The sequence below is a fragment of the Accipiter gentilis genome, chromosome 18 (genome assembly GCF_929443795.1).
Source record: "Accipiter gentilis chromosome 18, bAccGen1.1, whole genome shotgun sequence".
NCBI classification, from domain to species: Eukaryota; Metazoa; Chordata; class Aves; order Accipitriformes; family Accipitridae; genus Astur; species Astur gentilis.
In genome coordinates, this window is record NC_064897.1 from 9,641,068 (window position 1) to 9,785,246 (window position 144,179).

Here is a 144,179-nt window from a genome sequence, read left to right on the forward strand (position 1 = left end):
TTATTTTGAAAACTTTAAGCAGCAATACTGAATAAATAGACAGAATGATTGTTTTGTCATCTCCATACAACCGATGGCCTTCATCCAAAACATTAAAATACTGTAGCAAATAGAATAAACATGCATGTTTCAATGTTCTTAAAAAAAAAGGGTGTAATATAAAAGTAACACTTTAACACTTATTTTAATACAGTACAGACCATTAGAGACTATTTTCTGGAAAAAATATCTGAATACAGTTTTGTTATTTACATGGATCATTAAGGCCCAATTCACTCAAGTTAATGCACATCAGGAATTTATATGCTTCAAGATAACTCACTAAAAATTACAGGATCAATTTTTTTGCTCATACTCATACGATCCCAGTTCACTAAAATAATGCAATACTTTTCACACTAAAAACAAGGCAATTATTGCCCCAAGAGATTTTTATTTCACTAAAGGATCTTTTCCCTCTCACCTCACAACAAAAGCATGTTTGCATATTGCTAATGCTACTGGTAGTTCCCTTCAAGAACTTCCTTCCAACTTGCTAGGGTTTAGAAAAGCAAGTAATCTCAAAGCTAACATACCATTTCCAGAAGCAATTCAGGCACTTGGGAACCTAAGTCCCACTGAAAGATAATGGGAGGCAGGTTCCTAGCTGACTTCTCAGAGTGGGACTTGGGTTTCTCCCTTGCTCGGGCATTCAGAATGTTTATCTTAGCCTTAACCTACTGGCTTTTCAAACGGTCAATGCCCCCCGCCTTTTCCCCTAACAACATAGCATCACCAGCAAAAATAAACTGTATCCTCATGGATCAGAGAGGTAACACAGTTAATTTCCATTAGTAATAAATTACAGAAGTTCTCCATATAAATTCCCCGTGCACTGGAAAATAGTGCTTGTGTATTCAACTATTTAATGCAAGCAAAAAACCCCATTTTTTATCATGCTGCCCAGTAAATAGTATGGCACTTGTTAAAATCAGTATGTGTAGCTTCCTTTCTGCTAATGCCCCATAAGTAGATTTGAAACGCTTCTGAAAATTAATTTTTCTACATTTGTAAAGAAAGAGTGAGGTTCTGCAGTTGATCAGAAGCAAAACTCAACACCATAATGTGAGGAATTTTTATAACTGTAATACATTTTTCAATTCACATTTAATGCAAGGGCATGCCATTTCGTTTTGGTTTATTTACAGAGAGGGTGAAAATGCTACAGAACTTTAGCCTGGAGGAAATTCAATAAGCAAGAGGAGTATGGTGGGGACAGGGGAATTTGTCAGTGTCTCACAAATGACAGGTTTGGATACCAAAGCCTCTCCTTTGCCACAACAGCAAAGTTGTGGCCGAAGCTGTAAACGTTTTTCAGATCACCTTGACATATGCTAAAGCCCTGACAAGGAGGGTCCACTCAGTGATGATGCCGTGGCCACTCCTGAGCCAGCTCCAGGCTGGCCCCTCTGTCAAACAGCTGCTGCAGTCAGCAGGTGCTATTTTTTAACTTAAATGGCAAATTCCTTGATTCTATTACAAAGCCATAACTTAAGCCCTCCAAAGCTGCTCTTACCCTTCCTTTTAATCCTTTTCCTCCTCCCTCCATCTTAAAGAATAACCTGGCAGAGAAACAGAGCAGTTTTTACAATGCAAGAGCCCAATTCAGCTCAAACTGACATCTGTGGGAGATAGGCTAGTCACAAAGTATGACAAAAACATTTGCTGGGCAAGTATGGATCTGCCTTAAAAATACTTCATCTCAGTACAAGACTGAAATTGCAACAGGCTTTTCTTTTATTTCCCCCCACCCCCATGCAGCATAATTTGGGCCAGACTTTGCAAGGTGCTGAGTGCCTCAGTTCTCTAACATCAAGAGGTGCTGAAGATGCAAGATATCCACTGGAGAGGGCCATTTTATTTCTGTAAATTGAGCCCAGAATGTAAGGCATATATGCTCAAGTACCTTGGACAGATATTGTCCCCAAACTATGTATATTTTATACTTTTTTTATATATATATATATACACACACACATTCTTTTTTTTTTTAATACAAAGTTATGGGCACAGTAAACATGAGCACAGAGTTGTGATAAACTAACAGTAAAATCTGTGAGCACTGCAAAGATGCCTCAGGTAGGAAAATGTCATTGTCCAGTTTGCTCACGGGGGCGGGGGGGGGGGGGGGGGGGGGGGGGGGGCGGTGGTGGTGCAAAGACCTGATAAGTTAAACAGTAAAAATTCAGTCCATTTGGAAAGGTCCTTTATATATTCACAGCCTTATCTGTTGCTGTTAGTCTAAATACAGCAGCATTTTTAGAATATATGATGCCATTAATAAGTGGCAAGGGAAAAAAATGCATTAAACACTCAAGAGTCCTTCATCTTCTACTTTATCTTATAAAACTTCCATTTGTCAGAAAGCTCCTTTTTTTAAAAAAGGAAACTTAAATTAACATTTATCTGCACATCAGTAAATCAACACAAGAGGATGCTAGGAGTTAAGAATTCTTAAGTATTTTCTATGGCAAAAAGCTTGGAGTTTCCTACCAGCAGTAAAATCCTGACCCTACCAGACATCAGGAGGTCTGTCATTTTGCCACTGACTGAAGGCCAGGTATTCAATACTGCAGTGAAAGCACGGCGACCCCCTCTCATTTCAAGGGGATCTCAAAGGTGGGGATGATAGTATGAGTTGCTGTTAGAACAGGAAATCCAAATGCAACTAGGCAAGGCCCATCCCTTCTCTAACTCACCCATGAGGCCAGCCTCCTAAGGTATGCATACAATGTGTCCCACTGATGCCAGTCACTTTCTCTACAAACTTGGTGTCCACTTCAACAATCTAATTTCAAGGCCTGTAACCAATATGCTACTTGGTAGTGTTTTACTTTCTGCATGATTGCATTAGAGTGACATCAAGAGACAATAATGTTCTCTCTTCACGTTTTGAAAAAAAAAAAAAGACTACCAAATGTATGAATTTCCTGTTTTTAAGTTTTATATTCTGTAAGTGACTGAGCAGCAATACATCTTTCAAAGAGGCTAAACATCTGCCATTTAACACAGGGGACCTGGAATGAAATCCTGGCCCCACTCAAGTCAGTAGAAGCTCTGCTATTGACTTCACAGGACTCTCTGCCAGGTTTATTCCCTCCACAAAACTTGAGTGAATTCTGGAAGAGGATGCGCATTTGTCTTGTGGGTTTTTTTCTCCTCCAACAGCAAGATTTACTGCAAAACAAGAACACTGTAATGGCTAGTGGAAAAAAATAAAGTACAAAATCACACACAGTGAAAGCCTCCAACTCTCTTTTGGTAAGATACATGAAGACAACTTCTTACATTGTTCTTTTCTCAAAAGGCATATACAATGTGGCAAAATATTTCAAATATACATTCTATATAATAAAATATCATCTAACTAGTGCATCCTCAATCATATGCTGGAAATAATTTTACCAAGCCAAGGTTTAAATCCCATAAATCTTTTGAACACTAGGTGCTTCATTCAAGGCAGATTCAACAGCAAGTAAATCCCAGAAGCTCACTTTTCAAGCCTTAAAAGGTAGCAATGGATGGAACATGACATATTATGACCCACAACAGAAATTAACAAAGTCAGCAGTGAGAAACCATTGTAATGGTTCAGCACTCCACAGAACTCTGCAAGTTGTTGTACTTGATCAAATGGTGGATGTTTGTACACACAAATTAACATCACCTTGTCAGACTGACATACAGCCAAACGTGGTTATCCACAAGTTAAAAATAAAAATATAAAAGGTCAACATTCACACGTCCATTGATTAAAGGGAATAAATTAAACCTCAGATCAGTTGCATACATGGTTTCCTTCACCCTCAGTCTTTTATTTATGCCTATACAAGGAACAATACTTTCCAAAACACTTCTGAAGTGGCAAAAACAAATGAAGGTTTTTGCACTCTAGCTGTGTTGACAGCAAGTTCATTCTTGCCAATTATGAATCCAGACAGTTCCTCTGTCTCTTTAGCATCAGTGCACAGGGTATGGCTCCAAGTGGTGTATTGGAGGAAGAAGAGAAAAAAAATATGGTGGCTTAACAAAAAAAAAAAATTCTTCTTCCATTCATCATTGGCAGAATAAAACAAAAGTGTATCTTGTCCGGGGTACCTTGCTACGTCCTCTCCAGAAGAGGTATGTACTGTCATACATAAATGCCCTCCGGGTTAAAACCAGACGACAGGGGATTCTGTAGAATCCGAAGGTTACTGGGGAGTTGCCTCGACGAGCCAGGGCGCTTCAGTGACCCAGACTGAAATGTTGGCTCTGCGCAAGAAAACAGGCGGTTAGAAAAGTCATCGTCATGGGAGATGTCTGTAGAACACCTCTCCCTGCTTACTGGTGCCCTTAGTGCAGTTTAGAAAAACTAATACCACATGCAACAAAAAATTCACATGCCCAGCTAGGAAGTGATGAGATCTAAGGTGCACACTTCCTACTCATTTCAAACCAGAAAGATATACCTATGCAATACAATTACCCTCCCACAAGGAACACGCACACAGATACACACAATGCATTTATACAGCAATGTGCAGAAAGAACGTAACTCAAAGCCTCAGCTTCCTGCCCACTTAAAAGAGAAAGTTCGTACAAGTGCTGACATTTAAGGCCTGGTTGTCTCTTCTCTCCCCACCTCCCTACCGTCCCAATGCCTTTTGGTTAGAAAGTTTTCTGAGAGAAGGGACAGAACCAGCTAAGGCAAATGCGGAAAGAAACAGGCCCCTTGCAAGCAGGGTACTGGACAAAGCACACCACAGCAGAGGCTGAGCCATGGCAAAGGTGTTTCTGCTTTTGCCACAGTTCTGACACACATTCAACATGCTCCTGTATTTCTGTCTAGGAAATTTTGAATTCAGATGTGGGCATGTGCAGAATGCACTGATCTCACTAGGGGCAAAGTCAATTTGTACATGCCATAACAGCCATCTGCGCGGGACTTCTGGATGGTTGGCAGCCTAGCTGGATTAGCCCCTGTTCCTGTGCAGCTGCCGTCTGGGATTTCTTGAGATCCAGACACATTCCTTTCTCTACTTCGACAACACATCCCACTAGAAGAGGAAGAACCTAGATGAACAGCAACATCAGACATGCAATCATATTGCATGCCAGCTTACATACCTGCAGCCACAGCAGCCACACTTGAAAGCTACTGGCCTAATGCGTTACTGATGGGACAAACACACACATGCCTAGGCACAGCAGGAGAGAAGTTATCTACATACTATGCTTTATTTATAGCTTGCTAAACCCTTGGAATGAAAAGAAATATTTGATGCCGTGCTTTCTTAATATTTTGCTAACTTCTTTGCTAACAGAGCATCCACTTCATGTATGAGCGCCAGCATTAATGCAGCATGGTAAACGCTTTGCCATCCCCTTCTCCCGCCCACCAAAAGCATTCTGAGTGCTGCACCTCTCTCAAGCTCCACATGCGGGGCCTCCACCTCAACGGGGTCTGCCGGCAGCACCGTCACCTTTGTTCCTGTTTGCTGGATGAACTGTTGGAGATTGACCTGTCGCAGCTCCTTTGTCAGTTGCTCCAGTTCTTGTTCCCTGTCCTGCCAGGAAAGAGAAAACATCTGCTGAGCAGTAGCAAGCATAAAGCAGCACTTCAAGACTCTGTTTGCAATTGGGCAACTAACACTTCTTTTGATGAGAAAGTCTCCAATTTTTAAATTCAAATGCAAGCAGAATAATTGAAAGATATTTTACTCTCATAATCTAGAAAGCAAATCAACACTCGCTATTATTTATTAGGGGTTACTACTGGTCTGTTTATGTTGCTTCTTGGACAACTAGCAGATGTTTCTCATATCACCTGAGAAAAATATTGGCACAACAAATGTGAGCAAATAATAGTAATATTGTGCACTCTGAGAAAAATACATCAACTGAGCATCAGTCTGGCACCAAATCTTAACTCTGCCAGAAGTGTCCAGCATGACTTGGACAGTTCATTTAGTTCTTATTCCTAAAAGGAGAATAATTCCCTTCTCCTCTTGTTCTTTGCGTTTCCTATTTAGAGTGTAAATTTTTATGGACAGAACTCTTTCACTCTGCACGCATACTGTTTTGTACAATGAGGCCAAATCCTGGGTGGTTCACCACCCCTTCGCAAGCACAGAAGATGATAATTTCAGATCTTCCTCAAGGCTCTGCAATTCTGGCATGATATGCAAAACCTACAGCTCCGACAGATTACGACAGCCTTAGACTACAATTATTTCTCCACCACCCCGAGCCAGGGTGGGCTTTGCCTACCTGGCTGCACAGGGGATGGGCTAGCTACCCAGATGCCAGGCAGCACATCTGTGGGCGTTTCTATGCAGTGCATACTGCTACATCTTCATTTTGGCAAGAGATAAAGGTTGGGTCAACCGTATTTTACCCAATCATCTTGTGTAAGCAGAATTATATATGAACTCACACAAGGATTGGGAGAGAATAGTTTTGTGGATCTATTCTAGGAACAGTCCCCAACAGCACAGCCCTTATTCACTTTAAACTTGCAGAAAGGCCACAGTTAGGGCTGAATTCAACAGTTAATTTTCTTATTAACACAACTAATCTGATGTCTAAATTAGGACCTTTTAAATGCCAATTGCTTTGTCACGTATGTGTTCGTTTGACCTGTTCAGTGAATGCAGCATATCACGTAGTTCATCTCAGCTTCCGGTGCTAAACTTGTGTTTCCATTCATTGGCTACAAGATTTCGGAGAAACCAGCCTGAGAAATGAAGACCAGGCCACCTCCAAATTTCAAGACAATTCTACAGAAAAATTCTTCAATTTATTTTAGACTCTACAACTGAGCACTTGGGACAGGGGAGATTCTCAACTATCCTTACTTACTACAATGTTAATTCTACAGCTCCATGTTTTATGTGATTGCAACAAAGTTACCACTGAAGGTAATTAAGATTTAAAAACCTGAATCACTAAAATAGGCAGGTTAGCAGAACTAAGATAATAAATAACTTGTTCTTGGTATTTCTCAACTTTTACAGGAAATAGGGTAAAAATATTAAGTATCACCCCAAAACATACTGGTTTATGCTCTTAAATTTTAGTATCTAATTTTGAAGCTTCAGTGAGATTTTTTTACCTGAAGAAGGTTAGGATTTGGGTTTTTTGTTTTGGTTGGGTTGGTTTTTTTTCTTTTTTTCATTTAAAAACTTTCTCTAGAAACAGGAAAAGCTGCATCTGATCCTTAACTGAACATAGCCTCATATTGCTGCAAAGTAATGTCACTGAAGCGGCTAGAGAAAAGGAATGAAAGAAGAGGTAGGACAAATTACTAGAAATTTCTCACATGCTACCAAAAAATGCCACCTTCCTGTTCTTATCGCTTGAAATCTAGTAAACCAAAATTTTCTTTCCTTCCTTACTGAAAGGTCTATAAAAAAACCCATGCTCAACTTTTCTAGTTTCAAATCAGCAGTTCTATGAATATTAATATTTAACTTTCAGCATGCAACAAAACACTTCTCTATCCCCCCCCCAAAGACCATATAAAACAGAGCTGAGTTTATTTTTTCCTGGACTTCTAGATTAGGGCACCTCTAGGTTTAGAACAAGCTTGGGAATCTGAATTTAATGCAAACTTTCCCAAGAAAGTGAAACCCTAGCCTATAGAGGGGGGGGGGGGGGGAAAAGGCGAGAAAAATTTTGAACTCAATCATAGCCTCACTGAGGGTTACTGAGGATAGGTAAAACACATGAAGAGGACTTGATGCTTTCTGTTAGTGCAAATCCTTAAGCGTAGCGTGTCTGGAAACTTAGGACATCTAAGTAGGGCCAAAACTGTTTACAGTTTTTATCCATTTTGTTTTGGATAAAAAGATTACATTTTCTTCCCTCCTCGTGGAATAAAATCAGCTTATACTGACATGGTTCTAGGTGCTCAGGAATAAGGGTGCAAAATTGCTTTACATATTCACAACAGCATCACCTTACTGCAACTGCAGCACTATGGAACACACTATCTGTGAACCCCAGGAACACAGCAAGAATCACAACTCAAACTGATGCGTGGTGCCTCAGTCCTGTCTTACATGGGGCATATTAAAATTCCAGGAGCCACAACATTTCCTTCACCTCATCCAGCTAGCAGCTGGATTTCCATTTATATTTATTCTTTCATGTCTATCAGGTTCCAGGTGATATCATTAACTTTAGCAACGAAGCAAGAGACTGGATTCTCTTTTGATACATGTGCCACAAACGCCTGAGGTGCAGAGAAAATAAAATGCTGAACACCAGCAAGTCAGACAGGAAAAGGGTGATGCTACTCTCTAAAACTAAAGCCCTGTAAGCTAACAGTTATTTTAGCTCTATATCCATCTATCCAGATGCTGCTTTTGGACTGTTTAATTCATCTACTTTGGTGGCAAACCTAGCAAGAATCAGAAGTTGAGCCTCAAAAGAGGCTATAATGGTGCAAATTTCCCTGAAATTTAACAATGTCAAACAGTGAGCTGCTAAGATCTAGGACCGAAATCTTCAAGATATCTACCCCCAAATCAACAGGGGTTTGAAGAGTAATACTTTTAAAGGCATTAGGTCAAGAGCACTCTAGCCCCTTTTAGCACTCAGCAGTACAATTCTCTGCTAGCCCTAAACGTGCTATTGTTCACACAGGAGATATTATTTGTCTGAGGTGTAAAAGAGGCCAGACCCAGCAGCACAGCAGCACCTCACTGGAGCTAGTGAGCACTCCCTCTCAGCAGGGCGAGGTGGCTAGATGCATTGCCACGGGTGCAGCCCATGCTTGTTTGGCTGATATTAGCTCTGGTGTTTCTCTATCACGGACCAGTGCATGGTGAAGATATGCTTTGAGTGATTTCTCAGAGGCCACCAGGCAGTCAGGGAATGGTAGCAAACCAAAGCTGTAACTGAAGGGAAAGCAACTGAGCTCGCGTGTAAATAAGTGAAAGGTGTTGTGGCGCTCAGCACTAACCCTGCAGGCCACACTGGCCTTCTGAATGGCCAGGAACACAAACTAGCAGATGTTTTGGTGGATATCCCGAGACAAAGAAACAGCTAGTTTTTCTTTTCAGCTGGTTTGAGTGAGCAAAATGCACACAGGTGAAATGAACACTGTCTGCTCTTCAAAAAAAAATTCTGAAATGCAATTTGAAAATGAGAGCAACACTTTCTTCCTTTTACCCCAATTCACTGTGGAAGCTTTCTCATGTTTTCTTTCACAGGCTCCAAATCTGTGTGAGAGAAATTCATTACAGTCACGTCTTTAACTTTTCTGTCGCTACGGATTAAAAAACAGACATTCTTACCTGTAACCGTTTGGTAGCTTGGCCCAAAGACCTTTCTACAGCTTTAATGCCATTTTCCAATCTCAGACTCTGCTGGCCCTGAATATCAATTTCGCCCTTCACCTTTTCTATCTTTTCCTTGACCTCTTCTTCATTCACCTGGGACTCTTGAACTTCCCGCTGCAACTTCTCTGCTTCGAGGCCACTTTCCATGTTGTGGATCTGAGACACGTAGTCCTTCAGCTTGCTCTCGCACTCCAGGATCCTCTGCCTCATCTCCTGCAGCTGCTCCTTCAGCTGTTTTTCGTTCTCCTGTTCGATCTGCAGCTCGTTTTCCCAGAACTCTTCCTCTTCGATCTCCACTTCGTTCCTTTTGATCTTCTGCTCTAGCTTGAGGATTTCTTCTTCCAGGCTGGAGTTGTACTTCTGTTCCCAGTAGCGGATCTCGGCTTCGTTGGACTCCAGCTGCTTCTCGATGCACTGAAGCTTCTCTGTCTGGAGGTGGATCAATTTCTTCAGCTCGTCGGCGGTCGTTTTACAGTTGTTGAGCACCTTCTGCTTGAACTCGGATTCTTTGCTTTTCCCGAAGATGTCCATTAGCCCTTTGGCCCCGCCGGTGAAGGTGAGGGACTTCCTTTTCGGCTCCCTCCTCTTCATGGCCTTGTCGCCGGGAGGCCTCAGCTTGGCCAGGGGCGGTAAGCTTTGCCGGTACAGAGTCCTCTCTGGGATGCGAGCCACGCTGTCCGAGGTTGGCCGCTCGCTGAGGGAGGGCCCGGTCCGGCGCAGGATCAGCTGCACGTCGCTGGCGTACTGGCCCCACTTGTTGAGGGACACGATGGGGTTTTCGTGCGGGGCCAGGTGCCTCTCCGTGTCCCGCCATTTCTCGATCAGCGTGTACCGGCCCGTTCGCCCTGCAAGGCAAAGCACAGCCGTCAGCGGGGCGGGCCGCCAGGGGGCGCTGCCGGACAGCGCGACCGCCGGCCGGGGACGGCGCGGGCCGCGGGCGCCCCCCAGCGCACTGTGAGGGGAGCTGGCGGGGCGGCGGCGGGGGGCGCAGGCGGCGAGGCCGGCGGAGCCCCCGCCGGGCGCGGAGCAGGGGCCCTGCGCGCCGGTCGCTTCGGCGGCGAGCGGGCTCGGGGAGGGCCTCGGCCCGGAGGGCTGGAGCCCGACGAGCGGCGGCGCGCACAGGCGAAGCGGCACGGCGCCGGGGCTTCTTCCCTCGGCCTCGGGGCCGCCGAAACGCAAGCTGGCGACCCACCGACGGCGACGCCTTGCGAAGAAACGCGCCGAACGCGCGTCTCTGGAGGAAGAAAACGGGCACGGAAAGAGTTCTGCGCCTGTTATACAGCCACGTGGAGAAATCCACGTTCGCAGACTGCCCATTTGCCTTTGAACCGTGTCATCAAGCAGAGTGGCGACGGCTCGTGACGGAGCGAGCCTTCGCTCGCCATCTTGCCCCCAGCCCCAGTTAGCCCAGACACCGGGGGAAGCCCAGCGCCTCGTGACCCCCGCAGCACAAACGCCCGCGCTGCTGGCGTGACAAACCTTCGTGGCGCAGAAGGCAGGGCCGACGGCGGCAGGGCCTGCCTGAATTGGAAACCAGCAACTCGGGCTTCCTGCACAGGCTTCTCACCTGTAACAGCGGCTCTCAAGGCCCCCCCGGGGTACACAGCCTTCAGGAAGAAGCTCGAGTCCTTACTGACTGTCGCGATGTTTTCTGACCTCTACATCGACAGCTAGCAGTACAATGAACGCAGTAGGGTTTGCTTTTAGGGCAGGAGGAATCGCAACTTCTGTTTACGGCTTCACTGCGCTGCTACCAAATATGGTTGAATTCAGCTTAGCAGTCTTTTTCCTCTGACACCCCTTACGGGATGCTCGGAATGCTACAAAAATACAGCATTTGAGGCTTTCCACTGTTTTTATTTTTTTCTGAACACTCTTACCACTCTGAGATACAGCACTCTCCAAATGCAGGAGAGAGTTTCCCTCACCATGAAAGTGACTTCACTTAAAAGGCATAACATTGTTTACAAAAAGATGTGAAAGATCAACTGCTTTTAAAGCATGTGATCCTGACGAATTTCTGAAGAGCTCCACAATTGCCATTAACCTTAAAACCATCATTAGCTATTTTAATGCATTACAGATATCCATTTCCATGACAGATCATCATTCAAATGAGGATTTATTTCAGCACACAAATGCCTAAAATACCTGCCATATATGCAACCATGGAGCGGAGGAGTTGGAATAAATGTAGTTATCAGTAGTAATCCATTCAATGAGTTTTCTCTCCTTACCAAGGTGCCCAACCACTGCACTTTTCCCAGAACAACAAAACCATCCTGATCGCAGGCTGGAGATCTGCCTCCAACCACAACACTTGCAGACTACCCACCTCAAATTTGCAGGAGACAAGCTCTACTGTGGCGATGAACCCACTATGTGGCCCCTAAAATCTGCTACTGTCAGACCAGCCTCATAAAGAGGTCCCTAGGATATAGCTACTCTACTGGAAATGGTTCCTCTGATCTCACTTTCTCACAATTAGCTCACGATGCAAAGAACAACAACAACAACAACAAAATTCAGCTGCACGGGCACCGCCTAGAGAACAGGCTGCTTTGGCTCATGGGTCATACTAGCGGTAGTTAGCTGGCCAAATAAGAGGCCAAAATGTCCATGTTCACTTCCAAGAGTGAGAGCTGAAAGAGTACATGAAGATTTGACTGATAGAAGTTGACAAAACATGGCAAGCAGCATGGGAACAGCAATCCACAATCCCAAATGCCTTATAAATAAATAACTTTAGGTAAACACTGGGGGAAAAAAAAGAAGAGGAAAAAAGAAAAAAATTATCTATCGGCATACCAACATGCTTTGCCAACACCCTTAGAAACAGATTTAGAGTTTATTGTAATAAAGTCCTTCAAAAACAAGTTTACTACGCCAAGATACAAAGACAGAGATTTTTTTCAGCCCACAATATTGCTCATTGATCCATGAAGATTTATAGTTTGTAGTAGGCATTGGTGTTGTTATAGGAAAAATAAACCTAGTACTGTTTGCCATAGCATACTAACAATAAAATCCCGCAGAAGAAAAATGAAGTAAAAACATACCACAGAACCCAGAACAGAGGTTGCACTTTACCACCCTATTTTGTTAATCTTAAAAGCTTTCAGCTTGTAATCATGGTAATGCTACTAATGTTCTTGTTGTGTCAGAAACAAGCCAAGCTCAAAGAAATCTTGACATTGTAAACAAGAGTATGTACCACTAGGGGAGCGATCAGCATGCAATTTCTATTCACTTTGCTATTAAATGCACTACTGAAATGTGACAAGAGGGAAAAAAAAAAAAGGAAAAAAAAAGTAGGGGGGGAGGGGAATAAAGCTAACAATCTCGCCCAAAAGTGAATTAAGGAATTAAGTGAAGCACTTGGCAAGAACTATTTCCATCTTAGCTTAGGGTTCCAAATCAACATGCAGTCCTAAATAATGAACTTGGCACTCAAGATCCACATAAAAGAAAGCGTTTTGTAGACATAATACTTAACACAGTTCAACAACCTCACCTGGATTTCAGTATTGGTCTAAAACAAAGCTGTCCTCATCTGAGATCATTACTTAGGTTTAGTGTGTTCACCCTATGTATGACGCAGATTAACAGTACCTCAACAACCACAACTGTGATGTTTGCTTGCATTAGAAAGGATTAATTCACAAATGAAAGGGTGAATGTGTTAATTCAAAACTAATGACAGAATATTTCAGAACACAGGCATCGTTGTAACAAACTGCTGGTTTTGATGTGCTACCACTGACAAGAAGAAAGCAGGTTTCTTGGGTTGTTGACAAAGAACAGTTCAACGCCTGCATGCTGCTTCTTGTCTTGTGTTGTCCATAAGTTTTCTGACACAGAGATAGTTTGTGCTTATACAGCACCTGGCAGAACTCAGTCCTACCTCATTCATGCAAACATTCTAATTTTAAAAATTGGTTACTGTTGTATTCATGTAATGCACCCCATACCAGCAATGTATGGCATTCATTAAACCATACTGTATTTCTCCCAGCTGCATACTGACCACATTGAATCTCATGCAGATTTATGAAGCATTTCAGGTGAAGTTCGATGAGCAGTTAAGCAGTCAATTCAAGGAGCTGCCAAAGCACAGCTTTAGTTATCGCACTGATGTTCACAATGGGTATGCACCTTATCAGTGGATCCCTTACAACTTCCGAAATCAAACTTTGCTTTAAGAACATGTATAATTAGAACATATTAGACCAGTTTTGGTTTGTGTTGGGTTTTTTAAATACTTCTATCGCAGCCTTATACTGATGAGAATGGTAGAGAACACAAACCAGGCAGCCCCAAACAAGCACCAACAGTGCTGTGTTCTATGGTGCCCTCTTCAGAAAACAGCAACTCAAGGGCTGGAGGAAGCACAGAGCCTCTACACCCCGTTCACTGGCCACCTACTTCTCACTAATACTCTGTGCTGACTCACTGACCATGTAATGGTCCCCCACATGGACCATATAATATTACCATCTCAAAACAATCAAGAGTTTGTATCTGTTTTGCAAAACAGCGAATGACAAGAAGTAGGTATATATTTACATACATAAAGTAGACGGCCATCTGCACAAAGGGCCAATGTCAAGGTTAACAGGTTAAGTTCACACCTACAGCTACCTAAGCACACAAACTTATCACAAATTCTATTACTACAGGAACACCTTCAAAACAATCTTTTATTTTAAAAGTGATAAGCAGATCAGAGAAGTAAATATATGGACTCCAGAACACTGACATTCTGATAGCCTGCAACTAGCTGTCACGAGTGGTTTGAACCCAGCTCTAATGCCACCGATTATTGCTTGATCAATGAGACATTAAAGAGCTGACTACAGCCAGTATCCTGGACCAGCCACTGCTCTGCTGTACAGCCAAACAGCAAGCTCTGGACCTGAGTGCCCATGTCATGGGCCCAACCACTGTAGCCTTAGTTTGGTATTGCTGTAATTTGGTAATTTAAACACAGATTCCATTACAATGAACGGTAATTAAACTAATGAAATATAGGAACAAGGTAATTGAACATTTTTTTTTAGAGAGTCTCAAGAGGCAGACTTTTAAATTACACTCCATGAAGGTAGCAGGACCCATATAACTATTATTCACTTCAAGCTTCTCTATATGCTTTAATATTTGCAGCTGGCACAGTAGCAGTAGCAGGGTTTCTCATGCAATATTTTTGGCAGGACTGTAACCTGAGGTCATCAATACTGTTTTTCAGGATGGAAATAATTCATCCCTTTTCTTCCTCCCAAAAGTGCATCATCCTCTACATGCAAAGCATTTCAGGGACCAGCACTACATGGGTTTTTTGTATGCAGGTAGCACAACACACCATGTAGAAACATATCTGTGCCTTATCCTTCCAGTCAGGCTACAAAAGTTTATTTCAAGCACCAAGTAAGATCCATCTTTTCATTAAGCGTCTCCCATGCTTCACAGCCAGGACCTGCAGCAGTGAGTCAGTGCAAGCAGGTGAGTCATTGCCCTGGTCTCACATAACTTCTGGGAAAGGCGGCCAGATGAGCAGTCTTAAACATGGGGCTATCTCTCCTTCCCTAGGGAAGGGGCTAGGGCAGGCAAGAGCAGGCCTTTGTCACTAGAGGTCATGCAATCTTGCTCCCAGTTTCTCCTCTTTCCCCAAGACCACCAGGACACACTTGGTGCCAGGGGAATTGCCCGACAGGCATACTCCTAGCTCCCATTTTTTCCCAGGGATCCCATCACCTCTGCTGCTGCACAGCAGCTGTGCCAGAGACCTGCACTGCAAGGTGGCACTGTGGACACAGTCTTTAAAAAAAAAATAATCTGCATGTAAGACAGAAGTTTTAAGACAGCCAAACTAAAAGGGAAGTTGTACAAGTCTCACTCTTGAGCTGAATCTGAATTAGCACCCCAAACTCACAACAGTGCATAGCAAGAAAATAGATACTATGGCCTGTTTGCGCACAGGTTTCCATGGAGGTAAAGCCAGGTATGCCAACACATGCTCAAGCCAAAGCCAGACTGCCCAGAGCTCTGGGGGCACTGACAAATGCACCCCTTACTCTCCCCCCCCCGGCCCTGATACAGCCTTCTGACCCACTTGGTTTCCCAGAGATGGTCCTCCAGCCTTAGGCTAAAGGATGCTGTCTTCCTTAACACAGCAATAAAAAGAAAAAAATAATTGTGCATGGGTAAAATCTTGTAAGAACTCTTAACATGTAGAACACGTGGGAGAAAATGCTCTGCCTTACCAAAGGGGCAACAGCATTAACTCCTGAATCTTTAACAGCACTGATAGAAAAGTAATTGCTGGCAATTTTAATAAACCCAGTATGATTTAAACTCAATATCTTTGAAATATGAAGCTGACATTTCATTCATTATGTGATACTTAAGTTAACATCAGTAGCAATTTAAAAAAAATACCATTCTAGCTACCTGAGAACTCATTAGATACCCAAGAAAGATCAAGAGTAAAAAAGCCTTTAAAAATAGAGGTTAGAGTTTGCATTACTCAGATTTCTTAATTCATGCCATGTTTTGCACACACATGTATGCATACCACAGAAAACAATGAGAATCAGAGTAGGCATCCAGTCCTAGGAAAACAAGCCCACAGAGATATACAGGCTCAAGTCTAATGGCGGTGAAGGTCTGCTTGGTTCACTAGGTATAACTGTGCTCACGATGCCTTTACCAGGACTGAAGTCTTAGTTTATTACTGTTATCCTTGCGCTCAAAAAAAGATTATACAAGAGTTTATCACAATCTGACAAAACAAAGCATTTAAAAGTAATTTCCTATTTTCGACTGCCTTTCATCTCGGCACCCCAAGGTACCACACTTATTTTAGACCCATTTCCTAAATAGGTAAAACAGTGCAGAGGAGCAGTTTGGCTGAGGTCAAACAGCAAGACCTGGCAAAGCAGCTCAAGCAGCCCAGGTCTCTGCCGCACAGGCCACCGCCACACTAGAGGTACCACGTCATTAAAGGTGGCAACAAATCATCCCACCCAAGCACCGTGCCTCTTGGCAAGGTTACTGTAACTAGATTTCTGAACGATAAACTTTATACAATCACACCATGGGATCACCACAGCATGCAGCTTTCTTGTGCTTACTATGCTTCTTAATGTTCCTATTTGAAGCAGCAGAGAATGAAATTTTGGGGTCAAAAATAACGCAAGTGTTAAGTGATTCTTAGCAGTAAACTATATGATTAATTCAGCGTTTAAAAACATTAGTTCGTACGCAACAAGAATCATTCCCTTTTTCTAATCCTCTTCAGACCTGGTGCTGTGATTCAACTCAACCTCAGACTCTTTTCTCTCTCTCAAAGTGTCTGACAGACAGCTCTGGCACTTGCTTTAGCAGAAATTATTTGGAGGAAGGGATGAACATAGGAAGAGACATCAATGAAGTTGTGTGATTCTTCCAGATACAATTCTGGCTGAGCCTCACAATGCTGTAAAGCATGTTTGAAACAGCATGAACAAATCTGTGCTTTATTTTCATAAATACACCCTGTTTATCTTTGAGGAAAAATACTCAATTGCAATAAAAAATTGACAGCTGCATTTGTTTAATTTTAAAAAGAGACAGCTGTACTTCTTGTTCAGTGAAGTGTTGCTCATACTCTTCCGATACTCTAGTCTCCAGAGAGAAAAGAAATGACAAGTGCAGTAAAAATCCTCACAGGGGCTAGAAATGGGAGAACACCACTTTTGAATAAACAGGGCAAGTGTATTTGTGACTGTGCTATACATCAACATATTCCTTTGGAAGATTTTTATTTTTTAGATTTGAATGGAGAACACCCAGTAAAAGCCAATTTTAAAAAAAAATCTTCTGTAGTTAAACTACGCTTGCCTAAACTATCAGCTAACATGATTAGCTCACTTTTTTAGGATACCATCTGTTTTTCCCCTCACTGTCACAATGACTTTTTGAGAGGAGCCACTATACTCACACACACTCAACTACTTGCAAAAGAGACCCCTAACTGGATTCACCACCCATCTCATATATACAGTTGAAAAGTATCAGTAACTTTTTTTTTTAAATTTGTTTTTCAGTTGCCCAAATTGAGAAGAGGAATCAAAATGAGCAAGCAACGTTTATATGAAGCCATTCTGGCATATTTTCACAGAATGCACAGAAAAGCTAGTGGAAGCAGAAAAACACGCAGAATTTGCTGTCAAATGTACATTTTTAAAATAGACAATAATGGATGTGATAAAATCTAGCTCAAGTCTCCTGGCAAAAGTATTTTTAGAGCAAGACTCGTAGTTCTCCATTTAAACTGTAAGCTGTGGTATATTTTTTACATTTTGGTCAGGGCTTAGTTTCTTGTGATGAAACGATCACTTCTCTTATTTGTATTATAAGGCCAAATCTTCCTCTCTGTAATCTGCAAGCAGCTTGAGGTTGTTGTTTTTTTTTTAAAAAAAAAAAAAAGGCAGCCTTGGATAAAAGTCATAAAAGGTAATATCAAGTGTTCTTCAAGATCCCAGTGGGAGGTGATTTCACTTTCTGGAAACTTGTAACTGGATAGTTTTATGTCTGTCTTGAACAGAATTCCAGCAAACCTCCTTCCAGCTAAGGCATTTCTAACTCCTCCTAAGTTAGAGACATAATCAATTACAGTATCCAAAATTATATCCAATTGATATTATTCTCTCACACATTCATTAAATTACATACATGTATTTTTAAAATAACGTTTACTGGGATCACCAAAGGAGATACTCTCCCTTCTTTTTTGTTTTAAACAATAAGGTTTGAGATTTAATTCAAACCCTTTAACTTCAAGCCAAATGGAAATTACAAAAACCCTAATTTGTACAGAAATTTGGAGTAGAATCATTTCCTATTCCGCAAGGATCAAGAGATGGGCAACAGGGCAAGGGAATCATAATGCATGAGCAGGTAACACAAATGTTATCCATCAGGACTACAGCCCCAAAGGAAGAGAGACAAGCAGGCCTTTTCACTGAAAGAGTAATAGCGACAGATACCAATTTGTAAGGAATAGGTCAAGGAACATTAGCAGGCAAGTTAAGTGACAGCACTCCACTGCCAAAGGATTAGGCTACACTTTGGTTATGGGAAATAGTCTCCTACAGAGGGGGACAGCCTGCCATGACTTGCTATTTTTGTTTGGCTAAAACAGCCCTAGCGATTTACAACACAAGTCATTGTCTTTGCATAAATAAATAAACAGATAAATAAGGAAGAATGCTTTTGTGTCCTGAAGAAAGTTATTACTGAATTTCCACAACATGAGGAAGAGTTGGAAAGGAAACAGATGGAAACCTTTTCGTTGCTCTTATCACAGTGGGAGATCAGTAGACAAGGCCCTGCATTTGATCAAGTGACAGGAAAAGAAATTTCTTGAAATACAATAAATTCCACTTAAACATAAGGACATTTCCCCCCCCCCGCCCCATCCCTTAGAGCAAGAGTGACTGAACACCACAACAGGTTGCCCAGAAAAGTGGTGGAGTCTCCATCCTTGGCCATATTCAAAATCCAATTGCACATGGTCTTGAGCAGCCTGCTCTAGCTGACTCTGCTTTGAGCAACAGATATGGACTAGATGATCTCCAGGGGTACCTTTCAACCACAACCCATTCTGAGACAATTTTGATTTTTCTATTTTTGAAACACATTGTAAAGCTTTACTTTTCATATCTCTATAGTAGAGACAGCTTTGGTTTGTCCATGTGAAGCTTCTTGAACTATAGATGTCTTAAAAGGGTACAAGTATCTTTGGCTTGTGCTTTCTTCAGTGGATATGGCCATACAATAAGTTAATTTGCAGATATTCCAGATGCTGCACGTCAATGCTAAAAATATACCTATTACAGTTTATATTCCAGGCTCAGCGAAGAAAGCTGTGTTGAGGGGGGTGTGAGTGTTGTATTCTTTAAGTCAAGGACCTAGCAATTAACTGTAGGACACAATAAAACAAAAGGGGCATCTCAAAAACTTTTCAGAGAGACCAACAGACAAAATAATACTGAGTCCTGCTAAGCTATGCGACTGCTGAAGGAGCCAGACTGCAAAATGGAAAATAAGTTTGGAGCCAACCAAGGAGGAAGCCAACTAAGACTGGCTACTTTCCACCACCAAATGTCAGGTGAGAGCTAGAAGGATACATTTTAATAGATTCCCATTCAAATTCAAGAGACAAATATTCCTAGTAAGCTGGTACCTGTAGCCAAATCAAAGGAGCAAACATATGGTTGCTTTTCTGACGAATGGCCTGATAGGAGGGTTGGAAAAGCCCTATCTGCCAAAGACACACAAGTGTAATTTACATGGTGTTTAATACTGTCCTAGCAGCCCCCAGAGAGAAACTGGAGCACAATTACTCTAGGTGTTTTCTAAAGAGGATATTTCCCTCAGGAAGGAGTTTCCAAAGGATTATCTTAATTTGGCTCTGGTTGCAACTAAAATTTATCTCTGCATGGAACCAGAGTCACATGCCCAGAGGAACTGATGACGTGTTACAGAAAAGGAATTCTGCTCAGCTGACAAAAACTGTGTGTGTTTCCAAGGCTGATGGAGTCTTTTCAGTGTTCAAGCTAATAACTGAAGATACAGAAAAAACAAAGAGAAATTACACAGGAGAACATTAAATTATTGTCCAGAACTGGGAATCTGAAATATTTTGTTTTGTGGGAGGAGGCAAAGGAAACAGGATGAGAGATATTGAAAGCAAAGTAAAGAACAGAAGTCTATCACAAGCAGTTTATTTTTTCTAAATATGTAACACTTCTTAATCATTGCTAGGAAATAATCGTGCTAACATAATTGTGCCTTAAAACGCCTACAGGCAGAAAATGAGATATGGAAGCAAGCAATTCATAAACCAATTAGCATTAAATGAAAAGCTGCAACTAATATAAACAGCAAAAGCACACTTAACAGTTAACCATCAAATAAAGATTTTAGAGACATACTGACTTTCTACAATTTTAAAATGAAACTTTAAAAGGTATTTGATGCATATAGATAAGAATATACACATGCTAGCATCGTGTTCAATCCCCTTAAGATATAAAATAAAAAAGTGCCAGTCTTCTACTCAATCAGATGAAAGTATATGGAAATGATGTTCAGAAGTACACATTTAAATAAACAAACATCACAAATTCAGAGAAATTGACTTCATGCTTACAGGTAGAGTATCTAGTTGACATTCATGGCCCTAAGTTGTTTTTTATTAGAAAATTATTATTTTGCAATCGAGTCAGACTGCTAATATAATCTTTCAAAATGGTTGGAATACTGAAAAATGCAAAAGCTGGCCCTTAAATTATGAATTTAATTTTAGGTAAGACATAAGTTTTAATGCCTAAATTTAAATAGTATGTGAAGCCAATTATAAAATTTTAGCAAAGAATAAGATTCAGCATAGGAAGCACTGAAGGGATGAAGTTGAGGCTTATTCATAAGGATGCTCTCAATCACTGAGAAAGATCTAACAAGACTGAAGGAATGCTCTTTCTTGTAGAGGAGCCTGAAGGATTTTTAATTTTTTTTTCACTGAACTGTTCAGCAAATAGCTAACACTGAACAGACTTCAAGTTACCCTTTCATTAGTACTGAGTTATGTGGCTTGCAGGAGTAAGAGGAGAACTTGAAGGATCTATTTCATTGATCTATACTATTCCCAATATAGCTAGGGATATTTATAACGTGCGTAATTTCAATGAACATCATTAGCTTGTGAAAGCCAAGCAGTTATTTTGCACTGTTTTGTATTTCTTTGGTACTCAAAACATTGACAGTTTAGTCCCTTCTTTGGTCCAGGCTGTATTTACAATGACAAATAGCAGCATATTATTGTTTAGAGAAAAAATTTGTAGTGAATGAAAATGTATAGATTTCAAAGTGTTTCTTTTCTTTCTTTTTAATCTCTCTAGCAGGTTCAAAAACAAAGGCTGCAAGTTTACACTGCACTGTGCATTATATGTTCATGCTCTACTGATAACTCGGTGCAACCCCCACCTCCCCTCAATTCAGCATCATAAAAAAATCTTCACCCCAGTTCCCAGACACCCAGCTGACAGAGGTACTTACCAATAGCCTGAGCAAGGGCTATTACAACTTCCTGGCATGTTGTGACTTCGGTGACCCCACACACAATTCTCTGGACTCCATCCACCCATACTTTGAGCTCCATGGTTCACCAGATCATCCAAGAGCCATGAATGCAAGTCAGTCAAGTCATACTTGCAGCTATACCAGAGATAATGCAGCAGACTTCTCTCAGCAGCTAGAAGAGAGAAAAATCCTGGTGTTTATAGTGAGGCGTTACCAATGTAAAAAGTTGAACAAATTCACCTTAACATCTACTAAGCTGAAGAGACAACACAGCCTCCTTTCTTTAAAAATAATAACAGGAATCAAACACCCCATGCTTTAGCAATGTCTACCCATTCCGTTGACACACCAGAAGTTTCATTACAGTTTATTTCCTAAAATATTAAAAGTTATTACAAAAAGAGCACCAAGAGAAATAGCATTAAACAAACAGCTCCGGACTAAACTCATAACAGTTTCCACTAACAGGTGCCCCCTCTTCCTTTACATATTGCCTGGATGTCTCAAGGGACTGGTTATAGATGCTTTCAGTGTTTGTTCAGTAATTCCTAGCAGGTGGTGGCATAGCAAAACAAGGGGGAAACATTTTTAATTACAGCCATCCATGAGAGTCCAGCCTTGCTCTCCATAAAGAAGCAGCTGAAGGCTCCTAGTCCCAACATACCTGTGCATTTAGTACTTATGCTGGAAAACCCAGAAAGGAAAGTAAGCAGATGTTTGCTTGTCTCTTTCTCTAAAACAGAGAGATGCATCAGGGAAAGTGGTGTAGTAGTGGTTTAACCCCTGCCAACACAGCGCTGGTTCTGTAAGGAAACACTTCAGCTAATGTGCTGATGTTTTTCCATAGGCACTCCAATGACACTAAACCAAAAGTCAAGCCCTACTGTCTAGTCTAGTCACTTCTCACTTTCAAACATGGTTCTACTGCCTTTGCTGAAATAACGCCACTCCTACCAGCTAATATGGTATACTAGCTTCCAATTTCATTTTAAAAAAGAAAATACCCCAAGTTTGTAAATGAAAAAAAACCCCAACGACAAACAAACCAACCAACCAGTCGGGGGTTGCTTTTTTCTGAAACAAAGAAACCCCATGAATCCAAAAGTCTCCTTCTGGCATTTGAGTGCAGAAAAACTCTGAAGCGCAGAAATAAAATAAGAGACCTAGGGAGCTAGATTAGGACTTAGCAATCAGCCATTTGCCCTCTGCTGTCTTGTTACCAATAGTCGAGCTGTTCAATGTTTATCTATTAACTTCTAGATTAATTACTGATCTGAACTCTAGTGTTTTTGCTATGAGTTCAGCTTTTCCAGGGGCTGCATAAACAGATCCACTGGCATCATGGCTCACAAAACTTAATTTCTAACTGGAACTGCTGAGATGCTGAATTTCAAAATTTCAAAGAATTTTTGTTTTAAAAATATAAAACCTCCCCCTAACACTGAAACAAAAACCCAACCACCAATAATGATGATTTTTCTTTAAAAACAAAACCTAATGAGATAGCTGGGTTATTTAAGCAGATAAAGGAAAAATAAACCACGATAATATGAGAGAAGAAGCTAATGTATTCAGGTAATTCAATATGGATAAAGTGATAAAACTAAAGACAATATTTTTGAAGAATTAAGTACCAGGAAAATGGATAACACAGGAACAGAGTAAAAGAAATCTGAAAGTTATTTAGAGGAGATTAGTGAAGACAAGCAGGGTAGGGTTACACAAGAAACATGGAATCTGATGATGCTGATGGATTTAACAGAACTGCATGTGGAGGCAGAAATAGTGCAGGGAAAACTAAGCAAATACTTGGTACAGTTCATGTTTACAGTCTAATCAGAGCTGCCTTCTCCTGGTGAACACCTCTTTCTGCATCAAAAAAGACGTACTAGTGCAGCCCTCAAGCTAGAGTGGGAGCTGATTTCCCTTCTACAACCAAATACTTCATTCAGCAGCTGATAAAAGTCGACACTGATCTCCACCTGACAAGCTGTGGCAGTCATCAGCAACACACCTCAAAGCCTGCTAGAGCCACAGGGGTCACACCACAGCCAGAGGACAAGCTTTAGTGGAGAAGTACTAGTCAAGTCTTTTGTAAAGTCAGCCCAGCACATACACACCAAAATCCCTGTCCAAAAGTACCCACTTAAAAAACAAAAGAAACGTGAGTAAGTCCAAATGTATAAGTAAAACCAGATTTCAAATATGCTTGTATAATTAATCAACAAAAAAGTGGTAACTTTTAAGAATAGCCATGTATACAGAAAGAGAGACTTTTGAGACATGAGTAAGCACCTGAAAACCCAAAGAGGTCGAGAAGTTTTATAATAAACATTTTCCCACATGAAGTTACATACTTCAAAGAAAACTACTATCTGCACAAGTATTAACAGTGTACAAATACGAGAACACTTTAGTCAGGTAACACTGTTTTAACGTACCAATAAACTAGGCAGAAGAAAGTCTTTTGCTAGCCTGTAATATAACAGTGACTAAGAAAACACCTAACAGGCCCCACCAGTGACCTCCGTTGTTTATTCCTGGACCTCACAAATAAACAGACCTCACATTCCAAGCCCAGCCATAAGGAACTTTATTAATTAACTTAATATCTTGCTGAGAGTTGAACAGTTCAGATTTACTGGCACAAAACAAGCCATCTCTCCATGTGACAACACACACGTCAGCAAAGAATCCGACAGCTCTAATTGTTTTTCTGTCTGTCAACATTCAAAGTATTATCTCAATTTAGCAAGCCAGCAAGTGCATTCCCCCCCCCCCCCCAGTCAGCACACAATGTACAGTCTTATGTTCAGTGCAGATCAGTTTTGGTCATCTGTTTTCCTATTGTCCATCTTAGGAAAAAAAACAATGCCAAAACACTAAATAAAAATACTAAAGAGAGTCATTAGTTAATAAAGAAATATTTGCTGACACTTCCAATTTTGAAAACAACATTCACCAAAGCAGCAGGTGATCTGAACAAAGTGTCTCTGAAACAGTCCGAGCTCAAGGGAAATATTTCCATTCATTTCTTACAGGGCAAATAGTTTTAATAGACTGAATAGTGATAGCGAACCAATAAAAGCAGCCTGTGGTATGTGCTTCCGTCAGACCAATATGCAGGGCTGAATTAAAGGACTGAGTGCCTGCCCCACAAGTGCTAATGGGATTCTTTGAGGCACCTGTCACTAAAAACAGAACACACAGACATCAGAAGTGTAATATCTATGTGGTGAAATCACTGTGTCTCATTATATTTCTAAGCAAAGCTAATTGGTAATAAGAAATAAAAATAAATCTAGGATTGGTTTGGTTTCTAGGATTGTGCAGTAGAAGTTTACAGAAAGGTCTGAAAACCAGAAAACCTTTTGGCTGTATCTCTATCTCTGCTTCCCAATTATAACTCTATAAAACCTTTTTGTTAGCATTTGGTTTTCCTTCATGTGTATTCAGTTCTTTATTTGCTGATAGTTAACTCATGTCCCATTAATAGTTTCTTTGCCTTTCCACTGAGGGCCATTCTGACAGTCCCAAATACATTTTTCAACCTCAAGTTTGTGTCCAGAGTGTACATTGTGTTTTTCCGATAGAGAAGGCAAAATAACCCTTATCTGCAATACCATACAAATTTCTCTCTGAAGCCAATGGAAACGGTTGGGGGGAAAGAAGCTCACCTGAGATTTCACAGTCCCATAAATTCAAAACTAGTTCACCTTATGCATAACTTCTTATTTTAGCAACGACTGGGAACAGGAATGCAAAGCTAATTTATTGAGGAGAGGCACACAAGCCAAAGCATGCCTCTGATCACAGCTTCCCCCCTAGTTGTTCAGTGATCAGCTCCATAGTGACAGATATTTCTGACTGGAACCAAGCATCGGAAATGTGGTATCCCCCAGCTACTTCCTCTCCCCAACTCTCTCCCATGTGCTTTTTGTTCTCCCCTACCTTGCCTGAAGCCTCCTCAATTACATTGTTTGCCACGCATTGACCAAATTTTCCCCCAATTCTGCTTTTATCCTAATTGGCTGATGATATTTCGCTCTTTCAGATATTTAAGTGTAAAGAAAAATCCAGTATATATGCACATATACACACACACATCTATGCTACTATTTGGCTACCTCTTCACAGCTCATTTACAAACTACAAAAAGGCTGCAACTTCACAGAAGACCAGCAGAATTGATGAAGTGTGAAGGGCTTTTCTTGTATTTAAGAAAAAGAGATATTTCAAGCAGATACTTGCAAAACCTATCTATCCTTGACATAAGTGTTAAGTCATGAGAAACCCTTAGAGCTAAAATTAAGATGTTGATTTCAGCTCATTTCTAATCTTTAGAAGGTTCACAGCATCTGAAAGCAGCATGCACCTCAAATCAGGGCTAAAATCCTGCTGCAGCTGAAGCCAACTGGAGAATTTTGACCAACCACTTCAGTAACTTCCTGTTTCCCCCAACAAATAATCAGCATGTTGTTTAGTATACTTAAAAGTGAGCACACTTTTATTCATAGTTAGCTATAACCAAACATCCTCTAGAGTTTGGCACTTTCCCTTTATTTCTCATTCATTCTCTGTGCGCTATGGCCAAGTTGTGCTCCACGCCTTTCCCTGTTAGGACACCAGGTAGGGCTCCGAACAAAAAGGCAGCTTGTTTCACCCAGGTTGGAAGCTGTTAATAAGAAGTTAGTTAGTGCAAGCCAGGCTTGACTGAAAAAGAAAAGAAAAAACCCCAAAACAACAAACCAAAACTAAATACAAATAAGCCAGTTCAGCTACCCAGAAAGAGCTTATAAACCATCCCGAAGAGTGTGACAGTACCCACTGTGAACAGGGACGCATTTGGCACATCCTCCCTACCGTAAGAATCCTTGTGTAGAGCAAAGCAGCATTTTCCAGATGAAGATGACCGCAAACACAGAATTGGCTCCTGGAACCAAGCTAACTAGTATTTACCTCCTCCCTTAGACTGATGAAGGAGCAATATCCTACAAGATATACTGCTTCCTATCAATAAACGGGCAAAACCTTTCACGGTAGGTTCAAGTCAAGCTATCAAGTGAAACTCTTCTGCACACAAAATTTTACTAGAAAGGAACAGGTTATGGTTTTGAAATCAGTATACAACTTTCTGTGAAAAGAAAGTGTTTACACAGAGGTAGCATCCAAATTTTTTAGTGGGACTAAGCAATTTCCTCTTGTGGAGTGTTACTCTTTTGCTATTCCAGAAGAGCACTCAGAGATAATAAGCACTGCTTAAAACAAACAAACCACAGGTCCCACAACCATGAAGATGACAGTGTTGAGAATGAGCTTGAGAGAGAATTTGAGCACCAAGGAATTCTCCTCATATGAGACTGGCCCAAAGACAGTCTAACACATGTCTGTGGGAAACAGGCCAAAATCCAGATGCCACAAGTGATATCCAAGACACATGCAAACTATACACACACACTACCTGTGAGAGGACAGCAGCAATATGCAAGTTTATACAAACTCTGCACTACACGAGGTTGTTTCTAGCAGCAATGGCTGCTAGAGATCTTGCCTCCAGATAACCTAGAATTCCCCAGAAGTCCCAGTTTCCCAGACAAATGACTAGCTGACTTGCATCCAAGAACCCTCAGCTATCTAGTCCAGGAGCTGTTGCTTGCTTTGCAGTTTCTTCTTGTGCAATGCAGCTAACAATATGGTGGGGGAAAAAAATGAGGAAAAGAAACATTGTTTTGAAGCAGAGGATGCTACAATAGATATTTTCCCTAATTACAGAACATCCACCACCTCTCCTTGAGCTACAATCTTTACAGCACAGAAAAATCAAATTGGAAGTCTCTCTTCTCTTTGTATTGGTAGAACTGGCCAGAAAGAATTATTAACTTGTTTTCTTTTGGGGGTGGGGGAGTGACAAGAGGAAGTAAAGAATCCATCCACACTTTTGTCATAAATTTTATTAATGGCAACAATCAAGTGAGTTAATAGTTAAAATAATTCTTCCACTTTGAAAATTATACTTTTATCTTCAGTATTTTAATTCTCAGTCTGATCTCTGACTTCAGGAAGTGTGTTTGTCTTCAGGGCATCTTCTTCCCTCACAATGTTTTAATCTCTACCCTTGCATGTCTTGATTTTTCACTGTCTGCTGTTCTAAGCCACCTTTATCCAATACGTAATTTGTTTCCTTTTCAGACACACAGAAACAAGTGACTGCTATCTCAGAGGTCTCAGCACAATCTGTCTCTTCCTCTCCCCCCCCCCTTTTTTTTCCTCCCTAGCCAACAAAAGAGACAGAAGCTGAATCCAAGTCTTTGCTGTCCCTAGTGACCTTTAACAAGCAAGCTGAAGGCCACACCTGTATACCAGGATCATCCCCAAATTCATTAGCAAGGCATCGGTGCTCTTTCTCCACTGTCATCAATTAGCTTCATTAAGCTGGCTTATGATTACAGGCAACAAACTGAAGAAACCCAAGATACTATTTAGCAATGATTTAACTGCAGCACAAAACAGGACTCACCAGCTAGGGAGCTGCAGTACAGGAGATGAGGTAGCTAGAAAGCTTCATGATCACAGATTGTGTCTAAAATTCACATGCCTTCATAGAAAACAAAGTTCCAACCCTCTCTCAAGAATACAAATTGATGGCTGGAGTGTCAATTCTTTCAGAACCCATCACTACCTGTAACACCTTGTATCTTGACTCACAATTTTAAAGCCACAAGGCTTGGCCCAACTGTGTTCCATAACATTTTCAAATCACCACAAAACATTTGAAAGAAAAACAAACTAGCAGGTGAGCTAATGAAACAGATGGCTTATTACAGGTTCTTTTTATTTGGTCACTGTTAAGAACTTAACCTTGCATTTTTAACAGTAAGTTTGTTTCACACTCTCACACTTGAATTAATTCAACAGGAACAACAACTCTGAAATTAATACTCTCCTTTCCCCAAGATTAGATATAAAAAGCATCTGAACTCCACACAGACTTGAAGTACAAAAACCCAAGGGCATTTTGGAGATGGTGATAGCACTCAAGTGAGAGTCCGAAGGATCTTTGCTTCCACTAACTAGATTTCAGTCAGACAATTTCAAAGCAGCAGTTTAAAACTTAAGAGCATTATATTTAGGATATGCACCAGCAAATCAAAACAATATCTGATGCAGTGCTTAATTTCAGCTCTTGAGATAGGATTTATTTTGATACAAGTCTAAATCCAGTTCAAGCGGGCTTAATCACTTAATCCCAACCTTGAGTCTGTTTCAGGATTAGGACTGAAGTATCACCTGCAGGTGGTTTTACACAAAGCACTCTTTTTCCTCACTCTGTATTCCAGCTACTAACAAGTTTATCAATATGAAACATCACAATCCTACTATAGAGGCAGGACTGAACGGACCCATCCCAGAAAGCCTCACTGCTTCACCACTGTTCTAGCAAGGGTTGGATAGTTGGTAGCAGCACAGCAGAGGTTAAGACAGTTAGCAGCTAGGATGCATTTTATTCAGCAGCAGATGACCACTTTTCATCTTCCAGATATGTTAGGAGACTGCACTGCATATAAATTCTGTAACAAACAGCTCCAAAAAGTCATATGCATTAAACAAACATCTCGTGATTGATCATCTCAAGTCAACAGGCATACATTTACTACACTGTAATGTCTTCCAAAGCCCTATAAGTATTTGTTCTTCATTAGTATCAAACACATAGAGCATTTGAAAAAAATAGCAACCACAACTTTATTAACAACAGCAACATTAAGGGAAGTCATATTTATACATCTCTAATATGGTCTAAATACTGTGTGGGAGTGCAAGAAAACAAACAAAGAGCAGAGGAATAAGCAAGCTATTTCATTGTAGGAGAAATATTTAAATGAAAGCTACAATACACACAGCTTGCTTCAAAGTTGCCTTACACCTCTAGATGCCCTAGCTTCAAAGGAGAGAAAATAGGTCATTCTCTCAGCTGGTTTCAAGGAAGACACAGCCCCACCCGTTCAACATTTCCCTCTCCCCTTACGGATTGTCTGCAAACACTTAGAGCGAGTTGAAGGATTGATTGAAGACATTTGTGTGCAATTGCCGATATTTACACTAATGGCAATGAGGTCATCTGCTCTGTTTTGGCGAGAACTGGCTTAACTCTTGGTTTTGTAGAGCTGAATCTGTTCTTTACACTTCAGTCAAGCCCACATGCAATATTTGCTGTGCTTTGTCACTTGACTACAGCCACAGCTGTCAAAGTGAGGTGTTCCTTGGACTCCAAATGTGAACTGAGGGCAAACTTCATAAAGCTCAGAAAAACATACAAAAACCTTATTATACTTCCCACTTTTCAATATATAGACCAAAACACAGCACCCTCTTCCACTACATTTTTGGGAAAGTTGCATGCAAATAAGCCCATTTCTCCACTCCCATGCCTGCACTGGAAGATTCAGGAAATAAAAAGATCTTACAATTTAAATTATCTATTTAAATTTGAATTAGCTGAAGTTTTAAAAGTCAATTAGGTATATGGTTTAAAGCCATGGTACTACGTGACTACTGAAAAGAACTCTCACTAATTAAATGCAATTCCTGAAACAGAAATAAGGTGAGGCACTTTCAACATAACGGTTGTAAAAAATTATAATCTCAAAACTTTATTCGGAGAGCAGCTACATTATTCATTAAACATTATCTAAGAAAATTCAAGTCACTCTCCTGGCAATCTAGAAGAGTCTGCAAGACAGAAGAGAACATATTTCTACAAGGAGTCTTTAAACAGTTAAAGCAAGTAAGAAAAACGAGCGGGGGGAATCCATCCCTTTCTAAAATTTACACTTGGCTATACTTACTTCCATGTTTCCCCAAGCACAAAAGAACTTCTTTGCTTCTTCTATGCTGTTCAGAGGACTCAGCTGGATCACTTAAGTACCTCCCCTCTTTAGACAACTGTGAGCTTAGGTAATTTTATTTATTGGAGCAAAATCTGAGGTGATCGTAGTGCACAGCAATAGCTTGTAGACTAAAATACTCTAATTGCATTACTTAATTTCCATAGTCCTGCTTTCAGTGCTGTGGTGGTGCTACAGCCAGCTCCAAGCTAAGACTACACTGCTTTGGCCAACTGGCCACACTGCCTCAAAATGGATGTGGAAATGCAATACCTTCAGGAGGTGAGTATACTTCGGTATCTCTATTCAGCTGATAATTTTAGGAGAATTGTTACAAACTTCATACTTTCTAAACTACTAATTCTCTTAAGTTTGGCTAAAACTCACCTAAGAGGTCCAAAACTCACTGGGAGGGGCAAGAAGCGTAGAGATGAGTAACATCACTATAAACACGCTTCCCCTTGGGAAGCAGTCTTACAAAGATCACGTATGGCATTCATAGATTGACCCAGCAAAAACCTCTTTGGGAAAAACAGGTTTCTATGCCAAAAAATTGACAGCAAGTAAACAAAGGTCACAGTCTGCAATACCAATGGAAAATGGATGTTAGGTCAAATTCAATATAGCAAGAAAAAAAAGTTTTTCATTTTCCTGTTCCTATCTTCTTTCTCTGTTACAACAATTTTTAAGCCAGCACCACTTTCCACTTACCGATTCCCCCCATGTTTTCAGACACTGTCTACACTTTGTACCTTCTGAGATACAGCCTTTCATTACTGACCATGCAGTTACAGGCTTTCAGCTCAAGTCTTAATGACTACATCTTCCTCCTCACTGCACCCTCAGCAATCCCATCTTGTCCATTTGCCCAGAATGATGATGTCAGGACAGTTTTCTGGAGTCAGCAGACTTGCCAAAAGCAGAGTGTGCAAAAAAGCCCTCCCCTTTCTCTAGCACATCATATGCGATCTACTTATTTTCATTCAGGAAGTCTTGCCACACTCATCTCCACCCCTCTTATTTCTTGTATATTTTTCCAAGTGAACAGTACCATTTGATGGTTCATTTGTGAAAGTCACCTCAGACACGTGCATAGAAGAGAAACTCCACTGAGTTACTGGTTAAATCTCCTCATTATCCTCCCTCAAGTTCTCCCTTAACCTATTTCTGTACAGGGCCTACCAAAACACAATGGACGAAGGGGTGGCATATTGTGACTCTACTGCTTGTCATGCTAACTGATCTTATGCTACTCTCTCCATGTGCCCTACACACCTTGGGCAGAGCATACCTTCCTTTCACGGCCTTTTAGGGAGACAATGACAAACAGTGATCTGCTTAAAGAGCTCCTGGAAAGCATCCAGAAGATTGGCGACTTAATCAAGCCTTTGGGGAGTACTCTTGTCCCTCCAGAAGGAATTTTAACATCATTCCTGCTATCATGGTGGATCTTTACCATGTGTCTCTGAACTTAATTATAAGATGTCTGGGATGCCAGGCACTGGTACTGAGGAACATACAGTCCACCTCGGGTGCTCAGTAATGCTGTGTGAAGAGCTCAGGTGTTCATGTACTCTCTGGGCTACCATCATACTGCTTATGAAGTACAAAGTCTAGCTTGCATTTCTTTCTTGAAACAGAAAAAAAAAAAAATCAGAGATCCAATTAGGACATTTTTACTTTCTACTGCTCCTTCTTACCAAACTTAAAAAGAGAAGTATCCATTTCTGTGGACTCCTCCTCTCCACATAAAAACAGACGACAGGCTGTGTCATCTGGAGAGCCATTAGCTGCAGTGAATGAGTTAAACAGGGTTAAGGATTTAGAACTTTGCAACAGATCTTAACAAAAAGAGCCTGGCCAGTTTTCTTTTAAATGAGAAGTGGTTGCTGGGATTTCTAATCTTTATTGATATGCAGCTATGGAAGTGTACAATACCAGGTAACACTAGGCAGCCAGAATGGCTTATTAAGCACAATTACCTAGCAAGGAATCTAAATCCTGGAAAGAACTCAAGGGGGAGCACCCACAGAAAGTTTCTGCGAACTCTAAGCTAGTGAGCAATTAAAAACCTAAAATTATCCAAAATATAAAGCATTAACGAGTCCAGACATCCAAAACATGACATTTAAAGTAAAAAACCCAATTATGTAAGTATAAGATATCGGAAAAAAGAATTAAAGTCTTTTTTTTTTTAATGAGCAAATTGAAAAGCCACATTAAACATCAATGTCCAATTTGCCCATGTGCTTCTAAGCATCTTTATCAAAGAGAAGGTATCCATTCCTCTAAAGAAGGTTTTAGGCATTAGCAATCTCGGGGAACAGTTCAACATTCTGTGTGGTTTGGACATCTTTAGCACAGTTGTACATCAAGTTTTCTTGGTTTTCTGTGCAAAACAGAGTATAATAGAGTTTTACATCATATGCATGTAATGCAAGCCAGCTTGGGGGAAAAAAAAAACCAAACCAAAACCACAACCAAAACCACCACCACCCCCAACCCCATCTCTCCCTCCCCCAAAAAAACCCAGAACCGTGCAAGTCCTTGGGACATCTGTGTTACTGAAGAGGTGACAATAAAGGTCTATAGTTTCAATAGCAACTAATTTAAAGTTATTCACATAGCACATGTTTCTATGTGTTTCATATGTTCAAGCAGCCTTAATTTCCAGAGTGCCGAGGCCTCAGGCTCTGCAACTTCAATCACTTCAAGCACCTCAAATGGAGTGGCCCAAAACAGATGTACTCCAATGACTCAAAATTTTGATCTCATTTGCCAAGATCCCCATCCTCTGGCGTTTTTTTTCTTAAGGTTTTCACTGCATTTTTTCATTCTAAGGGCAAACAATCTTTGTGTTAATTATTTTATGAGTGAACTTCCAAGTTTTCCAAGGAATCCCTGGCAATTTAGTCACCTAAAGAACCCTCCTCCTGCTTTCTTCTCTCCTCATCTCAGTTACAGAAACAGCTTCTAGTGTCACCATCCTTCCTCACAAAATGATTGCACTGTAACAAAGTCCAACATGCAAACAACAGGATTCTGAAACCAACATTGATTTAAGTCTTCATGATCTTCTCCCTTCTCCTTCCTTTCTTCCGCTGTGGAAACAATGCAGCCATTGGCATTGACAGAGCTGAGCAACCTCCACAAGAGCAGAACAAGGCAATATAATAATTGAAAGCATATCCTGCAGCTTGATAGGTGTACAGACAACACATGCAATTGTTATGATCAGCTTATACTAAAGTCCATTGTAAACTATATGGGGAATATATTAGGATGGTTACAATAATTTAATTGTTATCTGCTAGAAACCAAGTATGGCAAATCAGGCATTGTAACAGAATTTGCAATGGCACTTTGCACTTCATGATTCTGCTTCTCAATATTAATTCAAAACCAGGAGAACTGGTTTGCTCAAGCCTTTATCATTTGAGTGAAATGTTCTTGCATAAGTAATAAGTTGTGCACATAAAGGTACCCCATGTTGAAGTCCCTTGAAGGGTATTACTAGTCAGAAACAGCCATGTTCTGTAGAGATGCAGTTGCACATCTCTGAAAAGGAGGCACTGGGAAACACAGGAATGCAAAGCAGCAGCCTTCCACTGGGAATGGGAAGATCCCAGACTGTCCCTGAGCCCCTAGAAGAGACTTTCAGCTCCACTGTCTACAAGCTAGTGTGACTGTTCATTCAACTCCTGCTCAGATTTTGGCTAACACACAGCTCACGCTAAGGCCTGATGTATGCTGGGAGCAGCACCATTAGGTCAAAGCAAGGGCAACACGTAGGCAGGACACAGTGACCAGAAAGAGCTAAAGGTCATTATGCAGTCATTATCTTCTGCAGCTTGCTGTCTCCTGCAGCCATAATCCATGCATACTGCTTGTCTGGTAGTTTCTTCAGAATCTGCTAACTTGTGGAAACAGTATAGACCAAACTTCCAAGCTGGAAGGTATAAATGCGTCAGGTCACCCAAAAAGCTTTTGAAGCGGATCCAACAGCAGCTGGACTGCTGAGGCTTTCCTGCTTCCTGGTGATACATGGGACGCCTGCACCATGACAGAGGAGAAAGGAGGAGCACTCTCAGTCAGCTAGGTAACTATATAGGTGCACAAGTTACAAGTTATCAGTTGCCAGTTACAAATTTGAGAACTTGTGAGTTAGAAACCTCACAAGTTAAGTGATGAACTAGTGAATTCACGTGTTAGACTAGTCTGTGAAAAGGGGATTGAGCCCTTATGTTTTTTTGTTTTCTTTCCTAATGAGATCATAAAATAAAGCTTAATTTACAGAGTTATGTTGTCCTATAGATTTGAGGGATTCAAATGGACCATGACAGCTACATACAGATAAGAGAAAAACAAGCTCTTCACAATGTTCCATACAAAGTTTTGGTTTCCTCTTTTTGCTTTCAGAAGCTATATAGTTCAGCAACATTTTTAAAAGAAAGGATTAAACCTGCTCTCAATAGAAGAAATCCAGTCCCCTGACCTAAAGATCACATTAAGGTCACTTAAAGTGTTTTCACCACAACCTGAATTTGAGTGCAATTCCCTCCTTGACATACTGACCAGCCTAAACTTTAACCTGGAACAGCTACTATCATTGCTTGAGAATTCATCTGTGTGCATGCAACCAGCATAGGCAATGGTAGATAGCAGTAGTTTGGATTTCTCTGTAAAATGAAATCATGTTGCACCTGGATTGCAAAAAGTAAAGTACAATCAAAACTTTCAGCTCTTATTTTCATGCTTGGAGAGGAAGCAGTTTGCTTTCACTGCAATATCTGCATCCTTTGTAGGTGGCCAATCTGTTGTCCTCCCAAGGGAAAAATTCTGTGCATGGAAACTTATGAGTTTCCAACCCTCTATGTGGGAGTAGTCCACAGAAGAGAAACCCTTTAATTAAAAATGACTTTGGAGCTTAAGTCCTGCTTGTTCAACTATTTGCAGTCCTTCCACTTACAAAAGCTCACTGGGATCCTAGATAGAAGAAGCTGAAACACTTCGGCTGAACTAACCAAACTTGAGAGCTTTCAATATTGGTAATACATTTTCTTGCTTTAGTAGTGTTTTAATACTGGGTGTATCCATAGATAGAGTATAATACCACCAAGCTATTTCTGAAATCTTTGCTTTCACAAAGGTAAGGCACATTCAACTACAGCATAAAGCTATACTCATACAATCTCATGCCTTTTACTGGAGAAATAAAAAGCTAGAGAACGGTATCACTTTATCTGAATTCCACTGCTAGGGCTGGGGTCATACTGTTTCCATGTGCAAACACCATGTGGTATATCCTGAACTTTGCTGACAAGAAGCAATCTAATACTAGACTTCTGAATCCTAAACAAACAATATTGTAATCCACTGTCAGCTGCACAATAACTGCTGTGCTCTGTCAAAACATACTTTTAAGGATAAACATGCCAAGAAAACCTGCAGGAAAAAAGATCAGATACTAGCCCTGCCTGAGTTCTAATGATTTCTTCCACATGCCATCACTCCTCAAATATTACACTTGCAGAAATGCAAAAGCAGATGGGGGTATGAGTTCTTACCTTCACATCAAAACAAATACACCGCTGTCTGAGCACTTTGAAGAGTATTATTTAGAGTAGCAGTGTCAGAACAGATATCTGAGCAGCATGGTTTCAAGCTTGAAAACAAACTCCAGTTGATAGCACTTTAACTTCCAGAACAGACAGGAAAGCTTTAGAAAGCAGCATTTAAGACAGCAATGAATGACATTGACTGGAAGTGACTCTGTAGGGTTACATCCTCTGGTACCAAGACAGACCAAGAGGAAAACTTCCTTACAGGCACACTAGACATTGCTATATTCTTTCCTGGCTCCAGGAATGGATTTCATAAAACCTGCAGCACCAGAGCTCCCTACCCAGTGTAGCAAAAGCACAGCCACCGAGTGTCAGTGTGCCCAAAGGACCCCCCGACCCCCAAAGCAGATGCAGCTGCAAACGCATCTTTCGTGTTCAAGCTCTTCAGTCAGGCTGGGTGCAGATGGGGAACATTCACAGCTCAAAGCCCTTCTCAGGAATTTTAGTACCTAATTCTGTCCTTTGGGTTTGAATACTAGACCCAGGGACAAGGAGGAGACTACACGAGTAGCTCCGAGCATCTACCCCTGAAGCGGGAGAGCAGGGTTCTAGCCTTTTCTTTGTTTGAAGGGCCTCAAACCCCATCTTTTACTTTCAGATAAGCATTATGGTAGATGACGGCATGTATCCTTCCTCTTGTTGTCATGGAGCCAAAAAAAACCCCAATGTACATGAGACTGCGGAAAAAACAAGAGGGATTTTAGCTTCACAAATCTGGTAATTAAAGGCATTCTTATGGTATGGAACAATTTTCAGTTCTTAATACTGCTTACAGAGTTTGGATTAAAAAAAATCCTTTCATAGAAATGCGTACACAGTCCCAGCAGCAAAGACGAGAACTCAAGCAGCTCACACTGTAGGTTTCCCAAGGCACAGAGAGAAAAGTATGCATCAGGGTCTCCAGTACAGTACCACCAGGTGAATATTAGATTAACTTTCAGAGGGTGAAACACAAAAGCCATCTCTCCAACACTCTAAAAGATCAACAGTGACTAAAAACAGGACTAGATGTATAACCCTGCATCAGCTATTCAATAACAGGAAAAAAAGGAAAGTTAAGCTTTTATATAAAAAAAAAAACCAAGCCCCACAATCATTTAGTATTCTGAAAGCATTAACCCAAGGGAGGAAAGAAAGCCTGAAGACAGACACACCTTTATACTAAACAAACTGAATATGTAATTCACTGATAATCTTTTAGATTTTCAGTATTTTAATATACCACAGGGACAGCAAATTTTGAAGAAAGAACACTGCAAAATATAACAGTGTTTCAGCTTCATTTTAGGACATGCTTTGGACAAGTGCTGGATCATCTAGTCCAGTCTCAGAAGTTCTCTCCAACCTAAATTGCTCTATGATTCTTATCACCTGTCAACATACAAGGGCAGGTTAATATAAACACATGCATATTAATCAGGAAGTTAAACAGTCAGTGTTTAGCTTACCTGAAGCAACTTCTAAGTCATGGATCAAGTAAGACTGACTGTTCTAATTAATCAGCACCACAAACTGTTATTAAGTTCTGATTTCAGCATCCAGGGAGCAGTCAGAACAGTTAAACCTTCCTTCCCGTTATGCTAATGGATAACGACTAGGATTTCTTGCTTCCCACACTTCTTGTGATGTTGCAAGATCAGAGGAAACGTAGAGTCCAGTACAATATAATTGGTAGATAATGTTCAGGCTCCAATCTTTTTCTTTTTTTTTTTTTAAACTTTCTTGCAGAGGTCAGGTTGCCCTTCAAGTACTTCATGAAACAGGATTTTGCCTTGAAGCTCAACCCTAGTTATCTAATCTATAGCCAGTTTTAACCTTGAAGTTGTCTCTGTCAGACAGAAGTGCCACAGATGTTGCTTTGCCTTGGCCCAAACACCATGGTAGAGAGCACTGGTTTTCTCAAACGGAAGGAGTCTACCACAGAACAAAGTTATTTCCACACTCACTGGAAGACAACAGATTCCCCCTAAAACTTTTGAAATAGTCCGGCATGAAGAAATTTTTGTTAAACAGAGCTTATGAGATATGCACAAAACTTTCTTAACCTACTTACGTCCTGTGGCATTAGCACCAGCTCATAGCAAGAACATGTGGAAAGAGACTAAAATTGCACCAGTGAAGGTGCAGACTGAGCTTCAGGCTCCGAGATCCTTAAAACTGGCCTACGGCAATACTTTTCTAGAGACTACAGGAAATCTCTTGCAGAGGTCAACCTACAGTCTTAATATTTAGCCAGCACTGGCACTCAAAAAACCCCCAAAACCCACACTCCAAATCCTCTGCGTGACTCCTGAGAGAACATAAAAATCAGCTAACAGGCCACAATGAGTAATTACACACAGGTATTTACTCATTGCAGCAAGAGAAAGCTGAAGAAAATGCCAAACTGTAAGACATAATGTAAAGCCTAATTAAAAATAGGAAACCTTAATTCAATTCAAATCCAGTTTAGCACAAATCACTGCCAATGGAGCTTATCGTCTAAACTGTCAAACAGGCACAACCTTCCTCTCACTTAATGGAGGAATCAATCCAAGTAGGCCAAACGTCAGATGTCAGCAAGCGCAGAGTACGGGATAAAGTAATGAGACACACAAGTTCTATTAAATTGTGAACATAATGAAAACCAACCAGAACTGCTAAGGGAACACTGCAATGCTCACATCTTCCTAGCTTAAAAACTAGAGAATTCAGCATCAGAAACACTTGCCCAAGCTTACCAAGACATATACACAGCTCAACCCCCAGTCTACCTCTGTGCTTTTAGAAACACTCTTTAAGAGGAACTATTACTACTTTACTCCCCTTTATTTAAAAAAAAAACAAAACAAAACAAACAAAAAAACCCCACTAAAGAAACTTAGACCATCTTGTGTATTCCTAAAAGCTTTCAAGTGAGTGGATACCACATCCATTTGACTAATAAGCACTTCTTCTCAATGTTCCTAAGTTTCTGTGCAAACTTAGCAGGTAAAGCACTACTGGTACACCTAGGAAAAGGTTATGCTATTACAATGTCTGCACATGTCTTTATACCCATTTATACCTTTTTTATACCCCTGCAAAGGAGTCTACTGCAGCTCAAGAGCATGTTTTACCAATGCTATGCACATCTCAGAACTGAGGCAAAAAAACCCAACCATGATGGATTCAGTTTAGAACCTCTAACAGAATATACTTTACATGTCACAGTAAAAAGATAATCTAAACCACTTGTGATAGACTATGACATACAGGTCCTTTTCCATGTTATTTTAAAACCTCTATTTTTCTTTACCTGTAAAGAACTTCCATAACATGTTATTGGCACTGGTGATTTAAGTAATTCTGTAGGTACTTTTGACATATCTCCCAGGAAAGTAAAGGCATTTGAGATTCTACTATAAAACTGCATTACCACCTATATTTTCTAGATAAAGTTCTCTTTCCAGTTCAGCCATAGCTTTTGCATCAACTGCACGTAGGGTAAGACTTATATAGCCACTATGGAATTGAAAATGGAATGTTTAATAATATGTTACTCGCAGAAATCTATATTTTCTCCTCAGACCACACAAGCTGTGAGACAGAAACTACTGCTACTTAAAAGTTATTTTTCTCAGGGTTCCCTGCATTCACATTTAAGTTTTATATTTTATACAGCTATGCTTCAGTGAAGAAAATGAGGTTCTTAAGCTATGAAGACAGCAAAGATTCACTCCCCACCCCTTACCCCCCCCAAAAAACCCAACCCTCTAAAGAAACTCTTTAAGGGTATATTGAAGAGATTGAACTAGAGACTGTCAACTACACAATATGCTGCTGATGTCTTTAACCTTTATTTTCTTCTAATAAAACCACTGTACTTTCTACTACAAGGTTGGTCTTTCAGATACAAAATAAACAAGGAAAGGCAATTTCTCTTGCTCACCAAATTAAGTAGATTTCAACACCAAGATGTGAAACTGTCTTAAATCTTACCCAAAAGCCTTCATTATACATATTCAACAGAAGCTAGGTTATCAGTACTACTTCAAGTATTTTTGTTTAGTCATTACTCTGTTGAGAGAAGTATCTTAAGATATTTTGTTTGGAAGTTAAGAAAGTACTAACTCCCCCAGGACCCCAGCACGCTAGGGTGGGAGAACAGAGCATTCCAACCAGCATCCAAAGAGCTCTGAAGACCAGGGATAGCATGGAGATTCAAAATGGATATTAGGAAAAACTTTCCTGGGAGGGTAGGGCAGCCCTGGAACAGGCTAGCCAGGCTGGTTGCAAAAACTTCTACCTCTGTAGGTTTTCAAGACATGGACAGACCAAATCCACAGCTGACTTTATACTGTGTTGGTGATGGTTCTGTTTAAGTAGGATGTTGGACTACATGACCTCCCAAGGACCCTTCAAACCAATACTTTGTATGATTATGTGAAAAAGGTGAGAAAAGTACCTCTAAGGGAAAGGGGATTACGTAGCTTGCATGTTCTGAATAGTAGGCAAAGGTTTATGACTTTATCTGACAAGGACTCCCAACATTATGTTGTCTTTCAGAATCAATAAATAAATCATACAAACCCTTCCAAAAAATCTTTGATAACACTACGTTTGGCAAAGATGCTTCTCATGTGGCTGAAATGACCCTGTTAACATGCACATAAAGCATGTAAAGATACTCGACAGATTTGCAAAGGCATTTTTGTCACACCTGAGTTTGAGATTCTGTACTACCTTGTACATTTATTTGTACCTCCAGCTTGTACTGTCTACATATACACAAAATCAGGAGCTGAGCTAGAGCACATACAAGCATATTGGCCAGCAAATCATAGTGATGAATGCATAACTAATGTATGGCATGGCAGAACGTAGCTTACACATGCTTTAGACATGGACTGCCAGAGTGCTTTCAGCAACAGAGAAGTATGAGCAGTGCCTCACCTTTAATATGGCTCACATACTGAAGTCAAGAAAATCATACAGGTTTACTGAGAGAGTGAGTAGAGAAGTAAGCTGACACCACAAGACAACAAAAGGTACACTTTAATATATCTCATGGTTCTCACATTCACTTATATGCCATGACTTCTATTCCAAAGAAAGGAATGGAGAGTGCAGTTGTGTGGAAGGGAGAAGATGCACAGGCCACACATGCTGCACACAGTTTTTACAGCTAGCTGGGAAACAAGCTACTCCACACCACTGCCTACCTCCAAAACTGAACAACTCCCATTTTTCCAAGACATCTGATCTGAAAAAAACCATCATCACTGGTTACACTGAAATGCCAAGGCCATATTAATCGCTACATTAAATTTCTTGAATAAAGCCTTTGTTTCTATATTTAGAAGTCTGGCAAGCTTCTTCCACCTATTTTAGATTATACTTGGAAATACTTAAAAATGGTAAATAAGCTTCATCCTTCCAGGGCCCTCAGCAGAACAACATGTTTCAGCTTCCTGACTGTGCATCTACTTCAGATGCAAGTCTTCTGATGTTTATATAATTATTTGACCAGAGCCAACCAACAAAACAATTTGTTTGTGCTACAGGAAGAGCATTAATGGAATTTTCTCTTCCATTACTATTATAGCTGTCTAAGCCTCTCAAAAATCAAGTGCATTTCTGAAGTTTTACATTTCTAAACCAAGTTAAAAACTTGCTGAAGAGCACTATTTCCAGAGAAAAACGCTTGAACCTTATTTAGAAGTGTGCTCACCACTGATCCATTAAACAAAAATAAAATGCAATGAGTTCTGGCAACCTAACACTTTGCTTCCCTTCCTTCCTAATAATCCAGCTCGATGGGAAAGCCTGGGAATGAAACAAATAGCTGAAAAAAAAAAGGGGGGGGAGGGGATGTGGTGGTGATAAAATGCCTTAGTTTTTAATTTTTCTATTTTGAAAAGGACTTTGCTGCTAAACTGAAAAAGACCACTCAAAGTAATAATTCATCACCCAGCACGAAGAGACACATAGAACCACAGAATACTTGTTTTTAGAAGCAATCTGGAATCTTAACCTTCTGGTTTTGTTTGAAAGCACATGGGTCTTCAGTCGTTTTTTTGTGATAAAACAAAGCCTTGCTATATGAAATTTAAAGGGGTGCTTTGTCCAAAACATACTAATCCTGTTACAGGTGACAAGTGTCAGACTTGGCCAGCTCTGTGACAAGCAGTGTGGTTCTACAGCTTCCTGGAGAAGCTGTGAGACTTCAATTAGAAGTCTACTCAGAGCTAGGAAAGGTTATACAAAAGAAACCTGAAATTACTTTTAAGAGTACAAAGCTAGACTTAAAGAATGAAGACAGGCATCCATGTTTGTCTTCCTATTTAGTGATGAATGAGGTGAATATTAACTCAAAGGTATTTGTGAGATTTCTGGAGATTTGACAAATGAGATAGACTTTAAATTTGACTCCATTTAGCTGCTATTTTTTCTTCCTCACTTCAAGATATCAATTACTACAGCAGGTTTCCTTAATAACTAAAACTCAAAAGGTAAACTTTTAATTTCTTTAAAGCCTAGAAATTCTCATTTTTAAACATTGCGAAACTATCCTTTGCAGGAAGCAGTCTACAGAATTGCTAAACCTTCATAGAAAAAAGAAACAAGATTGTATCAGAATGACATGCCTCAAAAAGCAGTTTCTTTCCTGCCAGAGAGAGAAATTACTAATGTGCATTGCAATTAGTTCAAAAATCAATACTACCTTTGCAGTTGCAGGCTGGGAAGACTAAATTTTTAGTTACTGCTATGCAAACATCAAGTCAAAAAACTTGGAGCTGTTGTAGCTGTTGTTAGAGGTTGGGTACTATGCACATATTTTTTCCTCTCAACTGTTTAATGACTATATATCATTAAACACCCATCCAGTGAGGTCTTCTACATCTTGCTACTACAAACAGTAGAACATTAAAGAATTCTCTAGTGATCAATAAATTAATAAAAACCAAACTATGACCTCAAAAAGGTCAGTCAGGCTAGCTTTAAATTTTGAGTCCACAGGAAACACATGATCCCATTCTTTTCACTGCTCTACAGAAAAAGCCTAGCCAGCAAGTGCAGCAGTGAGAGGATGCAAACCTTGCCAAAGCTCAATGAATTAATGAACAAAAGTATGAAACAGTTTGCCTGCAACACCAAGGGCTTGGATGCGGCGACCCGTGTCCCAAGTAAAGAACTACTCAAACATTTTTGAAGCAGAACAGCTAGGCTTTCCTGTCTCTTCACGCAAGTGGCATTTCTACATGCCACCCTCCCCGTCATTTATTATCAATAGTTCTGTCCTTGTTTCCAGACGTACTGTCTTCACTTACATTCCATTTTCAGCTTGCCCTCAGTTGGCAAGAAAATGATGAATCCCAATTCTGAAAAACCACTGGCAGAATTACTATTTTTTTAAACATAAGACCAGTATATTTCCTCAGAAACATAGTCATAGTATTCAACTTTAAATGCATTTCAGAAACTTGAAGTACAGTTGCTACAGATATATCCAGATCTAAATGATTTGTTTACAAGATCTGAGTTTTATGCAAGGACGAATTCATATAGGACAATAAGAAGGGGAAGGAACATCAAAAAGCTACATGTAAGAAAAATGTGAGCAAGTAAGGAAAAGAAAAGAAACAGATGCACACATCATGGTATCATCAACTTCAGCTATGCTATCCCACCAGTCCGAACAAGTGCAAGGTCATTAAAGAGCTGCAACACAGATAGCAAGGGAACAAGAGGTACATTGTGCAGCGTCCAACTCGTAGTGGGGAATGGAGAGACAGAAGAGATGAAAAGCATTTCTTGTAATCCAAAGAATGCAGCAAAATTCAAGGATCCCAGTGATAACATTGTCGAAGCAAGCTCAGGTTTTTTTCTGTACTGACTCAAAGACAGTATGAGAAAGGTATATACACACAGTAAGATGAAAAGTGCAAGCAAAGCAGTGAAAATGCAAGAGGCTACATGTTTCCCTTGAGATTATTTCTCACCTCAACCAGAACTTCCTGGCCTGTCAGAAAAACTCTACCTGAACCAGAGATCCTTTTAAAGAGCACCTGGGAACTTGTCCCATCTCTTCATTCCTTTCAGTAGATACCAGCAGCAAAGATTTGGGGGGTGGGGTGGGTGAAAATCACAGCAAGATCGATCAATGAGGTATTTTCTGATTCATGACCCACAGCATTCAGATAAAAAAGAAAATCCACTCAGTTTACATGGCAGAAATACGGTTCTGGAAGGCAGCACACTGAGGTTTTTGAGTCCAGCCAGTAGCAGAAGTATCTCTTGGCTCAGGAGGGTTAAAGACATCTACTTCATACACAACACTGGCCACAAAACACTAGCAGTTACTCACAGCTGGAGGACACAAATGAAGTCTCAATGCTCAAACACCAACAAAATCTGGGTTTGTTGCTTATTAAGCTTCCCAGAGACTGTAATATCTCCCTTTTTGTGTTTGGAAACCACATAAAGTGGTAACCAGCTAGAAAACTTTTGTAGGTCATTCAAATGGAAGGGAAAAGGCAGCTCAGGAAAGCAGTACTATACACTATGCTCCTGATCCAGCAAGAAATTATTACACAAAAAAAAAAAAGTAGCATGCTACTGGTGAAAGCCTCCAAAGTATCTCTCAAAACACAGGTTTTTGTCAACTGTATTTTAAGATTTTTGTGCAAGTTAAATCAATTTAGAGATCTCCACTTAACTTTAAAGAACAAATAAGTCTATAATTATCAAACAGGTCAATTTTTGTCCATTTTCCATATTTAAAGTTGTAGAAGAAAAAGTTTCTCAAAGAAAGTCACTCCTCTGTTGAAATCAACTGGAGACATGACTAAAATTCTGATTTATCAATTGAAAAAGTTTCATGAGGTGTAGGGGTCCTGGACCACCTACTATTCACAAAGAACCTTGTCCTGAACTACTGCTTTTCTAAGCTGTAAAGACAATTTCAGAGAATCTACAACACCTAAAGGCTGTAAGAAGAGGCATACTGGGCCAAGACCAGATGTCAATCCAGCCCTGTAAATCTGTCTCCAACAGGGATTCATCACTCTAAGCAGGTCACTGATACTGACCTTGCACAGTGGATCTTTGAAGCCCCTGACAGAAAAATCCATCACCCGAGGATGACTAAGATTTTTCACCATCTGGTGATATAAACCACATTTTTTCTGACTAGCAGCAGCTTACCTTTGCTAGTAAACAGTTCAAAGGCAATTACTACTGCGACTGACATTCAAAAGGAAACCGTTTGCACAACTACAAAGTCTCACCACAAGAAAGCAAGCTGTTGTACATGACTTTCATGAAGCAACTGCAGAAGTGAGGAGGGTAGTGGCCCTCTGGAGGAACATGGAGCAGGACCTAAAACCTTGGCTGATGCACTGTGGAAAAGATTGAGACCTTTCCTCAGTAAGCTAGAAGACAAGCAACATATTGGACATTAATATTCCTAACCCATAAAAATAAAAGGAACAAGGAGTCATAACAAATGCTTAGGGAAGAAAAAGGCTGCAAGAGTTAATTTATAGTTCTCCTGAAAGCCTTGTTGGCTTCCAACTGGTCCCAGCTCCTGTACTCACAGGTATGACTTGTATTTATTAGCCTCAGCTGGATTTCTCTTCCACTCTTCAGTCTCCACAGCATCATGGCAAAGAGTTCCACAAATCTAATTCTTGTGGTATGCTTTTTTGTTTGTTCTGAACTTGGTTCCTATTAGCTTAATTTGATGTCTACTGGTTCTTATGCTGCCAGAGTGAATAAAGTCCTGCTTGCCTTCATCTCATTCATGATTTTGTAGGCTCCCCTCACTACATGAAGCTGCCTTTTTTTTTTTTTTTTGACTGAAAAGTCCTAGCTTGCTAAATTGCTCCTATCTCTCATCACCCTTACTGTCTTCCTCTAAGCATTTTCTAGTTCTACTGCCTTCTCTCTGAGGTTAGGGAACCAGACTGCAAAGACTAATCAAAGTTTGTTGGAACCACAGATTTGTATATGGGTATAATGTTATTTTTCTTCTGTCATTTTATTTACTGATCAACACTGAATAAAAGTGGATTTATCTTTTTTTTTTTTTAGTACAGAAATCTATTACAACTCCATGATTTCATCCTGGAAGAAGTGTTTTATTAAGCCACATACTACAAGCTGACCCTTTGCCTTGTGCCTCAAAATAAACAGCAAACTGAAGTCACATAATAACAAGTTAGACAAGTGATGTTTATGAAGAAAAAATTCAGTTTATTCAAAACAAATGAAGGTAAATAAATAACTCTCCCCATATGAGGATGGGCAAGCACCATCTTGACAAATTTTCAGCAGGCATATACCTCCTGTTCTCATACAACAAAATCATTCAGAGAGCATAATTCACATGGCTCATTTCTAAGTGACAAATAGAGGAGTGACACTTAGTCACCTGGCAGCTAGCCACAGACTTGCTCCACTGAAAGGAATTTACTCAAATAATAGTCACAAGAAATACTTAAATATTTTAACTTGGCAGAAGAAAACCGGACTCAATACCACCACACTCACTTTTGTGTGTGTGTGTCAGTTGCGGATAGCAATTAATACTCTGGAAAAGTCTGCTTTAGAAATGATCAGCTGATTTATATATTAAAGAGATTCGTAACATGCCTAGAGTGTGAGACTGAAAGTACTTTAATGAATAACCAAAAAGACCTCCCAAATACAGGATAACTTAAGACAGTGCCAGTCTCTAGAGATAGACTCCAAGACAGCACAGTATTTTTAATGCTGTACATCTGTATGTATGCATACACACACATATCTAGAATCATAGAGTTGTTTAGGTTGGAAAAGACCCTTAAGATCACTGAATTCAACTGTAAACCTAACACTGCCAAGTCCACCACTAAACCACGTCCCCAGGTGCCACATCTACACGTCTTTTAAATACATCCAGGGATGGTGACTCAACCACTTCCCTGGGCAGCCTGTTCCAATACTTGATAAACATTTTAGTGAAGAAATTTTCCCTAATATTCAATCTAAGCCTCCCCTGGCACAACTTGAGGCTATTTCCTCTTGTCCTATACAATTCAGCAAAGCTCCTATAGAGTATACAGAGTGCATTTTATATACGTGTATACATATTTCTACTAGTTAACATTCTTCACTATATTAAAGACAATGAAAGTAAATACTTTCATAGTCGTGCAATATTACTGCCTATCCTTTCAGGGCTGGAAGGACCACCAATGACGGTGTGCTTCCACCTTTCCTGTAGTAAGAAAAAGCTGCTGTACCTTTACGCTTGCCTGTACTTCAGACACACAGAACTTAACCTTGAGACAAGCTATCATTTTGGCAAACAATCAAAGTATTTTGTCCTGTTTAGTTATACCAGTCCCTCACCTGCTTCAATTACCAATAAAATACCACTACAAAATATTGTATTTGCAATAGAAGTCGTTGTAGAATGGTATTCTACACAGGAAAATGCTGAAGGAGGTGTGATTGGTATAGAAGTCTACCACTTAAAAGCTTACATATGTACATAAGACACATTAGCTTTAAGAGAGGCCCATGAACCGTGACAAGCCAGAAAATAAACTGCTTATTCTGCTTATGGACTCCAGAAGAGTGAGGTTCCCCCACTTGCTTCACTAACATCATTTACACCAAAAAACAAAGGACTCAGAAATCAAAGCAATATGAAAAGTAATACCAATACATAATCTGACAGGATCTATTTTTATAGTGTTTAATTCCAAGTTCTGATATTTCCACTACATTAAACATTAATCACATTGTCAGGAAAAACATTATCTGCTACTGTTTTCTTTTCCTCACATCTCTTCTGGATTTTTGGCAACGTCTTGACTTGCCAAACTGAGGATGTCTCCTTATCACCAGCAGTGTTTTAAATGTATGCTCACGTTAAGAATGGGAAACAGTTGGACCACAGAGTTGTTGGGGGTGGAATGGGGGGTGTTTTATGTACTCACAGTACTTCTCCTGCAGAACTTCTATTTGAAGAAAAAAGAAAATGTCCCCCCCTCCAAACGAAGTGAAGACTCCAGATACTCCAGAACCCTATCAAACCCAACGGGATGGGAGCCCTCTGCTCAGAGCACATCCATGCCACAACCCAAGAGGCAGCTGCAGCCTGCAGCCCCCAACAAACCCATGTGCAGCCACAGCCGATTGCCTGACCTACAAGTCACCTACCAGCTGTTGCTGGCACTGAGAGCTGCTGCACAAGAAGGCCTGACAACTAGGGGAGCCAGGGACAAGAGTCTCCTCTCATTCAGGGCACACTCCTCATCAGCAGAGTTTGCCTTGGGTCTCCCTCTTATACAGCTGGTGGGGGCATATACTTGGGGATCACATCATCACAGGAGAGAGAAACTTGGCAGGACCATTGCAGGTCTGCTCCAGAACACAACCGTTTTGAGAAAACAGATGTTGCACAGAGCAGGAGAGCTGGGATCTTGCTCAGATTTCTAATCTTAGGAAGAAAGGGGGAGTGATAAATATGTATTTATGAAGTTCTTTAAGCTTTAGAATTCTTGGCATGCTTTATGTGCAAGTACTTTCAGAAGGGAAAAAGAAAACTCTTATTTGAAGTTTTTTGGTCGTACCTTCTTACCTGCAGATGAAGGTAGACAGAGATGTTTGCTTATGCTGTGGGCTTAGCGCAATCTGCTACTCCAGGCATGGGTGTCAACTCTGCTGCCAAGGTCAGTTGCTAGAAGAAAACATTATTATACATTAGTAAAACTACCTTCTTGAGGGTAATGTCCTATTCTCCCTCTTCCCTTTAATGCTTTGGAAAAAACCACAGTGTTCACCTAGCACCTACAGATATGGATATATAACAGCCTGCTACATAAAAGTACTATTTTATTTTTTAAAAGTTAGTTCAAAAGAAATGTGGAATACTGTACTTAATTTGTGAGATCTTGTACCTGGTGTGACATTTTCTTGCTATAAATAACTAAGTGTGATAAACAACATTTCAACAGCTTTCCAGAACATCTGGAAAAAACTAAGCACTGTATGAGGTAGTCACGAGCATCTACCACTGCTAAATTGTAAATATAAGAGATAATTTCACAATCTTCTTCTTTCCTAATTTTCTTTTTAAGGAAAATAATCCTCAAACTGGAGGTGTTCCAGATGGAAAAACCTCCAAGCGTTCTCAAACTGCATACCCTGACTCCCTTACAGTAGTGAATCATGGCCAATACACACATAACAAGTCAAACTAGGCAAAGGGTAACAAATCCCAAACTGCTGATTAAGACTAATATTAATCAGCTTGGAAGGGATGCTTACTACAATGATGTTCAACAGCATCATTGTGACAAGACTTACAAACATTACCTAATACTCTGTCAAAGCCAGGAAGAACACGAGAAGTGTTTATTTTTAAACCTTCACTACCAAAGACTTTCTGAATAGTATTTTAAAGGAATATATTTATTATGCATAACACTAAATGGGAACTTTACAGTTTGACAGAAGCATAGAACAACAGATCTAAATCAGGAAAACTTTCCTCTAGTCTTTTAGCATCTCCTCCTCCACTGTTGCCAGCCATTGAATTTTGTCAAGATAAACTGTTTTTCTCCTAGTATCTGTCAGAGCTATATAACAAGATTCAATAAATACCAACTCCAGTGTAAGCATGTCATAAGGGTCCAGAAAACAACAAAAACCTCTTAAAGATCTGGAAAGAATAGTCTGGCCTGTTGTAAAACACTAGATGACACGCACTACGCATCAAAGCCCTGTAGGAGTAATTACTTCTTTCATTACGGCCAAAAACTTCAAAACGGGACATTCAGGAGCTCCAGAGATCTTAGGCACATATCAAATAATTTTTACCACACCAGCTGAATATGTAGCTTTCATGCACAAACCAATATTCATTAAATTCCAAAGTTGTCAGAATATGTTTTTGTGAAGTGATGTTTTGGTGAGTTTATGCCTCTCAGCTGTAATTTCATACAAGGAAGAAGTGCTTGTTAAATATCCTTAATGTATTTGCTTGCAGTTACATTATAAAACATTGCTTTAGATTCTCTACTCAGATTTATTTACCATGTAGCCATAACTAGAGTCAAACAGTCATAGATAATGCTGAACATTCATTTAACCCACCACATCAGGCTAAATCACGAGTGCTTGAGTTCCAGTTACTTATCAATCCCCATATACACATTAGATTAGGAAAGTAAATCTGGTTGTAGGATACAGATGGTGACTCAGTTAATCCAGAGATACGCTTGAATTTTGCTGGGAGATGGAGACGTAGAGAGGAGAGCAATATCATCTCACCCCAAACTATGAGAGCTCAGCCATAAGACGCTGAAGTTGTCTTCATCTATTGCAGACTGATCAACTGCCAAATAGTAAACATTTCAGTTACTGTTCCATGTTAACTACTCCAGAATACTTTACACAACAGGCAAAGAATAGTGGATTTTTAACCTGAGAACAGAGTAGCTGTGATGCTGATCCAGCAGTAGGGACCAACACTTCTACTCAAACAGAGCCGCATTATCTTTAGCTCTATTGAAGCACTAAAGCTCTTCTCAGACCACTTTGCAAACTGAGTGGGAAGGAATAAGGATAAGAGCCACATTCTGTCCTTAGGGACCCCCATTAAATCAGATTCTCAACATCAGCCACTTCCTCTTTGTTTTCCTCAAGCCATATGGCTTCCTGACAAAATCTGTACAAACAATAAATCCATTAATCAAGCCACTGCTGGAGGAAAAGGCTTTTTTTTTTTTTCTTTCCTTCATCAATCCAGACATTTTAATGGACACGTTTTATGTATTTTATTTTATGGAAGTCCCAAGGAAAATACTGAAGTCTTCTTTGTTCTCACACTGCAGCCTTGTAGGCTGGAGCCCCAATTCCAGTACATACTTGTAGAAGGAGATCCTGACATGTTAAAATGCAAAAAGATACAGAAATAGAGAGAAGTCAGTCAAGCCAACAAGAAAGGAATCCAATCTTATTGAATCTGTTAGTAGGGATTACAGTATAAATTGCTGCCTAGGCTGCCTAGCATATTATGTCAAGAAACAAAATAACAAAAAAAATTTTTTTTTTTTTTTTTTTTTTTTTTTTTTAGTTAACAGAAATAGGCAGAACAAGAGAGGCATTAAAAGTCATTTCTATTCCTACAAGGCTCTGGGGAGATGCACACATGCAAATGCCAGAAGTAGGCCACAAGCAGCTGAAAGGAAAAGCTTCTTTTAAGAGATGCCACAATAAAGGACTTCTCCAGAGGCCAGATTTCTTAGCAAGGTGAACCAAGATGACCAATTCCACACACACAACATGCTACATAATCTGTTTGGTGTCTCCAAACTTGTAAAATCATGCAGGTGATCATATTATTCTCAGATCATGAGGAAATAAATATTGCACATGCAAGAAACTCTATAGTAGCGAGGAAGCACAGGAAGAAGAATAAGATTTCTAGCTCTTGTAGGTGGGAAACTCCCTTTCTTGCAGGTGGGGAGATCCCACTCTCCTGTGGGAAAAGGGAGAAAAGAATTAAAACCAAACTTAAGTAGGCTGGTTGCTTCACCAAACCAAAAAAACTTGAGACTACTCAGCTTCAGTTCTGCTGCTCGGTACCAGTGGACACAGCAGTATGCCAGCCTCACACTGCTGCAGAATAAAATTCTGTTCATAAAAAATATAGACACATTGTTGGGCAAGCACATAAAGAAAGAGTGAAAGTATGGTAAACCAGTGTTCCCTTTCTTCCTACTCAACCAATAGCCTCAAAGAGGTTATGGGGCTGAGAATTCAAGAGCACAGGAAAGATAACCAAAGAAACAAAGACCTAATTTTCTTTGCTGGCCACGGCTTTTTTGCAACATCAGTCCATTCTTGTACTCTCAGATGTCACTTTGAGAAACCCATGGAGTCTACATTATCCCTGCCTATCCCAAGCAACTATTTGCATCACACATTGGAGTCTATCCAGCAAAGAAGAAAGGGGTTTCCTAGTGATGATGGAAGAAAGGAGAACCAAAGACAATTCATCTTTTGATTATATGATGGCATTACAAACAAAAGCAAACTGAACAAGGTTGATGTCAGTCACCACTTTAGAGAATATGAAAATGCAAAATGTCTGTTTTGAGGATCTGTTCCCACTGATGTTTTTTCCAAAACTTCTTTGACTAAACTTTTATTACTCAATAGTCTGTACTGCAGGAGGAGGATTGGGAAGAACAAGAAATTACTTTCAAACTCAGGTGGTCTCTTTCAGTCACACATTTCTAAAGAAACTGTGACCCTTTCACTCACATGGAAGGAAAACAGGATTGGCATGGTACCAAATCTTTTTACTTTAAATCATGCTTTATTTTCTTCACAGGTGTTCTATAGCTCACTGGATGACCAAAACTATGCCTCAATTCATGTGAACCAAACTAATCCTCTGTTGAAATGAAGTTCAGGAGAAACACCAAGTAGTTTATGACACTGAAAAAGACCTTATAGAGAAAAATAATTAAAAAAGGAATGAAGTTGGTTTTTCAAAAGTTTGGTTTGTTTTTGTTGTTGGTGGTTGTTTTTTTTAAAATACAGGAAATCAGCATCCTTGAATGCAAGTGGGAAATCTTTAAAATGAAGGCCCTTTCTGTATTTGTTGAAGTTAAGTAGCAATTAGCCACAAAGGGAAAAAAAAATGGAAAGAGTAATCTCAAAAGATTGAGTCATTATCTCCAAGGAGACACATCCGTAGTTTTAACAAGGTCAGAACATTTTGGGGTTCTTTGGGGTAAGGGGAGATACACGATGTTAGCTTATGTTTCTGTAACAGTAATGACAATTCTGAAAGACTGCAGACTATCACTATGAATTATTAGCCTGGAGGTCACAATCTAAAGAGATACACCATCATATCCAAAGTACAGATGGATTTATAAATGCCTTGAGGTAGTGGTGAAAGGTATGTTTGTTTTGGACAGAGTAGTGCGGAAGATCAGGTGCTCTGAAGTTCCAACCACATCTGGGTCAGATGGTCCAAATTATCTTCTCATCACTGTTACTCAAAAGTTATCCTTCAGCAGCTATATAATGACCTATGTAAAAATAAATCTGGGATTGGTGTTTGGCTCCTAGCAAGAAAAAAAGCTTCCCTGTCACAAATCAGTTAGGGGAGGCTGCATCCTTGCTTGAAGTCTCATTAAAAAGCCTGTGGTATGAAGGTCTGCAGGTGTGAGATGGTATCTTCACATCAAGTGCCAAAATGGAATATAGGAAACTTTGACAAGAACATTTATGGGTATACCAGTGGAGAGGAGAAGGTAGCTCTCTGTCCTGGTAACTCACTGTTCTGTCCTTTTTGACCCTATCGATGAACAGCGTGTGCTCCCAAAGTAACAGTACCTGTATGAGCCTATTTTGACTAATGCTCTTAACTACAGGGAAAAGACTGATCCAAATGGGAAGCAAGACACATTATTAGGAGAATACAAGGAGCATCAACCTGTTCATGTCTTCACTTGACTGTAGAAGGTAGCTAGTCACAGCAAAAAAGTTTTATTCCCCCTCTTTCCCAGAGCACCCCAACACCTTAAACAGAATTGACAGAGGAATCATCCAACCCTGACTACACTGCATCATTCAGTCCCAAGTTCGCATGTGTCCATTTTGTCTGGAGCGCTCATCTCAAGCCCTGCCTACTTTACTACTAGCCTGTGGTCACACCCGAGTGAGCAGCCTATGCCTGCGATTCCCACATAGTTTTGAGTGTGTTTTTTAAACCATATCCTGTGTTAGCAGGAACAACAGCATTAACAACCCTTTCTTTATCAGTCAGAAAAGTCGTCACCTCTTTGTTACTACTGTTTAGCTCTTCTCAGGAAGAGAAAAAAAAAATTGGATAATAATCTCTTCAAATCCAACCCTAAATTACTCCCTCTTCACTCCACAAACATGGTATCCTAGTTCCTTAAGCTCTACTGAAGTGTTGAAGAGCAAGTGCTACAAAAATCATGTTGATACATAAACTAAAAAGAGTGAAATGAAAATTATAAAGCAGCTTGGTATAAAAACATCTTGACCATGATCTTCAGAGTTCTGGCTGTCAGTTTTCTCCTTGCAAGTATGTGAAGGGCATTTGCTTTCCAGGGACAACAGGCTTGGATTCATTTAATACAGTTTTAAACCTTTAGAGTACCAGTCGTTGAGAAGAGGGAAAGAAAAAACACTTGAAGTGATTTATTTTCTTTTTGTTTAAATAACATATCCAAGAGAGCCCCAGCACATAAGCTAAGAGGACATCATCATGTGAAGTAGAATACTTACAGGTAGGGCACATTGTTTTCTCTTCTTCCAAGCTACTAACATTTTACTTGGCAACACCTGTCAAAGCCCACTGTAACAATTACCCCAAGATCACAAGGGCATGCTAATACAACAGAGAGCCATCACGACTTCTCCACAGCCTGTGCACATACTACACTACTCCCTCATCTCCTCACGCATCCCGCACAACTCCGTTTGGAAGAATACTAGGGTAACAGCACAGAAAACAGTAGGTTTCTCTTCTCTGTGACAGCAAGTTTTTTCTTAAGACAGCAGGCACTGCAATGTTACACTTACTGATCAGAGGCACGCTTTTGTCTGCTTCCTTGGCAGTCCCAGAAGCGTGAAGGTTCCTGCATACTGCTGATCAGAGACCTACCTCCCTTAGAAAACACTGCCTTGGCTATACTGCTGTAGTTAGATGCATCCAGGCTCACTTTACGAGGTAATTATCCAACGTAACCGTAAAGAAGAGGTAAAGCCATAGCAAGAATTTGCTTTGTTGAAAATTTCTTTTCTTGCTGATAGTCTTTTTTGTTCATGATCAACCAATATTCTGCTCTGTAGATTTAACATACAATAAGCAGCTCCATCACTTTCCATGCCTGCCTTACCATTTGAAACAAACTGCACAATTTCACCCTTGACTACTAATTCTTCAAACACAGCATCAAACTCTTGCCGTGCCTACATATGACTAAATATTTCACACTGATTATCAGAAAAGCATGCACGATAAAGCATATTTAAAGAGAAAAAAGAGACTGAGATAGAGTCAAGCGGCGATTAGCAGAAATCGGGATTAGGTCTGTGTATTCACATATCCACTGACCTGTTTGGTTTATAAGTTACCAGAAATTGTGTTGAGTTAGCTCCTGTTATTAATCATAGCTGTTAGAAGCATAGGAAGACATTTTAAATAACAATTCAAGTTAAAACACATATGTCATTAACCATGCACATCTCTGAAAAGTAAAGTTAGACAAGTCATCCAGGTATTTTAGGCAACATAAAAGTGGTAGCACATTGGTAGCATATAAAAATGGTAGCACAATGATATGGCATTTGCTTTAATTTCTTTCCTTAAGGATAAGTCTGGTTGACAGTAACTGAAAAAACTAGAATGAAATTCTGGTTTACTTGTATTAGTGTAGTTAAGGATGTGCATGCATGTAGAACTAATGAAGAATAAAACCAGATTTCCCTTCCTTTGCCACTGAACGTGTGTCCTGGCCAGCATAACAACTGAACTAGTGGCAAAGCAGTAGTTTAGCATGCAGCCTGTGTTTGCAATACAGGCAGAATCCAACAGTTCACTCAGTCAATATCACAATTCTTAAGGAAACAATTCTTCACTTTTTAGGCACTGCCAGACAATTTCTATTTCCACATCATAGCAATTTATAGTCAGTTCTGGAGATCCTATTCTATTTTTAAAAATCATGAAAGACTGCTGTTATCTTTGCAAGCAAAGGCCATTCTTTTCTGCTCCTATAGGTCGTTTACACAGCGTCATTTTGCATGATGATTTAGCTTGTTTTTATATGAGCACTGAGGTAAATTAGTTTGCAGAATCCACACTGGAACATAAAGTAATTAAGATAGCAGAATTAAACAGTCACTGCAGATTATTTGTAAATTCAAATTGGTTTGGTTTAGCATTAACCCAAACCAACAAAACATCCAGTTTCTAGTCAGTTTTGTCTTTAACATTAGCAGGAACATTAGATATCGCTCTGCATTTCCAACTAACCCTTTTGATACAAGAAAGTTCTCATCCAAACCAGTGATTTCCCAGAGGGTTTAAAAGGTTAACTTCAATTCCCCTTACTTGGCAAAAAGAGTTATAAAGCCACTCCTAATAACCCCCCGATTCCAGCCTTCTTATAATGGCACAGGACAAAGTAAAGCACTTCAGTAAAGAGTGCTCAGTAGTGGCAGGAGAGAGAGAAAACCTGCCCCTTTTCTAAAGGCCTGCAGTGCTTTCTTTTGTGATCGCCATCTTGCACGCAGTGCACTACAGCCTTCACATTTGATCCCAAACACATCTTTCCCTTATTTCATATGCACATAGTTCCATTCACACTTTACAGCAGAAGTCAGCTCTGCAGCCAAAAATTGTACCATTCTCTCTGCCCGCTCCGTTTCTTCCTGTTCCACATGGCACCCCTCAGTTTGTAGTGAACTGGCTCAGGAACCAAATCCAGATTTAAGAGCCAAAAGCTCACAAACTAACAGTCCAGCGATACACACGAGCCAAAGAAACTACTGTGCAAGCAATTCTGTATGGCTCACCACTGCTAAGAGAATAAAAAGAGACAGTGAATTTCTCCCTGTGCACGCCAATGTTCATCTACAAGGAGAAGACTAAACCAAGACAAAAAATATCCAGTCATGAAAGATGCCAGAAAGCCCACCTCTTGGTTGTGTCTTTCACAGACAAAGCAAAGTTAAAGTGCTCAAGGGCCAAAGAGACTTTCTATGTTATCATCAGTATGTTGAGATCTTTATTTCAAAAGAAGTTTAGAAAAAACCTTACTGGTTTAGGGCTTTGTGTGTTGATGCACGTGGAAAAGTAGAAGACAAATGTCATTTTGTTGTATATGTTGGAACACACTCAAAGTAATTAAATTTCAGTATAAGAATAATACAGTAAGTTTTTAAGTAGCAGTCTTTTTTAGGTAACTTGTGTCTGCAAATAGCTTCTGTAAACTGATTTTCAAATGTCTAACTGAAAGCACACACTGGATAATAATAGGTAAAATACTGAAGTATACAGCTGTTATGCATTTCATTGTTGTAAAAAACAGTTACAGATGGCACCTGCAGAGAGCAAAGTTGGACCTGAAAGCTTGCAGATTTCTAGCTTCCTCCACAAGCATTTGTCCTTGTTGAAAATGAGTACCCTCCATCAGACCTTCCACCAACATCTGCATGTCCTGTGTCATCATGTCCCCCCTCCCCACATATGTGAGGAAATGTTATTAGTGGGATTATAATATACCATTTCTTAATTGTTACTAATCAAAGGAATAAACATTTTATAATAGCTACTGCTATTATATAATCATAGATTTCTTTTTGATTGGAGCTTTACTTTCTTAATTATGTAGTCAATAGAAGCCAAACCACCTTTTTCTTTGCTTGCCATTAGCAATGAGTCAATGGAAGAAAGAAAAAGCTGATTTTTGCTGTTTTTTCTGCACTTCTCCAAAAGAAGTTTAATCAACCCTCTGGAAGCAATCCTCCCAGTGCAATGAATTTGTTTGGACCTTGAATAGGTGCAAGTGTAAGACAAATGTGAGAGAGAGAGAAAAATTTATTTCTCTATCACAACAAGCCATTACCTCCATCTCAAACAGCACTAAGTAAAGCCATAGCATTTGTCTCAGTAAAGACATTAACTTAGGAGAAACCTTGTAGAAAGCAATCAAGACTCTCACAACAGCTTCAGAGGTAATGATCATCTCTGGCCAGACACTTACTGGTAATCAATTACCACCTAGTAGAACCAGAGCCAACTAAGCACCAGCTACCAGGAAACGCCCAAGAGGAAATTTATGCCATTAAAGTCTTTGAAATTTATTTATTTGATAGTATAAAGGTAAACAGCAAGTTTTTGCTTTATCTACTACAAAACTTAATTTATGTCATTGGCAACATTTAAAAGGCCACTCGTAACCAAGAAGAAAGCAACGCTACAGTCCAAGATTACATTAGGTTTACAATTAATGGGAACATGTCTGGGATTTAGTTCCTAGTTTGCTGTACTCAGAAGTACAGAACAGTCAGATGTGTTCAGTCACTGACTTGAGAAAATATCAGGCTGCTCATCTCAAAGGCACACCCCCCCCCCCCCAAAACAAAAAAGGGACAAATCTCAAGATATTCTGCTTATAGTGAAGAGGGAAGAATCCAATCCTGAAGATTATTTCTATGAAGTTAAACAAACTCTAAATGTATGTACATTGCATTAATTTAAGCAGAAGTTTAAGATGGATCACAAGTTGCTACATTTTTTAAGTATAACATCACTATGAAAAAATAAAACCAAACCTGGCAGATTATTACCTCACTGCTTCTCCTCTCCTGTCGGAGATTCTACAGTTCAGCTTATAGTATGGGCTAGTGCTGTCACTTTTAAATCAATCTCTTCACACCTCAAACCACTGTGGTTGTTAAATGCAAATAATTAATTGTACTGATAATGAAAATGCTAAAAAGTTTTCTTGCACAAACATGACCCCTACCATTCAGTACTTTAATCCTCTGGAAAAGGTAAAAGAAAAATCAGTGGATACACACTCTTGGTTAAGTGCAAGGTATGGATGGGAGACAGGGAGAAGCTATTTTTATAGATGACTGATTAAGATTACTAAACCAAATAAATAAGTAACCACACAAAGGTATGTTACAATAAAGAAGATAATGGGTTGGTTAAAATGTATGCTGTGTAGCAAAGTGAATATAAATGTAATAAAGATTAAGCTAACCAGACTCTCCAAGCACTGGAACAGGGGAAAGAGACAACGTTCATATCGCCAAAGCCTTTTCTTCATGGCAACTTCAAGTCAGAAAATCCTTTCTTTTTCAGATTTTTTTTTCCACCTTACTAATGAAGTCCAACTGACTAATGAAGTCCTCACATTAAATCCATAGTCAAACCAAGGTGGAAGTCACCACTTGTATTCGAAGACCTTTTCCTTACAGTTGAACAACCATTTACTTATTTATATTTACTCTTTTTTTTGGTAGGGGACCAGACAACTCCTTATTTAAAGTGCTCAACATAAGCCAGAGAAAATGGAAAGCTTTTCTTCAAGGTTCAAAAGCAGGATTCAGATCCTGCTACCATTAGCAGAACAAACAAAAAAAGAATCAAGATAAAGAAAAAAGCAGCAATAAAGCCTATCATGTCTGTTACACTGTTTTCAGACTTATTTGGCAACGTTTCTCTCGATTTAGAGCACTGGGCAGCAAACCCCCAAAATTCCCTCTGAAAAGGTACATGTGGGAGGTACACACGCACTACAGCTGTTAATCAAACTTCTGCAGTTCAAAGCCAAAAAGCTGCAAATACTCATGAGGCAAGCATGGTGTAAAGATGTACCGCAATGTTAATGTGCTGACATGTAAATACCCGCAGACGGAAAGTTTTACTCCTTCACCGCAACAAGATGCTTCATGGAACGCATGAGGCTTCAGTAGGTGTTGACCACTTACCCAGAGAAGTGTGAAGAGCCTTAGAGGGGGGTGAAAGAAGCAGTTCCAAACACCCCCCCAAAATCTGCATTGGGATCTTAAGATCCTCAATGGCTTCAGAGTACTGCTCAGTCAAGGGAGACCTGAAGCTAAGTGGCCAAAAAATATCCTGTCCAGATCTGCTAATATATGAAAATAAGCCTGTTTGGATGAGTCACTACTTTGCCAACTTTTTATGTGTTTTTATCAAAGCTCTTTTTTCAACTACATCTAGACACGGTTTAATAAATTCTTCTCCCCTCCTCCCCAAATCTATTTACTTGTTTGCAAAATTGCAATTATTTTTGATAAGAGATTACAAATCTAATTCCTCCTCAGCCAGCATACAGCTGACAGGAATAGACCAGAAGAAAAATGAAATTAGTAACCAAGATTTGGAGGTGTATTTAGTTAACACTGATTCAGATCCCATGCAAATTACACTAGTTCTGATAAGCCCTCACTTGCTGTTTCCAGGATTTCAGTGAAAACTAAGAAACAACTAATTAAGGCCTTAGGATAGCTTCTTCCTTGAGGGCAAATGGAATCCATCTACATACAAAACTTTCAAAATAGTCACTGGCAAAGCGTGCATGTTTTCAAAACCAACATTCACAAACAGTTTTTGAAATGCCAAATATCAGAGACAAAAAGAGGCTGCATCAGATGTTTTGACCTTCTTTGAAAATGACAAAGACTATAGGAAGAGTTAAAAGGCTTTTAGAGCATAAGAGAAGCACAGCTTGTTTCTAGAAAAAGTATAATCCCAACCCATTTGAAAATACTATCCTGCTACTCCATCCAAACAGTAGCACTGTAACTACACCAGATGGTCCTGACATAGAAACAACCAACCTATGAGTAGAAGACTTCCACAGTGACCAAACTCTTCATCACAAAGCTGTAGTACTGTGCTACCTCTCTGCAAATTATTTGCAGAAAATGTGTATTTTTCCCCTTTATGCTTCATATGACTTAATGAAAGGATCTTAAGATACCAAGTGGAAACAAATGAAATTACTTGAACAAGAAGGTGCCCCCAGACCTGAGCTGTCCCATGATAGGACATGTAAGCCCCCCCCGCTACCAAAACCTTGCCAAACAAAACCAATACAGTCTCCCATTACTGCCAGCTCAAATAGCATTACAAGCAAGACTTACGCCAGCACTCGATACTGCAAAATTTTGGAAATAGATCACTAGTAAATATACAGCTTCCCTCCCATAACCCTCACCAGAGAAAACCACATACAGCTATAGTTACAAGCATCTCAGTAAGTGTTTAATGCCTGGGCTTCTCTCTACTGAAAAGTCTTTGGAGGCTTTCAAATTGGAGAAGACAGACAAGATCCTTGCTTGCATGCTGCCTTACAAACTAATCAGCCTAGTCCTTCACTAGGTAAACCTCACTGCAAATGGACTTAACCCAGCAGATTCCAACAATGAAGAGAAAATGAAGATAAAACATTTCCCAAATGATAGATCTATCTGGCTTTACGACTTTAAGTAGAGTCAATATCTTCCTTCAGTATGCTTTAAGCATTTTTGGCTAGTATCAGCAGCATTACTGATCTGATTCATTGTTCCCCTGTTCAACTCCCATCTGTTACTCAAAACACTCATTCCTATCTTGCACTTCATTTTTCCCTTCTCTTTTAGAAAGGAGTCTTTAATATTGTGTGTGCATGGTCACTACGCCATACAAGATGCTGGTCTTGCTCCTACTGAAGGCAATGAGAACTTGACAGAAGAAGAATTTAACTGAGGTCACAAATATAATTCCTGCTAAGGGTAACATGCAATTGAGCATAGCACTGACTGGCCTTTCAGCCAGCACTGGGCTCAAGACAGTATGTTTCAACTATCCCTGGCCTAAAAGTTTCCAAAAAAAAAAAGTTAAGGGCTCTACCTTAAACACTTGCTGCTTACTTCTTCCGCTAATAACACAAGAAAAGCTAGCTGTAGGTTAGATCACACATTCAGCTAACCTAGTATCCCATCTCACACAGTGGTCAGAGTAAGGCTCCTAACTCCATGCACACACCGTGGCAAAGACTTTAACAGCTTAACCACAGTTAAGTTTCACAGTGGAACTGTGGTATGAATTGTAGGAACATTGGACAAGATTTCTTTGGACTTCCTTCATTAAGGTGGCAGATTAGAAAGGGTTACAGGCTCACATTCAAAGACTTAACCTAAAGACATCTGAAGTTTCCAAATGACTTTAACTTGCTATGCATCGAGACAAACACCAAGCTTAAGAAGGTAGAGCATTAATGAGCTAACAGTTGCCAGATTTGGCCCTCTAAGTATGAGGTAAAATATACTAGCTTAAAGTCAAGCAAAGAAGTTTATACTAAAGCATTTTAGCTTGAATGAGAATGGGTTAAGAACCTGCACAAAGTTACCATAGCTCTGCAGATGCATATTAGCTTATTAAAACTATTTTAACTCAGTGCATCACAGTCCTTAGTCTCTCAAGTCTCTCTTGAAATGCTACAGAGATAAATGTAGTAGGACAGGTACTTCACCCCTGTATTCCAAGAAAATAACTTCTCTGGTTGAAGGATACTTCACCACCTCTATCCCCTCTTCTTATAATACCATTTTTTTTTTCCCCCATCAGTAGTCCTCCACCCATAATTCAGATTCACTTCTTCCAGGGTTAAAGCAGTTTATAATGCTGCAAGAGCAATAAGGAGCAGTGCGCAGTATTGACGGCATTTCCAAACAAATCTGTAATCGTCCTACATCACTGGTGTTCCACACACTAGAGAAGGTGCTTTTATTCTACCTCCACACTGTTCTTTTCATCATTTACACTGATCACCTGATCACAATGTTTTGCTGTACTTTTAAACGCTCCCTGATTTCTAGTTTATGATGTTCTGTAGCTGTGAGCAGAACAAAAAAAATTCACACCCAGTAGTTTATATTTACTCAAGACACATACTGAATGTGAATTCGTCCAATTCCTTCCTCCCTATGCTAATTCCCACAGTGACATAAGATAATTCTACCTCCAAAAAGACCAGCACAAGCCACTAATTACCCCACTGATAACATCCATTTCCAAATCAAGCAGGGAGCTGTAATGCCCACAAAGAGCCTCAATAACGCCCTTAGGCAATATTTCACATATTAGGTCCTTATGGAAATGCCATATAGGCACCTAAACTTCTATGGGGAAGAAAGAGTACAGATATCCCTAGAGGGTCTGCATTTGTTTTTCCTCTAGCATGTGCTTTCTTGTTGCCTCATCAAGTGAAAACCTATACTACTTCCTCATTAAATAAATGCTTTGCAAAAAAACACAGCTACATTTCAGTTATTAATATTAAGGATTATGTTAAGAAAGCACCAACTCATTTGACTTAGTATTAGCACGGTTACAGTTTAAAACTATCAAAAGCTTTAAAGTACATTCACACAGTTTAAGATTAAATAAATATTAAGCAAAAATACCACTTTATAGCTAGAAAATGGGCCACTTCTCAATACATTAATGACATCTTAATTGGTTGAGTTAAAAATGACATTCAAACATCCTTACTAGGTATTGCTGTTTATAATCACTAGTTCAGACAATCTCTTCAGCTGGAAAGTAGAAATAAATCTATAGCAATGAAAATTTTATTCAGCTCCACAAGAGAGAAAAGTATCAACCTATAGGTCTTTTTATAATATAATACACCAGTTGTACATTTTATTAAATTCAGCTGCAGTGATTAAGCACTCCCTTTGCAGACAGAAGGGCAAAAAATAATTGATTTTTCACCTGATCAACTAAAGCTAAATAATTCTATGTTGTAGAACGAAAGGTGGTTTTCTGCCATAGGACCAACTGCCTGTGTTGACACTTCTTTTATTTCCAATACCAGAGTTGAACTGAAACAACTGCTAATTAGGTAGTTTTTGGAGTAAAGTTCTACAAACCAGCTACAAGGGTAGCAACACTATTTAAGAATCTTGACTTACCAAGTGGATGCTCTGTGCTAAAGAAAGCATGGGTAACATTGTTGGGCAGAAGCACTTTTAACTTGCAACCGAAGTGTATTGTTTGACATAAAAGGCACATTTTGTTCCCAAAATTTAACAGTTTAGGTCAGTACTAGTTTCCTTTGCCAAATTTCTTTCAGGAACACTGTAGCTAATTGTTCTTTGTGTTAGTCCAGATCTGCAAGGCAGGCATGACTGCTAGAAAAGAAGAGATATAAAGGCCAGGTAAGTAGTTTTCCAATAATTCTGTATGTATATGATGATCACAGGAAAGTTAATAATTCTTGCAAAAGGACTAGAAGAAAGTCAGCAAAGCATTCAGTAAGATTTTAAAAACTTTCACAGGAGGCATTCAGAAATGAAATCAGGGGGGGAAAAAAACAAAGCAATGCAAGACCACTGGCTTTCAAACCTGTGCTATGCAGAAATCAAACATGACTACATTCACTGCTTAGCACAGCCTCTTATCAGCATTTTCAGGAGCAAGTCTCCCCTTACCGCAAGTAATAGACTCCTAGAATTGACAGAGAAATTGAATAGCTGACCCACAGCTTTTACAACACTGCACAAAAAAAAAACCCCAACACTTTAAAATGATTTTACATAGCATGTGCAGTGCGTGCTACTTCAGAAATTAAGATATGTCCTCACTCCACTGTGCTGGTGGTATTTGCAGAAGGCAGAAACTAGCTTTTCTTCAAGCATTCTCCAGGCAGATGCGAGAGCCGAGTGGCATCAGGCACCACCAGTGATAGTGTGGGAGCGATGCGCTCCCCGCTGGAGCAGAGGAGTTCACCTAGACAGCAAAGCATTATACAACCTCAAACAATTTTTCGTTTGAAGGAAAGAAGAGATGCTTTTGAAATCTAGGTCTTCAGCAAAACACATCAGGAGTCCCACCCTCCCCACAGATGGACGCATGCTCATGCTCACTGTGCCTTCGCCACTAGAAGGCACAAGGGGTTGTATGCAGGCACCCAGCCAATAGCAGAGTCAAACATTACTTTTTTGTTTCAACAGAAAAACTTTCAGAAGAGGAATGAAAGTTTAAGTTGTCCAGATCTTTAGGAGAGATAGCTAAATTTAAGGTTATGTCCAACAGTGATGATGATTAGGAGCAACAATAGTTATCCATATCTGATGTGTAGCAGTGGGAAAAACATCAAACTCTACCAGCATTAATATGCCCAGACAGCCTTATTATTCACTTTATTTTCTCAGATACATTTTAGAAAGGACATTCCTTGGTTTTTTTGGTTTGGTATTTTTTCATTTGAAAATATAGATCTTCTTACTCTATTCTTTATTCCAGTCACTTTTGTCCTTCTTGCCCTCGAGATTAATTTGATGTAGGAAAGCACATACTTTGCATAGGACACAATACCCTGTATGAGAGTAGAGTATTAGATTTCACAAAAAGTGACCAGGCATCACCATGCAATTATTTCTTTGTTACACAAAATATTTTTAAGATGGAGGCAAGACAAACATTGGCTCAATCACCTCCAGAAGAACTCTTTATAATGAAAAAAGAGATTATACAGGTAAGACATTTCACTAAGTTATCATATTCACAAAAAAGTCCAAACCAAAACCCAAACAAAAACATACAACCTGAAAATCCTATTCTTAATGTTCGATTCTTGGAAACAAAATTAAAAAAAAAAATAAAGTCAATTTTTAGAGTGAAGCCTCCCAACCTACCAAAGCTGCAGTGTTACCAAGTAATTGTTAATATGTTATGTAATTGTTAACAATTAAGTTTTTGAAATGCATTAAAATCAAAATCAGCATTTTCTTGGTATTTTGCCATTAACAGACCAACAATTATTTCATTTTTGCAGCAGTACTGCCAGTGTAACAAGTTGGTAGCAATCCAACCAAAAAGGTACTCCGTTTCAAGCTTCTTCCCTGCCCAACATTAATTGAAATTGGTTTACATTACTTGACCAACACAACAAAAGCTAGACTGCTGTCGCCTGACTATAAGAGTACATCATCCTTTGGATATTACTGCATAGCTGAAATATAGTTTATATGTACACACAAAAATTCCACCATATTTAATATTGTAGCATCTTATGTCCTAGATAATTATGTCCTAAAAAACCTTTAATCATAGCAGCAGGTTTGCCATAGCTGAAGTCTGAGGCATAGATGGCAGCCTCACAGAGAAACCTGAAGGGTAAAACACACCTACACCATCATGTCCCCTTGCAAATATTTGCTTTCATTGCATCATTTAGAATTGAAAGTTCATGTGCCAAAATAAAGCAATGTATCCAGAAAAGAAATCTCTTGTGCGTGTTTTATCCAAAAAGAAAAACAAAAAATGAATGCAGAGGTCAAAAAGTTCCTCATATACATAGACCACCACCTATTCTCACTTAAAATTGCAGCAAGAATACATACCTACAAAAAGCCTCACATAAGAACAATTTGAGAACCTTGGAATGTTCTTGAGAAGGTCACAGAAACTGGAAGATACAAGGAAGTGCTGCTGTTCTCTCACTGGAAAGGTCAACACAGATGAAGCTGGAGAGGGTAACTGAAGCGTTTGTCACCAAATATGCCTCAGCCTTTGTGTCTGGACACAGATCTCCACGACTACTGAAACTGCAAACCAGTGCAGAGTTGCCTTTCACAGACAGCAACACAACTCTTCAAGGCCATACAAATGGGGTGTCTTTGACAAGCACAGATATCCCTCCCCATGGCTATTCCACTCTGGAATACCTTCCGAGAAATGTTAAAGTTGCAAGCAAAACAAAATGAAGAACAACTCATTAAACCTAAACCACGTGCAAAACACTGGGCAGCACGTAGAAGTACAGCATGTCATTCTTCTAAACAAAATGCTGCCCATCTCAAGAACATGAAAAGGTGTGCCTATCAGTATGTCGTAGCCAAATAGCTCATTGGATAAACCGCACATCAGGATCTGTTCATCATCATTCATCCCATTTTAGTTGTGGTTGCTGCAGGAAGGGGGGAGATTAAATAATATTTCACTTCCATTTGCAGCAGAAAGAAGTAATCCACATGCAATCCAGTCCAGTGCTTACATTAGATACACATCAAATCAGTCATCCCTCGAAAGTACAGAATCAACATTGCTGGCCCTTGGTCTGCTGCATCATGTGAAAGCAAATATGAAGCACCCCATAAGGCAAATTACCATGCAGTTACAAAAGGTAAAATCCCAGATCTGTATGCCCTATGAAGAACAGGCTAAGCAGTGACTTAACATCAATATTAAGCTCTAAGAATGTTTCACCTTAAAAACATTATAGGATACAATACCTCAGAATAGCTATTAAGACACCAAAAAGAAGTATCATTTGGGGCACAGAGGTCAATTCTAATAGCCAACCATGTTAGTTAAACACATACGGCCTAAAATAAACCTGGAACTATACACACAGAAGCGTACATTGTCATAAAGCGGTGCAGGGAAAATCCATCAGTTTAAGAAGTACGCTCATAAACCAACCACAATTACTATTCTAAAGACTTCAGAATTGGCTTCTTATGTGTATTAGTTGAAAAGCCAACCAAAAGTTATTTTCATAGCATGGTTTATGGTCTACATAAGTCTTAGAAATGTAAGATTTAGAGCTAAGTCACCAAGACAAAACCAGTTTTTTAATCCAAGTTGTGAATGAATTGGTGTTACTGTCTTCAGCAAAAGGAGTTTTTCACCTCTTCAAGATGAGAGTTGGAAGTCACCTTCTGAAAGCAATGTAACTGCAGGTCTGCCACTAGTAACATATGCAGGTGTTCAAGAGAAACACGAGGCATGAAAGAGCTTTTTAATTTTCTCTGCTTTCACTGATAGCATAGTACATGAAGTTCTCATACAAAGTAAAATCAGTTAGTCAAGTACAAGCTCCTATCTACTTTAGGGATAGAATGGCCAAATGTTTATGACCCAGAGCAGCTCCAGTGCTTTGCTTTGCATTCAGCTGTGTTACAATACAAGACTATCAGATATTGCTAGTTTTTTCTGTGCTTGTGATTCTTAAACTATGATTCTGGGGACAACACATATATTCCTAGTACTAATGAGGTTATTATTTAATGCCATTAAAAGCCATTGGACCATGACTGTGTATGTGCTAGATAATGGATCAGATCATTCTTCAAAGTAATTAAATTACAACATAACTCCTTGAGTCTTCTAAAAATAAGTATAATGTAAATAGTGTGACTACTGGTAAGCAAATCATGTCCAAGAATGACGTGAATGAGAATCTTAGCTCTTCAATTCTAGGTAGATACTGGGAAGTAGCTATCAACAACTGACAAACAGCACCAAAACCATATATTATGTTTATATATGATTACGTTTATGTCTATTATCTAGACATATTACACGGAGGTGGAAAAACGGAAAAAAGTTCAGCATTTCTGTATTTCTGAAGTTGTTTACCTGTATCTTAGCTTTCTACATTCACTGAACAAAGCATAAATAATAAAATCCCTGGTAAACATCACCTGTTATGCTCAAACTGCATTACCATTGTACAACATGGACAGAAAACCATTTTCAGTGAGAACAACGTAAGATTATTCCCACTTGTGAGAGGAACGAAACCTCACAAGACTTTTAATCAGTCAGTTATGATGCACTTGCATCACACTAGGTTTTTATGCAATAATACTAATCTTTTCCATTGTTACGGATTTTTTTTTCTTTAAATCTGTAACATATTTAAGAAGTCAAGTAATCATGGGAGAACTGAACACCAGGGATGAAACAAGTGGCTGAATAACCTCTTCACTCAGATAAACAGCAGCTGAATAATTGCCTGACTGCGCACACAGGCAGCCTGGCTTGGCCCTTTAAATAACACCTGCTACGCACTAAGAGAAGTTGTGCTTAAGTTTACTTGATGTTTTCCTACTTATCAATTTAAATTCATGTGCCAGATAACACCCCTTTCTTCCTGCTGATGCTTGTTATGTTAAAGCACCTCTTCAAGCAATATTTTAAAGAACACTGGAAGGTCCATTGGGTTACTTACTGTTTCTGCATTTAGCTGCAGGTGGTTTGGGAGTATTTTCCCCAAGTAAAGGTTTACCTTGTACACATACCTTCTTACAACTTGTCTTTAGCTTTTAGACTTACTGACTGCTGCAACAGAGAACAAAAGCCATTGCCAAATAAACATTATGGCAACACCTTTCAAACATAAGGCAAACTTATTAACACAAACAAGATTTCTTGGCTACACCTAGTCCTTCCAGGTAGCAACAGAATTATTCAATTATTGTTACTTCTGGCTCTTTCTCCCCCAACCCTGTATCTATGCTCTAAGAAAAATGCATGTCTTGTTTTGCTACCAGCTCCTGGTTTTATATTGGCAAATTCCAATTGAAATCCAGCCATCACAGCAGGGGAAGAGTTCCCCATGTTTTAGAATGAACCTGAAACCTCCTACCTCAAGAGATGATGGACAAGGCCATCACAGCAGACATGCTGCATGTTCCCAAGACAACCTCCCCTTAAACAAGCCTGCTCTATTGCACCTAAACAAGCAAGCATGCTGAAATCTGGAATTAAAAAGGGAATCCAGTCAGGAAGACAGATCTCCAGAAGATTTCCGCTCATGACAGACAGGTATGTCCAAATTAAAGGATTCTCCCTTTTCATTCCTAATACTACTTGGTTTACTAACCTCATGATCATTAAAAGAAAATTATACTAATGAACAAACTGATACTTCTGTCAGATAAAGAAAAGATCTAATTTTGTGCATTTTAGGGTAAGTTAATTGCACACTTTTTTTCTTAAATGTTTGGGAGACATCTGTTAAGATCCCAGGCATTGCTTCAGAACTACCTTACTCATTTTTTGAAATCAAAATGGCACCTTGCTGTAAAGCTGAAATTTTTTACTTTTTTTATTTTTAAAGTAGTACTATTTACCTACCAAAACAGTTTATCTCCTTTCAAACTGCCTTATTACTGCACAAAAAAGCCTGAGGAGCTCTCTCTGCAACCTTGTTTCTGTTCACACAGATCCAGGACAGCCTGCATGCCAGTTGTTCTCACAGAATACATCACCTACACGGAAGGTCACCCGCCCTGACTGACAACTGAATATATTAAGCTTCAAATACCTACCTACAGAGAAGAGGACTTGAAGTTTAGTGCACCTGTTGAAAGCCAAACTGGCATCAGCATTTCTGGTGAAGCTGTTCTACATGCAGAATCAGGACCCAAAAGTACAGAGTTAATAGCCCACACAGGCACTACCACACTACTATTTTACACTACTAGTCTACACCAAAGAAAGAGTAAGCAAACGCATCTCCAGCTACAAATCTCTTAACATAATGCTGTTTCCCCATACACTCAATACAATTCTACTATGTCATGGTCTTGTGCATTAAAGTGAATGGTACAAGTTACAAAAATACAGAGGTGCCAAGCCATAAAGAGTACTTGCTTTCAAATAGTAACTGCAGTGATTATAATGCTCCCCAAGCAGCTTTAAGTGGAACACTGATATAAGTATGTCTAAGTTATTAGAAAAAAGTTTCACTTCACCAGCCAAAGCTTCAAGAACAGAAAAGTTACCTTCTCGCAATAGAGAACACTTAACTCATCAACCAAAGGATTGCAAGTTTCACCTACTGACTCTCGTCTTGAGCACAACACAGTGGTACATTCTTTGTATTCTCCATAGTCTTCTCAACAACCCCATTCCACTTAGAAGCAGCAAGAGCCATCAGTTCCCTCAGGGCTTCTTCCAGAAAGTTAAGCCTTCACCCACTTCCCCCCAGGTCTGGCATAGCCATTCTGCCATTCTAAACTCCATGCAGACCAGGCCTGGGAGCTCCGTCTTGCTGGCAAGAGCATAACCAGAACTTGGACGGTTTTCACGATGAGGTGGTGCAGTTGAGCCCCAGGGTCACTTAAGACTGCAGATTCATGATGTCTTTAGGTGTAAGTTGTTGCTGCAGCTGATGCACGCGCAGCATTCCATGGCTGGTACAAGGCAAGGGAGGACACCTGCATTACTGCACAGTCTGCTAATAAAAGAATTGGCTTCGCTTCATAATCTGTAAAATTACAGCATAATGAGGAAACCACTCCCAACAGGAAAGAAACTATGACCTTATACATTATGTACGTGACAATTCAACAATTAGATAACCTGGCATGAGTTCTGAACGTTTAGATATGTGATCTGTAAGCAGTTAAAGTTAAGCATCTCTCAGAAATTAAGTACATGAAATAATTCTACTTACAATTTCTCAGTCTCCACAAAATATGTGGTGCTAATATACCAACACAACTCTAGATTCTGAAAGGTTTAGTGTAAGAGAACAATTTAGTCTCCCCAAAGCCAGCCAGCAGCTGAAGTTGACAAGTGAGAGTACTAAACTTCCAGTTTCCATGGAAATGGAATTTGGATCAGTACAAACAGAGATTTCAGAATTAAAACCACACACTCTCCACCTTACACTCTCTACTCCAACATTTGTTTTCCTGGGTAACAAGGGTTCAAGAGAGACACAGATGACATATACATTTTTGATCTAGTAACTCAACCTGCCTCGTGGCTCCTCATTTTCACTTAGAGGTAGCCACCCCCTTATAAGCCATGCACCATAGTGGTCAATTTAGTGGCAGCCAGCCAGAAACATTTTATAAACATGACAGTATCCCAAAACTGTGCATTTGGGAGGACAGATCAGTTACTAGTTATGTGATATTTCATATGGTAAAACATATGAGAGAACTGCTTTACAGCCCAACACTGAACCACACTAAAACAGTAAAGTCATACCATACAACACATCCACAAGGAACAATCAGTAAAAAAAAAAATTAAAAAAAAAAATCTCATTTTTATTGTTGATATGACCCATCAGAACTGTGGGATTTTTAGACCGTAAAAATCCATTGGCTTTAGGCAAGAACCAAAAAGGTGTATTTTATCGCCACTAATACAACACTTATGTAGCAGCCGCTGCCCAGCGCTGCAAGGGAGAATTCCAACTTGTTGATTACAACTGCAGGATGCTCACTGGCAGCTAGAACAATTTGCCAATGGTATTTACGGCTCCCATTCCTTGTGTTTGGCAAAAGCAGGGTAAGACTAATTTTCTGGAAGTATTTACATTGATTTTGCAACTGATGACAACACTCCATCTGCTCTCAGACACTTTGGTGCCTCTGCCAATTTCTTCCGTATTGTATCACGCTTTGTTCGTTTACCAGGTTTGAAGGGGCCGTTTCAAGTTGTGAGCAAGAACTTGAGGTATGAACATGTAACCCTATGCCCTAAGCAGAGATCAGCAGACAAATAGATGGTATTTCAAATTACTCGCCCTCTCAAAGACTGTCACCCCCAGAAGCCTGAGGATATGGCTGATAGCTTCAACAGAGCTGTTGAAATCCCTGAACCAACTCATTCTTCTAAGAAAAGCCCAAAAGCCCCATGGAAATTAAGATTTCACCTAGTATTTAAAAATGCCACCAAGTAAAGCAACATCCTTGCTATGCCAAATAGCGGGCTACCCCACAAAAATGTGAGATTCTTACCCAGCAAGCGTAATTCTACCCACAAAACTTGTGGTGTAAATCAAACAGATGGAAGGATTCAGTTTCCACCTGTTTGCCTGACACCTTTCATACACAAAATTAAACATTAAAAGAACCAGCAAAAGCAAATAAAGATTTGAATGCCTGAGATTTTTTAACTTTAAGGTATTTATCAAGGCAGAACCACACACAAATAACTTCACTGCTTTCCCCAACTTTTTATAAAATGATCAAGCTACCTTTATGTCATGTGTTATGATTCCAGATAAAGTATTCCTACAAAATGTAATAGCTCATCTTACAGCATCACATAAGTGAAAAGTAACCCCCCAAAAGTCACATACAGAACTCTTTAAGATCAAATACTCAATCTACCATATAAAAATGGATTGCAAGGTCAGAGATTCCTGAAAAGTGACTATAACTTCCAGCAGCTCATAGAAGAATCATAAGTATTTAAACCCCCAAGGGCTTAGATAAACAGCATCAATCTGCTCATCTGTTTCATTTGAAAGTAGGAAAGTAGGTTAGTGTGAAATGGTGTCCCTAAGAAATAATCCCAACAGGATTAATGCAGAAAATAAATGCTTTAATCCCTTTTCTATCAGTACACATGTGTGTAGATTCATTTACTATCAGACCCAGTCCACAGATACCTCAAATCTGTGGTGTGCAGGTCAGACTAGATGATCTAAAGTTTTCTTCTGGCACAACACCTGTCTCAGATTATCCATCCTATTTGTTGACAACAAGAGAAAGAATTTGCCTGTAAACACAATAATCCTTTCTTCTAACAGTTTGCTTTTTTCTTCTAATTTCACAGACCACCTAAATAGAAGAAAAAAGCAAATCATGGCAAGCTACAAAGCAGGTGTCAGCCTTATTCCACTGCTGCAATTTGTCTTCATTACTTTTAAACCCCAGGACCACAGTGACAAGCCCAGAAAAACCAATGGATTTGAAATAAGCCTTTTTCTCTGCTGGTGTCCCTACAATATGTAAACACCTTACTGCTTCAAGTTATAGGTTTTGAGAGAAATTAAAAGCTGAAAAAATTTTGAAATTGCCAATCTCTTTGCATTTAGGCATTAAACTGAGGTTTGCCTTTGACTCAAATAAAAGACCAATTCAGCAGCTACATCACATACAGCAGCTTGTTTTGGCAACCTCATTTTTAGGAGATCAGATTTAGCCACTCAGCTTTAATACTCTTGTTTTTGAATTAACCATCTGTTCTGTAACATTTAGACAGACGGACTTTGTAAAGTAGTATGTCAATCTCAGGGGTCTTGGGGCTAGGACACACATATATACATGTGCGCAACAGGCAAACAGAGCCCATCAGAATAACAGTCAACCTTCCCAACAAGGAAGTTTTATTGTTGATTTTTTTTTATCTAGTCTGTGGTTTCATTTTATCCAATTAGCAAGAGGAACTTGAGCCAACAGTGTAGGCATGTTAATCAATTAACACAAAAAGGAACAACTTTAAAAGGCTTTATAACAAAAAGACTTCTATTTACAACAGCTGTAGGTCAGAGATCTTAATCTAGGCCCTTTTAAGAAGATTGCCAAATATAAAGCATGCTGTTCCACTTTAAATCGTCACTGTAAAGGAAGTGCAAAATTCTTACATGAAGACACAGAAAGCACTCCATAGCCAATCATAGGTATTTTTAAAGTACAGTTGCTGTGGAAGCATGGAATTTTCTTTTTCCTCTTTCAAAAGAGATATATACAAGCACACAAATGCTCTGTTATTTAAAGTTACATCAATAGAAGACAGGACTTACAGGTGTTGCTTGACTAGTGAACTTTTAACACCTTAATCAACTGATCCCTGTAAGAGAAGGACACCAAGAAGCCATTAATTTCAGCAGACTACCAACACAAGTGGCTAAAAGATAGCCAAAGCATACTACAGAAAGACTTGACAAGCTCAGAGGTCCCAGATCTTTAATCACCCTTTGCCACCTAAAAACCAGTTTCCAATAATATCAGTGCATTTCCACAGACATTGCCTCCAATATCATCAATACTATGGTTTCCAACTGATACTGGTACAGTACGCTCTCAGAGATCTAGCACATCCTACTTCCATAAAACGGTCGTAGTAGTAAGGGCTTACTGGTCCCAGGCAGACACTTAACTGACCTCCAAGACCTTCCTACAAAAGCTGGTACAACTGCTTTTACAACAGCTCTGGCAGTGAGCCCGCATGTTATCGTAAGGCTGGTAGCACTGAAGTACTACAATGTTTATTTCAACTCTAAATGAAAGTACTGCAACTACACATCCCCATAGACACAGAGCCTACTACAATTAACTCTTTTATTCCCATCCATCTTCTACAAGAAAATCTCAACATCACAACCAGCAATATAGAGCAATTTACATGTTCTCTCACTCCTGCACACAGGATAACCTGTGTTCACTGCACACCGGCCTTCCACAACACAGATGATTATATTTGCAAAAGTACTTAGCAGTGCCTCAGTTCCACCACAGCCCACCTCAACTGGCATTGGGCCACTGACTTTGGAATCAGCATAACATGCGCATATTCAAGAGCCCCATGCTCAAATTTCAATAGTTAGTCACTTTTCACATCTTCATAATACATTGCTTTTCAGCAAGTAAACTAAGGAGCTAAACTCTGAGCTTCCAACACAAGCTAGCAAGCAGTTAAATCAAGTCTTACATTTTTACCAAAATCAGGTAAAATTCCTCAAGAAACCGTTCTGAGACACCGCAGTGACTCCAAATCACTGTCTAATCTTGATAGAGAAAATAGAAGTTACCACTAAAATTGATAACTATTGATGCATATGACTAAACAATCAGCACAAGATGCCAGAATATACCACTATCCTGAGATTTCCTTCCCTTTAAACCTTCCCTTACTAATAGTGTAGGTTCTATTAAATTAACTTTTAATTTACTGATTTTTTTAAAATTAAGAAACTCAAGATTTTGAAATTCGGGTGCCTATACATAAGTAACTAAAACAGATGCTGTGATGCTCAGGTATTTGCCAAACTTTCCAAGAACTGATGCTGTAGTTGCTGTGTATTTTTGAACAAGTGACCACTTAGTGAGTTTCCTTTGTGTTCTTACTCCTGTAAGGTGTCATGCATCTCTAGTCCATCTACTATTGCCTTCTTGCAAGATTACTTCATCTATAAGTAGTGAAGAATTAACTTCCCCCCCTTTCTCTTGATAGCATGTTCTAGCATTGTTTTTATGAGAAAAAAAAATCAGGTAATTGAAGGGAAGAAAATAAGGTTTCCATGAAAAACGTACACCAAGCAACCTACTCAACATACATTTTATCAACTCTGTAAGATTTGTACATCAGTACTTGAACCAAAGGGGATCCCTTTCTCTCAACAGGCAAAGTGACAGTAGAATGGCTTGATCGAGGATTTAATTTCACAAAAAAATTCTGGTGATGTGGCACCCAGTGAAGCACAGGGTATTAATCAATTATTCCCCCCTCAACTTCATTAAAAATCTGTTCTTCTGCTCCCCCTTCAAAGTTTGTAGCTGAAGCCTGATTTATCATGTTGGGCCCAGAGTGGAACATTTCTGCAAGTCAGTGAATTACAGGCTTGTCTGCGACACAGGGTGCACAAGTCTAAATACACAAAGGAACACCCACTCTACTGTTCCTCTCACAAAGGAAGTGGCGTGTGAACAAGCAGACCTGAAATCTTGGATCCATTATCAGGCATATGTTTTTTCCATACGCACCTTACTCAAGTACGCACATACACCAATTAAGAGAAAGATCTTATTAGTCCTTTCCTTTACAGAAAAGTCTGTATTTTTAACTCCTCATTATAGGTCTCATCAGGTGAATGTATAAAGTAAATTTGGTTAGAAGTACCCTGAATAAAAGCTTTTTTCTTCTTAGTCAATACATTTTGCATTATCATCTCTAACATTCACCATGTTCATAGCTTTTTTTCATTAAATAATTCATAGGGAATTTCAATATATTATACATTTCTGACAAGTCTCCCTAAAGCACAGTTTGTTTGCTTCATTTAAGTACAGAATCATTAGATTCCATATAAAAACTCAGCTTCTGCAAAGCTGAGAGTTTACCCTAGAATTTAGTGAAAGGTCACATCAACTTGCCCTATTCCACCTATTTAAACAAAGATTTTGCAGTGGCCAGAAAAAGAGATGCAGAGAAAGTCCTAGATGTTCGCATTTATCTAGTAGAAGTGCTATAAAGCAAAAAAATGTTAAAAAAATCACTGAGGAACAAGGCTTTATTTATACCTCTGGTTTAATTGCTGGAAGTATGAGCAAGGCAATCCCTATAACAGCTGGTGCTGGCTGTGTGGTACAAACACCCCTTAAAGAAAATAAACAAAATGACAGAATCCTTCAGGCTGGAAGGACCCACAGGAACCCAGCCTCCCGCTCAAAGCAAGGCTAACACTCAGTTCAGACCAGGCTGCCTTAACAAGCGGGGTCTTGAAAACAGACTCAAAGGATGAAGATGCTTCCCTAGAAAATGAAAGCCTCTGATTCTTTACATATGGTCATTAATAATGACACAGTGCAGAGACCATTCGCTCAGACTAGCCCTAAGCCAGTGACAAATCTTGATAAATTTCTTTGTTAAATACTTTCACAGTTAATGAAGCTCAGAGCCATTGAATTACTCCAGTTTTCCAAAACATTCCTTTCTAAAAGTGCAAAAACTATCTGCTCTTATCAATGTTTAAATCAAGTCATGTTCACTTACAAGCGAGTCATGGGTACATCTACACAGGCACAGCTGAAGTTGAGTCTCAGAAGACTAGTGTTCACTCATTAAAAAAAAGCAACCGGGTTTCTCACAGCCTGGGACCAATGTCTTTAAGTGGAATAAGTCAACTTGAATTTCATATGAATAACCTGTGTAAATAAGTTTGCACATTAGTTTTTAATGTGAATTGTCACAATTGCATCACTTTTCCCCAATTCAAGGTACAATACAAATCAGTTACCACAGACCAACCCAAATAAGCAAACTCATGAAAGCAAACTTAGATAAGTCATTTGTGTCACAATATTTGTTTGGGGATGATGGCTCGAATTGACTTGTACTACATCACTCTTTACCTCACTCTCTACCAACTACATTTCTGATGCTTCAAATAAGCTTCAGCATTTGCTGACTGAACGTAAGAGCATCTCACATGAAGACCAACACATTCTTACATATAGCGTACTTTTTAATAGCATAAACTGACAAAGTAACACATTTTTACAAGCCTACATAAATCCATACTTTAAGCTTTTTTTAAAATTTTCAAATAAAACTCCCACATCTGTTAAATGTGTATGAGGCAGTTCGTTTCATATACAGGTCCCAGGAGGTATAAGAAAGATAAAATAGGTGACTTGAGACATTTGGGAGTTTCAATACTCATTGACCAAAACCCAGCAATGATTAATTTAAAAAAATAAAAAAGATAAAGAAACAGACAGCAGGTTAACCCATAATCACAAACTGCATCTCCTCTTCCCAGCCTGCTCTTGAGACCCCAACAGAAAAGGCAAGAGCGTAAGAGGCAGGCAGCTTGGTACCATGCACTTCAACAGTGGCACAGAAAGTCAGGAGATAGGCTTCTTTCCTGAGGGCTTTCTACAGCACAGCAGACTGCAGAGAAATCCTTGTGCTCCCATCAACAAGTACTAAGGACAAGCTCTGGGTGAGGGAATCCAGTTTAGCCAGAGAAGAATGTTCTACTCACTTTCTAACAATGATTCTTCCTCAAAGTCTCCCGGGCAACTCATACTGTTGAAGCTTATGCAAAGACTCATCATGTATCTTTACAGTCCTCAAAAAGTTAATTTCAGATTAAGGTATTATATTCCATATCAGCACAGCCATGAATAGAAGTCTTATTAACATGGTTACTTTTATTTAAAATTAGAGAAATTTTGAAACAACTGATAATTGAACCAAAACCCCCGAAATTTACATAAGAGGCAAATATAGACACAAGTCACCAGTTCAGACATATTCAAGCTCTGCCTCAGGTTCACACATTGTCAAATTGGTCTGAGCAAATAAGTACTAGCAGCGCAAACAACATTGTTAGACAAATTTCAGAGACATGCTTGGCCTTCATTTTAGTGAAATTAAGTCATGTGAACGAAACGCAGAAAGAACATATCTCAATACATCCACAGGGTTCAGTGCCTTTTGAGATGAACAGAAGCCATGTGCATCTCAAGAGTGCTAAAGAGTACAAAGTAACCAGTCAGATACCCTGGTGATGGGCTCAGCACAGCAAAACAGAACCTAAAGTTCTTCTTACAAAACTGATGGTAAAGAACTTGTCAAAAAGGATACTCCCAGCACTTTGCTTCTATATGAACTTTAAAAGCCAAACAGTAAAAGCTTGTAGATTAGTATTGTTCATTCTTTATGATCTCTTTTTAAAGTCAGTATTAATTCTCAACATCAGGAATAAATCCATTGCAGGAAATGGTATGACCAAGACCGATTCTTTGAAAAAGGGCTATAAAAATGCACAGAAGTCAAACTACTCACTAGGTTTGCCTTGGCTTTAATGTCTCACTTAGAAAGGACCCATATTGGGCCATATAGCTATTTCCATTTTTCTAATGACACTTCACGGGACTGACTTTATTAAAACTGGTTGCAGAAGTCAGCAAGACAGGGAAAACACAACACAGAGCAAGGTGAAAACAGTGGATATGTAGCAAGATTATTTTGAAATTCCATCAAGCATAAGAACACACAAACCCTCGTAAAAAGCTCTGTATGCTCTACCAGTATTAGAGCAATGGTCATTACAGTTACTATTTTGTAGGAAAAGCAGAAGTAGGAGTTGCAGGAAAACACATTATAAGAGTAGCCAGTAGCTTTTTGCCACACAGCATCTAGGTACCAACTCCTAGATTACACTTTATATATACACTTTGCAACTACTAGAATCAACAAGGTAAGCTAACATGAGCTTGTAACGCAAATACTAAATTCTTCTAGTTAGCACTTGTGACATAGCTGTGTCTACTTACAAGATGAACTTTTCCTTTGACACTTGATCCTTTAAAGGTCATTTTGTAAAGTACTGTTGTTAAGTATACCATAAGAACATGAAGTTTTATATTTCTCTTTGCTTGAGCTTCTTGCTGGCAGAGATGCTGCAGTTTAGCTAAGTGTGTGCTGTTATCCCACTCAAGGTGCTATATAAATCAGGTTAGCTTAGCATCTTTTACAGACATTTCCCCTGACAGCCACAGCACTCAGGTACTAACAGTTATAGTGGCTTGTAGGTGGCATCTTGTTTGACCATCATAACTTTACATCTATGCCTTTGCAACTTCAGAATAGCATCCTGCTGTTAAGCATTTCAGAACGCTGACAGAGGTAGTCATGTTGACACACAAGTTAATCAAGTACTTGTTCTCAGAGCAGGACTTCATTATGGCAACATCTTGCTGGGATTGCCAAGTCTCCCTGACTCAGGATGGGACATACACATATCAGCTACTGATTTAAGGTCTAATTAGTCATCTAGTAGCTATACCTTCTACATTTTCATGAAAAAAAGCCACTGAGAAATAGTGGTTGGATATCCAGAGGATGTTTGCCCTGTACTATGAATGAAGCATCTCAGATAGCTCCCTTCTCAATATTAAAATCAAACCCAAGATTCTCATCTGCCCCATACTTGAAATCCCAGCAAGTAATAAGATGATCAACACTACTGCTATACATCGTGACATCATCATCACAAAGGATTCAAAAAATACCATCCACTGATCTAAAAAAACAATCTCTTTTTTCTTGTTTTTCATGAGATCCCAGTTTCAGGTGGTGTCAAACTTCTGCTAGCTCCATTTCCTAATTGCAGGGCTTAGAAGCCTTGTAAGCCCCAGAACTGAAATGGAAGTCCTGTTGGGCCTGGGACTCAACGTGGGTCACGGTGCATACGAGGGAAGCACTGTCTATTCACAGAAGCCACCTACCCATGTTACTCTACTGAACAATAGGGTCCGTTCTAAAAACCAGGGGATGATGAGAAATATCCCACCTGACAGAAAGCTGGGAAGCCATTACCCGCCTTTTTAATGTCAGAAAATATTTTACAGCAGGAATGTAAGGAGGACATTTCAGATACTGCAGTACAATTTTCCCTCTTGTTTCATTTTGTACTCCATTATAGCAGAACTATCTTCTGCCTACCACATGCTTTATGTCTATGTGAGGAAGAAAAAGAAGGGTATTCTTAAAAATGGTGTATAAATTGAATGCTATCCTCATTCATACTAGTCAAGCTGAAGATAATGAAGGTTAGTTTGAAATGCTGTCTTCTGAAGTAAAACACAGTTTGTCCAGAGATCATTATGGACTATTAAAGTAAATCATAGTCAGAAAGCATACAGATCTCTAATTATTTAGGCTTTTCCATATGCATTTAGAATGACAATCATGAAGGGCACTGTGAAATACAAAAATATCCTTGCAGCATATATTTAAACAAATGCAGTCATCCTCTTCTCTGCTACCCACAATTAAAGAAAGTATGTTATTACAAAATTTGGGGTAATTATTAAAGTTTTTTAGAACAATAATATTGGCTAGAGGTGACAGAGCATACCTCAAGCAGTTAGGAAGCCATAAGTCTAAGATAGGAAAGTACATTTGCCAGTTCCTTCTATTTATGTCCCATTTTTATCTTACAGTGTGCAAATACATTTTAAAAGTCCATTAACGTTTTCTACACAAAAAGTTTGAACTTACATGCCCTTACTATAGTAGTGGTTTATGCACAGGGAAGGGACACCTCAAAGTCTTACAACAAGTAATGCTGGTATATTGTAATATGGAAACATAGCCACTGCAGTTCCCTACCCTCTGCTGAGGATAGGCATTTTTGTCATGACAAGTAGTGTACGTAAGAAATATTTAGCCGCCATAGGTGTTTTAGTATTACAGTCAAGCTAAAAAAAAGGACAACTAAGGAATTTGACTGCTCTACACATCTGTTACAGTTAATGTTTCTAAGCAGCTCCTGGAAAAATAATCAAAAGCTGAAGAGTGAAGGGAAAAGCAGCAGATAAATGAAACTAAGAACCTTGTCAAGAAAGATAAAAACACGGTTAGAGGTCAGTGAAGGACAAGGGGAGGGAGGGGAAGAATTCTAGAAAATTCCCAGCTGCGGTTTCCTATAAAGGTAAGGCAGAGAGCTGCCAGCAACAAACACGTCATCTCCCAGGGAGCAGGGGGACTGAGCACCGACAGAACGTCAGGATCACCACAGGACAGGTGCTCCATCTAAGTCAAATCCAGCTCCTGGACAAGGAAACAGCAAAGCAAGCCTGTGTGTCCCCCGCCCCCGGCTCCAAACAGCTCGGCAGCAGAGGAATTAGAGGAATGCCTCCATCTGCAGCTGTGAGATATGAAAGTCCCAGTATCTTTACCTCCCATCAAAAAGCAAATGCTGTGCTGCAACTAGAGAAACACCTAGAAAGCCACTAGTTCATGAACAAGTATTTAGGGAGCCTTACGGCAGAACAGAAAGAAGTGACAGTGCTGTCACGCATAGGGAGCACACGACCAATTCGCTAACTGAAAGTGTTAACAGAATGACATACAGCGGGTGCAGCGGGAAACCACCAACATCGAGCTGAGGAAGAGCCCCATACCTTAAAAGGCACGCTGCAAATTCAGCACCTGGCGAGTCAGCCCAGGAGAGGATATTCCCAACGACAGAGACACCCACAACCGACGACAGAGGCAGGACCCCGGCCTGGAAGGCCGCAGACCGGCCCTGCGCTGCCAGCCCTCCCCCACCGTGCCCCGCGGGCTGGGCTCCCGCCAACCGTGACAGGAGGGGAACGTGACAGGAGGGGAACGCTCGCCTCGCCGGCGCAGGGCCTAGCGGTGGAGGTCGGGACCTCATTCAGGACCTCCAAATACTGCGGCAACCAACCACTGCTGATGAGGTGGCGTAGACCTGCAAGTCCTAAAAGACTAGACATCCGAAAAACTGGTCTTGCTAAGAGTTTAAGTGAAACAAAACCCACCACTCGAGTACTTCTTAAAGGGCGATTGTCGGCTGCTGGCGAGTGCCCAGCTCCCTCCCACCCTACCTAGGAAAGGTGAGCCTCTTCCCTTAGCTTCTGCTGCAGGAAGAGACCAACCTATTGCGCACAGAACTTTAGTTCGCCAACAGCAAACTCACAATCAGGTCATCTCCTATCGTACGTATCGCCTCTTAAAGGTATGCTCTCCTCATCTTCTGCCCTTGCCTGCAGGGACTACAACTGTGTTCCTCTGCTTGAGTAAAAACACAAAGGAGGCAAGTAGTCAGCTTTTTCTGCTAGTAAGCAGCAGACCTAAAGTAGTATATTATCTTAATTCTTGAGTTACACAGTCAGACTGAGTTTTCTTGCACCAGATGACCCTTGCAGATCTCTATCCTACTTGTATTAAAAGGCATCTACAGAGATTTCTCCACAGTCTCACACAGAATAGCTTAATCCCATGTACCACTGCTGTATTCTACATCCAGTTGGTTGCCTTCTGGTCTGTTCCTGGGAAACAAGGGAACAGTCACATACCATATTTGTTATGTCAACTTTGCACATATTTCATTTTGTCATCCCCATAAGTCTTCTCTTCTGGGAAGGAAAAAAGCCCAAACACTTTTTATTTATGTTATATCTCAGTTTGAAACAGAGGTTAAATTCACAGGACATGAGATGAGCAGGTAAACTGGTAAGCAAATACAGGAATTGCAGTGAAAGAACACTGGTAAGAAAACAGAAAATTACTTTTCTATTCAGACTATTTTGTAAATTCTTGTTAATTCAGTCATTTTCTGACAGATCTTGTTCACTAGAATGAGTTCTGGAAGATTTTACTACGCTATTTACCAACTCCCTAACAAAAAAACCAAAAAGAAATCACTGTTCCCTTGTATGAGAAATAGCCTTTGTTATCTCTTCAGAGTATCGTGTTACCAATTCCAATCCCATTAAGAGCATGAAAACATTGCATTGTATTCAGTGACTGTTCTTCATTAGCCCTGTTGCTCATCAGTACTGATTCCATTACTTGAAATACACAGCCTCAAACACACAGCTGATTCATTAAAAGTTTCTGTCCTTGCTCCCAGTGAAACCAGTGCAAAGGCCCCGACTGACTTGGAGGCATGGATGAAGCCCAAAGCAAGCACATACACAACACAGAAGGAGCAGTTCTGATGAGTGATAATGTGTTTTAAAGATAACATACAATCACTTTCTGATGGGCACGGACAAGGGCATTGCACTACTGCCATATGTTTCTCTCCGGATGCCAGTTATTCCAGGTAGCAGTGCTAGTTAACATTGCCAGCTATGCAGCTGCAAAGGCACATTTAAGCATTTGGTATTTTGATTCCCAATATCAACTTGTAAATATTATTAGCTGTGGCATCTTCCTACTTTCTTCTCCAGGAAGATTGACACATGCAGACATCTGATGAGTTCCTTCCCTTCCTTCCTATGTCACATAGAAGCAGGAGAAGCAAGACAAGGATCTCCAAGATCTTACAAGTCTTTAAGAAGTACTGGCCAAAAAAAAGGAGCAATTTAGTACAGGGGATTTGCATCTAAGAGTACTCTCCCCTCTATTTGCATCGAAAACTGCTTTCTCAATGTTGTTCACTTAATGCCACGCTAGTCAGAGTCAACATTAGTATTAATCTACTGGATAATAGCTATAAATTCAGTAATAGCCAAATTACATGCAGCTTTTCTATGGCTTTAAGCTTAATATTAAAGAAACACAAACTGACAACAAAAATATCTCCTTTTTAGAAAGCAACAAAGAATGCTTTGCTCTCAATCTCATTTTACTTAGGAGGTAGTCACAATCAGTACAGGCGTGGCAGGAGGGAGGGGAAGGGAGAGGAGAGAAAGCAGATACAATCTGCTGAAGATCCCCAAACAGTCCAGTGACAAGAAAAACAGACCCTCCAACTCCTAAAGCCACACTGTCTCCCCACTTTGGCATAGACGTAAAACATCTGGCCGCCTAGTGGAATTACAGCCTTTCCTTATCTGTGCTCATGAAACTACATTCTACCGTCAGTCAGCAAAGTTTCAAAAGGTTGTTCCGGAAACTGCAACCCCCCCTTTGAATAACAGCTTGAAAACATTGACAAACACTTCAGGGGTCCAAAAATCCTTCAGCAAAAACCTTTCAGTTCAGTTGAAACAAAAGGAAATTACAGCTCTTAAGATTAAAGGGAAGCATACAATAAAAAGAAAGCACCAATACCACCTCGCCATTTTAAAACTGGACAATGTAGAGACACAGCAAGGTGCATGCTGGACACACACCAGGTACTATTGCAGTTAGGGAATTAAGACTCAAGGTTACACCTAGTACAGCTTTCAAAGCAAGTAAATAAATTCAAACTACAACGTTCAACCCTGGAGCAAGGGCAGGAGCTGGATGGAAGTCAGTTACATTACACATTTCTAGAAGTTTCCCTCCCCTTTCCACTCAAAGAGGTAGCAAGGCATTAAAATCTCAAGTCTCAAAATACCAAAAAACCATCACAACTGCCAACACTAGGAGAAAGAACTATCCTTTCAAAGGCATAAATGTCACATCACAGTACAGAGGCAGGAGTAATATTACAGCACAGAACAACATTCAAGCTTACCTTTAGAGTTGTGCTGCTTGTTTGCAGGTGAAAAAAACCAAACCCTGGAGTGCCTCACAATTTTTCAAAGCTCAGATATCCTCTTAGTGCATCTGCATGATCATTTCCCATTCATAAAGAAGGTTAAACCCTCTTAACTGAAACACACATTATCTACAGTACTCGTCCCAATACTCAAAATTAACGTCAGTCCCTCACAGAAAAACTTCAAGGATCTTTACAGACTATCAATAGTTTACTTGTATTCTCTCTGTTAATATTCTCCCTCTGACTTCTAGTATCTGAGACTACAGAGAGCATATAAGCCACGATTTGAAGATTCGGTTGGCAACCACAAGTTGAGACCCATCTTGCGCAGTGGACTCCAACATCAGAATTTAAGTAAAAACATAAATTATAATATCTGGAATTAACAGCATCCTAGGGTATCATAATGCATAAGTACACAGCGTTTTTTCATTCATTACCGTGGATTAAGTTGTGGAGTGTTTCCCCAAACTCAATCTGAAATAGCACAATGAAATTGGCTCCAATTTTAGTTTTACTAGTAATGTTTGGGAACTAAAACTAATTCAGTAATATATATTGCTACCTTTGCAGACACTTGAGTGATCTGTTAACTATGCCATGTGTATTGGGGGGAAAAAAAAAGAAGAAAAAAAAAAAGAGTTCACTATTTTTTTTATAAATATTTACTCATTTAAATTACAGACCTAGTTTGTTACAAACAGGAGACTACAGAGATGACCTTCTGTCCTCATTACCATTCTTCCCCTCTTGTGCTAAAGATAGCATAGAGAGTAAAAATAAATAAATCCTCAATAGCATTAGGAACTAGACAATGTCATGTTGAAAGATTCCGTAAATGACAAGCCTCATCTCTTCTCGCTGGCTGGGACTGCAGGGGGGCTCTGACCCATAGAGGGGAGGTAGCATTTAAGCCTTCGCTAGGTGGTCTCTTTGCAGTAGGCTCTATTCCCAGCTGTAATTGCTTGTCAGCCCTAACTGGATGCCTGAACACTCTGGAATAGTTCAGCAAAGTATTTAAACAGATGGATGGTACAGGCCACTGGAACAAAACCCGTTTTTTCTCTGGCCACAGCTCTCTTTCAGCACATTCCTTTGAAGTCTGTGCCACTGAGGAATCAAAAACAGCTGAGAAACATGTGTTATCATACAACATTGAGCGCAGCAACAATATTGCACAGCAAGACACTTTTGTTCAATAATCCTGGACTATAGAAAGCATTACAATGTCTTTTGTTGTGGGTAAGCCCTTTTTCCAAGCGCAACAAGAAAGTGAACAGACTCCTCCTCCCTTTAAGGAGTAACTCAAATGTAGAGGTGAAGTAAGCGGATTTCTCAAATGCCTCCGATCTGAAAGCTTACAGTGCCCATCTTCTCAAGTCCTCTCAGACACATTCAGTGCTCTCCATATTTATGTTATCACGAAGACAACTAGATGCTTACAGAGATCCGAGTGAAGTAACAGCCCAGAGGGGCCCAGTCCGCAGTTTCCATGACAGATGTGACAAGTCCCTATAAGCTACAGCTAAAACCCACCCTCCTTTCCCAAGCAGGACAAGTTCTGTGATCAAGACTTCACAGGTAACAAACAGGACAGAGAAGCAGCAGCACGGCACCGCTCGGCACACGGAGGCCAGTCTCCCCCTCCCCATGCTTTAGCTGTACAGAGAAAGATGACATACAGTCCTCAGAACAGCAACGACAGGAAAACAACACAAACATCCTCTCATCAGCCAGGAAAACTATTCTTTTCAAAGCTGTGAGATCACCACACACTTTGAAGGGGCTTAGGAAGGATAGAAAGAATTAGTTATTTATAAAACTGAATTTGAAACTAGGCTAACTGTCCAGATTCAGAAGCATGGAGCTAGCTATGTGCCTGTGCAAGAGGACAGTAAGTTATAACCCAAAGCTGACGCGACTACCCAATAGCAAGATTCTGCAGAATCAAGTCTCTTGTTTTCACTGAAGAGAAAGAACTACCTGCAACAGGGTAGAGCCTTGCATCCACAAAGTTTACAATACAGGAAGGCAGGCAGTGAGATTATAATATGACCCATTCTGCTGTAAAGTCCCAACCCGAGCAAGAAAAAAAATAAAAGAAAACCTGACCTTTCAAAAAAGCCCTAGAAAACCACACAACATTAACATTTAATTTCAAGACAGAGATCTTAAAGACTTAAAAACCCAGACAAAAAGCTAAAATTAGAAAGCAAACAAAACCCCCCACATGTACTAAGCAAATCTCAGAGCTCTCAAAAAAAAAAAAAAACCACCCCAGGACTGTGTGCATCGCGCTGAGGGGGGTCCTCAGCCCAGTCCTCACAAGACAGTTTTCCCACCCTGCAATTCAATTTAATAAAGTTTCTTTCTGGAGAGGCCAACAGTGCCCTTCAAATTCAGCTTGAGACAGACTGTTAAAGTACCACAGGAGCACGCACCGATATTGTCAGAGATACACAGGGGATAAAAATAACTCTAGTCTCAAAACCATTACAGCAATGCAAAAAATCTTATGCCGCTCTCAGAACAAACAGCGATGATCAAGAACTCTACTTCACAATTTTTGAAGAATGAATATTAGCACAAGCAAAACTATCACCCAACCAGCACTCAAAACCACAACTAAAGAAGGAGGAATGCATTTACACGGAATTATTCTTAAAATCATAAGTAAAAGTACTTAAGAGAGATTCAGGAAAATCTCCACATCCTATGAGGTGCAGGCAGGAAGGCAGCTTAGGCAGAGGTCATACTGCCATGCGATGGCAGAAGCAGGAACAGAACCCACCATCCTCGGTGCTCAGCTCTGCACTTCAGCAACTAAATCTCCTTTTATCTAACATGTTCCTTTTCAGGGCTTCCCTCAAAAGGATTTTTAGAAGTGATGCTAATCAACTTGATTTGGCTCTTCAGAATTATTGGTGGTGTTTCCAGAAACAGTCCAAGGTACGGTTTTAAAAGACTTTTAAACTTCTTGCTAATATGACTTATTTTTCTCCTTTTATTTCCCCCTATCCCAAAGTTTTTCATCTCCAGGAAAGATAAAAAAGATTAATTCAAACAACTCATCAAATTGTGTTGGGCTTGTAGGGGTGAGGAAGGAGAAAGACAGTGAGGTTACTTAAGTGTAAGAAGTGAACAACCTTAACTCTCTCAGTAGTCCTAAAAGGCATACAACTAAACACAATGAATGCCAAGCAGTCATTTCAGTTCCCTCCGCAATTCATCACATATCAAATCATTTTTTGCTACAAGATACAAAGTGAAGTCCTCCTAGTTTAATGTATAGCCTACTTTCTAATTAGATACCATCAAACAAAATTCAATCTGAAATAGCATTTTCTCTCTTCTTTAAAGAAAGAGGGGAAAAAATAGGGCTTACTTAATTTGCAATTTAGCCACATAACCTTGTGGTCTTCTGGAACGGTACCTATCAAAAGAGGTAACGTAACACAACCAAGATCCACACTGTTTCCTTCTGACCTAAAAAGTTGACATTTTATTCATGAACTACGTATTCTCTACTTAAAAAGACAGAGCTCTTAACTTTTACAACACTTAACACAATCACACCACTACCAAACAATTAACTGGGAGCTTGAAAACCCTTAAACAGGTGTCTTTGCAGAAATCATTAGGCAATTGATTTACTTGCTCTCCACAGCCTGGCACATACTTAATTTTAATGTGTGATGCTGACTAGAGCTGAGGCAGAAGCTTGTGAGGTCCGAACCAGACTTCATAAACCACACAACAGCACTTTTTGACACAGATGCAGGCAGTTTCCAGCAATTCTGTTAACGTGTCAGTCTCTGATATATCTGCAGTTTTGGGATGGAAAGCGTGACAGGTGCAATTCCAAAGGGGACACAGACATCCGTCACCTTCCCCCCCTCCTGATTTTCCACGCTGATGAAACCCACGAACAATATTGAACGGCAATTTAGTACACTGCTCTGTTGGCATATTAAAACACTGCTTTACTGAACAGAAAACACAGGCTGACACACACACCGGACTACTACAACCCCAAACCGGACCCTGGACCAGACCTTCCCAACAACAGTTTAGAGCTGCATAAACCAAGGAGCAGAATCCATTTTCTTACCCTTTAAAGTTCATGCCTCTGTATTGTCCTACCGTACTGTATTGGCTTAAGCTTTCCTCATCAGTAGTCCCTCACTCTCCCCCATAAAAAAAAAAACAACAAAAAAAAACCCCAAAACACACCAACTCTCATACATTCCCTGCTGGCAAAAGAGATTTTCTTTTAATCTTTTTTTCTTGCTGGGGGAGAGAAAGAGAGAGGGAAAGGTTGGGGCAGGAATAAGAAAGATTAATCGTGAAACAAATCGGCACAGTCTGGAGAGTGGGGGGAAAAAAAGACCAAAACAAACAGTCCACGTCGGGGGGGGGGACGGGACCAAAGAAAAAAGAAGGAAAAAGAAAAACAGGTTTAATTTGCTTTTGGGGGACAGTAAGAGGGACGAGAAAAGAAGGAAAACTACTACAGAGATTTCCCTGTGTAGGAAAAGTAGCTTCTGAACTCCCTTCCTCAAGGACACAGAGAGATATCCCTCACTTTTTCCACACGATGCCCGAAGGAAGGAGAAAGACAAAATGCCAGGAGGGAGGACAAGCTGGAGGGAGCTGGGGAAGTAGTGAAGGAAGAAGCGAAAAGAGAGGAACGAGTGCGAGCGGGCAGGGGAGACGCGTAAGGGGGAACGGGAGAGCCGAAAACGCCAAAAAAAAAAAAGAAAAGAAAAGAAAAGAAAAAACCCACAACCCCAAAACCCCGCAAATTCGGGGGGAGGTGGGAAACGGTGCAACACGGACGGGAAAGTTGGCGAGCGCGGGCGGAGGGGAGAGGCGCAAGCGGGGCGGCGGCGAAGGGTCACAAACCCCGCAGCGGGGACGAGCCGAAAAACGCCCGGGCGGAGGAGAGAGCGGGGCGGGACGCGGAGCCGGGTGGGCTGCGGGAGAGGGGGCTGCGGCGGCCGGAGGCGGAGAGCGAGATCGCAGAGCGAGCAGGGCGGCGGGGAGGAGGGCGGGCTCCGGCGGGACCGGACCGCTCCGGAGTTGGCCGCTCACTTACCGCTCGGCCGGCGGCGGCGGCGGCTCGGCGCCCGTCCCGCGGCGGCTCCCCGGGCAGCGCCAACGGCCCCAACGGCCGCCGGCTCCGCCTCGCGCCCCGCGGGGGGCGGCGCGGCCGGCCCGCGGCGCAGCGCAGCGCCCGGGGAGACGGGAGGGGCGGGGGGGGGGGGGGGGAGGACGGAGCTCGGCTCGGCCCGGCCCTCCGGGGCGCCCCGCTCCTCCCCCGGCCCCGCCGAGCGGACCGCCGCCGCCGCCGCCTCCCGCGCCTGGGTGGGTGGTGGGTGTCCTCCGCCCGGAGCGGCCGCCCCCGCCTCCTTCCTGCCTCTCCCTCGCTCCCCTTCACCGGGAGAGACATGTAACGGAACTGGGACGCCAGCACGGCATTGTGGGAGCTCTTAAAGCCGCAGCCGCCCGCTGCCCCCCGCCGCCGCCGCCGCCGCCGCTGGCTCCCCGCCGCCGGCCCGGGCGAGGGCACGTCCGCGCCGCGGCGGCGGCGTCCTCCTCCTCCTCCTTCTCCTCCTCCTCTCCCGCCGCCGCCGCCGCCGGGGGCGGGCAGGGAGGGAGGCAGGCGGCGGCGGGAGGCTCTTAAAGGAGAGGCGCTGCAGCCTTGCCTAAAAATAACCCCCTCCGCGGGGTCCCTGCCAGCGGGCGAGCAGGCGTGCGGGGGGCAGCGGGAGTTCGGGAGGGAGCCGGGGGTCCCGCTGGAGGGAGAGCTCCGGTCGCAGATGGGGGAGAACAGCGAGAGCCTTGGCCGGGGCATAGAGCGGGGGGGGGGGGGGGTGGGGGGGGGGGGGTGTGTTTTCCCTGAGATTTTTCTATTGTTTCTGGAAGAAGCAAGAATGCCTTTGGTGCTTATGTGTAACTGGAGTGTGGAAAGCCGGCAGTCAGGGTTTTCTATTGTTTCTGCTTTGGATTTTGATGATGGAAAATTCCCCGAAAAAATAATAAAGAAGCCTCAGAGCAGCAAAGGCTCTTGAGCAGATGGCTGTTTTGGGCAGAAAGTTTTGAGGAAGAAGTTCTAATCGGTTCTGTGTTTATGCAAGTTGGAATAGGAAAAATGACCCTTAAAAAAAACCCAAAACCTCTTTGAAAATGAACTTCAGAGCTGTGATGCACAGACATTTTTTCGCTGTCTGCGAACATTTGCGCTGGGTCTGCTCTCGGCTACCAGCAGCAGCAGCAGCAGAGCAGCTGTAGTCATTCCTAGCTCTTCCCTGGGCTGGTGGCTTTTCCAAAACTGCCTGTGCACCCTGTTCAGCGATCAGGACACGCTGGTCATTTAAAGAAGAGTCTCATCAAGAGAACTCCTTGTGTTGTTTGTGTTATCACCATTTTAACAATATTCCCATATCATTACTCTTGTGGGCTTTTGAGTGTAGGACGCTTTCCCTTTTTGGTTTTGTTTTTTTTTTTTTGGCTTTTTTTTTTAAGTCCTGATCCTTTCGATGCGAGCAGGATTTTGCTTCCATGTGACTCTGCATTGATACTACATGCAGAACGTTTTCAAGAGCATGCGCATGCTTCAATTTATGCAAGCATATAAATATTCACGAGATTTAGGGTTGGGGATGTTTCTACAGATATTTCCAGCAGGTCTGGGTCTTGGGTTATGATCACATCTTCCTTCATGGCTCTATACCTCTGAGCATATTTTTTGTAAGCACACCCGGCGAGATGTAAAGTCCCCGCTGAAAAAGTCTTGGGGACACAGGAGGTCGTCGCTTCTAGTTCTGAGCTGCCTCTATGCCTTTTTATGCCCCTTTAGACAGGAAGAGGTGCTAAGCAGTCTGTGAGAAAGACCTTAAGCGCAACATGAAATTTGGCATGGTTAGGAAGAAATTGCAAAGATTAGGTGAGTCTGTTGGGGAGTATGTGGTTGACGTGGTCAGCTACACACACGCCTTCACCTTAAGAAACAGAAAAAACCCAACACTGGAGGGGATACCTCTGGGAGCAAGAAATGGGCAATCTACTGGATGAGGTTTGTTTGCACTAGGTGTTTTTTACAATGACTTTCAAGGGTGTCAGCAGACAATTTACAAGGAGGAAAAAGGGATGTGTTTTTCAGGTAGATTGTTGCAAATATTTAACCAAATATTCCTGTAAAGATCCCAAGAAGTACTGTCCTCAGAGTACCACTGCTTCTTTTTTTCATGAAGCCTGTAAACACAACAGGAGCTATAAAACGCATGGAAGATCCTTTCTCAAAATCCGGGCTTCTCAGGGACTCTTATGAAGAAAGGCAAGTGATCTGGGAAACTACTGAAACTATATGACCTGGGAAGTTATTGCTAGGAGGAGAAGAGACTCTTTCAAGGAGTTAATGGTTTACTGAAAAGTAGTACTTGATAAATCGTTGAATTTGTATTGTTTACCGCTGGAGGTGTTCAGCAGAACTGGGAGCCAGAACATCAAACATCACATTTTCTGTTGAAAGCTAGCTTGCCGATTCATTTCTCAAACCCAACGAATAATTTTTATACGCTTGCTATATAATTTCCTGTTAGAAAGTTTACATTAGTGAATGAAAATCACCCTTTTATAGAGAAGAAATTAATGGCCATAATTAAGACGTTTCTGGTGAAGATGTTCAGAACGTACAAAACAAGGCATAAAATGTTTATGCTCGCTATTGGCATGGTATTTCACTTGTTGGCTGTGACAGAGCTTTTGTAGCTAGAAAGAGCATTGGCATTTTTAATATTCCAATGTCTTTCCTATTTCCCTTTTGTAGTTCAGTTGTGAAGGTACCGAAGATAACACATTCCTGCTGCTTCAAAATAATGTTTGTGAAATTTTCAGAGTAATTTTTGCACAGGTTGATAAGCCAAGTATGTCCAGGGAGGGTATCAAAGACATTTTTGAGAGTGATTTTTCACATCAGAAGTGGAACTCTTTGGGAAGGTGAGGTGGTGGGGAAAAAGAGAAAATAAAATCTCTGTATTGCTAGGATTGCATGAGCATGTAGAATTTGACCAAGGCTATCTCCAACAGGGAAGATGACAATGGTCATTTAAGAAAAAAGGGGGGAAAGTAGCCTCAAATCCAGCTGTAAAATAGGGCTGAAATTGTACAAATAGCTCCCCCTCCCCACCCCCCACCCCCAGCCCTGTAATGCAGCAGCCTAGTTGCTCTTTGAGCTATATTGAAAGAACAAGGTGCCTTTTTTCCCCAGAAAATTGGTTAGGAAGATCTTATGGAGTGATGCTAAATGGTACCAGCCAAGGACATGACTTTGTGCCATTGTAGGACGTCTCTGCTGTGGCAGTCAGTTCCTCACTCTCACTGCCCATCCCAATCGCTTCCTAACTTAGTTACGTTGTATGTAATCCTAAATAATTTGTATTTATTTCATTCACCTTCAGTCAATCCTTCCTTCCCACATTGCTGAAGAAGTGTAGGCACTCTAATTCAGTACAACATTTAAGTACATCCTTACATTTATGTGGAAATCTTGAGGTGATTGAAGTATCCCAGGAAAGGAGTAGGACGCCCTTTTGATGCTAGCACTGAGCGTTGCGCAGGGAATTCCTTACAGCACAGAGCTGCACACACGCAGAGCCGTACACATATGTTCTTAATGAGGACAAAAAGTAGAAAATAGGCCCACATGCCTTTTGGTTATGTAAGTTTTCCACGAATTATGCTTTTTTTGACCAAAACCAGGAAGAGAATGTTTCTGAGGTTCCTTAATTTCCTCCTCTCCTTGATCTATCTTCAGCTACCGCTGCCCTTTCCACTGTCATTTCACCTTGAGAAATCGAGTGTCTTGGTGGGCTCTTTAAATTTAATCCAGACTATAAAATCAGGCTCGCCGAGAACAGAAACAGCTCTGTGTGACCAGTTACAAGTAATCAACACAGCCTTCAGTATCATGTATTTGCAGTAAACTCTTCACGGTCAGAATAGAACAACTCTGTCTCTGCAAATGCTTTCTTGAGAAAAAATAAAGTAGGTCTGGATTCAGCAAATTATTTAACTGTGTACATATATTTAAGCATGTGAATAGTCTCAGTGGGGCTGCTTCCATGATCAAAGTTATGCATGTGCTTAAGTACTTTGTTGAATTTGGTCCATAGCAAATAAATCTGAACTGATACTCAACAAGCAGAAAAACAAGCTAATTTGGAGTGGGGTTAATTTATGTCCTGCGGTGTATTTGCTTAACTGTAAAATGAACATTTCAAGAGGCTGTTTTTTTAAAATATAGCTGCTGTCTGAAGTTCAGGGGAAGCAAACAAACATCAGATTAGAATTTAAGTTAAGTGCATTCTTCAAGCTCACCCTTCTTAGTTTCGTTATTCTCTTCAATTAATATTTATTTCTTGGATCCCGAAGAGCAATAATTCCTGGTTGTTTCTCCTCCAGGTTTTCTAGATCTTGCCTTGTTATTTGCTGTTTACTGAGTATGAGTGACATGCTGTTAGATATACAGAAAAATGCAATCTTTGTCTTAAAACGGTTGAAATCCGCAAGACTGATATTCCAAGATGCGAAATATGTTCAATTTCCATTTCACACAGCAGATTCTGGATGCTCCCAGAGACTTGCAGATTTCAAGACTTAGTTCCATGGAAGAAATCTAAATTAGCTCAAACAAACAAACAAACAAATCCTGACTAAATTCCTCCCCCATCTTCCTGACCTGGCCACGTATGTTAACTCACATTAATTGGGGAACTAGCCTTGAATAAGGAACAGGGCGATCCTGTACTCTTATTTTTGTTGTCAGTACCAGCAGTAATACCTGGTAACTCTACCAGTTCACGGCTCCAGCCTAAGCACAGTGTGAATATGTCGAGGGATAGTTACAGTTCTGGCAGGCAAGATATTCATTACCTTTGAGTGTGGCGGCTCTTTTTAATGCACTGGAATTGGAATCGGGTAAGCCTGGTTCTATCTGTTAATCAATAAATGGCTCTTTTCCTCTCTTTTTCCTTGATTAATAGAAAGTCATCTCCTTCCTTCAGAGAGAGCTCAGTTCACTCAAGTTAGAGGAATACACTGAAATCGGGGGGTGGGGGGTGGGGGATGTGCGTGTTTCAGAGTGAAACATCACTAGCGAACCTCACCCCTGTGCATTAGCCATAAGATTGTAAGATCTGGATGAATACCTATGAACCAGGTTTTAAAGTTTTCATTGACCTGTTTAAATCAATAGTTATCTGGCATGGTCAGTTGTAAACTATAATTTTTAAAGTATTTTCCCTAAAGTTCTGTCTTCCATAGATCATTGCACAAGAGTCTTGACTTTCATTAGAAAAAAAAGTAAGTTTGTAGTTGTCATGGTTACAAAAAAAAGCAAGAAATGTGTGAACCTTGACAGTTCCAAAACCAAAATGCAAATAAGAGGAAATCTAAATGTCATATGATATGGGGAGAGAAGTTACCAATATTAGTCTTTAGACATTTAATTTTAATGCGAATGACAACGAAATGCTTTGCCTGTTAAGTTTTATGCAAGTACTTTGCATCATCTTTTTGCCAAATCCTGGCAAATATCAGTATAAATCTCAAGCTATTTAGAAAAGAGAAAATTACTTACTATAGCTCTGATAAAGTATGGACAGATATCAGCTAAAACAAATAAACATCCCTATGGGAACTCACATCCATCTTCCCTAGAGAAGATAAATGGTGACAGTACCACTACACTAATCAAGGACTGAGAAACCACCTGAAGATCAAGCTACCTAAAATGAGTCTTCTGTTGAAGAGTTGGTTTAGTATAGAAAAAAACTCACACCTTAAAAAAAAAAATCCAATGATGGGGGCAAAAACAGTTGACTTAACTAGGACTGAATGAAGAGAAAAAGATTTTAGTTTGGAAACCTGGAAACGTGCACTTGAAACAGGTATGATATTTAATGTAGAAGTTAATTTGCTTGATGTCTGGAAATCTGTGCCCTTCTCTGATCAAGGACATTTAGACAATAATATTCTTTTATAATACACAGAAAGGTTGTAAAATCTTTGCGATTCCAATGTTTGTTTGTTTTTCCTGTAAAACATAAGGGAACCCTCTCTCTGTCTAGGTGTGATACAAAGCTTTAAGATACTAGGATGTCCCTCCATGAAGCTCACAAACCAGCAATACTTGAAGGGCCTGTCATGGTACTATTGCTTATGATTTAGCACAGTTATAATTTCCAGTGTAAGATATGGCTCTATAAGCAATATATTTAAATATATTTAAATACATTTATAAGTATATTCACTTTCAGTTTATAAATCAGAGTTTTGTTATTCTTCTGTAAAGCTGGCAACAGTATGCCAAAAGACATGCCTACTTCTTTATTATGCATAGATTTCTATCACACACATAAAAAGAAATACTAAACCCTTTCATATATTGCCCTTGTCAATAAATTCTAAAACCTCTATTTTTCCTACCACACAGTACTTCATCTCCATCGAAAATTATGGGCATTACCTGTCCCCTGAAGCAGCAAAATCAAGTCTAATACACTTTAAAATACAAAGAGTGCAAAATTTCAAAAACACTTCAGTAATTCCAGAGCTTAAACTCCATTTTCATAAGTAAGTTAGGGCCAGATTTCCAAAGCTTTTGGAAAATGCAAATAGATGCCTAGAGGGCTTTCAAAAGCACACATCAAAATGGAGAAGGGAAAAAACCAGAACAAAGTATTGCTGCTGAGGTTTCCATATTAAGAAGTTTGCATGGGAAAAAAAGAAGAGTTTTTTACTTCTCATGGATTTTGGGAAAAGCTTGGGAATAAACACTAAAACATCACCGTACAACAGATCTTCAAAGCTTTGTAATAGATGTTTTAGGTCATCCTAGCAAATCTGTTGCAGCAAAAATTGGTGCTTTGCTTTGCAAGGTCTGTATTTAACTTGAATTCAGCAGATTAATTTCTTTGTTGAAAACAGTTTCCCTGTTGTTTTGTAAAGTCTTTTTCTCAGTCTCATTCCTTGCTTTTGTGGTCCATCAGTTGGGAAACATGAGAGGGCAAGATACGCGCTTTCAAGAAAAACCTAATTTCCTGATCCTTATGACCTGAGCACGCCAAGCTTCCCCACAGAGAAACAAATTGGATGACTATTTTAGGATAATTGGGTAGTTCGATGCCTTACAAGTAAGTTATTGGAAATCAGAGCTGTGAAAAGCTCTTTCCTGGCTTTACCTGCAGTTGCTTCTCATTGGACACTTTGTTTTTGAGAGGTTTCATTTTTCGTCTACTTCAGACACAACTGAAAAAGAGCGAAGAGAATAACAAAAGTAGGTTTGTGAGAAGGTTTCAGATAGGTACATTATAAACTGTCTGTTATTGGTATTAAAGTTTCCTTCCTGCCGCTTTTCTTGTCCCTTCTCCTCTTCCTTTTACATGGTGTCTTTTTAAGTCCAAAATCTTCAAAAGTCTGGTGTACCTGTGTGAAGCTCCATCCACAATCACACATGTATTTATGGATCTATGCACGTCCTCACTGGATTAGGGTTTTCTGTGTTAAACTTTTAAGGGCATGTATCTTGGCTTCTTACCCCTATTGGAAGTACCTAGTTAAATGGTGAATCAAGGTGGGAGAACCTCACTATTGGTTCGTGCCTCGTGTTTTTCCCCCAGCTCACAAATCTTGCAAATTTGTTGTGCAACACCCTGATTCCTTGTCCTCCCTGGGCCACCCTGCACTGGAGCACTGATGGATCTGACCAGGCACACAGTAGCGTGTGGACTCACGACCTAGGAGAGGCTGTGCCGGGACGGGGTGCTGCCCTGCGGGGTCCCTGAGGGGCTCCATGGGGAGGTTTCCCAGTGTGACCCTTCCTCCTGATGCCACGCACAGGCTGGCCAGGTGGCCTGACACAGCCGCCCGGTTGTACCCTCACATAACGCACATCTGGGCTGATGTTTCCTGGCCCAGGAGAGAGTAGAGAGCTCTGTTGATAGCTGTCAGATGGGCTGCCAGGGACAGCAAAGCTAAAATCGGTTTCAACAACTTTCAGTTGAGCAGACCTGATGATCTTGGGAGATAATAAATGAGGTAAAGCCTTCACACTGCTTTGTGGTTCATAATAGTTTTACAGATGGGTGGAAACTATAGCCAGGAATTGAGCAGGCCAGTTCTAAGAAGAGGGCACAAACCTGGGTTTCTCTTGGATCAAGTGTTTGAAAATACCATTTGACTGGTTAAAAATCACTCGGCTAGTCAGTAACCAAGTTTGGCAGCTCAGCTTTGGGCTCTGAACTGGTGTGCTCTCGCTGCAGAGCGGCTCCACAGCCGGAGTTACAGCTCTGGACCCAACCGAAGGTCAGTGCCACACGAACCTCTGCCCGACTGCGCAGAGGTACCTCTGAAGAAGCAGGTTGGCACCTCTTCCCACAGGCTGTTTTCTGCACAGCCAACACTCAGTCTCAGGGGAGCGTAAGAAAGGTGCATTTTCTAGCATCCGGACATAAGGGAGAAAGCCTCACCCAGGCTAGCTGAAGACTAGGGTATGGATCTGCTCGCGGGAGTGACTGAAGCATAGTAGAGAGATACCCAAGCTGTTACAGAATAGCTGTATAAGGTGTATAAGGTGTATAAGGTCAGATCTGACCTGAGATCAGGGCAAGCTGATTTACCTTTCTGGGAAATAAGCTGAACACAAGGTACTGTTTTCTATACTAGGTAAGTATTTTACAGCAGTAATTTAGAACTGCAGCTCTATTGCTGAATAGCAAGCCTGTTCTGGACCAGCCAGTTCCCTTGTTGCAGCTCCACAAAGCCACATCATTTTGTAACTGGGAAGGATTGGTGAGCTGCACCGAGCTATCAGAAGCGGGGTTGTTGCTGCTTATATTCCGTCATGGTGGTGGTTATCTAAACGCCCACCTAGGGTCCCTTTGAGGTAAGGACTGTACATACACCCTTATTGCAAAGAGGTGGGGCTTCATCTTGCAGAGTACACAGGTCCTCTGGGGCATTCCTGGAAGAAGGAAAAGCAGAGTCCTGGTAGGAGGGAACTCTTTTTCCGAGACTGTCTGCTGGTGGTTAAAGGCAAGTGGCACCTTGTCCTGAATATCAATCCACAAGAGAGCTCAGATCTACAATAGTACTTTTTTTCCAGGAGAAAGTGTCATGCTCATATGTGAAAATACAACTACAAAAACTATGAATATGTTCATGCACATAACTATAATGCCTGGAGAAGCGTAATTTTAATTTGGGGTCCAGGGCCACATTCTCAGCATTGCTTCAAAAAGACCTATAGCGATTTATATTAAATGAGGCTCTGGTCTATAATTTTCTATACCAAGTAAAAATGAGCACTGGTTTCAGTTTTTTTCCCCACTGCTCCCTACAGCCTGAAGCACAACCCTCCAGTGAACAGAATGATAAATATTGCAATGTCCTGAACATGATGGATTTTAATTGCTTGTTAGAGGAAGCAGAGGAAGAGAGAAAGTAATAGCTTTAGAGAGGATGGCTCTGTTTATTTTTTTACATACCTACAGTTGCCTGGTAGTCTGCTACGTAAGTGAATTTCCTTGAAATCTGATTATTGATGTACCTTTTTTTTTTTTAATTTTATCTTTTATGTCAGACAGCCCACCAGCATAGTTCCTCAAGAGAGAATGAAAGGGGTGTAAAAGCAGAAAAAGAGCTGTAATGCTAAATGGCAGGAAAAAAAATTAGTATTAAGTATAGGTGGTCAAAACCCAGCAAAATAGCTTTGTTAAATTATTGATGTTTTTCTAAAGAACTCAGCTGTAAAATGAATCTGTTATGTGTCATGGTAGAAATTCAGGGTAGAAATTTCCAACACAAAGGTATCATTTCATTTGTGCACTAAAACTTTCTACTGAAATGTAAGCACAGGAGATATAAGTAAGGCAAGCACAGCCCCCTAACACTAACTGGATCAGTACTGGACATATTCTTCTTCACTGCTGTAAAATCACAGCTCCAAGCTGCTTTCAAGGGTCTGGTCAGTAAGTAAAGGAAAACAGCGTGCCAAGCAGGAAAGCGGTAAACACACAGTAAATTGATTTAGGCCAATTTTTATTCTTTCAAGAAATAGCAAGTAACCTCTAAGCTCTCTGTTTTTCTGACCTGTCCCTCACTTGTTCTGCTGTTTGTTTGCTTTTTCATGTCACTCACTTTGTGTCATGCCTAAATAAAAAGGTGGAATGATCTTTTGTTCCTGGTCACTTTTAACTTGTTTTCTATGAGCTGTACTTACAGACGGCAGAGTTATATGGATCGTAATACTAAGGAAAGCTGAAAAACAGAAGGTCTTGAACAAGACTGACTTTTTTTTTTTTTTAGATATTGTACCAGAAAATGGTTTCTCAACTAATGAGCCGGCCTTTCAACCAAAGAGAGAAACAAAAGAAGAGCGAAGCTGCTATACAATAATCATTCTGTTTATCTGTGCCGTACAAACACTGCTTGTAAAGTAATGATAAGCCCTTTGCACTTAGATAACACAGCTGATCCAGGCATCTCTGAGATGCTGTGCAGATCTCCCCATTCAAAAGAGACTCTTGCCTAGAATCAAGTGGGAAATGGTTTTCCAGATGGTTCAGTGAATATTTTAGAAATGTCAGCAAATTTCTTCTCCTACAGTCTAGTGAAATTATAGGATGTGGATACCGGGGTGTGCATCCCTGTTCCTCAGGAAAGGACAAGAGGAAGGCAGATTAAAACCCTCCTCTTTCTGTTTCAGAGCAGGAATGCCAGCCAGGGTATTTTTGAGACTGCCTATGGTCCATCTGGAGGGGTGCAGTTAGTTCCCTCTCACCTCAGCCTACCTTCATTTCCCTGCCAAGCAAAAGGGCTGGCTCACATCAGTGAGAGAGGCATCAAGGGGCCGATGCCCCGTTTTGCTTCTGTGCATCGAGCGAAGACAGTTTAACCTTGCTCTGAATCCCCACTGTTTGGCTTCTGGCTCTCTTTGGGGTTCTCTGATTTTAAGCGTGCCACACCTGAGGAGCACTGACAGAAGTTGTGTTGAAACATACGTTTTTAGATCGACTAATAAATGATATTTGCAGACAAACACCCCCCAAGTCTTTCCTGTTAATCAATACCTTCCTGACTGCCTCTAATTATGGGAGCTGGGGGTCTGCTCCATCTCAGCTTCCCTTACACAGGCTGGCGTTGAAATCAGAGGCACTTCGGGCAAGCAAGAATAGTTCCTGTAGGCTATAAAATGAAAGAAAGCAACAATAGGGCCTTGTTACTTGGGTCATAGAGAGAGAGGCAGGCAGACTATAAGGAAATTTGGTTTAGACAGTTTTGTTTCTTAATAGTGAGAGGGTTATAAAGATGATCCTGCTTGTTATTTGTCAGTTATGCCCTGCTGTGAAACTACTTTTGTTTTCTGAGGGCTTTTTTTATCCAAAGGCACTCTTCCTAAAACAATGTTCCCATCCCTGTTTCACACTGAACTTTTGGGGAAAATTTGGCAAAGTCATACACCTATTTATGCCTAGCACTGTGTGAATATTTCGTCTTTCACAAGCTGTGCCAAAGAGACTCACCATGAAAACAAGGATCTAAATAATTTTGGGACAAATGAGAGGGGTTTTTTCTCTCTGTTCCAGTATTAAATGTTTGTAAACTTCAAAAGAATAATAACCTTGAAAAAATTTACAAAACCAAACATTGCTTTGAAAAATCAATGCTTTATTTCAGAAATGCTACAGTGAAGCATCTGGGATGGTTTTGATTTTATTCTTTTCTTTTTTTTTTTTCCCTCAGCATAAGCAATTTGTAGATAACCACAAGAGCCAGCACCCTCAGGACTAGCCTGGCATCTCTTCCATGAAAAAGAATGGACTGTAAAGAGTTCTCAGAAGAGCCTCATTTTATGTGTGGAACTATGGGCCTCCACTGTCAGAGAGGGTAGGCTGCACATCTGAACAAGTATTCCTTTTTAATTTGTTTTCTCACGGTCAGTATCTGCTTTCCAAGTGGGTGAAAGAGTGCTGCTATTGATCATCCCGTGGGAGATTCCTGCACAGATAGACTACAACGGAGGAACGTGCCTCAGAGCAGGGCTGTTGTCCATGTGAAGCCTTGGTAGGTGTCCTGTGGTTCATTGCCCCAGGCGTTCCCCTGATTCACAGCCCCTCGGACCAGGTACAGCCTGCCGGAGGATCGTACATCAGGACAAACCGCTATGCCTGGCATGGTCCCAAAGAAGAAGAGAGGCCAGGGACCTATGGTGTAAATGCATGAGAGAGAAGCCAAGGGACTGAGGGATGTGAAGCAGGGGCCTGTCCTGCAAGTCCCGTGTTCGACGTGTGACACTCGATAGGCCTCATTATCTGAGGGCTGAGGCAGTGTACGAATATCACGTTGGCCTTCAGGAAACCAAGGGGCCAATTTCACCTTCTCTAATCTTTCTTCAGGCATGGCAGTAGTTTCAGAGCCCAAGCACACGATCATTTGTATTGTTACATGCCAGGCTAATGCAGGGCATCGTCTGGCACGTCAAGGAAATGGTTTTCATTCATTATCATGAAAATTCCTAGAGTGTCAGCAAAACCCCCTGCTTTCTGCTAAGTGAATGTATAAGTTCCTGTCTTCTAATTTGTGTAGACACAGAAATCCCCCAGACCAGCAATCGTTTTCAAAGCTGTTGAGAGAAAATAGCTACTTTCCTCTGGTACTGGCAAAGTCTGCTGGTACAATCAGGTACCCTTCGTATCTGCTTTGTGCGTGCACCCTTTGTGCCCTTACCTCCGCGTAACAGAGAAATCCCTCTGTGTAACAGCTACGACACAGGAAACTAGTGTGAGTGTCAGACAGCTCCGGCCAAATGATTTCTGACTAGAGTCCCCAAAGAAAACTCCACACATCTGTAATGTATTTATGGCTCTGCTTACTCATGATTTCTCCTCCCTGTGGTCTCTTTTAATGAAGGGTATGAAAAATTAAACTCCTTCATAGACTCCGGCAAACTAAACAGACCTAACAAATGAATGGTATGTTCCTCAAGCACCATTATACCGGTTACTGGTTGACAAATTTACATTGATACACGGAATGGGATCTGTTACAAGTTTCCTGCAACCCGTAACACACTCAGGGCCAAACAGTGCCAGAAGTGGGACTCACGTGAGTCCCACGCTGTGACTGGGGGCAGTTTTACGGCCCTTAAATGGGCAGTGCTGTTTGTGCAGCAGTAAGAATGGCTCAGTGGATTTACAGTACATAACTCCAAAATTACATTTTTTAACTACGTAGCAGCAAAATAGCCCAGAGAGGGGATGTGAACCCAAATACCCCTTCCGCTGTATGAAGCAATGAAAGGGGAAGGTTGGAACTGTTGTTTTCTATGCTGTATCTTTAAAAAACATAAATCTCCCGTAAGCTGGAGGCAGACCATTCAGTCATTTCAAAGTGGATATAACCACAATACACTGTGCAATTTACATAAGACATATCTTTGGTCAAATTCTTTTAAAAGGATACCATCAATTTAAAGATTACATTTTCCTGGGTCATTAAAATTGGGCACATACTAATTTATTAAAAGGTAATGTATTATATCTAGGAAGAGATAATATCTGCCAGAAATTCCAGGTCTTGGAACCTTTAGAGGTCTTGCTGTGATGAGTCAAGCTGATAACGGCATACGGTGAGACAGCTGCATTAATGGAGCTGCCTGTTCATCAAGGAAAAGGGGTGCAGTGCAGCGGCAATAATCATTTGGGAAGGTAGCATGGAGAGACACAGCGGTGGAGCCTACACAGAAAAAAGGAAACGCATCAAACTTTATTTACTGGGTAGAATTGCAACACATCACAGAAGCGGCTGCTAACTTCACTTAGCATGTGCCAAAATACTGTCCAGCCATGTGCAAATAAAAAGCTCCTGTACCAAAGAGCGCTCATAATCACAATGTGCAAAAAGCCAGTTCGGATGCCCCATCGAGTAACTAGCCTGTCAGGAGATTTGAAGAAGGCTTGCAGTGTAAATAACCCTTTCCTAAGTTATCTCTTGGTAGATGTTTGCAGTTAAAATGACCTCGTGGGAATACAAAGGTGCCCAGATGACAGTGGCTGAGCTGGGAGTGTGGCCGTGTTCTCAGCCTGTGTGATGTCAGCAAAGAAAATGTGCGAGCAGCAATTTCAGAAATCAAACCTGAAGGCTACACAAACTCCATCAGCTAAAGGATTAGCCACTGAGGCTAATAACTTGCCTGGGGAGTGAGATGCTTCAGTGCAACACGCACTGGAGTAACAACATGCCGGAAAGCAGCAGCGTCAGCGAAGAGGCAAGGTGACAGATGTGAGCTGGAGGAAGGCTGGTCCCTTGCACTGAGATTATCCCTGCAGGTCCGCTGCTTTCGCTGAGAAACTCTGAGCGTAGAGCTGTTGAGTAGAAAGAGGAAGGGCAAAAAGTCCTTGTTGGAATCAATGCTGAATTGCAGAGGTTGCTGCAGCAATATGGGAAGGACCTGGATAGAGACAACCATGGCAGAAAACCTGTGGCTAAGAGTGAGGAGGAAAAAGAGCAAAGGCTGATGATATGAGATGGCAGCATGACAGGCGCTGGAAGTTGGTCGCGGCTTGAATTTGGCCTCTGTGTCAGCAAGATTGTGTAAGTGGGGAAATTCCTGCCAGCGTCTTGCTCTTGGGCTGGGAGCCGGAGGCTGGCGGGGACGGTATCGCCGTGAAGGCTGCGTTTCTCTTATGGCCGGGTAATCTGTACAACAGTTTCCCTTATGTGAGTGCCAAACTAGGCTAGAGGGAGAGGGCTGGCTGAGATAAGGAATATGAAGAAAACACACTTTATGCTGAAATTATTTTGTTACTTATTGCAGTTAATTAAGCCAGCCCTAAGAATTTAAAAATAACACCCTCAAAGTTCAGCATTAAGTGCCCTACCTGATGTCCACTGTTTTGAGACCACAAATCATTTCCAGATCTTTGGCTCCTAGCAAGCACCATCAGCACAAACCTTTTCCCCAAATATTCTCTGTTTTTAACCCCTCAGAGGGTCTGGGAAGCTCCGATATTATCTGCTTTTCTCTAACGCACAGGGAGCCATCACTGAGAACTGAGAGCTGGAATGCCATGGAGTGGGAAAGGCATGTCCCAGAGGCCAGAGCAAAGATACTTTCCTGCAAGGCTGTACTCTAGACTCCATCGTCCCATACTATGAGTAATGCACAGCCTCCTCCGGCCCCGCCTAGGAGCGGGAGGAGCAGGGAGGCAGGATTCGGGCTGCGAGCCAGCAGCAACCCAGCGACAGACCCTGACTCAGAGTGTGAGCAACCTTGCCCTTTCCTGTGGATGTTTCCTTGAAAGGAGTGATTTGGCCTTAGGCGTAGGAGCCGAAAAGGAACACCAAGAAATAATTTGTATTCGGGAATTGCTTGCTTTCCTTTTGCACCAGTTTTTAAGGATGAGCCTAGTTGTTTCACATGCTCATCTTCTGGTATTTAGAAACTTTTAATGGGAAAAGGACACACAGGAAAATTAATAGGTACAGTTTCTGAATTGTGAGGTAGTTTTCAGAGGAACTGGATGTGGTTTTTTCAGTGTTATTGTCAAGAAATCTTTGGGGCCTTGAAACTAAAATATCTTTTCCTAATTTCTAAAAAAATTGTCTTCATTGTGAAGGTTTGATCTGAGCAGAGAATTTGAATGGTGTTTTGAGTTCCGACTTGAGATGGATTTGTGGCTTAAGAACGGAACTTCAGCTTCACCTCTTCCCTAGTTTTCCCATCTGTGAATTATTGTTTTTCTTCCAGCAGAGCTTTATAAACATCCAAGCAAAAAGGCCTTGGAGAAGTACGCTGTTATACAACTGCTAATCATTACTATTCTTCTATTGTATTTGGTGACGTAAGAAAGTCCTAGCCAGATGCCTTAAAATCTGAGGAAATGTCTGCAAGGCATCTTTGTGGTAACACATGGGTGCAGATTCCATTCATCATTTCCTTGACAGTTTAACTAACTACTCCCAAGGCAAAAAAGATCACTGAAATCCCTTCCAGAAATACTAGCTGAAGGACAGGAGCAAGTCACTAAAAGCTCAGGCAGCCCGTATAATTGGAAATGCCAAGGCTCGCAGACTATCAGGAAGGGGTCTGCAGAAGGTAATCAAAAAATGCTAGCTTGCTATGCATGGGCTTAAACTCGATACACAGGGATTTACACCTCCACTGGAAAAAAAAAAAAAAAGAAAAAAAAGTTTAGAGCTCTGCACACTGTACACAGTTGGAACCACTCATCCAGAAACTCTGGTTTGAACTTTCCGAAGTACCTGTGGGATTTAGAACAAATCCTGGTTAACTTCAGTAGAACTGGGGCCCTCACATCGCTTAAATAATTGAAAGCTCGAGTCAGAATTGCCAGAAACATGTTTTTCAACCTTTTACAATTTGCAGCACCTTAAAACTTTTTTTCCAGTGGAAGTGTCAGTTCCTGTATAGTGATTTAATACTGCAGAAAATAGGTTTGCTTTTCTTACTTACCCTCTGCAGACCCCTTAAAAACACCCTTTGAACACACGGATTGCAGGTTAAAAACTGTAACTTTGACATATCTCAAAATATTTATTGTTTTCTCTAGAGCCCTTTGTCCCAGCATCATTCAAACACTACACAAAAGGCAGAGTCTAGTCCTTGTGCTCAGAAAAAGCTGAAAACCATAAAATTCAAATGTTTAATACTTAAAATTTTTATTTGAAAGCCAATTCCATGATTTTTGGAGCTCTAGCTTACAATTTTTGAATTTTTTATGTTGGTAATGATGTATTCCTGACTTTTTTCCTGATATTACATGCCTTATGTTGGCCCTCTATGCATTATAAGCCCATTATTAAAAACATATTTTCATAATGAAATATGGTGGGGGGTTTTGGCCCACTCCCCCTGCTTGTTTCCTGCTGAGTACCTTAGAAAACCTGGGGAAGCAGTCTGTCCAGGACCATCAAAATATAACATTATAAAGTTATATAGCAACATAGGCAAACTTGAGGTACAGATCCATGCTTGCTTCTGGGACGTACTCTGTTCTAGCAAATTTGTACTCATCTGTACTCTCTATTGAAGCCTGCAAGAATGTCAAGCTGAGGAGACCAGAGAGAGACAGAAACAGGCCATCAAACACAGCTTTAAAGGTTGTATTACTCCTGGTACCAGAAAGAGCAACGGCCATAAGCGATTTGCTTTGTGTTTACAGCTTTTACCTTGGTATGTTGTTTGTCTTATAATAAACTTCTTGACTCACTAATCAGCCATTCAGAGGAGCTTTCTGAGCTGTGACTGGGGAAAAGATGAATGTGTCCAGTTTTGAAATTATGCAGTGAAATGCTACTCTGCATATTATAGCTACAGCATGATATATTAGCTAATAAAACACAACACGAAAAAGGCTTTGGATGGTGCACTGAGCAGTCAACGGGCTGCTGAGAAAAATGCAAAGGAAGGGTTTGCTGAGCTATGTGATGAAGGGAGGCAGTCCAGGGCAAAGGCTGAAGGCATTAGCCTTGGTGAGGCCTGACAGGTAAAGGGAGTCGATGGCTGTGGATCTTTGGAGTGAAAAATCTGTGCTTGGTATGGTCGTAAGGGAAATAGTCTTTGTAGGACCGTAAAGAGCAGTGGATGAAAGTCATGATGATCTGTTTGATATGAAGAGAGAGAACACCAGAAAAATCTTTTCAAAATTGCAATATGTCCTGACTGGATACTACGGGAACTGAAAATCACAGGTCAAGAGTTGTGGCTCCATGACAGACAGCTTTACCACTACAGGGCTACTGTCACCATCCTTACACACTGCAGTAGCACCTGATACCTAGAGAGTAACAGGTTTTTAGGGACTTGGGAAAGGAGTAAGGCCCTCTCTGAAATAGAGTGGCACAGAGGAGTCAGGAAACAAGTGGGGAGCGTTGTTTGGGTGTTTAAACTACATCCATGCTGGAGAGAGTGCTCAAAAGAACTCGAGGTCCTTCTGTGTATTGGGTTAACCTTCTCTCTCAGCCCCAAACTCACCAAGGGTTGGTAGTGCCTGACCTGAAGAGCATGACCTAGCTGTTTGTCTAATGGTTTGGGTCGCTCCGTTTCATTTGGTTCAGTTCCTCTGAATAAAGCCTTAACTCAGGACTTTATTAATTGGAGGGGCTGCAGTGTTCATTCTCTCGTTCGGTGGGCAGAAAGACAAGCCTATGTATACATTTTGGCATTGGAAGGAAATTGTTAATTGTTGCAGTTTGGAAAAACAGACTTCTCCAAGGTTAAATATCTGAGGATGTTAATAATATGAAACAGAGACTTTCAATTCTGAATCGCAGATTAAAACCAACTCCAAATGAGGAAGAATCCAAAGTTGCTACTTCTTGGAAAATGCTTGGTAGCCTACATGAAGTTAGCTTTGCTTCCTTAGATGAGGTCTGCCCTTTGATTTGCACCAATCTGGTCCGTTTTGAAAGTGATTGAATTAATCTGTTCTGCAGCTGTGCTGAGGTGTTCACAGCTGAAACGTAACAATGTAAGCAGAACTGCTGGAACAGGTCATATGAGCACTTGTTTCATCTGTTCATTTGTTTCAGTGGTTAGTCCCATGGCTTAGTTCAAACAGCCTTTCACAGCGGCTACATTAAGGGAAATCTTGGGAACTTGCAGCCAACGTGGCAGTTTGGGGGTCAAATTTGCTTTTAAACCTTTGGGGATTGGTTATATGGCAGCATGGCATAACAGTGTGACTGAGCACAAACATTAAACAAACCATTAAAAGATCACTTCTACTCTGAAAAGACAATTTCTTAAGTGCCAGGAAAGGCCATAGCTACACAGTCACTGAAACCTTTATCTGGTCCCTTGTTCACAGCCACTCTGAACACATCTTTACTTCCATGACCTTGTCCTTTTTTTTCTGTAGAAAAGCAATGGCCTCATTAAATAAACCTGACCAAACTGGTCCCTATTGCACACCCATTCTCTGTGTACTAAGGGTCACAAGGACAGAAATAAAAAGCTATTACTCTAATGAACCTTGTGATATGCATAAAAAAACATGAAGTAAGATTATATATATTAAGAACTGGAGTTTTCTGAATTTCAAGTACCTATTTTTACACTGGATTAGCATTTCCCCTGCCCCTCCAAGCCTTGTTAACAGAGCGTCATGCAGTTGTCCAGAGTGATCAGCAGCAGGAGGGGGGACCCTCTCTTCTGCTCAACCATTTCTGCTCTTTGGGCTTATGGAATGCCAAGAATGACCATGAACTTGCCACTGGAGAGGCATGACGCACTTTGGTGCAGGTATTTGCTGACAGCAGAACAGTGGACTCCTGATTTCCTCTCCAGGCTCCAGACAGGGATGTGCTTTAGTGGGCACAGTTTTCTATGTGTCTTTTTGAAGCATGGTCTTTCCAGCCTCTCCTTTTCATTCTTGGGATGCTACTCAGCAAAGTGCTGCCTGTACATTCACCCATCATCTTGGGTGGGGTTTGCAAACCACAAGGAGTTCCCGGGGGCCACAGCTACACTTAGCAGTTAGATTTAAGGTAGGTTTGGTATATCTGCAGGAATGGCAATGGAAATAGTGTGCGCAGTACATACACACACCTAGTCCTGTCTCTTCCCCACTCCGGTTCTCCTCACTCAGCTAGCCATCTTTCTCCTCCACATAGTGCCGGCATAGACTCCTTCCTAGGCCATCAACATTCATTCCTATTGACCCTTCTTCGACTTCTCATCCAGTCTCAGAATCTTTTTTTTTACCCAAATCTTGGTCTCTTTGACAGCCAGACTCTGGTCCCATGTCCTGACCTCCATGTCATGCCCAGGTCCCCTCTTGCTACCCCAGCCAGCCAGTCCAACCTCTGTAAACCTCCGGTCTCTGTCCTCTGCCTCAGGTATTGTCTCACAGTCTAATCTCCTTCTCTTGTTCCCCATCTTGCTTCTCACACTGCTGTACAGTTCTGGTAGCTTCCTTCTTCATGGGGTCTGTTCGGTAGGAGAGAAATCCTGGGAAAACGGAAGGGAAGGAATGCCTGTTCTTTGCTTCGGTGCCCTCTCCACAGACTAGGGGAGCCAGAACTGCAACTAAAGTGAAGGTCCTGCTTGCCCCTAGGATGCCAAGTGCATAGTGCAGATGAGCTTTAGTAAATCTTTAGATTTACTTTAGAAAAGATTTACTTTAGAAAGCAGTGAAGCTTTATTGAGGCTAAGTTTTACAAGCACAGGTGCGCTGATCTAACAGCTCACTGCCAGCAAGCGTGAGGTCTCCCTACCTCCTGTTCTCGAGCGCCTGCTGCCACCATTTATCTTTCACCAGTGCTTATATCCCTCAGACCTACCTCTGATCACTGGCAGAAAGCTACTGCAGCCATCTTCTGTGGGATTAGTGAGCTGAGTTAGGGGAGCCCATGGAGGGGCCTGATAAGATTGAGAAGTGACACATGGAGGGGGCTGAGACAACCTGGCCAGGAGAAGGAGCTGGGCAGGGATGTCCCCATTCTGTTAGCCTGGAGCCCCTCAACAAGCTTAGCTCGTCAGAGAGATGCAGTCTCTGGATCTGGTCAGATGGTGCCTGCAATTTTTCAAAGCTTTGTAATGTGGTTAAATTGGGGCAGGCTTTCACAAAGGCAAATTTCATGTTCCTTTTTCAAAGGGTAAGGGCATTAAAGCCTCTCTGAGAAAGATCACTAGAATATTTTGACAAGGCAAAATATACCCTAGCCCTGGTCTTAGAGATAAGAGAAACTTCTGGCTAAGAGTTTCCCATGTAATTCAGGTTTAGGTAAATATTCAGCATGGAAATTTTAACTAAAATATCTAATGTTTGGTAAATGTACTTAAGCAATCTTAACAATAGAGCTGCCATCCCCACCTACAAGAAGTGGTTTGCACCCTTTTGGCAGGAAGATCTAAGATTGAATGGGTATAAGGCAAAGCTGGGAAAATTATGTTGTTCACTATTTCCCAATGAGTCATCAACAGGTTTTTTAAAATTTTGTAATAACAACACTTTTTTAGAACACATGAGATGCTTTTCTTCAAAAAGTAGCATTATAATGAGGGAGGAATGGAAACGCATGTGCTTTTCATCTGCAGAGAATACAAAGAGACTATGTAATGTAAAGCAGACCTTAAAAGAGACAAATAAGTATGTTAAAGAAAAATGCTGGTAGAATAAATCTGGAGAAAAATGTTTCAAGTGCACATTGAAATCCTTTCATATCATCTGAAGTATATGAGCTAGACAGAGAAAATTACGCCAAGAGTCACGGAAGGGCTGATAGATAGGCTCACACACCCAGGACTGATAAACAAGTTTTGTGCAAATCTCTTTCATACCATTTTGCTTCTCTTCTGATAAATGTTTAAAAAGAGATTTGTCTTACCAGGGTGACTTAAGTATGAGAAAGCTAACAGACCAGGGGTTTAATATTCATGGCTTAGAAAGAGCTTTACAAACTGTTTTGTTTTGTTTTACTTTATTTTATACAGTGTGCAACCAGTGTCACTGACAAACTCCCACAAGAGTCTTTGCCACCCTATGCTACTGTGGTTACAAGCCATTCACAAGTACAAGTCTGAATGACTAGGGCAGGTACCTTTATGGTATTCCAGTTTCCCTATTTTTCTCCGACTGCCTCTCCAGTCTGCAGAGTCCTGGAAACACGATAGCCCAGGCCCCACCCTGCTAGTGGAAAGTTCATGGAAACCATCAATCAGAACTAGTTGCCTTTAGCAACCAACAACAAATCTGCCCGAGTTAGCCACAGGGATGGAGAGTACGTGGTTATTGCTATGTTGATGTTTAGCTGAGAATTCCTGGCATCAGGAAGATTTATCCTGTAGGAGCTTCCAGAGAGAAAGTAAGTATTAAGTAATGTCTACAAGGTGTGATAGAAGTCTCCACCAGCTTGGCTGCACCCCAGTCACTGTTGCTTAGAGCAGAAAGAGACCCTAATCCCAAGAAACTAATGACCAGGGGGTTCCTCATTTGAGGTGTCTGTGTCAGTTGTGGGGGGAAAGGCACGCTAAAAAATGCCACTGGACAGCCTGCCTTGCAGTCCTCGGCAAGGTTTCTTCTGGTTGAAAAATCTGCAGGAGTGGAAATGTCACAGTCAGCCTTTCTAATAGCCTGAATTATAGTGTATTTTAATGTTGTTATTATTGCTGACTTGTTACGTAAAACCTTAAACACCTTGACAGGGGAAGAGATATGTATCTATTTATAGTATATGTATAGGTGTGTGTGATATATATATATATTTGTATTGAGAAACTGTATCTGATTCTCGATACCTGTACCATCTCCAGTGTCACCTAGGACCACCTTCTGCCCATTCACACTGCAGTAAAATGAGACAGTACAAGCTGCAAGACTACGAAGCACAGGAACGCACACAGAATTACATTCACTTGTAAGACTTATCCACGGACCAGCTGCTGCCCCACACAGAGACGGTCTAAAAACAGTGCAGCAGTCTCTGAGGCTGGATGTCGGCAGAGGGATTATGGATTTTGACCCTCCCAACCCAAAATGTTTTCCTCGGTCAGGGCAATGTGGGTTTCAGCAGCTGCCCCTGTGCTAACACCTATGCCTTTGGGAACAGGAGGCGGAGAGCAAAAAGAAGGGAAAACATGGACACAGACTTCAAAATCGGCTCGGGTTTCAAGGGGGAAAAGGCTGAAGAGGATGATTTCTCTTCATTCCTTTCCTCCCCTGAGTTCCAGATGTGGAGAAGGAGCCTGTTGTGGTGTTGGAGGGAGGCAGAGCTGTTGTTATGCAGATCCCAGCATCTCTGTTCAGTACAGCTTGTCCTGCCTTTGGGGAAGTTCAGCAATTTCAGCACTGTCTGTGGGATTTTTCAGAGGGCACAAGCTACCAGTTAGTCATTCAGCCTGTTCTCCTAGTGCTCTTTTGAAAGAATCACAGCATTTTCAAAGAAGTCAGAGGTCATCACTGGCTTGGCTTGACATTTAACACTTGTATTTTTTATCAGGAGATAGGGAAACGGCATTCAGTACTGCTAAACCTGGAAATGGTGGAATCTTCTTTTTTCCATGAAGAGTTTTAGAGCTCACTTTCTTACACTTATTCACAATCTAAAAATAATTATCTCATTTCATCAATTCATTAGCAAAACCACATTGCAGTACACTGCACCTTGTTACTGACATTCTTAGCAACGTAAACACTGCTGCAGCATAACTGCCTGAGCACTTCTGCTGGACAATAAAATGCCAGAGGATATATCCATTCTGTTGATAGAGCAATTAATTTTTAACTTCCCTCCCCCCCCCCCCCCTCTTTTTTTATACCTATCTGAAAGATACAGGAATGCCTGAAGCTGGAGGAACTGCATAGGTTCTGCTACCTGAGCATCTGGTCTATCATTTGGTAGGTCTGGGCATCAACATCCTTCCTGAATGTAGCAGGTGCTGCAGAGCTGAAAGTAGAAGAGTCTAAAATAAAACACCCGGTTTTGCATTCTTTGGAATTCCTGATGATAAGATGGAAAAGTTATGTTGTTATTTAGGTTCACTATGAAGTATACACAGTAGATTTTCCAGCAGATAAAGGGAGAAATGCTAAACAATATTAGTTTTAATTAGCACTAGGTGAACATTTTGAGGTCTCCATCAAACTCATAATCTCACTCTGCTGGGCTAGGTGAGAAGGCATTCCTTGCCTTGAAGAGTTTAAAACCTAAGGAGACCAGAGAGTCATCAAATACAGGGACAGCCCTCTTTTCATAGACAGAGAAATTAGACCTGCAGAAGCCCCATGTCCTTCTCCACAAGATTACCCCTTTTCTCAGAGATTCTTTTAATAATAAGACAAACTTTCCTCATTAGCAGTATTGTATACAAGATCTGTTCTTTGGCAAGTGCATTCCTTAATGTGCCAATTAAAATAATTGTTACCTTCGGCCCTCTTGGTTTATTTAGAGACCTCAAAGTACATCAGCATACATGCAGTAACAACCGATAAGGGAATAAAGTTATAAACAATCCTAATTTGTATTACGCTGGGTACATCAAAAAGCTACTTTTCCATAATCCGCTTATTGCCTTTGTAATCCTCACACAAGACCTCTGAAAATCTCCCTAGAGCATAAAGATAGAAAAGAATCAAAGAGGGAGGGGAAAAGGGAAGCACATTTAATAATTGAGGAAAATCTCATTTGAGCAAAGGCTAATTTATCAGCACACAAAGCTTTATGTGCTTCCATGTAAAGGCTCCAAATATGTCTGGAATGGAGAAAAAACAGTTGTGTCTAGCAGATCTAGACCATACATCTAGCGTCTAGACCAGGACCGATCAGTACCGTGAACCTAGGGAAAACGTGAGCCTAGGATGTAGGGACTTTGTTGTAAAAGGTACACAAGGAAGCTGGAAGAGCTAAAGCAGCTTTAACCCTCCTATACTATTCAGAAAATACCAATTTTCGTATTTGGCTGCCCTAGCACTGAGAACTCATCTGTTTCCACCACAAGTAAACACAGCTTTACTTCACGGGGGGGAACTTTGTCCCTACAATACAACCTATCCATGGGGATAGTCCTCTGGCCATGCCATGGCAACTAGGTAAATTCAGTTATTTCAGCTCTATTTTTACCATAGTTTTGAGCCAAAAATGAAGAGGGCCCCACAAATCTCTTTGAATTGAAGCTGCCATGCTTTGGACAGCGCAGTTTCAGTGCTGATTTATCCCCTATTTCTGCATGCCATGCAGCTCTTGGGACAGAGGCTAGTAGGTAGGTCCTGTTAGACCTCTGAGTGCCAATGCTCTGGACAAATACCCAATGTACAAAAAAATGCTAGACTTAAAGGGAAGTATAGATCCATACCTGTGGCTTGCATTCAGATAGGTTTAAATATATTTTGAATTTATTCTCCTATATTTTGGGGTTCCCATATTATTTTCTGCTATTTTCTGAATACATATGCATTAATAACCATTTGTGATGGGCTGCTCACATGTTGAGGGTCCAGCATGTTGTAGAGATGCTGAAGGCACTGCACATCCATTGCACAGAGGGTTTGTGCATGCACGGTAATTCTGATGCAATCAAGATGTGTAGGACCCACTGGGAATGTGTTATAGAGTTTATCTGTACATGCATAGTGACCAACTATGCAGCGTAGTTAAATGTTAGACTGTCTGGACAGAAATACTGTTCTGACTCAGTTCCCGGAAAAGTAAAGAGATCCTAGGAATATGTCTGAACTCCCCTTTTAACCTATGAGATAAAATTTCTGGCTAGAAAATCTGGCCACATCCAGGAAAAGCAGGCATATGTGTCGTAGTCCTACCCAAATCATATCCTGAGTTCCCTTGGTGGGAAACCAATGCAATTAAAAGGAGATCGGGCTGACATGCATCTGTGTCTACAGACACGCACAATGCAGTAAAATGCTGGGCTACATTCCTTGCTCAGTACTGTTGCTCCTAGTAGTAAATCCACACCCAGCAGGGATGGAAGAAGTAAAACCAGCCACAAGAGGCAGACAACAGGCACAGAAGTGACTGAAGCCAGTCTAGGGAGAAGCAAGTTTTGGGAAGCATAATGCTCCCGGGTGGGTTCGGGGGGCCCTACGGACCCTGCTGACCTAGCAGACCCTGTAGCAGATCCCTAGGGGAAATGCTGGTGTTGCTGTGACTTCTCCCTCCTTGCAAGAGTTTGCAAGTAAAGGCCATGCAATGGAGGCAGCTGCTTTTTTTTTCTGTGGTCTCCCTGAAAGCAGAACACAATTTCTTCAGCTTTGTAATTCAAAAGTATTTTAATTCTGTAATGGCATTTATTCTTGAGGCTGTGAATTGACCATAAATAGTTGTCTGCAAGAATTTGCTATTGGGACTGTGGTATTTATTAGAGAAAATTCAGATAAAGCACCTTAGGCTAGGCTGCAGTCCTTTTGGTCTCTGTTCATAGCAGAAAGGAGGCTGGGAGGACCTGAGGGGATCTCGCTACCCGAAAGCACGTCACAGGCTTTCCACACTGTTTCCTCACCATGTCAGCAGCACGGAAGGGCTGGGAGAAAAAGTGGGAATGACCTGGGCACACTACAGACCAGAAACCTGTACCCCAGAGAAGCTGACAGCAGCCAGGAGAGTGTGCCATAAATCAGAGCAGCTTCTTGTACTTACAGATAGATCTAGAGGAGCACCGCTACTACTCTGAAAAGTGGAAGAGATGTCAATACTGCCCTCGCGCTCTCCTTTGCTGTGTCTCCTGTGGTCCCTATGTTGAAGGGCATGGTGTGGAGTATTGCCCATCATACTGTGTGCTCTCCTTTTGACAGCATCAAAATGTCCTAGCACAAAACTGCCAGGGTCAGCGTGGGCTGGTGTTGCGGCTGCGGTGTCGCTGGGGCAGGGACTGACAGCCCCAGGTTGGGCTGAAATGTGGTGCTGGGCTGTGGGCAGGGTGACGGGAGCACCGGGGGAGGCTGGGCAGGGGCAGTCATGGCTGGCAATGCCCTCAGGGACCTGACAAAAATTGTTTTGGGCAGGCCTTCAGGTTTGCCTTCATTGTACATGAATTTATCTACCAACACAAAGGTTTTGTAGTGGATATTAATGGATGAGCCTCAGTGACTTAGGAGCACATGTGCCAATGGAGCTCAGCATACTGCACAAACCCTGAATAAATGCATAAAGTAATCATGGTCACGTCTTCAAGTAGCCCTATTTACAGACATCCAAAAATAGCAGTGACTAAAACAAACTGTGTTGAGTTAACACAGTGTCTGGAGCTGTCCTGCACACCCATGCTAAAAACAGTTCTTGGCTCTTGGAAGTCAGTGGTTAGACACCTCTTTAGAACGTTTTAAAGTTAATAACATTCTTTATCCTCAAAGCAGGCCTACTTAATTGCGAGCCGATTTTGCTGTACAGTTGTTTTGACACCTACATGTACTAACTCATCTTTATGCAGTCCCACCAGTGAGATCCGTAGAGTGGAAACACTCTTTGGTTACAGAAATGATTGCCTGAGCTTTGATGTGGTATAAGTGTCACCACCTTTCACATCAGGAACGGCACAAATCCCAGTATCAATCAAGGTGAATATGCTGTCTATGATTGGAGTTTCCCATCATGTACTTTATAAGTTTAAGCTTTTACAGTGAATATAGCCTCAGAGAAGAAGCCATGACAAAGAGGAAGAAAAAATAGCTGAACTGTTTGTCTCCATGGATCAAATCTTAAGCCACTTTACAGGCAGGTATTGGCTCAAAGACTGATGCAGCAGTCTCCCTGTATAGGATAATTCTTTTGGAGGCAAAGCAGCCCAAGAGTCAACCAACCCACCAATGAGGGTGTCATTTTTTGTTCCATGGAGAAAATATGTAACAATGATTACGTGTGTCTACTGCTTATTAAAAATAAATCCCATTCCATCTTTCTGTCCCATTCAAGAACTTTCTAAAATTCTTTTACTACAAAAGGGTGACTGATGTGGGATGCAGAGTATTCCTATTTTTAGCTTTATAGCTATACTTGCCAATCTTTGAAGTGCATTGATACGAACCAGAAACAGCTGGATCTTCAGTCAGCAAAATGGGAAAGATAGGTGGTATGTAGTCATTGAATTAAGAAGCTTCATTGCTGCCCATAATCACTGATTGGATATTATCTAATGGCAGAAGAAGAGATATTGTTAACATCTGATGGTTTCAATTTCAAGTATTTTTAAGAGATGCATCAATTGAAGCAGTGATTAGACAGAAGTGGACCAAAAGGATCAGTTGATTGCTTTTAGACATTACAATCTCATTTTAAAATGAATGAAAACAAGTCTATAAATTTATTCAGCTGTAATTTCAGTCTGCTCGTATGTTATGATCTTGCTCTGTTTTGCAAACATCAAAGGGAACTGATTTATGTCAAATGACCAATACTCTTTTCTCCCCCACATGAATAATTCCTGTAGCTGATTTCTACTGGGAAAGAGAAATAACTTTTATTTCTGTTATGTGCCTAGTCACAGTTTAGAGCAATTAGCTGCATTTAGGATACTTCAGATTATTTTCTATTCTTCTGACAGGTCAAGGAAAGTAGCCCAGCAAGATCTGTTTTAAAAGAGACATTTTGAACATGTTCAAAGCAGTGTATACAGCTGGGTTCAAGTGCTTCACTTCCAAGGTTTTTATTTTGGTAGGAAATTATGATTGAGACTAATGCCTGTACACATTTCATCAAAATGGGTATTTTCTTGACTGCCTATTCAAACAACGCCTCTGACACTGTTTCCGGTTACCACCCCCAAGGCTTAGGGCAGATGTTTGCTTGATGTTCTTTCATCTCCACTGTTATTTGGAAAGTCCATTTGCAAATAATAGCTCTATTACAAACCACAGAAAGCAGAGGCAACATTATCAGAATCATTTACCCTGGGCAATCCAAATGAAATCCCTTAGGGGGAAGAACACCTAACCACCATGTCCATTAAAACTGTTTTGGGAAAGTGCTATGAAATAAATGTGCTGATGTTCTGAAGATCCCTTTGTCTCTCCTTCCCAACACTGCTAATAGGTTTTCAGTGCTGCTGGGTCTCTGAACATGCAGATGCTGTATGTTCTTAATGTTGTGTAGTTGTAGCCATTGCTGTGTTATTCCATTTGATAAGGCTACTTTTCTGTGTTGGAATAGGAAAGCAGTTTAAAACATGATTTTGTTTGTCTGTTTTTAATGGGCTGTTGAGACAGCCCTGGGTTCCTTGCTCTTTTCAGAGCCTTCGCTGTGCCTGACACTGAAGCTAGTGACCAACTGTGTTTAAACAAGGATTTAATAAGCAGGGGTCTGGCATGGTTTCCTTGACCATCATGAAAAAAGAGATTTTAGGTACCATCAACTCTCCATTTTATTTAATGTCTGAGTCACTGGCTCAAACAAAATAGTGATTTAACCTTGACATAGCTCAGTTTAATCTTGTCTGTGTAAGTGGGAGCAAAATGGTTCAGCATGGGACTTTAATGTGCTTTCAACACAACTGGACCTTATCTCTACCTGTGTGACCAACCTGGCCTGTGCAAGTCAGCTGGACTATGACTTGAGCATAACTGTACTATCAGGAGAAAGTTGATCTGTAACAGTATTTGGCTCTTATATGCTGCCTTCCAGCCAAAGTGCTTTTCTATGATGAGTAGGATTCAATAAGGCTAGTCAAAAATTTACTTTCTTATTGTTGTCGTTTTTTCACAGAACTAAAATAAGGGTTTGGGGAAGAAAAGTAGTTTTCATTTTTCCGTTGGACTTCATTGAAAAGCTTTGGTTTTTCATTGCCAAAAATGAGAAGAAGAAGAAGAAACAAAAAAAGCTGGCGTGTGTGATTTTTTATTACAAACAGCCAAAACATTTATACAAAAATAGGAATTTTCTTGCAAACGGCATCTGTTCTATCCAAGGCTTCTTTTTGGCTTCATAAGCTTTCAGGCAGCTCTAATTCTTATCTCTCTCATATCATTAAGGCAGCTGAGGCTGAGACAAATGAAGTGATTTGCACTGGGTGCCCCAGCAGGCTTGTGGCAGAGCCCAGAAGAGTCCTATTCCCCATATCCACTCTTATGCCTGAGCCTGTTCTCCATTCCCACCCCTCTACAGGAGGAAAGACATTCATCAGTGCTTCAGAGACAGCTGCAATATTGGGAATAGTCTTTATTTGTGGTATAGAGAACTGGCCTGATAATAGTGTATCTGCTGATAAATGCTGACATTATTTGGATTTAAGCATCCTCTGGAAAGATTCTGCTGCAGACTGAGGCATTGCAACTGTGAGGAATATTATTTAGGGTCATATGTCTTTCTTCTGCTACTGTCTACTGAACACTTCCTTTAAGAAGGGCTACAAAGGAGAGGGAAATGTAAATGATGTTACTGAAGCTTATGTATCCCCCTCTCAGATAAATGGCACTTGGCAATCAGAGTCTTTGTTACACTAACAGTCGCTGGACATTTTAAACAGTGGTTGGGCTTAATTGGAATACATCATGCTTCAGTACCTGTGTAAACATTAGACCCTGTCTATCTATTGTATAAATTTCCACTTTGGGGGCACTAGGAAGGGTCTATTTTCACATTGTCTGCTGCTTCTTTACCTAGTCCAGATTTTCCATAAAAGTGTATTTTGTACTTTGAGAGAATTTATTACTGTGTCTTCCTTGGCCTCATTTGAATTAGGATTTAAATAATTTGATTTCCAATCTTTTCTTCCTATTTGTACTGCTGTTATATGCAAGCAGCTTTTGTAGGTCATGGGGCCTGTTATAGCTAGAAAAGAACATATTTTGAATGTGATACTCTCTAGTTTAGTAAATAGTGTTAATTTACTAGGATTACAGTTCTTGGATTGTCCCCGTTTAGTGAATGCATCCAGGGAAAGGTGAATATTTCAATAAACTGAGAAAGTAGCTCTTAACATATATGTTTTCAGTGTTACTTGCCAGCAAGCTGTGTCAGCTCCTTATTGTATATAATACAATTTATACAAGGCAATATATATTTTTGATGCTTTTGCCTCAGGAATATTGACTAAAGACTTTCCTTTCACTTTGATTGGTAATAGGTATTCTCCAGGTTACAAGGCTTGTTATTTCCATCTCTTCATGTTTTATTGAAGAACTAAGTGAAGTAATGCTTCAAGTGTCTGTACCATGTCCAAATGTCATAGATTAATTTAATTAAAAATTGAAAGGATAAGTTTAATTTGACATTGATCCGGTCAGTGGGAGACTAGGTACCATAGCAGAAAATGTTTTGCAGGGATTAGCATGAGTATACAGATGTCACAAACAGATGTTCTTCTTTGCCCTGATCTGATGCTGTTATTACCTGATGAGGTGGGACTTTAGGAGAAATGTGAGGAACCAGGTTCCACTGTGTGTTGTTAGGAACTGGGCAAGTGGTCAACTACCAGCAAAGGAGGCACAGGTCAATTGTCACTATCATCTCCTTTCCGAGGGTGACTTCTTTCGATAGCTCTAACTTCCTATTTGGTCTAGACTCTAAAGTTGGGTTTGTTCCCTTTTCTCTTAGGAAATATCTGAAGCTATCCACAAACTTTAAAATTCTTCTGTGCTTTCTTGGCCTCTTTAAAGTGGTTGGAGAAAGGAAAAAGAAAAGGTAGCAATTTAGTAATCCTGGAGGTGTATTGAGAGACTGTAGTCTGGACTGCAGTCATCCATCCTCTGCACTCCCTGGCAACATGCTATTGAATTAACAATCTGTATGTACCCAGTGCATATAACAAATAATGAGGTTTCATGCTGAATTCATAAACAATCACAGAGAAGCCTCCCAGTACCCATATACATTATGCAGGCTAATGTTCTGTAGAGTAATTGTATATCATAGACCTTCCCTGTAGACGATATTGCCTAGCTCTACTCGGTTTTCTTTAAAAATACATACTATGGATTTATGTTCTTGTAGCACAACAGAAACCTCTCCTTAGGCCCTGTAAATCCAGGAGCTGGAAATGAACACTGGTGTGAGACACACAACCTTCAACAATATATTTCCTGTCCCCTTGGCTCTCCTCATCCCAGTGGCCAGATCTTAGGCTTTGTTTGGACATCTTTGCAGTGCCTTTCCGTGGGGACCCATGAGCCTGCCATAAGGAAGCACCTGGGTAACACAGAAGATCAAGAACCTTGCGTGTCCTCTCAGACCCCGGGCACAATCTTTGCAGCTGGTTCTGCGAGGAGAGGCTGGGCAAGAGCAGGGGATATGGTCTGTGGCCTGCAAGCAAGTCCTGCTGTATTCTGCAGTTAAATGCTGTGGTCAATACACTTTGGTAATTACACTGACACATGGACGTGGGATGAAAGTGAGGTTTGAGGAAAGTAATGATACAAATAGATTTATACTATCTCACTAATCAGCTAGCCCAAATACAGTACAGCTTTAAAAGTGCCTTTAACTTGTACAGGGACTAGCACAATGACAAGCTCTTTTAGTTGAGAACAACCAGGAGAACTTGGTGAAAATATGATAAGCTGGATTGGGTTGGGTGGTTTGGTTTTTTTTCTTTTTCACTTTATTTTCAGTGATGATAGATTATCTAGTCAATATGATCACTCTTTTGTAAGGCAGTTATAATGATCAGTGTCAATATATATGACGAAATAAAGCACTCTAAAATTTATTCATAGTCACTGAGACTATTTTTCACTTAGCATTAATGCACTGAGTGCAGAGTACAGTCAGGTATGTTAGCCAAGAATAAGCTCAGGCCTCAGTGTAGAGCAAAGGATATTTAATGTATCTTGACAGTCATTAAGTAGTTGGTAAAGGACTGGCAATGAATTCATTATTCTCCTTATGAATCAATTCCTATTTATAGCAAACTATCAAAAATTCCACGTTATAATATGGAGATTGAGAGCTTACATAATGGTTCTTTCACCAGAGGCAGCCATGAAAGGACCAGTGAGACTAGAACAAATTACAGTTAATGATAGACTCTTTTTCAGAGAATTAAACACTTTAATTGGTCAATCAGGTTGGGCATTTGAGAAAGGAAGACTTGCAATTATGTGAAAGACTGCTTACTGTACTCTGGCAGATTTATGAGCTTCTGGCAATTTTTCATCAGGATTTAGATTTTGCCATCATGTTCTAATGCTCATAGCTACACCTCGCCAAGAATAAGAGCTGCTTCTTGACCTCCTGGGTTTTGGGGTTCCTTTGGAGGAATGAAGTTATTAGATCAAGGTTTTGGTACTGATACACTGTTGTCTTGGAGTGCAATTCATTCATGACATCTATGTAGCAGCTAAAGTGTCTTTTGAAGGCTTAAGTGAGATGTGATACCCAGAACTTTCTGCTTAAGGGTGAATTTCACCCTCTTTACATATACATGAGGCACTGACATCAGTTCTTTGTGAGTCAACCGTGCTTGCTGTAGCATTGAAGTCAGGGGTATCAGGGTAACAACACTCAGTAACATTGCTTGAAGACATAAGTTTTGTTCCATATACTTCTTTTTCAGGTGAAAGTAGGCTTGCATCTTGCATCTAATTCACAAAAGCTGCATCAGTGTGCATTAACTAAAGACTCAGGTACGTGCAATGAAATGCATGACGTGCTCCTGTGGAAAACCTTTCTTCACTCGACCACGGTTGTCCTCTAGTTAAACATCAAAATCACTCCCAATAATGTCTGCCTTGCACGTTTAGTTTGTTATTTGTTCAGCGAAGAGTTTCTCTCTTAATGTGTGTTTTACCAGCCTGCTCATTACACTGCCTGGATCCTGGTAGAAGCTTTGAGGTGCTAAAGCCATGTTGCAACTGCTTTTAACAGTCTGTGTTACAGCATCTGTAACAAACCACCATTGTGCAGGTTCTGGGTGTCCCACATGAATCAATGAGTTGGAGCAGCTGTTCTACATCAGAGAAAGCTCTGCCTTCTCTCCTCTGGAGAGTCTCATATTAGAAGTGTGGTAGGATTTTCTTCAAAGTGAAACAAGACTCTATCTCACAGCAGAGAGCTGTTCTTGATGATTATGGGGAACATGATGTGCTTTAGGTACAGCTAGTTACTGCTAGAAATGATTGCATTATGTTAGTGAAAATTCACATTGCAGGCTTTGCGCTGTGCTTATTCAATGAGGTTAATAAATGAGCTTTTGAAGTGCTGGGGAGAGCTAGCCTTTCCCCACGTGGGAAGGAAGAGCAAGAGCAGATCGCTTTGGGGATACCACAGAAGTCTCTGAGCTGAGTTAAGCAGTCTCTCATCCTGAGACGGGATGACAGACCAGTCTGCAGTCTTGGATCAGGGAGCATATGACTGTGTTGGGCCAAGCATGTGAAGGCTGCAGCAAGGTGATGCAGTGAAGGATAAAATTTTACAGTTTGGATAGTTTAGATATCAGGAGACAAAGGGGAGCTAGATCTTATACCTGAGAAGTCAGAGAGACTTGCTGTTGCAGGGCACGTCTGAGGCGCTGTGAAAGCAACAGCTGATATCTTGGTAGCCTACCTTCACTTAGTTATCCTCTAGGATTGACAAATGGTCACATATTCTCACTTTCCCCAGGCAGATGAATCCTTCATCCACCGCTCACCCTTTAGAAGATGAGATGGTTGCTGGTCCTGACAAAAAGCAGTTACTTGTGGCACCAGTCAGGAGGGGAAAAGCCATTAACAGCAACAGCAAAACCCCGGGGGAAATCATGTGCCAAACTAGGTTTGTCCTCTGCTGCCTTTACAGAGGAAAAGCCACTTTTCCTCAGGAAAATCACTTCTTTCCTCCCCCAGAGGAGAAGTCACTTCTCTTAGCTAAGCAGAGCAACGATGAGGGCAGGCCCTCCCTGACCCATACCAGGCCCACAGCCCCACCAGGTGAGGGGGCACCCTGGGGTGCAGCGGGCTCGGCCAGGGTCTGTCTGTGGGGCAGGGGCAGGGGCAGGGGCAGGTCCCGGCCCCGGCCAGCGGGCACGGGGACAGGCAGGGCCCAGCCTGCAACATGGCTGCAGCCTGGCTCCAGTCAGGCCTGGGCAACAGCCCCAGGTAAAGAGCAACTCTCAGGGAGCAGGAGGGGCTCTTTCTGTTGGGGCTAAATGGCGTCCCTACACCTGAGAAAAACCCCAGCCCATTACTAGATTGGGGTTTGGTGCATATGCAGAGGAGAGGTCAGCACTGGGGCTCTGGCGGGCGATGAAGAGGTGAGGTGCCTGTCATTGCCCTTGGCGCAGGAGGAGGGAAACCTGCGGAGGCCAAGGGCCCGAAGACAAGCCTCCATGCCACTGGGTCTTGCCAGGAAAGAGCTTAAGCAGTGAAATATGCACATCGTGACGCCTCGAAGAAGGTAAGAAACAAAGCTGGGTTTTCAGAAAAAGGCACACAGGTTTCTCAGGCCTGGGGTGTTTACAGAAAGCTGCTAGTGGGCAAGGCGCCGTCAAGTGTGGGATGTTCAGCCTCCTCTCCCCTGTGCTCGGCACACTGGCTAGCTAAAAAGCCCCTTTTCTGCCCTTGTCCCAGACCCTGCATCGGCCACGCTGCCATTGCATCCGCTGCCCTTAAAAACCAGCCGGCTGGCTGCCTGCCAACAGAGCAACTGGAGCAACTGGAGCTTGGGCCTAATGCACTTCTCACTGACTGTATAGGCTCAATCTTACTTGCATGGCTATGCAAACAGCACCTATGCCAGCGTGAGGGCGTTTGGCCTTTAAAGAGACATCCTCCTGTTTGGCTGGTCAGGTAGCAGTGAATTCTGCTGCCTGGGGCATGAGGGGCATGGTCTGGGAGAGGGGCCAACAAAGCCACCGTGGGGTACGGAGACAGGGAAGGATGCAAAGAGAAGTCTCTGAAAGCCGGGTTTGCTTTTCCTTCTCACCCTGGGAGTGTGAGAGGGTGGCTGATCCTCCTGAAGAAGGAATCCCCCACCTCTGACTCTTCCCAGGCAGCAGTTACAGCTGCTCTGTACACATGGAGCCCTCTTTGAGGGCAGCAGCAAGCAGCAGCCTGGCGTTGCAAGCAGTGGGCAGCAGGACTATGCTGTTGCCCCCAGCAGTCTGCTGCCTCATGTAAATGTCTGCTTTGCTTGGGCCTTTAACTCAAGTCGGCAGCCCCTTTGGGAGCTCAGGTTTGCTTAGCTATAAAAGAGTTTGTTGAAATTCACTGCAGCTTATTCACTGAATGTATTACAAATATTATTAAATTAAATGTAAATGCTTTTGAAATGCAAATACCATCCACGGTTTTTCTCTCTTTTGCTTTGCTTAGGCTAACACGATAGGGAAGCTGATTCATAGTAGGGTTCTCAGGAGTCTCCAAGCTTTCAGTGTTCTGGCATTTACTACCCATAACTAAACTTCTCATATTCAGATGACAAATTGGCCCTGCACCAGGGGAGCCCATGTTTATTCAAAATATCCCAGCCTTGCTTATGATTGTGACAAATCCATACTCAAGGCTTGCTGCCAGCTTGAAAGTCTGGATCCCGATCAGCAAACTTTGATGAGAATCAATTCAATATAACTTGCTATATTAGCAGATGAAGTGGGAATGAGCTCCAGGGAGATGAAAAGCCAGCAGAGCTTCTGTTAACATTTAGACAAAACGGCTGCCTTCATGTGTGCATTGGCATGAGCAATAGCTTTTTGACACACTGGGTCTTCCCCTTCTGTCCTTCCTCTTAGCAACTCTGACCTTTTGGCTTTGCCTGTTAGGAAGACATATTACTACTGTACCTTAGGGTGTGTTTGAGAAGTCCTTATTTTTCCCTGTAGAACATGAGTACCTCTGTGGATTTAAAAACTATTATTTGTTGAACTGTTCTATGTCTTCAGAAAGTACAGGCACACCCACAAAATCATGCTGGTCTCAGCTTCATACTGTGTTAGAAAATGAAGCGGTGTCCAGGTGAATTGTTTTCAGAGGTCCCACGTGTTTTGAACTTGTTCTCCTTGCTGTACTTGTCTCTTCTCATCCCTTTTTGCTGTTTGTTCATGGTTCTTCCTGTCCAGCTGGAAGCAGTTCCCCACAGATGTCCTGTGCCATGCAATGGCCCTGGTAGAGAAAATGTTTATTGTCTTCTTCCCCACTGTGGCAAGCAGGAAGTTTGGCAGATGATGTTTCCTGTCAGGAAGTCAACGCAGGGCATAGGAATCTCTGCTATCTCAAAAAATTCACCAAACAATGCAATTTAACATGAAACTACTTTTGTGTGAGCAACTACAATTGTTATTCATAGCTTAGTCTCACATTTGCATTGTTATCTAGGAATGAAATTGTCACACCTCCGTCCCATGTAAGATTTGTGATTGCCTTGCAAGCTGGAAGTCAATTTAAATTGAAGGCCCCAGTTAATAATGTACAAGATAATCAGTTTCACATGGCTGTTCTCAAAGATACTAAGGAAAGCATCAAAGAAATACAAATACCATGTGACATGATTAGCATCATACAGAAGCATTTAGGATCAACATAGTGTCTTTGGTATCTACCTGGTAATTATTACTATGTTTCCCTGGCTTAATTACATTTATACCTGTAAGATTACAAGATAATTATGCTTGAATGTATTACAGGAAACTAGAAATTGCATGGTTTGTTAACAACAGACAAGCAGAGTATAATTGGCAGACATGACACGGTTATTTGTGCAACATCTGAACACATGTATTATTACTTCAAAGATCCAAGATTGTTGTATGAGAGGGAAGCGTGAAGCCTAGCCAGTTTAGCACCTGGCGATAGGAAAGCAAAACACCAAGGAAAACATTGCATTGTAAAGCAACCTGGCAGTTCTCCAGGGCTAGAAGCAAAATCTTAAAAATTAGGTTTTAGCAATGTAGGAATTTCCTACACCCTATTTCCCCTTCTCTTTGTAACTTTCTGTCTTTTCTGTGCTGGAATGCCAAGAAGCTTTTTTACGTATTGCATACGTTGTAGGACCAGCTTAACTAAGAAGTATCTTCTGTGATTGTATCAGATTGGACTTTAATGACTGTAGACCTTGGGTTTTTGTTTGAGTTTGTGGAAGACAATGCATTCTGATGGATAGGGCCTAGGGCAGAAAGTGAGAGGGCTTGCATATTATTCTTTGCCCTGCTCCTAGAGGTATCGCCCTTTGACTCCTGGAGACAGATGCCATCTCTTTACTGAGACCCTGCCCAGCACATTGCGTCTCCAAACTCAGTTAAGCCTTCTAGGCACTGGTAAAACCTGTAAAGGTTAATAACAACACAGTGGAAACAGTCCCCAGTCAGTGATGGGGATGCTATTCTCAATTAATTGGCAGTAGCAGTGAACTGCATCCTTCAGGGCCACATCCTTCAGGCATCGATCAGGCAGGTTTTGCTCTGGAGTCAAGGGGCATTTAGTCTGAGTGACACATGGAGAATTCAGCTTAGCTCCTGTTGAGTCAACAGCACTGGTGTGGTACAAAATATCACTCATCTGAGACTCTGGCCGTCACCTGAGCTGGGGCAACAGCAGTCTTGGCTTGGAGTTGCCTTGTAGCTATTTTGCGTTTCTAGGTAAATATAAAATTCTATCAGCCTGGCTTTTTGTTCCTTGCATATTTCTTAAAAAAAAAAAAGAAAAAAAAGAAAAGAGCAAAACCTCATGAAGCTCATAAGCCTTCTCCTTGCCAACAAGCCATCAAGAGTTGCCTCCAGGTATCACTGTTTGCTGAATGTCCTGGGACTTCGAGAACATTGAACAGGGTGTTGAAGCATCCAGTGTCAGCATAACCCCAGGTATTTCTACACATCCTCAACTCTCTATAGACATCAGATGTGAATATACCCTGCTGTTTGTGTATAATAACAGCAATTTGACTGTGTGATGGGACTAAAGCAGGTATAAATAAATAATTATTTTCACAATGGCAATATTTCATCTCATCTAGAAAGCTTGAAAAAATGTAAAATGTATTTAAGCTTTATGACAAGCCAACTAGTAGATAAGCAATGTTACTCCTACCAAGAGACAGTAAGAGTGAGGTACCAGGAAAATGAAGAATTTAGTTTGGTATGAATACAGTGTTATGAATAACAGAATTCAAGAATTCTGAATTCTTTGCTGTAACCTCTCGAGATGACCAGCCCTTCTGCTAAGTATTCTGCCTCTGTATTACCAGTGAAAAACCTACTACACAGCTGTGTAACATCTTGGTCATACAATAAACAAACAACAGCATGAAAGCTCCTTGACCAAGAAAAGGGCAAAGTAGTGAGCTGAACAGCGTCTGGGAGCAGCCCAAGGGGCCTGCCCTATGCAGTGAGGGTGAGCAGAAAGCCAAGGGTGACCCCAGAACCACATGCTCTCCATGCCACAGGGCACAGACCCACTGGATCTGAGCTTTGTGAGCAGAGCATGGACAATGATAGCAACAGGTCCTGTCCACCGTTCAGTGAACCCCAAGCAAGGTCACAAGTCATGTCTGAGGCCAATCCAAACAGCAATTCAAGAACAAGGCCAGAAAGAAGTTCTCCTACAACATAACTCAGTGGAAGAAAAATTATGATTATGTATTACAAAGCAGAGGGTTTTTTTTCTAAATGTGTTTGAGGAAACCAGATGCATTCTGAGAAAAATGTTTCCTTATTTGAAAACACTTTTTCCCCTTCAGAAAAAGAAGCTTAATATGGATTTAAGCAAGCCCTACTTAGTGAACTTTATTTGCCTCTGTAGTTCCTTCAGCATCTGAATAATTCCTTTGGTTAGATATTCTATATATCAATGTTCTATGTTATATGACACAGTTGTCTTTTTGCAGCATGTATTCAACCATGCCAGTAAAATTGGGAAAGATCTTGGGCCAGATTCTGTTACCCTCAGGCTAATGTTTTACATAGTTTTTTTTTTTTTTTTAAAGTTTCCACTCATTAAAATTAAAAATAAACAAGCAGCAGTTTTTAATCTTCTTCAGTGACTGTGTGACTTGTTTACACTCTGTCCCTCTACTACTCCCAGAAAGAAGAGCTTGAGTCTGGTAAGGGAGGACTCTTTAAGTTCTTGCTGAATCAGGCTTCAGTGTAATTACATTTCTTATCTACACGAAGTGTACACTGGTATCTACCTGAGGCTACCACCCGGCAGCAAGTAGTTTGCTTGCCAGAAGTTGAGCCAGTAAGTCAAAAGCCTCCTCCACAATCAGTGACTTTAGCAAAATTGTCCCCCAGCACTAGTTTAAAAGAGAGGAGGAAAACAATGGCTCATGATCTATTCAGAGTGAAGAAGTGGTGACTAAGAGGGTCCTAATACAAATAACTATTTTCCTCTCAGCCAAGTGAGTGCTTCCAACAGACTTGTTAAGAAACAAAGAAGGGAGGATCTAAGTCTGTTTGCACCCACTTGGTTTCTCTTTGTCTCTTTGCGTGGTCAAATTGGTGCATTTTAAAAGAACAACAAAACCTGCTGCTTCTCTATCACATCTATTCTATAAATCATCAAAGCTAACCGACAGGCTAACAGACTTATACTGGCTATCTTGACTCCCTAAAGGTTCACAGAAATCTGTTCTGGAAAGCCCTTTGAGTGAAACCCTGCTTTCACCAAAGTCAGCGGCACATGCTGCAAAAGGGACTAGGCGAAGCAGGGATGCAGGAAGGTGACCAGGGAACATGTTTGTCCTGATGAATCTGCCCACTAGCCACCGTGGCTGATACTCAACAGACCCAACTTAGGGTCTCTGAGAGACAAAGCAATAATGACCACACAAAATTTCAATGCCTTCTCCACCCCCATTTCCCAATGCTAGTGATTTGTGCTTTTACAACAGTACTCACTGGAACCGATTCACTGAAAAAAAAACCAACAAAAACCAAACCCAAAACACCCCACCCCCAAACAAAACCAACATCAATTTATTTCTCCTTATCCCCCCAAACATTAGGCACAAGAAGGAGTTTTTCCAGCAACTGAAATTATAGGACCAGGTACTGCAACTCCAATACCAGCTGGAAGTTCAAAGACAAAATTGTTTACAGGTGAGAGAAATAACCTTGCCCTTAAAACATGCCTCTTCAGTACTTCTTAATTATGCTGTTATTCCCACAGAGCTGACTTTCCTTCAAAAGCAGATCAGAACAGATGAATGCAACTGAACTGCAGCAATGGTGCAAGAGAGCATTCAAATGGCCACACTCTTAAATGCTAACATACAAGAAACTCCCCACAGTGCACAATTTTGCACTAGCTCTAGGCCTTCAGCTGGATCCCTGTATTACTGGGACTCAATAAGCTATCTTTGGTGCTGACTGGCCCAAATTAAGCCCTTGTGCCTCATTGTTGTATCAATCACAGCTGTTGATGCTTCCTGGTAGAATTTTTTTTTTTTTTTTTTTTTTTTTTACTCCCTTGTATTTGGCCGGATAGTCTTGTCTTTTAGATAGGATGAGAAAGCTGAGATCCTGGGTCTTGTTTTGTAGTCTGCTTGTGATGTGAAGCTGGTGTCTTTTGAGGTTTTCTCTGTGAGTATGTTAGGCATTAGGTAACTCTTACGATATAAGATACTGAATAATTTTGGCTGAATGTGAAGTTGCTCTTACTTTGTACTTTATGCAGTTACCTGCAGAGGTGTATTTGTCCAGTGAATAGATGCTAGCCATTGCCTAGTGTCAGGTTGTATGTGCTAACGCTACTCCATTTCATTTCTTAATTTTGTTTGTGGGTGACTTGTCATAGGTCCTCTGCAAGAGGAATAAATATCCTTTGAGTAGACATGGCTCAAGACTTTTTAGTATTAAATGTAAAATTCAACTTTGCTTGGGGTGCAGGTGCTCTTACTAGAGGAAGGAGGGAAAATTGTCAGGTCTGGGGGAAGTGTTACTCTATAGATCTAGGCCCTTTTCTCCACGGGCATTTCTCTAGATGGTGTTCTGGAGTTCTCAAAGTGCTAAGAAAGCTGCCCTAAACAACCAGCTCTGCCTTTGTGTGAATTTAAGCAAGCTTTTTTACTCTGCAAATTGCTGTATGAAAGGAAGAAACTGAAACCTCCATTCTGATGCTTTGGCTTTTCTTCCCCACTAAGATGCGGATTTAAAGAGCCTCAGCACTTCTCCTCAGGAGCAGGTTGTTTGTGGCTATATCTCTATCAATAAATTGCACGGCCCAATAGGAACTGACTTGTAGCACAAAATAACTGTTGCTTAGGTCCTGGTATCTACAGTATATGTATTTTGGGCTACTCTTAGCTTCATCCAGCAGACTATGTCCATTAGCAAATGGAGCTGATCATTGCTTAGTTTCACTTGAAAGAAGTCTTTTCTGTGGGCTCTCAGCCTCTCTGTCTTATCAACCAAAGTACAGTGAGTGGGAGTGATAGGAAGCCTGCTTTTTCAGAGTGTATGTTCTGCTTTAATAACATCTAAAATAGATCGACCTTTATGGCCACCATGCAGTATTACTTCCCTGGAGCCCACCTGCTGATAGTGGGGAAAATAATGCTGGACTTTGCGATGACTGAGCTTGTAAAAGGTGAAAATCCCTTTTTAACTTATTGATTCAAAATGTCTGCATGCCTCTACATCTATAGTGGCTTCAACTCCATTGGTTGCTAAGCGAAGAGTGGGTGTTGTATCTGAGGAGAATGATGAGAAAACAAATTGTTTGAATAACTTGAAGTGCAGGCCAGAAAAGCCAATATATTATCATGGTGATTTCAGTAATTTAGTTTGGAAGGTGATGTGATGCGATGCTTAATTCATTAATATTTGGTAGGTGTTTTAAAATTCTGTGAAGAAGTTACTTGAGAGTTGTAGAGATTACTAATGGTCTTATTCTGTAAGCTTTCGGGGCTAGATTATTACTTAATTTGCTATAAACTGAGTGCCAGAGCTGTTTCATTAAAGGGTCTGTCAGCACTTAGATTATTAAAATGCATTTTAACATGAAATCTTGTTTCTGGTGAGCACCATGGGAACAATTCCACCTGGACTGATGGCTTCCCACACCACAAGGACTGAGGGGTGTTTAAGCTCTTCTTAGTTCTGGAACTGCCTCTATCAGTCTTGTAAATGAGCAGAACTTCCCTGCTGAGATGATTTTTGGTTGTGGCCAGTTAACTACAGCTGAGGCATAGGAGCTGGCAGGGAAGGGACAATGGAAGGGGATGGAGATGAGAGTTGAGTTCACTTGGGATCATTTTTGTTTCCTTTTTGAAAGAAAATATACCTAAGAATGAAAACGTGAGGTCAAAGGGTAGTGAAAGAGAAGTCCTTGAAATGTCAGTAAGTCAAGCTGCAGATACTATGCCAAAAATAGTGTTCTTGAAGCTATGTGTTACTTGTGATCAGTATTGCCAGGTTCAGGTTTTCCAGGTTTCTTCCTGAAACCTCAGGGTTAATTTTTCTGTTTAATCTGCTTTTGTTTTCTGATGAAACCACTAAAATAACAATTTGGTAACAGAAGTCTTTCCTGTGTGTGAGTTTAAAAAGAACAAGCAAAGCATAAATTAGCATTTGTATTAGACATTTAAGACAATGGTGTCAAAGCCACAAGACAAAAAGCCCTTTGTGTGTTTTGGTAGTCACCTTGCTGATCCATGGTGACACTCTTGACGCTAACAATGAAAGCCCAACAAAAGGAAAAGGAGTGGTTCTATGTTTAGGTTTCTGGCTTTGTACTCTAGAGACCTGAGTGAGTATTTTTCTCCATCTCTTCACCCATAATTATGCAAGCAAGAATGGCTTTAGAGCACAGCTGGGTGGGGAAAAGCCAATTGTGAGGCCATGAGGTCTCATTAGTAGGTGAATATTGGTGGCTTCAGCAAGAAATGAAGCTCATGGAAAACCAAGTAGGCCTGAATCCTCACACGAGGCTTTTGTAAGCTGTTTTTAAACACCATTGACATCTCCAGAACAGTTATTAAACTATGGCTGTGATCTCTCCTTGTGCCTAGATGTTTAGCACAAGACTGACTTAGACTGTGAACAGGTAGGTTGTGGATGGATGTGTCCTGTATTTAGTATATCTCTGTGTTTTCTGTCTAAAATTGAGATACTCCCTGTCTTAGATGGTTGCTGGCTAAAAAGTTAAGGTGCTTGGATGCTCTGATAATGGTTATCACAGGTTCCTTGTGTAGATGGAGAAGAGGCTGGTGGAGTTTTGCAGCCTTTTGGAAAGTGGGAAGAAAATGTGGGAGTATTTCTTAGGATCATCTTGCCTCAGGGGGGCCTTTTTATTTTTAAAATAACTTCACTTGCCTTTTAAGCTTACTTTGGCACAGTCTACACACTATTGCCGTTTATTTATTTTCATTTTTACAGCCATTCACTTTGAGAAGAGATTCTCCATGGGAACAGTGTAAGAGTCATGCCAGTAACTGCTTAAGATTTTTTGGAGTTTTTTTGTGTGTTTTGTTTTGTGTGGGATCACTCTATGCACTAGAACACTTAAAACTGCACAAGGTGAGCTGAGAGCTAAACTTCTTGATTAGGGAACCTGTTGCTTTTTAGCATTGGCCAGAAAGGAATTCTTGTTCTGTATGCACATTGCAAAGGAGCTAAAGCACATTAAGAAGTCTTCAACTGTCCCTCAGAGGCATAAGGTATGTGCTAGTGTCAAAAGCAGGACCATTGACTTTAAGTTAATGATCTGAACGGGAACAGCAAAGGCAATGATTAGCATTTGCTGGTTTTAATACCTTGTACAAACACCAGTGATATTAAAGGTACATAAAATGAAGAAACCAACAGAAGACTACCGGAGTTGTCCTTCAGACAGAGGAAACAAGATGAGTCTCTTGTATTCCTCAGTCTCTTCTTATATGTAACTTTGAATAGCCCTGCACACCTTCTGGGAAATCACTGTTAGTCTGAATGCAAAATACCTTCATTTTTCTCTTTCATATCTTCTATGGTAAAACTCGGTGCTCTTCAGTAACTGATTTGATTGCGGGTACATTCAGGAGCAGAAACAGCAACAAGAACGTGACTTCAGCCTATGAGTAGAGTGAGAAAGAAACATACACCTGAAAGAAAGAGCTGATTCTTGGCATGCTAGTGTTGCAAGCAGGTCGATAAAATGTGACTAGTCTCTTGCAATGCACTGTGTGTGGCTGTCTGCTTCCAGAGGAAAGTGGAACACAGAAGTGTGTGTGTCCCCCCGCCACCTTCTTGTGTGGAGCTAAGAGCTGACTATGGCACAGGTATGTGACTGCTGGCTATGGCACAGGTAGAAGGTTTCCTGCATCAGTAGTATAGGCCTGTTTCCATAAGGTGTTCCACCTCTGTGTCCCTTTCTTCTCCACCCCTGTTAAAGCTTTCATCCCTGGATTCTCTGTGTTGCTGTGTGTGGAGGCAAGGGTTTAGTTATAAGTAGACAAAGTCTGCCGCTTATGACCTGTTCAGGTGTTTTAGCCTTTCCCAGTGGAAGTATTCAGGGTAGCGAGGCTGGGGACTGCCTGCAGGAGATCTCAAAGCCTGGATAGATATAAGGTAGTTTTGGTAGTGTGGGTCAGCCCAAGTGAGTTGATGGCAGTTGGGGATTTGCTTTAGGTCAGCTGTAATCAGTTCCTGGGACTATTTGTAAATCTGACACCAGCTATGGACTACTTGCTATTAGAAGGCTGTTGTGGAAGGTTGTTGCCACCACCCTTGAATGGCTGTCAACAGGGAGACTCTATGCGGTTGCCCTGTGAGAGTATTGCCTAGCGTAGGGCACTCCAAATCCAAGATGCTTACTCTGTGTAGAGTATGATAAAGCCCTTAGAGTAGAAGGGAGCAACGAGAAATGGAAGGTTCTCAGTGACAGAAACTAAATCACTTTAGAGGAACATCTTTAGGGACAGGCTGTGAGTTGGCTGTCCCTTTCAGGAGGCTTAAAGCAGCACTTAGATGGCAGGTGTGCTCGCAGGCATGAGGGAGGTAGGAGCCGGCTGTCACCTCCTCCTGCGGCTGGAGTGGAAGGACAGCCTGCTGGCTGGCTATTCCAGCCCTTGCTTTTCCACTGCCCACCCTGCCTCCTGCTCACCCCTGTCACGGGAAGAGCAGCCTCGTGCACTGGGACTGTTTCCTCTGTGGCAGTTGTCAGCAGCAAGCCTGGTGGACCGCAAGCAAAGCAAATGGGAGGGCATGGCTATTTTAACCATCCATACTATTCTGCTGCCCAAGGTGACTGCCTGCTTTGCCTCTGCCTGGGGGGAGCAAAAGTCCCTGGATGGCTGCCAGCAGGAAGTTTGGCACCTGCACCAGGTTGACACAAAGTCCTGGCTGGTTTGCAGCTGGAGGTGGGGGGTGAGTAGGGCAGGGTGGGATTTGCTTATTTTCTGTCTTTTCATTAGTTGGTTTTCTTGGCTGTTCCTATGCATATGTAAACATTTCCTCCCTGTGTTTCCCTGCCTTTGTTGTTTCCCCTGGTGAATTGATGGTGCCGTTATTGAATGATGATGAGTTTTTTTCCTCTTCTTTTGATTTTCAAACATGAAGTGAGGTGAATTAATGTGTGTGGGGAAAATGCCAAAGGCAAGAAGTGTTTCCTCTGGCATGAAGGGGATCTTCCTGAAGTCCTGCTGATCTTTCTGAAGTCCTCTGCTGATGGCTGGACTGTTCTTGTACCAAGGAGAGATGGACACAGATCAAAGCACATTAGGTTTTGTGCATGAGGGACATGGTCAGAGCTGAAACTCGATTTTTGTGTATTTATTGCCGATGTTGGCCCTTCATTCTCTAATGGCAGTAACTGAGGCTCTAGATCTGGGTGTTGGGAGGAGGTGTTCTGGATCCAAAACTCAGAGGTTTGGCTGCAGCATTAACTGAGGTCACTCTGATGAGGAGTTTGCTCACTCTTCTGCCTCCTTTCGCCCACAGCAGCTCTTGATGCATTAAGCAGACTGCTGGAACCAGAACGATGTGTATGATGTAACTGCCCAACACGTGTTAGAGGTCTGTGAATCTCATCAGCCAGGGAGTTTGAGCATGCCCTCTCTCCAGTGCTGACTGCTATTTCTCCCTTGCCCCTTCCTCAGAGAGATGGGATTAGCTTCTGACACTGTACACAGAGCACTTAGGCTGTCTGAATCTCTACTAGTGCTTACTATCACTCCAGAAGAGTGATTCCATATGAAGCATGAACTATTACCTGCAGCTTAGCCCCAACTAAAGCTTCGAGGCAGCTAGAAAGAGCAATGATTCACTTGACCCAGCTACTCAATATAATTCGTATCATATGTATTTGTGTGTAATAATAATGAATAAAATTGCTTTTCAGTGGAGTAGAATTTCAGCTCTTCAACAACAATAAGTATTGCATAGTGTTTTTCAATGTAAAACAAATAGCTGGAGCTTGTTATTAAAAGATAATTCTTGGAATACTAATATCTGGTATTGTTGCATTAAAAAGGATGCTTTTACATGAATGAAAGGTTATCTAAGAACTCCCAATTTCCCCCCCCTACTTGTTTGGATTTTTGAATTCAATATCCCCCCCCCTCCCCCCCCCCCCCCTTTTTTTTTTCTTTGGTGGTCTCTTTTTTCCCTTGTGTGTTATCACAGTGTGTTGTGGAAAAAAGACCATGGGCTTGTCCTGAAATTTGCAGCTCTGCACCAAGATGACAATGTGATATGTGAGATCATTTTCCATTATTTTTAAAAGCATCAAGTTATTAAAGCTAATGTGGCCCGGTGTGTGTGGTGACAAGCCATCCCTTACTCTGAAAAGCAAGAGATGCTGCACAGGACAGGGCTATGGGGAAGCTGACCATGACGATAAAAGCATTTTTAAGGCATATTTTCACTACTTGGGGTTAAAGCCTACTGCTGACTTTTATAGATGACTAGCTGAAAGGCATGCTCTGAAGAGTTTTACGTTACGTTTAATGTATCTATTTAGTCCTTGGGAAGCAGTAGGTTGCAACTGAAACATTTTTCTTCTGTTGACTTAAAGTATTGTAAATCCTACATTTGCTGCTAGATTTTTTTTCTTGTTTTCTCCGGCTTTCTGCCCTTTTGCCCACAGCAGTTTGTAATTGAGTCTAACAAGGAGCATAGGTATATTATAGGTTAGTCCCTTAAAACTGGGCTTAGCAATCAAATAATTGGTTTCTTTCAGCAGATGTATGGCTACAGAACCTGAGTGAGGGTTGGGTTTTTTTTGGTTTGTTTTTTGGTTTGTTTTTTGTTGTTGTTTTTTTTTTTTTTTTTTTGTGGTAATAAATTCTATATGATTATGTCTGACTAGGTTTTTACAGCCTGTCCCTAAGACTGCCTCAATTTGTCTCTTAAAATACTAGAGATCCCAGCAGATGAGTGGGGCTCGTGTGGTCAGAAGTTCTTTCTGTCCACCTAGAAGGAAACCTTCAGAAATTGAGTGATACAAACCCAGATTTAATGGCTAAAGTTCAGAAAACTTAAGAAGCCAATGAAGCAGGGGCAAAATTAATTCAAGAGTAGGCTGCAGCAGCCTACCATCAAAATTTGAGCCTCTAATGTATAACATGTGTTCCTGCTTTCATTTGTCTACTTTACAAGAGCTAATACATGGTATTTTCAGGGTTCACAAGGGGGCTTTTCTCCCTCTAGGCTATTAGCTACAGTAACGGCTTATTAAGAAAGTTAGACTTTCTCCCAGCTGGGGGAAAAAGTGGCCCTGAAGGAAAGGGGGAGGAAGAGGAGAAAACTGAACATTTTGTTTAAACAACTTAACAATACAATGCCAGAGGAAATGAATCAGAAGAGAGTGATTTCTGCAAGCATGTATGTTTTGCTTTATGAAAACAAAGAGGTTTAAATCCTGGCCTCCCAAGAGTCAATAGGGCCCATGTTTAACTTAGAATGGCAATATGGGGACCTGGTTCGGTTGCTATGAGTGGAGGAAGGTATTTCCAGAAGAACAAAGGGTAGTTAGTTAGGCTTCTATCTAGTATAACCTCCTAGGGGTACTTCCCAGGGCTATTTTGGGTTTGTTCTGCATACCCCCACCCCTACTCCACCCAAAGTAACCTCCTTTTTCCTTATCCCACCCCTGAAAAACCACAACTCTCTTCTTAATGTCATCTTCTACTGAAAATGAGGTCACCTGCATCTGAATGCAGTGTGGTCTCATCTTATTGGCACTTGGCACAATACCCTTGTTCCTTCCTGCTGTGGGGTCAGCCCAGCTCTGGGGAGTCTTAACACTGCTCTAAGCTGTGCCACACTGAGGAGCCCTTAAGGACCATCTGGCAGGCAGGGACTTTAGAAGACTCTGTAAATAAACCCCTACTTTTCTTGGTCTTGCCCTTTGTGATGAGGTATGAGGAGGTTTCCTTCCTCTCTGTTTCCTACATTAGTGAGATCCTGAGTTGCTCATTTGGAGAAGACAGAATAGAAGGATATGCTTCCAGCCCCACACCCACTGTGGCTTGGAGCAGTCTGTTTGTGTATGTATAGACTGTAGATTATTAATATCTGTTTGTGGGTAGATTGTTCACGTGGTTTTGTATGTATTTCCAAACCATCTTGGCCCTTTTTAAGGGTGGTTTCCTGGAATAAGCCCCCTGTGGGCTTTGAATGACTGATTCATGGTTGTTCCCCTTAGACTAAGACTGCTGGGTGAGAGGGGTATTTAATCTTGGCCTTTCACAATATGACTGACAGCTGTTTCACACATCTGGTGGTTTTTCACAACACCTTAAGTATGTGCTGATGCTGAACTGAAGTATTGCTATTTACCCTCTCTATTAGTGCATATGAATAATTGACTATTATAGACCCATAGAATGGTTTGGGTTGGAAGAGACCTTAAGGAACATCTAGTTCCAACCCCCCTGCCATGGGCAGGGACACATTTAACAAGACCAGGTTGCTCAAAGCCCCAGCCAACCTGGCCTTGAATGTTTCCAGGGATGGGGCATTCACAACCTCTCTGGACAACCTGATCTAGTGCCTCACCACCCTCAAAGTGAAGAACTTGTTCTTTACATCTAATCTAAATCTACCCTCTTTCAGCTTAAAGCCATTACCCCTTGTCCTATCGCTACATGTCATTGTAAAAAATCCCTCTCTGGCTTTCTTGTAAGCTCCCTTTTAGGTACTGGAAGGCTGCTATAAGGTCACTCCAGAGCCTTCTCTTCTCCAGGCTGAACAACCCCAACTCTTTTCTCCTAGTCTGTCCTCATAGGGGAGGTGCTCCAGCCCTCTGATCATCTTTGTGGCATTCCTCTGGGCTCACTCCAATAGATCCATGTCCTTCTCATGTTGTGGGCCCCAGACCAGAATGCATTACTCCAGGTGGGGTCTCACAAGAGTGGAGTAGAGGGGGAGAATCACCTTTCTTGACCTGCTGGTCATGCTTCTTCTGATGTAGCCCAGGATACAGCTGGCTTTGTGGGCTGCAAGCACACATTACTGGGTCATGTTGAGCTTCTCATCAACCAACACCCCCAAGTCCTCCTCTGCAGGGCTGCTCTCAATCCATTCTCCACCTAGCCTGTATTTGTGCTTGGGATTGCCCTGACCCATGTGCAGGACCTTGCACTTGGCTTTGTTGAACTTCATGAGGTTCACATGGGCCCACCTTTCAAGCCTGTCAAGGGCCTTCTGGATGGTATCCTTTCCCTCCAGCGTGTCAATTGCACCACACAACTTGGTGTCCTCAGCAAATTTGCTGAGGGTGCACTCGATCCCACTGTCCATGTTGCCAACAAAGATGGTAAACAGTGCTGGTCCCAATACCAAACCCTGCGGAAAGTCACTCGTCACTGCTCTCCACTTGGATATCAAGCTGTTGACCGCAACTCTTTGAGTGCGACCATCCAGCCAATTACTTATCCACCGTGTGGTCTATCCATCAAATGCAAGTCTCTCCAATTTAGAGACAAGGATGTCATGTGGAACAATGTCAAATGTTTTGCACAAGTCCAGGTAGATGATGTCAGTTGCTCTTCCCTTATCCACCAATGCTGTAACCCCATGGTAGAAGGCCACCAGACTTGTCAGGCATGATTCGCCCTTAGTGAAGTCATATTGGCTGTCACCAATCACCTCCTTATTTTCCATGTACCTTAGCGTGGTTTGCAGGAGGATCTGCTCCATTATCTTGCTGGGCACAAAGGTGAGACTGACTGGTCTGTAGTTCCCCAGGTCTTCCTTTTTTCCCTTTTTAAAAATGGGGGGGTTGTTTCCCCTTTTCCAGTCAGTGGGAACTTCCCTGGACTGGCATGACTTCTCAAATATGATGGATAGTGGCTTAGCCACTTCATCTGCTAGTTCCCTCAAGACCAGCAGATACATCTCATCAGGTCTCGTGGACTTGTGCACCTTCAGGTTCCTTAGATGGTCTTGAACCTGATCTTCTCTTACTGTGGGTGGTTCTTTGTTCTCCCAGTCCCTGCCTTTGCCTTCTGTGTCTTGGGTGGTGTGGTTGGAGCACTTGCTGGTGAAGACTGAGGCTCTGGGCATCTATTGCTGCACTGGCATCAAACCGGTAGGAGTGGGATGGATTGACGTTCCCCTCTCCCAGCAACTTTCATTTAAAGCCCTCTTCACCAGCTTGGCAAGCCTATGACCAAAGATGCTTTTCCCCTTCTCTGACAGATGGGCCTCATCAGCCCCCAGTAAACCAGGTTTCTCAAAGTGAGTACCATGGTCTAAGTAGCCAAACCCCTGGCTGTGACACCAGTCCCATAACCATTTGTTGATTCATCAGATTCAACTGGCCCTTTCAAACCCCTTCCCTTTGGAAGGATTGAGGAAAAAACTACCTGTGCTCCAGAGTCCCTTACTGCTGCTCCCAGGGCTCTGTAATCCTTCTTGAATGCTCCTTAGACTGCTCCTTGCTGTGTCACTTGTGCCCACGTGAAACTACAGCAGTGGCTTCCTTTCTTCTGCTTTACTGGCCCCTGGATATATCAAGACATGTTGAAACAGCTCCTCTTTTTTTCCTCCACTCTAAAACCCTTGCTGTTCCCTTAGTTCCTGGTACGCTGGTACTTTCCAGTGGGCTTTCTGTGTATCTCGGGTTTATTTCATTTATCTGCAAGTAGTGATAGTAGTCACTGGGTGAAATTCTGCTCTGAACTTCCATAGCCTGTGTCCTACCTGCCTCTCTGCATGCAGTATTTCCTGTTTCCTGGCTAAGCCTTTGAAAGCAGCAGTTAAGTGTTTTGAAGCCAGTCTTTGATCTCTTCTCTTGCATGTTTGGAATGAGCAGTGTTTGCCTTGCTACAGCACTGACTAGCTGTGGGCAAGCAGGACAGGCTGTCCATACACAGCGTGCAAGTAGATGGAGGGGAAAGATGTTTCTCTTTGGATATTTTACATAACCTTGTTATTCACATCAGAACACTTATTCTTGTGGGTTTGTCTCAACCTAATGTAATGGAGTAGCCTGATAGGGGCTACCCTACATGGGGGTGATGAGCTGTGAGCAAGGGTGATGCCAGCACAGGCCATGCAAGACGCTCTTTCCCCAGAGAGTAAGGTTGCGGTACCTGGTGCAATGGCAGGCTCCGTTGACAGACCTAAACAAGGTGAGATGATGAGTCAGGTCTGGGATATGTCCAGGAGAGTCCAGTTGGGAACAGCAGGAGACCAGGCCTGAGATGGAGCTGCCTAGAGTGTTGATACGAGAATTATCCAGTATACAGGGTCAGAAACAAGACTGGAAATAAGGCTACCTGCAGCATAGGTCTGGGGCTTTTTTGGGAAGCCCAGTCGGCGAGCTGGGATGGGGCTAGGCATAAGCATGCTAGCACCACAGCTCCAGTGAGGACTGAAGCCCTAGGGCTGAGCTGCAATAGGGCCCATGGGCGGTGGGTGAGTGTGGGGTCCCAGGTGAGGCTCGCCAGGGTCATTAAGGCCACAGGTGTCCTCAGGGATCTGAGAGCCAGAACCCTGTTAATACAGTGCAGAGTTGATGGGTGCTTTTTTTCTTTTTATAAAAAAGCAGTAACTAGGCAACATGCTGTCATAAAACATAGTTTGTAGTTCCCTCTTTCAAGAGAATGCATAATTACAATTTCCTTTCTAATCAACAGCCTGCTTTCTGAAAAATGACACCAAAAATGTATTGGTCAAAACCCAGTGAAAATGATATGCCAATGGAGTGTGTGTGTGTATGAGAAACAAACCAGAAGGATAATATGAGTAATTGGCTGATCTTTTTATAGGAGTGAAAATACGCTCCTTCTGATAAGTTTCCCTAGGTCTTGTGGCCCAGTGAAATGAGCCAGTCATGCTAACAAGTTCTGAATGTGTCTTGCTCTTCCAAAGTATGCGAATTTGGGGAAGTCTGAGAAGGTCCAAGAAGGGTGTTACATTATTCTAAACCATGTGTCACTGGTCCTATTCTTGTCATGTTCTCATGGATTTCTTTTCAATTCCTTATGCTAACAGTTGATTAGTGAAGCATCGATTCTGGTATCAAATAAGTAATGCCTCTGAAAGTTAATAGATGCATCTTCATTTGAAATGTTATTTCTTTTCAGAAGAACCTTAATGAGAAATCGATGTGAGAGGATCTGACAAACAAATAACAATGATAAGTATTTTGGAAATGCTGCCCCAAAGAATCTGTATATTCTTGTTTTTTAGCTTAGCAAAAAATAAGGACTCAAAGTAGGACTTTCACCTTTTTAAGGAGCAACTCTCATTAGGGCTGTCTACATATGATGGGGTGTGCTACTGCATAGGGTTGGGCCACAATATGAAGTCTTAAGTTCAGGCTTAGACCAGACCTTTTTGGGATGGGGAAGAGGTTGTAAAGATCTAAGCCCTTACTGTAACTTATCCTACAACAGAGCACTAGAGATGTCTGGTCGAGATATACGAAAGGGCTTTCATTAAAAATACCTGTTAAAAAGTGGGCTTGAATCTTCTTTGAAAAATCATGCTGGATATGAATCAAAGCTAAGGTTACTTACTGCTGTCAGTTTTATTGTTTCAGCTGTGATCAGAAATGTTGAAATGCTATTAAAGAGGTTGCTCAGCCATATTTCTAGTTCAATCAGATTTAAGAAATACTGCAAATCAACTTTGGTTTTCCTGAAACTTCTAGCCCCAATTTGCAGATACAAGAAGCCTGCATGAGATGAGTTATTCTACAATTTGTAATACATCAGTCTTGGAGAATCCATGGACTCCTGCTGAGAGGTCATAAAAGATAATTATCAACAGGCTTAAGTGCCCTAAACAGATTTGCACTTCCACTGAAAAAGTACACCGATCCACAAACGCAAAAGGATGTCTTGAATGAGTGCTTTAAATAACTCTGGGCTTGTCTGTAAGGAACTCATCATGTCTCTCAAGTTTATCCTCAGCCATAACTTACATATGGGAGACAGCAAGAGAACTTAAAGTCTTGGGTTTTGTCATGCACCCCTGAGCTGATTCTGTGGTGACAAATAATTGTAGCCTTTCCCTCAACCAAGCACTAATTTTGCTTTTTTCCCCTCTGTCTGGGCACTGAGCTTAATTTCTGCTGCTCTATAAAACCTGTTTGAAATTAGCCAGTAAGTTCAAAAGCTATTGCAGGTGAGGGGGACTGTGTGTGTGTGTGCATACCCAACTACACATGTGCATGTGTTAATAAGCTGCTTCAGCTTAATTTCCTTAGGAAACAAAGCTAACAACCCAAGAAAATCAGACTAAAACTTAATTTTTTTTTGGAACAGCTGTAGAAACAGATATTGAATGATAAATTAAGCAGCCTATGATGCTCCCCCATGAAGTTGCCATATATTGGCAACCTACATGCTGTAAACGCATAATGGTATACGACCTTTTCACAGATGAATGAATCCTTGTGATTGGAAGGATTTTTTATTAGAGAGTGGATGGATGGATGGGAGGGAATAGATCAGAACCCTCTTCTGCAAATAGCACCGAAACTGTTACTTGCCATGTCACATTATGATTTGTGTGCCTGCTCAAAGCTTTCATGCAGTTGTATTTTGTTG

The 144,179-nt window shown here is 41.2% G+C and overlaps 1 protein-coding gene across 3 annotated transcripts; it reads right to left on the bottom strand.

Moving 5' to 3' along the window:
• Positions 1-2,180: 2,180 nt before the first annotated feature.
• On the bottom strand, positions 2,181-90,018 carry RASSF8 (Ras association domain family member 8). 3 transcript variants are annotated; one of them, XM_049821858.1, is made up of 6 exons: positions 89,920-90,018; positions 48,596-48,694; positions 21,468-21,663; positions 9,324-10,213; positions 5,444-5,588; positions 2,181-4,293 (listed from the first exon to the last, which is right to left on the bottom strand). In XM_049821858.1, the coding sequence occupies exons 3-6, from the start codon at positions 21,568-21,570 to the stop codon at positions 4,172-4,174; spliced, it is 1,260 nt and encodes a 419-aa protein (XP_049677815.1). In that variant the 5' UTR covers positions 21,571-21,663; positions 48,596-48,694; positions 89,920-90,018; the 3' UTR covers positions 2,181-4,171. The 3 variants fall into 3 exon arrangements, with proteins under 3 accessions (XP_049677815.1, XP_049677818.1, XP_049677816.1); XM_049821861.1 differs by lacking the exon at positions 89,920-90,018 and adding an exon at positions 63,514-63,533; XM_049821859.1 differs by lacking the exon at positions 89,920-90,018 and adding an exon at positions 50,290-50,447.
• Between the last annotated feature and the right edge of the window lie 54,161 nt (positions 90,019-144,179).

Bases quoted from the DNA above. Each gene is read 5' to 3' on its own strand.
- RASSF8 (XM_049821858.1), bottom strand. From the start codon at position 21,570: ATGGAGCTCAAAGTATGGGTGGATGGAGTCCAGAGAATTGTGTGTGGG. The intron at 10,214-21,467 runs GTAAGTACCTCT...TTTGCCTTGCAG, and splicing joins AGCCCTTGCTCAGGCTATTG to GGCGAACGGGCCGGTACACG. The intron at 5,589-9,323 runs GTAAGAATGTCT...CTTTCCTGGCAG, and splicing joins AAGCTACCAAACGGTTACAG to GACAGGGAACAAGAACTGGA.